This window comes from Oryzias latipes, chromosome 6, assembly GCF_053564925.1.
Source record: "Oryzias latipes strain Hd-rR chromosome 6, Olatipes_Hd-rR_3.1".
Classification (NCBI taxonomy): domain Eukaryota; kingdom Metazoa; phylum Chordata; class Actinopteri; order Beloniformes; family Adrianichthyidae; genus Oryzias; species Oryzias latipes.
Window position 1 is genome coordinate 21,743,916 of NC_136242.1, and position 125,389 is coordinate 21,869,304.

The 125,389-nt window shown below is 39.9% G+C and overlaps 2 protein-coding genes across 17 annotated transcripts; both read right to left on the bottom strand.

The window, feature by feature from the left end:
* Positions 1-6,474: 6,474 nt before the first annotated feature.
* Positions 6,475-36,517, bottom strand: mctp2a (multiple C2 domains, transmembrane 2a). The gene is made up of 23 exons (XM_023955834.2): positions 36,396-36,517; positions 34,911-35,867; positions 34,602-34,661; positions 34,412-34,523; positions 32,334-32,476; positions 32,172-32,248; positions 31,951-32,065; positions 31,841-31,864; positions 29,423-29,599; positions 28,674-28,801; positions 28,390-28,576; positions 28,180-28,273; positions 27,986-28,088; positions 27,792-27,894; positions 27,597-27,698; positions 27,431-27,505; positions 27,100-27,219; positions 16,657-16,776; positions 14,933-14,974; positions 10,564-10,673; positions 10,326-10,435; positions 9,315-9,412; positions 6,475-7,194 (listed from the first exon to the last, which is right to left on the bottom strand). The coding sequence occupies exons 2-23, from the start codon at positions 35,853-35,855 to the stop codon at positions 7,138-7,140; spliced, it is 3,102 nt and encodes a 1,033-aa protein (XP_023811602.1). The 5' UTR covers positions 35,856-35,867; positions 36,396-36,517; the 3' UTR covers positions 6,475-7,137.
* Positions 36,518-42,765: 6,248 nt separating this feature from the next.
* mef2aa (myocyte enhancer factor 2aa) lies at positions 42,766-108,657 on the bottom strand. 16 transcript variants are annotated; one of them, XM_023955845.2, is made up of 11 exons: positions 108,383-108,643; positions 87,830-88,043; positions 77,765-77,968; positions 61,929-62,063; positions 60,453-60,675; positions 59,216-59,275; positions 52,732-52,916; positions 49,090-49,113; positions 47,614-47,743; positions 47,359-47,482; positions 42,766-46,344 (listed from the first exon to the last, which is right to left on the bottom strand). In XM_023955845.2, the coding sequence occupies exons 2-11, from the start codon at positions 87,881-87,883 to the stop codon at positions 46,008-46,010; spliced, it is 1,476 nt and encodes a 491-aa protein (XP_023811613.1). In that variant the 5' UTR covers positions 87,884-88,043; positions 108,383-108,643; the 3' UTR covers positions 42,766-46,007. The 16 variants fall into 16 exon arrangements, with proteins under 16 accessions (XP_023811613.1, XP_023811614.1, XP_078805470.1 ...); XM_023955846.2 differs by lacking the exon at positions 61,929-62,063 and adding an exon at positions 62,131-62,262; XM_078949344.1 differs by lacking the exon at positions 108,383-108,643 and adding an exon at positions 105,843-106,008.
* Between the last annotated feature and the right edge of the window lie 16,732 nt (positions 108,658-125,389).

The following is a 125,389-nucleotide window of genomic DNA, read 5'->3' on the forward strand; positions in this document are numbered from 1 at the left end:
CCGACATATTTGAGAATCGATGCAGCGCTACATTAAGTAATGTAGTAATCATTTACTCCTACTGTTTTTAGAGATGCACATTAAACAGGCATCGATGTCACTTTGAGAAGAGCGCAAGGGTTTGGGTGCAACGAGAGAACTCAGACGGGGTTTTGCACTTGATTACTTCCTGGGGGCAGCAACAAAGTGGAATATCTTTCATTTTTTTATAGGACCACTTTGTTTTTTTACAGCTACTATATCCCCAAAACAATTCAGAATGAGTCCAGACTACAGAAAAAGGCAAATCTGCTGACAGAGAGGTGGAGAGAGCAGTGGCAGACACAGGACACTGTAGCTGTAGTTCACAGCTCGAACGTTATTGTTCATTCCGGATTACATTCTTATTTTTATGTTTGGTGAAATACCTTGACGGTTGGAGACAACATTGCTGTAGTGTATATTATTCTTGGATTACCAGAGGATTTTTTTTTAATCAACTTTATTGTTTAAAACTTCTTCCTGGCTGGAGTGCCTTTCTCCTCCACACAAGTCAGTTTGGAATAAAGGAGTGGGTGGCTGCAGATCAGTAATGATTTACAAATAATAAGTTGAGGAATGAACAAATCAATAAATCAGTAGATCTCTGGATATTTGTGAGGCAACCTTATTCCTTTATTTATCTGGGTGTTTTATTTGTTTTCAGCTCTCCAAGGCAGAAGCAAGAATCCCAAATTATCCAGGGGGTTAGGGGGCACAGTGCCCCTGAGCCCCGAGCCCCATAGCGGAGGTAACGTATTCAATGGCCTGGGGCGAGTGGGGAAGAGGAGCGGCCCTGCTGCATACTGATGGCAGGGAGAGAAGCCAGTAATTGGAGCTGCAGAGGAGAGGGGAGTCGGGGCAAGCTCTGGGAGATGATGGCTTTGTTTTCTTCCTGTCTGCGTGGCTCAAACTCCTCCTACCAGACCTTGCACTTTCCTCACACTCACTAAGTAGAGATTTAGAGAAATTGAATAAAGATATTTGCTAATTGGTCTCTTGCTTCTTTCTTAAAGGACCATAGAAATTCTTATTTTCCTTTTGTCTACTGAAAAGAATAAAACTATAGCCGCTTATGCGCGTGTGTGTTCCTGACATTGAGCACAAAACTTCAAGGATTTTATGAGCATTGTGTTTTTCCTTGTGGAGAAAAGAGGAAAAATGTCAAGGACTCCAATTACACCCATTTTTGGAGGTGGCCATATTGGTAAACATGTGAAGCAGATGCAGCTAAAATGCACGTCCTTTATCAGACCAGCCTGGTCTTAATATCAAATCAAAGCCTGACTAGATCATTTACAGCTCCATGTCTCTCTGGTCCTCAAACATATGCATTACATCCATGAAAGCCAATTTGAAGCCGATGCTGCCTGATATGATATAAATTGGTGAATGCCATCTTAATCAGCACACATCACTGTTAATTAAGAAAATTACTTTGACAAATGGTTTGAAGCTCCTGCAGGAGCCCAAGCCAACATTGCAATCAGTCCCATTCCTTATTGTGTTGCTCCCTCAAGTGGGTAGGTAGCGCTGAGACGGCTGTACATTGCCAGACAAGATGGTCAAATGAGGCGTGAGAGGATGTCATGCAAGCCAGAATGGAAACTAAACATTTTTGGTGAATTATTCTTATTTTGTTGACAAAATTAAATGACATGCAGGGCAAAAGGTAAAGTGAATGAAAGAGGTCAGTGTGGCAAGTCCATCTTCTGGTCAGTCTGAAGATTGGAGCCCACAGGTCACTAGAAGGACACAAGCAAGTGGCGCTTTCATTTCCTGTCAAAGAGGAGCTAAGAGAAGCTTTCCACAGCATCAGTCGTGGGCTAATTGGACCCTGGTTGGTGACACGGCAGTGTCATAAATAAAACAAACACAGTTGTTTCTGCCACTGCACTCTTTAAACCTTCATCACAGAGTACACGCTTCCTATGAAACACCCAGCCTAATTACTCTGGTAGAGGGCTGTTATCTTTTCTGCCTCACTGTAATTGATCCCTTTTTTCCAAATGCATTTTTGCTTTTAATCAGAAACAGAAGCATATATTGCCCGCGAGCTCGAAGACCTTGTAGGAGCCGATAATTAGCCGCCGTGGTTAATGGGCCTAACTGGGTTTGTGTTGTACATGACTGTACAGTGTCATAATGTGGCAGAGCTTGCAGGAGACTGCGCTCAAGGGTGATGCATTTGTGATTAGTCTCCTCACTTCCCCACTGCCCTCTTCACACCTTAGCTTTACCGTCAGCACCGCAAATCTGTGGTGTGGAAAATTACATATATTAAACTGATCTCACTAATCAAATCTGTTCTGTGCGAATCTCCAACCGATCTGCAGCTGGTGCTGGGGTTTTTCTCTCGTCTTTTTTGCTGCATTGAAAATAGACTTGTTAGCCTCGGAAATTTGAAAAGATTCAAATGTATGAGATCGAGGTTTCTCAGTAGCTTTTATGTGTTTATAGTGTAGAATGTATGCTAATTTAGATAAATACATAACTTGCCCTGGGCAGTGAATTCTAAATAAGGCTAATGGTGTTACACTTCCCCGAGCTTCCTTTAAATTCACATTGAATCAAAACATTTCAGCCGACCAGTTGTCATGTTGTGCATTCGTCGTCCTGCTGGCTTTGCTGATGATTTCGCTTTGTAATTCAGACAGTGGCCTCATTCTTTAGACTGCATATCCATATTCATTCCGAACCTATAGAATATGTCAAATAGAGGTGTCCTAATTGTGTCCTTGATGAAAGCCTATTAATATTGAATACTTTTGCAGTCACCCATGCGCCAGGACAGGGAAAGTGTGTTTTCCCATTCTCTCACTGAGACAAAAAGCAGATCTGCTCATATCTCTAATGATACCTGATTCCCCTGGGGTTACTGGTGAGCCTAGCTGAGGCTTTAGCAGATTCATCAAACAAAATGCGATGCTCTTTCCTCAGGAGGCAGAGAGTCACGATGCATCATATCACTGTTAATTAGAATGAAATATGCAGTTCAGTTATTCTTTGTATTGTTCCTTACGCGCATGTCCGTGCTAACAATAGAGCACTCATGTAACACCAAATGTTAGAAAGCTTAACACTTTATTTCCTCTTTTTTTTGCAAAGCGGATCTATTGTTTTCTCCCACTATTACATTTAATTCTCCAGCAGGCCATAACTATTCCCTAAAGTGGTGATAAAATACAAAGCTTTAAATAGTCTAAGGGTTCGTGTGTTCTCATAAGCAGTGCTGTCACGATTCTGGCAGTAACCGGCCTGATTGGCTATAGGTGGCCGGGTGTCACAGAGCTGTTTTTTTTATTTATTTTTTTGATGCCGACAGTAGCTGTCCTGTGGCCGGTGTCAGTACCAAACCACCTTTGATCTGGGAACAGCAACTGTCACACCTGCACCTGTAACACAGGGACCCGGTGTCACCTCCCGTCCACAGCGGAGGTTGCACGCAGACATGCTTTGCATCACTTCGGCACACACTGGCCCCAGCAATACTCTCGAGACTGGGCATGATCCCAGCTGTTGTTTCCATTTTAATGCACTCTGAATAATATTAAAACAGAATCAGATGAATTTATTAATACATTTGCCCCTCAGAGAGACGCTTTTAAAGGCCAATGATTTAATTTCAGCTCTTAAAGGCCATCTTCTGCTCTTGATACTATAAAGAATTACATCTATTGCCATATCTTAACACCGCTGTGTACTGTGGGCCGCAAAACGAATTACTAGTAAACTGGAGCCACTGCGAACAGCACTTATTAGTGAGTTGTTATCTCAGTCATATTCTCACTCTTGCTCCCAGAGACAACATCATTCCTGATGACTGTTCCTTTTATTATGGATGTGCATTTTTTTCTCTATTCATTTACACATCAAAGATGTAACAGCAGAGACTTAGTTAGCATTGTTGTTACATCTCTTGCTGATCCTTAGAAAATCCTGCTCTCACCTGGTGTCCATGTTCGGGTTTGGAGGCAGACCATAACCTCCGGGCCATTAACTTAGGTCAGTGGGGAGTTAAAAAAACGCAGCCACTGATCTCCATGACCTGCTTCTCAGGTGGTACATGCGGACCAAATAACACATGCGTAAGAGCTTTAACACATGTAAGCTAGCTATGACTGGTGCTTTTGTGACTTTGTCTTACTTTGTGTGCTTTATGTCCTGGAGAGAGTAGGTCAGGGAGCCGTAACAGAAATGCACATGTAGCAATTACTAAGGAGGTTTTGAGAATAATGGCTTATTTAAATGGGAAACTTTCTTCTATGCATCTACTTGCAAATCTAGACAAAACTGACAGACTGCAGTGCTCCAAGTGCGTGTTTGTGTGTGTGCTGGGTGGTTTGGCGCCCGCTCCGGGGCTGAACATCAGAGGAGCGGCTGCTGAAAAAACAGGTTGTATGGGTCCTTGCACACAGCCTGCCTGTGGTGCTGCCTGAAGGACTGCCATGGAAACAAGGAGTGTGACAGGCTCTGGGGGGGGGATCCGCCACAGCTGCAGGCACTTCCTTTTTGACAGCCTGATGAAGACATCACTGCCATAGCATGCACAACAACAACAACTTGTGGAGAAAAAAATATGATCAGACAATGTTAACTGCTGTGTGGCTGAAATGTTCATTAGCAGGCTTGTAAAACATCCAGGGATTTTCCTCACCACATTTGGGGACCATATTGCACAGTGACTTCCTCTGGTGAGATGCATAACAGTCCCAGGAGGAAACATACTGATAAATAATTCCTTAAATATGATTACACTACTTCGAAGACCGGCTTGTGTGTGCGTACTGGTAATGTGTGCCGCATACGTGCATACTGGTGCATAAAATCAAATCAGCAATTGTTGAATCCCTGTCAGAGGGGTCTGTACATGCTCTGAATTGAATATGAATGATATTAAGAACTCAGAAACATCCAAGTTTACAAGCTCAGAGTTGCAGATTTAAAAACTTGACAGCCTGGAAGCAGGTAGTGCAGTCCCATGGGACCTTTGTAATGTTTTTCCATGTGTTGTACAAAGTCTGGATATGTACATTCTTTCCAAAACTTTTGCAAATTTTAAACTTGCAAGTCATGGGTTTGCATATTCTAAAAAACTGAGTAGCCTTATTTAAATTTTGCTTAAAAGTACACAGGGAGATCTGCTTAATTGGTTTCACCTCTTTGGGACACTTCATTGTGTCCTGCCAATGATCTGCTGCACCCCCCACCCCCCACCCCCACCCCTAAAAAAAAAGAACAACAACTGTCAACCCTCTTTCCACAGCCAACCCCCCTCCCCAGCCCCAATGGCAGAAAGAAGAAGTAAGGTTTGTGGGATTTAGCTCCTCAGAAGCTCTGGGTCACCTCCACACCCTTTCACTTTGAAACAGAACCCTGGTGGCTGCTCCTGGGAGATCCCAGTGATGTCTCTATCAGCCTGTCAAAAGAGATAGCCCGGGGCTCCACCAGGTCCCCCTGAGCCAATCAAACTCTTCACAAAGCACAGATGGATGCTCTTTCACCAGCGTGCTACTCCTGAGGAGGGGGCACCCGGCCGTGAAGCTCAGTCCCCCAACCGGCTAGAAGAAACTCCCGTCGCAGAGCTCCCCTCTTTAGTCCAGCCCCACTTTGGCTACACCCCTCGCTATTATAGGTGCCCATTCTTCTGCCTGAAGGACACATACAGCTAAAAGCTGTTTTTATGCAAATGTGCTCTGTCATATAAAGTTTAATGAATAAAAAAAAAATCCAAACCAATAATCATTTTTCCAAGTACATGGGCTAGAAATGGGCTTGAATAAGTTGGCTTCTTCCCACTCCTTTTAATACAATAAATCAAACTCAGCTTGACTTTAGTTAAAAATCCCTATATTTAATGGTTTAATGTATGCCTCCCTGCAAAATTTTCTATTGATGATTGTGAGTATTTACACTGTTATTATTCTTGTATTTAAATTCATTAATTTCTGTATTTCTGAAATGAGTTTGATTTATCTGTGTGATTTTTTGTTGTTGTATTGTCTGGAATTAATGTTTGAAATGAACCGATAAATCAAATCAAATTAAAATAATCAAACGAGTGACCTGCATACAGCCTCCTTCACATTTTGAAGACAGACAGAAAAACTGTGATTGTGCCTACATGTAGCCATTAAACAGCTCAGGTGACTCTAGACGAACCATAAAGCACTAAGTGGTGAGGATGGGGAGAGCACTCTGTGTGAGATAAGATTTTTCTCTCTCATCTGGACCATGTTATTGTGAGAGAGAAACAAAGCAATGCTTTCGGAAGCGCTCTGGAGCCACGGCGCTTTGATGTGAGCCCGGTAACCGAGGCACAGCGGTGGACAGTGTGCAAGCTCAGTTTCAGTGGCCGTGTTGTGTAATCAGATGTGTTTACTGTGCATTCAAAAGAAGTGGTGTAATCCATCCTTATCAGAATTTTTGTGGGGAAAAAAAAAACAGTTAAATATAAATATGAGATGTAATTTTTATTTTAAATTAATTTAAAATTTCAGATAAAATTGCAAACAGGAAGCTGGAGTTAAAAGGTTTTAAAGGCATAACTGTATTGACATTAGCTTGTTGAGAGAAATAATCATGTTAATATAATGCTTTTGAAAAAATACATCACAATTTATTTTGACAGTTAAATATTTCTAAATGTGCTACATTGCAATTTCTCTTTAATAAACAATAAAGACTTTCCACTACAGTGTTTTGATTGTGCCATCTTTCATTTGACAGAAATATCTAATTTAACTCACTCGTAAAAAAAAAAAGAGAGAAAAACGGGGGAGGTAAGCCAAACCAGACATGTCCCGGTTCTCTTCCAAATGATTTCCATAGATGAAGGCTGAGCTGCTTAACGTTCTCTTTTCTTTACTTCCAAGTTTGTGATTGACAGCGCCATGTGCTGCCCTCCTGGTTCCTGCAGTTCACAGCCCCTGTCAGGGGGGTGGCAAACACACAATCCAGAGAGCGGCTGGCTGCCCCTCAGCAGCAGGGGGCAGAGTTTGGGTGGCGTTGTGGGGTACGCGGAGTCAAAGGTCGGGCTGGCACTGGAGCGTTGCTGTCAGGTGGACTGCATCACATGTAAAAAGAGCCCAGCCTTTCATCCGCCGATTCCACAGAGTTTTATCTCTTCTTCTTCTGGTTCTGGCTGGTGGGCGCTCTCTGTGCACTGTACTGCACCTGTAAAAACAAACAGGAGTTTGGTCAGAGGCAGGTAATTCGAGCTCTGCAGAGCGCACCATAATGGCTCCCCTGAGGAGAGCTGGTGCAGGGGAAAGTGAGGCAGGCTCGCATGTAATGAATCATTTTTTAAACACAGGAGCAGAGGGGATTAATCACAGAGAGGAAGGATTTGAGAAGTCAAGGGGTTCTGTACCAGCAACCCCCCTTCTCCGTCATCCTGCACCAGAATATCAGAAACAGACATCAACTCTTAAGATGACCTGCCAGGCCAGGGAGGCCGCTGAAAGCTGCATAATCACTATCTGTGAGTCGTGTAACCTAAAGAAAACTGTGCTACTATTGAGGGTTGCTCAGGTTAAAAAGTTAGTTAACAGGAAACTTTTTTTACTGACTACTTTACAAACCCCTGAAGTAACTTCTGTTTATTAGGCTGAAAACAGAAATCATACACAAATCTAACACTTGTTTTTTGCTGCCAGACCCATTGGTAGACTTTGTTTACAGATTTTCCTTTTGCGTATTACATAATAATTAAGCACACTTAAAAAAAAAAGTGAAACTTGTGCATTCTAAATCTCACACCCTGAAATCTGCATCATTTTCTTTCCCGACATGCGACCAAAAAGTGCAATCCTAATTCAAAGAGAAATGATCATAGGCTGAGCTGACAAAAAGGGATGAATTTAAAAAAACAAGCTTTGAAGTTAGCTTCTTGAGTTCAATACAGTGATTCTCTGGAATAAAGGTAAGAGCTCTATGCTAATTAGCTGGTCTCCATTATTAGAATGGGAGATAGAATGTGGGAACAAAGTGACTGCCTCCTGCATCAGAACATGAAACTGTCCTCAGAACTGACAGATGCTTCTTATTTCCAGACAGACACCGTGTTGTCAGAAGTCTCTGTTTGAGGCATACTTTGTTGATGCACGCAGGCACTAATTGCCAAGTCACATTTGCAAGAAAGACAGGAGTCAATTTTCAGTCCTCGTGGTGTTTGGTGTCCACACCTATCTGATGATTGAAGTCGTAAAGCAACAAAACAAAATATGTCCGTCTATTGTTTTGGGTCTCCTGTGTACATGGTTTTGAGGTTATTTATTTTTTTCACAGTATGAAATGAAATCTATTTGGGATGAATCTTAAGGGTGTTTTGTTTTTTTCTTCTATGATTGGAGCTATTTTCTAGATGGGGTTCTTCTTTTAAACCAGACTAAAAAAAAGTATTGTTTCCATGGGATTTGAAAGTGAGTCATTTTCAAAGCTCAAACATCGCATCCCAGTGGGAAGAAGGCATACAAAGGATTGTGAATCAAAATGTACTCGCCACCTTGTTTTGCCAACTCAGTCAGCCAAATCTCAAACAACACAGGCTCCCTCCAACATCACAGAGGAGTCAGCACTGCCTTGCTGCAGGAGAACATCAAGGGCACGGTTGAAAAAAAGACTGGGGTGAGAGTGCCTTGCCAGATCCAGACTGTCAGGATTTTTTTTTTCTCTTTTTTTGTTGAAATATGCCTGGTGAGTTACCTGTGAGATGGAGACATTGTGTGGCACTTCATTTCCTGTCTGCACAAAATCCTCAGCCAGAGGACTGCGAGCAACGGCACCACTTATAACAACCTGACAGCTCTTCTCAGCTCTGAGATGTAAATGCAAATGACACATCAGCCGTGGCTAATATGTAATCACATATGGCACCTTGCAAGATGACTGGGGCCCACAAATATATTAATTGACTCTACCACCCTGAAGTGACTGGGGCCACATCAGGGTTTCTGTGAGACACTCAGAAACGTCCGGAGTCGCCTGCCAGCTCTCGGCTGTTTCGCAGGCTTCCATGACAGAGTTTCAATCAAACTCGCAAAATTGTTCATAAAAGACAAGGCCACTACAATATGGCTGAGGATGGATCTGAGGATGTTTAGCAGCTACAGCGACTATGGGATGGATTTACACTGAGGAATAATTGGGACAGAGCTGCTTTAAAGGAGAGTCCATTAATAATCTAACAAAGCCAGAGGATATATTTCCTCAGCACCTGGGAATACTGGTACAGCAAATAATGCAGACATCTTCAGGGATTTCCACCCTATCTGTATGTAAAATTGGACCCTTACCTTTTGAACATCAGACGGCACCCTCACGAGGAAATCTAGCATTTCATTACCGTCAATGGAATACGGCTTGCGCAGCTTCTTGGTAAACTTGTTAATGCCTGCAAAAACAGGACCACAGGAAAAAAAAAAATGAACTAGAATATTTGTGTAAAGTTACGCCCGACAAATAAAAACCAAAAGTAAATCAGTTTATCTATGCATGCTTGTCAAATGTTCCCTTTCAGCCTAAATTAATTTAAGTCCTGCAAATACTTCTGAGACTGAGAAGAAGAACGTTTTACAACTTTATTTGCTTTGATTTGAACAACAATAAAGAAATTGTTCAATCTTGATTTCTTCTTTTTTTTGGAAAGATTTTGAACGTGTGTATATTTTGCACAGTATTACACATCTTAAACAGACTTATGTTTGCTGTTTGGTGCTGCTTGGACCCCAACATGCAGACAAAGAACCTAAGGACTCAAACATGTGCACAGAACTTGAAAGACTTGCCTTGCAACCACAGAGATGGGGGTTAACTGGGGAGGCAGAACAGTGTCTCCACTGTGAGTCTTTTGTTTGATATGGTGGGTTTTTTGGTATTGATTGTGTTGAAGGCAGCGTGGAAGTGCTGTGGTTGTGGGCTTACAGCTGGAGGAGGAAAGCCTGCTAAGGGCACTACAGCTCCCTGACCACTGAGACGACAGTCTGTTCTGTATGACTAGAGCAGATAATGAGAGGCTAGACCAGGGGCCTACAGACTGCCCAAGGACATCATGTATTATATAAATCCTGCTATTCTACCTCTGCTTTGTTTTCACACAAACCCTCGGTCATGCCTCAGCTGGGCTCTGCTGCATCAGCTCATCCTGGGCAGAAGAAGGCGAGTAATCTCTTTGCACTTGCAAAGGTGGAGATATGACAATGTTCTGTAACTGCTGTGCTATATTTGACTGAAGAACTGCCTATTGTGATAAATCTAAATATTTGTAAAATGTAATTCAACTTATTTTATCAATTCATTTAACATACCCCATATCAGCACAATGTATCGCAGAGGGATGTAGTATAACAGCACCGTTGCCACAAACAGGACCAGACAAGCCAAAGAAGACAAGAATGGAACAGACCAGTTGAATATGCTGCAAAACAAAACCTCTGTTAGTCCAGGAGGAAGTACGATCACATAAAACATTTTACAATTCATCAAACTATATACTTGTCCTATATATTTGATTTTAAGGATTTAATCATTGATTATAGGTTGTACTTCTTGATTCGCTCCCCCATGTTTGCCACTTCCTCCAAACTGGTCTGAACAACCAGCACCACTTCCTGGACCATATGAATTTTGTCCATCAAGCCCTTCTTTCCTGGTTCCTACAAAAAAATAAAAAAAACAAGGCAAAAAATATGTACAGACACTGATGAGGTTCACTTCATGTCAATTGTTGGGCAGAGCAGACAAAGACCAGTTTATCTCTGTGGTGCTATTACATATGATTTATCTATTGAATGGCCCATAATGAGCAAACACTGTATATCTTCAGACTATGCTTTTGAAGATGACACAGACACTGCGCTCAGAAGCTGTTATGTGGATGGCTGAGAGATTTCATCTTTTGTCAGACACACACAATAGAGCTGTTGCACAAGTGCAGCACAATCAAGACTCTCCGGTAGATGAAAAGTACACAAAATGGCCTTCTGCAATCAGGGAGACTAGTCAAACCAGACGAGTCATGCAGGGGCCTCAAAATTTCGGAGAGATTCCATTTAAGCTGCCTGCACAGGACGAGTTTGAACATGTTTTTTTAACAAATATGTCAGTTCTGCCTTTCTAGCCCATCTACACTTTTTTTCTACTCATGGAAAAACACTTGCTTTGAATTCCTGCCGTAAATGTACTTGTTTGCCTTTTTTAAGCACAATTCTTCTCACAGGCACTGCATGTGAAGTATCATTTGCTTGTAAAGCACAGAGAAAATAATGACTTTTCCAAAGCAATGAGTCAATGTCTTGGAGTGTAGGAGTGTTTGTCTCGAAAAGAAATAAATGCGATCACATCAGGCTTGGAAATAATGACAACTTTGATGCCTTCCAGAGCAAGGGAGTGAGATGATGACTCGAGTAATACAAGCTAAAAAGAGCTGGGAAGCTTCACATCAAAAGGCGGAAATAATGACAGGAATGATGACAGAGAGGAGAGTGGGAGAGTGGAAGAGGGAGCGTTGGGGGAGGGCACTCTAATGGACCCTAACAGAAGGCTTGAGGATGTCTATATGTTTGTATTACAAGTCAGCTGAAGCCGCAGCCTGTGTGCGCTGACGGGGCCCAGACAGAATGCCTTCATCAGAGCCCCATGAGGCGGCCCCTGGGAGTACACTGTCTGCCAGCACGGAGTCTCCCCACTGCTGGGCCCACTCCGCTTCACCAAAGGTGCAGGAATAGAGCTATTCCCACAATAGCCGGGCCTCCCTCACTGGGCTCTGATCTGGACAGACACAAGGGCGCTCACAGTGCACTCCAAAAAAGGGAGAACTATCACAAACATGCCCTTTTTTTCCTGATGAACATCTCAGAAGAAGAAAGCTATCTGTGTTTATGAATCATCACTTAACTCCACTGCATCAAACATCATACAGGCTGGTAATTACACTCGCTGGGTATTGATATCTACACACTACTTTTTCTATTTCCATTTAGACTATAGTTTAATCCAAAATGATGGAGGTTTATTTGACTGTAATGGACATGCAAGGTAAACCTAGCCCACACTGCAGTTCTGACAGGGAAAAAAAACTGGCTTTCGTTTCTAAAAGGAAAAACAGACAAATAGATGTACTCTGAAGTATGCATCAAAAGGAAGGGGTCTCATGATTATCATCATTCATCTGCTTTAAGATTCCAGAAATCCTCCCTACATTTATCATGGGAGCCTGTTCTTTGTTCCCCTTTGCTTTGCAGCTTCTACACGAGTGGAGAGCAAAGCAAAAATAAATAAAAGATCTCCCGCCTAAATGGAAAAGGACTGGTAAACTAGGGATGCATTAAATGGCTCCCAAATTTTCTACTGATTAGAAAACCTGAGTGAAATCATATTCTCATTTTAGAGCAAATTGTAAAAGCTTCCTTTTAAGGGGCGGTAATGGGGAACCAATTTGATGTCCTGCAGAAAGGTAAACATACTCTCACAGCCATGTGTGCTGCTATCACAGGCTGGAAATAAAAGCTCATTTAGCATCATTTTAATTAGACAGAACTGTGCCAAATTTGAATTCTCAGACTGAATATTTATTTTCCGACTTTTTAGGCAAAAATACAAAGTTTGTCTAAATGAAAAACACCTGTGTTCCAAGCAGTTGATTTGATGCGGAACTAAACAAACTAACTGGCAATTTGAGTGGCGAGGCTTACATTTTCTAAAACGCATGGTGCAAATTAGGACATGGGTATGACGTTTGACTGGTAAAGCCAGCGTTTATCGGCGAACTTAAGAGGTTGTTTGAGGGAAGGGGGTAACCCCGAAGCCCAGTTCCCCCCACTAACTAGTTCTTCGCCCTCCCCCTGACTCCCATGAGCTAATTCATGAACAAATCAACACCGGAGCAGAACTGCCGCTGCGAGGCAATAAAAGAGTTGTTTCATCTTCTCTGTTTGTTTCTGTTGGAGATCTTTGGACTTGCATGTCTGCTTCTTTATGTTATGATTAAATATTGTCTATCTGCTGCATTGATACCCAAGGCCAAGGGGAAGTCACTTTGCCCACACATAATTTGTTAGCTGCCTTCCTTCCCTGAGGACAGATTTGTTCACAGGCAGAGAGTCTGTTCCGTGTTATCCTGCTGTAACTCTGCCTTGCCTTTCGTCTCTCCTTAACATCATACGTTCACATTCTATCGCTCTGCCTGAGGTTTACATATTTTCTTCCTCAAGGGGGAAAAGGGGGGGATAAGAATATATTTGAGTGGTAATCATAACCTTCTCAGAGGGAAAAGCCTTCATTCGAATTTTGGAGGAGAGGTGAGCGGAGAAACACGGAGCTTTGAAGTCATCAAATCCAACACTGATCACTCTTTAACCCCAAATAGTTTTAAAGAAGACTTTGATAGGGTGTGTAAAGTGACACTGTTTGATCTGACTGCATGATATCACATTCAAGTGACAGCAAGACCATAACAGGACTTTCAAATAAGCTACTTTAAATTAAAGCTGACAGCTTAAAACAAACACGGGTGAGTGCTTAATTAGTAAATGAAAGGATATATTTCATTTCCTGCAAGTGCAAAAGGCTCATGGAAAACCTTTCAAACAGAGGGGAAGGCAGAGTCTGCAAACACAGGAGAAAGATGGTGAAGCAAAGAAACCATCTTTTTTAAAAGAATATTGAAATATGAAGGAAAGTTTAACCCTTCAATCTTGCTTAACCACTGATCCTCTAAGCAATACCATTAAAAGTGTGGCTTTCCACTGCACAGACGTGTCATGTAAGTTTCATATGTGAATTAGCCCACCCTTTCAGACATGATTTGGTGGGTGGGCCTGTGTTTTTTACAATACGCCAGCTCTACAGTAGCCCCTGGTCATTGCAACTGCATATATCGAGCGCATTATGGATATGAATCCTGAGCCTAGACATGCTGCACCAGGGTCATTGCTCCAAGGCTTTGAGTTAGTTCCACACTTCATCGCCATAAAGTGATAATACACATCCCTGGTAACTTTTTCTTGTTTGCAGAAAACACTCTCACTGTTAAGTTGAATGTTGTGTGCTTTGGGAAGTCTAATATTCCAACTGCTTGTGAATCAGAAATACAGGAAAGTTGTCATAATTAGCAAAATTATCAGCAAATTTAGGATAACTAATATCGGCAGGAGTGGCGCATAAAGCTGTTAAAGTGGTTAGAGGGACAAACTATGAAAAACCTTTCTCTTTAATCCACATCTGTGGTACACAATCGAATTCGCAGGGTGGTTTAAATATAGTTTGACTGTGAAACGTACAGAGACACCGAACACCCAGAGGAGCAGAACAAAGAGCAGTGTACTACAAAGTATCCATAGATGTCACCCTCATTTACAAAGCACGAAAACATTTCTATTCTTAGTCAGTCCATGACTTTCTGAAATATTAGAAACAAAACTGCCTCATAGCTGTCCCTGTGGTGTGAAAAAACCTCAAACGTTAGTTTAAATTTAAATAAATATTACATGGGAGCAACTTAGTAGAACTGATATCTAACTATAGGTGATAAAACTGGATGAGGGCACTTTGTCGTCTACCGCAGCAGAATCGGTCACTAAATTGGTCCACCTCTCATGCTTGTACAATACAAACAGGACACCAGTCTTATTAGATGGCCTAGCAGAGCAAGAACCACTGTCAGACTTGTTGGTGCACTGTGGATGGCTTATAGATTTAATGTAACATTTTCTAAAATAAAAGCCATTTCCAAAACCAGGCATTCTCATTGTCGGTTAAAGTTGAATTTCTGTTTCTTTTAATTCAGAAAAAAACATCCAAACACATTTATTTCATATCCAGAGATTAGAGTATAAAATACTATAGCATGTAGTGAAAACTGAAAAGTACTAATGGTTTTTCTATTTGTGTGTAAGAAAGAGACTAAATAAAATACCTTCTCGTCTTCCTCTTCGTCGTCACCCATGGTCATGTTCACCTACAAGAAAATAAAGGGTACAGGGTGAGTCCCAATGAATGGGACATGTGGGCACTGGAGCATTTTTAACAAATACCTAGTAATGAAATTTTCTTTGAGCACATTCACCCCTATTGGGAGAGGCTTGTTTCCATAGAGACCGCATCACAGGGGTGACCTCACACAAAAAGAGAGGTGAGAAAGGGCCTTCCTCGGAAGAGCACTATCACACCAAAGCAATCTCTTTTCTCCACAACACAAGCTCAAAGAAAAACAGAAAGAGGAAGAAAAAAAAGTACATTTAATTTAGATGTTGTTGCGTAGATCACTTTATATCAAGTCATCCAGACCTCAGCGTGGCGCATGCTGTGACATTGCCTGGGTGCAGAGTTGTGTCATTGCGGGCTACAGTGTCACGGGGTGGGGGGCAGGCACACTGGATATGAGGATGAGCCCTGACTTTAACATTGCCCAGAGACAGCATCTTAGCTTGCAACTATAAACACTCTGACTGGAGCAGGGATGTTGCTTTGAGGGGTGGCGTGTGCAGGCCTGGCCTGTGGCTGGCCAGTGCGAAGGCTTACAACGCAGTGAAATTGGGGGCCAGTCAAAAGTGTGAACAGCATTAACCTTCACAGGCATGTGGAGGGCAGGTATAATTTACACAACAGTGGAGGTAGAAGATAGTATGATGTTGTAGAAAGATCTACAACAGCGCGTTTACAAATGTGATGATTCAACTACCAACACGACACAAGCTACAGACACCTCCAGCTTTTTCATTTAAGCTGTTTTGTTTTGTTTTGATGATTAATTTGATCTTTAGAAACAACTGTAATCAGATGTAATCCAGGTGAGAATGATACCACAAATTACTGCATTGCCAGGAGTATTTGATCACTTTTACTAACAGTGTAATAAAGGTAAAACACACGTGATTTACATTACTGCAATACTCTTCCTTAAGTATTTGAATGTTATCAGTGATTGAAAAACAACCTAACGCAACTTAAAAATCACAAATAAAAAATCTTGATTTATGATCCTTTGAAGAAGAAAGAAACATTTAAAGACCTAGTCCAATGAAAGTGGTGTTTTTGTGTTTTTTAACATGTTCTTGTGGCATTTTTCTCATGATGCACGACATATAGTTAGAAAATTAAACTTAAACTTGTATTTCTGAGTATTTCTTTATTCAAATCGTTGTGAATCAGGACAGAAGCAGAAAGAAAATGCCATTTGAAAAAGCTTGTAAGTGTGACATACAAGTTACTGCAGCAAGTCACAAGCTCCCTGCTCCGCTCTATTCTGATGCATCCACTTGCAGACAAATAGATCCGTGGACGTCTTTGTTTTCTTTGTTCTAACTGACATCTGGCTCAAAACTGTACGGCTGGATAGCTCAGATATCACTTGCTATTTTTGTTGCACTGGCATTGTGAAGTTAAAGTTGTGAGGGGCTGTAAGCTAGCGGGAGAGCATGTAAACAAATGGATCATGGGAACCAAAACAGTCCCCTCCAGAACTCAGAGGCTAATTCCTAATGTAATACAGTCACTCTGAGCTTCTCTTATCAACTGTTGGACGATAAAACAGATCAAATCTGGTCTGAATGCTGAGAGCTGATACAGCTATTTTATGTATGCATTGTGAATGTATGCAATTGAAGGTCTGCATGGACCTGACAAATTCTCATTACTCACCAGGTCCTGGTTGGAGCTGGCCTTTCCTGTCGAGAGCTGATAGTAGTTCCAGCCGATGAGCAGAAGCAGGAAGAGTGGCAGCATGAAGAGATCCCAGTGCCACACTGTCACAAGGAAGATCTGACGAGACAGGACATGACAGTTTCACGCACAGCACATCTTTGCCGCAGCCTCTTCACCCAGCTCTGCAAACCTGCTTCTAAATAAACTGCATAATGGATTTAACCACATCCTAAATTTTACGAGAAGCTCAGAGGCACTTTAAAGCTTTTAAAGCTTGTAAAGACTTACAGTTAGTGGCAACAGATTCAACTCCTGGTGGTTTAAAAGTAAAAGACATTGAACCTTTAATATCATGAAATCCCACGTTAAGTAGTATTACTCTGGCAGAGTGCCTTCCTGCAAAACGGAAAGTATGACGGGCAGGGAGTGCTGTCTTTTAACTTGCACATCAAGTCGTCTCAGACTTAGAGGCAGCAATATTCTGCACGGCGCATGTGGCAGCTGGAGAAGCATTTGCAACATTTACCCCCTCTGTGGCGATGATACGGAGAAAAGTCAAGACCCCTCGTAGAAATAAGATGGATCGCGCTGAATGAATAATCCTTCATAATTCTGTAGAGGCGTGGTGCTAAGCACATTGCACAACACCCACAGCATTTCACAGCACATCACTAATTGGACTGCTGCATTTAAACCCATTTAGTGACAGCCTAATGAGTCTGTTTGCAACTGAAATTATAAGGAATGTGCAAGCAAGATCACATCAGTGGTGTGACAAGGATGAGATGAAAATGTCGCCTAAAGCTTAAAATCTATTTTAGTGGGACCATGCATTACATGTCCAACATATGGTCCTCCTTTATTTAACAAGGAAATTGTGTAAAAGACATTCAGGTATAAGAACTTTCTCTGATCAATGCAACACTTGCAATGTTTGAAATGCAATTTCTTCAAATAAAAAATCTTGTTTTACCGTCGGTAGCCCAGTGCAGTCTGAGCTGAAAGAGCTTGAGGGTGTTCAGCGTACGGACAATATGTTTGACTTAAACCCCAGACAGGATGTGAAGCTTGAACCCCTTCGGGTCTGAATAGCAGACCTGTAAACGGCATACTGCTCCTGTCATAGCAACAACACTGAGTCCATGCGTGGCGCTCGGGGGGCAGTGTACCTAGTGCCACACCAGGCCTAGGTTCAAACAGCCACCAGGAAAATGTGTACCGTGAGTAATGCAGACAACACCGTGGCACAGTGCCCTTAGCTTCACCACTGCTCTGCTTATTAGCTTACCACCCTGAGAAGGGGGTGGCCGAGCCAAAGTGTAATGCAGGAACACAGTGGGATCACCAATGCAATGAAAGCAAACAATATGTTGCAGAACAGGAGGTTCATTTGAAATACTGGCTGCAGCAACAAACCCGAGCTGGTGAAACAGAGAAAAGGTAAACAATGAATATGCATGATGCGCAGAGCTAGCTGTAGTACATTTCCTCTCTGTTATGAATAACTTACGTCACAAGTTGTCACCTCAGTTCCCAAGAGGGAACTCTAGCACGACTCTCCCCTCACCCCAGAGGAATTCTTTTGGCTGCTGGACAGGTAGCTTGTCATACGCTCGGTATTTTCAGAAAAAAAAAGGGAAAGAAACGGGGAAAAATGTGCCTGGGAACTGACATGAGCCCAGCAGGAATGTTGAACCTCCTTGCCCTTGCTGCAAAGCTTCTACATTAACCACTAAAGTCTAATTGCTTGGTCTCTGTCTTCCTGTGGAAGTCAACAGAGGGAGCCAATTCATTTCCGCCCAGGGAGCCAGCAGAGAGAATCTGTCACAGGTATTCATAATCGCCCACTAATGCAAATTTCTGCTCACTGGGTTCTGGCTCGGTGGACAAGATAAAAGCCTACAGAAATACAATGCCTTGTGTCTAAACTGAGCGCTTAAATGAGGGTATAAACCAAAACTGTCAGAAATATCGTTGTAGTTCCTCCCTCATGGTATGTCAACCCATATGCTTGGATTTTACATGCCTTTTTAACAAAACAAAAAAAAAAAAGATACAAAATATCTTTGCAGACCTGATTTCCTTCTCTTTGGTTCACAGACAATGCTGTTGGATTCTACCGCATCCACACATGAAGTGTCCTTAATAAATCTAAAAAATCTAAAAAGACATATGCCAGCAAAGAAAAGGTATTGTCATTTTTTAAATTTAATTCTTTACGTTAATCATGAAACTTCAATAACACACTTCCAAATTTTCATTTTATGTCATTTATTGAGACAAACAGATTGAAAAAATACGCATATCTGAGTACTCAGCCAAGAGGACTGGATAACAAGCTATTTGCAGTTGAACAAGCCTTATGTGTTTGCGAGAAGTGACTCTTTATAGGAAACCTCCCTTGACAAACACCATTTAGCTGAAAAATGTCTGTATGATTATGCACAGGGTGCCTGGGGAGGAAAAGGGAACGAATTAATATAACTATTAGCGCGCGGTGGAGTAGTAGATGATGGAGATGTACTTTCCACAGCCACCTGTAAGCGTTTGGAGAAGAGGGCAACCCTGGGCAGAGCAATTCTGCCAGGAGGGTTAAGAACAGCCTGACAGATTTGTTTTATGGCACTATTAATATGATTCCACTAAATGCATCTTGCTCCCTATCGTGCAGATCCCCTGGCCAGCAGAATCCAGCTACTAATAATAAAGCACTCAGTGATTAAAAGTGTGAATAAAATAACTTAAAGCTGAGCAAGCATGGTAACTCCTGCCACCCACGTTCTCCCAGGAGACAGAGAAAGGATGTCACAAGACTGGAGGGACACAGACACCTTCTCTGTAAAAGTTTTTTTTTTCAATATATATTCTATAAATTGATTAACAAGAGGTGCCCCAGCTTCTAAACCTGACTGGTAAATTGTTAGTCATAGGTTGTCTCCTTTTACACCAGACAGCCGGAGATAAACACAAGCATCAGATCACTAAAATACCACAGTTGATGAGCCAAATTAACGTAATGTCACAGAACACAGAGCCAGACAGTATCGTTACTCTTTGTGCTCAAAAATATTTTATTCCACTCCTTTTTTTTTTTTTTTTTTTGTCTGGTACATTTCAAAAATACCCTCATTTTTAAAGTATGTACCATCCAAAAATACACAAGATTTAATCTTGGCTCTATCTTCAGTTGCACTCCACTTGGAAAGTTAAACAAAGCGAGAAGAGTGCCAGCCAGCATTATGAGGGTCAGTCATGGGGGTTATGGAAGGATGCCAGATGTCATGAACATGCACTGAAAGAGTTTCAGACTGGCTATATAGGCTGCAGGCTTTGTGTCTGCATTTGTGTGCTTGTCCGTGTGTGCATTAGATGGGAAGACAAGTAAGAGTAGAAGAAGACATGGTTAAATAAATATTAAGATGAAGCAAATCAGAGAAAACAAATCTCTGCAAACATTGTGTTAAAATGACAAAATATTAATAACTTCTGATCTTTAGAAAGAACATTTTTATGATGGTGAAGAGAGCTTAAGGGCTTAAAGGTACAAGTAGGGGCTCCAGTTAGGTATGTCTGTTTTTGCTCAGGATGAAACAGAGTCAGGATGTAAGGATTGATGCTGGGGACAGGAGCAGCAGGCTCTAAAATAGTTGTAAATGCAGAGCAATGAGACATGTAATATGTGTTGAGCTCAGGCCAGTGTGGGGACAGGCTTTCAGGGGGTGTCAGAGGCAGAGGAAGCGCAGATAAGATTTCTCTCCAGGGCAGGTAGGATGTGTGTGGGCAGCCACAGTGCTCTAAGCTAAAGCTGAATAAATATTTCACATACGCTCAGCTCAGGTCTTATCAACTGTGAAGAGACACACACACTGAGGAAGACCAGTAAAAGAGAGGCTTCCTTCGAAAGAGAGCCTCTTCAGCGGGTTTACTTTCTGCACAGTAACAATAAAAAGATTTACAACTAAAAATGTTTACAAATAACCAAATTAGAGTGTTTTCGATTTTACTTTGAATTGAAAATTTAAAACATGCACATTTGAACAACAAAAATATCAATTTTTATGATGAATCCCAAGCATGTTTCAGATTTTTTTTTGCTTCCCTGGATGATTTTAGAATACATATTAGACCTTCTTTTCAAATGTTTGCTTTTCAAAGCCATGAAGGAGGCTTGCGGTGGCTAAATGATAAGCAAATGCCACAGCTTCTAAGCCCTTCTGCTCAGTCGGTGAAACAGTGATAGCTCTTTATTGAAGCACTAAGGAAGAGCAGTTTTACGAGGCAAAGCATTAGCATTTGCTCACAGGGCCAGCTCTGCCTGTTGTCTCCCCGTCTGTCTGACACATGAGTAGAGTTGGTGCAGGGCTGGAGCGGGGCAGGCAGCAGAGGCCCCGTGGTGCCTGTCAGTGGTGGCTACACTGACCCCACACTGCGGCATTGGCCACTAGTGTTTAATCCGTGTCGGTAGCGTTAACACTGAGCGACCTCCTGGGTGACAGATCTGCCATGCGAGCCTTTTTCCCCTGGGCAGGCTGGGAAAGGGGGCTGGTGGTGGTGAGTGTGTGTTGGGGGGGGGGGGGGGGGGGGGGGACTCTCTCTCCCTGTCAACTGAGCTCACACACTTTAGCACGCCGGGGCCAAGACCGGCCTTGAAACGCCACATACAGAAGTGGACAGGTCGCTGGCAGAGCCGCGCAGAGAGAGATGTCCTCTGTGTGCAGGAGGTGGTGAGGATGTTAAAGGCAGTCATTATTTCCCAGCGTACACAATGGGGTCAAACTCAGTGCACACTTCAGTTTGACTGAAATAAGGCAGAAAACTCTACTTAGTAAAACCCTTTCAAATATGGACACTCTTCTGCCCGTTCTTGGCTTTACATGGCAAAATATGATCAATCTAATAATAAAACTGGCTTTAAAAAAGTTTCAAAATGTTGTCAATTTTCTACCATCCTAAATTATTGTTATAGACTGATTTCCAGTGCCCTTTACAGGTAAAAATACTCAAAGGGAATGAATGGCGACTTTAAGCAGATTATTTCAATGTGCTCATGAGGTTTAAATGAATTTTTCCCCTTTTTAAAAATAACAATACATTTTCCAATTCTCACTCCAATCATCATTTGACCAATTGTAAAAAAGTATCCCCAGTGGTTTTTTTAAATATGATGACGTTGTTTAAAGCTAAGATCAAGAAACCTGTGTCTTTTTCCAGGACATAGTTTCTGCAGAGCGGCAGTAGTTCATCAGAAGTTTGCCTCATTTCCCATTATCTCTTTGTTTACACTCCCTTCTGCTAGCTTACAGCCCCTAACAACCCCAACATAACATTATCGGTGCAACAAAAAATGGTGAGCAATATTGGAGCTATCCAGCTGTACAGCTCCGACAAAGAAAACAAAGATGGGTTTAGGTTTAGATGGTTGAGCATGTCGGTCAGTGGACGAAGGATCAGCGGTTCGATGCCCGCTACCTCCAGCCAACTGTTGTTGAGTCCTTGGGCAAGACTCTTTACTCTCCTTGCCTCCAGTGTGGCTTCACTGGTGTGTGAATGTGCATGAACGTCCCAGTGATGGTCAGAGGGGCTGTAGGCGCGTACAGGCAGCCCCGCCTCTGTCAGTCTGCCCAAGGGCAGCCGTGGCTACATCAGTAGCTCACCATCACCAAGTATGAATGAATAATGGACACACATTGTAAGTCTGTGAGCGTCTGGAAAAGTGCAGATTATTAACCATTATTATTTTATCTATTTGTCTACAAGTAGAAACATCAGAATGGAGTGGAGATGTGAGACTTTGGCCTGCCAAGCATATTTTCTACATTACAAATAAGCTCTTTCTTCAAACTATATTTTTTCATCTGCTCCTGATTTACCACAGTTTGAACAAAGAAGCACTAAGAAATACAACTTTAAGCTTAATTTTCTTTATATATGTACTTCAGAAAAACGTTACAAAGAACATGTTGAAAACAAATAAAGAAGATTTTCATTGGATTGGGTCTATAAAAAAATATATAGATAAATTCCAAGAACATGTAATGTTTTTAAATAGCCAGTTTCAAGAGCTGTATTTTAAGAGCCGATAATAAAAACACTCTTTTAAATCTGCTGACAAGTTTACAACTAATCTCAGACTATACCATTTAATAATTAATAGACCACAAAAAAAAAAGTGCACAGACATCTTTATCACCGTCATCATTTTGTCTTCCTCTTAGACGCTTTCCCACTGCACTGTCTGTGAGAACTCCCACAGTCGTGGAGATGAAGAGTGCAACCCCCATGAGATTGAAGAAACACACTCCTTTATGGCCTCCAACTTTTTCAAACAGAGAGAAAACAGATGCAGGGCAGAAACAAGGAGACAATTCACAGGCTCGCACAGTCCTCTCGCTGTTCTCACAAAAGCCTCAGCCACGCTGCAGTGCAGAAAACCACAAAAGAGCAGACCCAAAACTCACAAAGCTTCTCAGTTTCAGGGACAGTGTTAGCAAGAACAATTATGACAACTCTGATTACGACCTTGATCTTGGCCGAGCTGGTGTTCTAGTTAACAGCCCTGACTCCTGCGGTTTCTACACAGGTGGTCTCCCGAGACCTCTGAAGTCAAATCTGACCCCGTCCTGCCCTCATCTGGGGAGACGGTGATTCTATCAGCCTCCAAAAAAAAAAGGAAAAAAAAGTGTCTGCTGCAGCTGCCAAGAGTGTTTACAGCTGCGCTGCATCAAACTTTCATCAAATGCCATCTTTATAGTCTGTTATATGAAGCAATCAGCATTTCACAGGCTGTCAAACGCTGTCTAAACTAGTTGCTACCTGGCTGTGTCAGGGAGAAAACAGTTTGAATAATCACAGGAGGAACACAGGCTCTTTAGCTCCTGACAGATGAGGTGACTCATTTGTTAAAATATTAATTCTATTTAAAAACTTAAAGCACCCTAATGATAGCAAGGCTCGAAAAGACCTTTCAAGTGGGAAGGATCCTACTTTTTTTTTATTTTTATCTCTGATCCATTTCATCTCAATCAAACTTTTTGCCAACTTGAAACTTCTGAAACAGATAAATTTGTACTGCTGACATAACCTCTTTTTTTTAATCTTTTGGGATAATGGGGAAAACTCTTGGTTCAATTCAAAGAATGGAGGATTTCACTCCAGCTTGTTCCCATGAAAGTCTCCTATTGGGAGAAGTAACCGACCTGATCTTCCCGGTGCCTCAGTTCATGTTTCCTGCAGTGCTGTAGCTCCATCTACAGGAAGGGAGCTGGGGAGCAGCAAAGAACTCTGAGTGACCCCTTCGCAGTCACTGCTGATGTACAGCACGTTCATGTGAAAGCAGTTATTTTATGGAAATTTCAGCTGTCACATTTTTCTCTCTTTCGGGGAAAAAAAAACAACATGCTGTTGTCAAACTCTTGAAAGCGCCCATATTCAGCTCATTACTGTTGCTTACAAGAGGAGTAGAAAAACAACATTCACATTTTTTTGTTTGTACTTCTTGAAATTATTCTGAGGATTTGCCAAAACTTTGTCCCTGCGTCTTTGCTTTGTTGTTGTTTGTTGGCTTTGTAACGTTAACTAATTAGACAAATTTAAAGAGAAAACTGCAACCTTTGGGTTGAAAGTTGAAAACAGCTCCCAACAGCCTGACGCGGTAGCACAATCAATACCAGTGAACTCTGGCAACCGCAAAGAATAACAACACAACGAGATTTTCCATTTCAGGACAGTAAATAAATAAATATGTGAAAACACTGTGGCGGAGCAAACGGGAGCAGCGCTCAGATTCTGGTGAGAGAATCTTGATATTTATGTCTTAAATCGTCACTTAACTTGAACTGTGGCAGCAATCCCTCATGTAAAATGTGAACGCTTCACACACTTACAACCACTTCGTAGGGGGATGAAAGAATCTGCATAAACAGAACAGCGATGTGAAACGCCTGCTGCGAGGAGGTCAGAAAAGTGCTCTGATATAATAGCTAAGTATTCCTGGTAAAGCACTACGTTAGCATCCCACAGTCCCGGGAAAAAACCCACAGCAGTGGTAATGCATTACAGGATGTATATTTAGTGTAAAAGGGTAGCACTGGCCTGCATGCATGATAAATAATGTATTGTAATGTATATTAAAGCTAGACCCACCACTGCAGTACTCTGACAAGCCCTGCGCTGCCTGACACAGTGGAAAAAAGCAGACACTGCTGGTATAATTATGCACATGAGAGGCAAGCAGAGGCCATCTGTCAATGTCTGAATCAGTTACCTTATTACCACTGCCTAAAGATATAAAGATAGGAGTGGGAGCTGCTTTCATTGAGCACATGGTGGCATGCTGCCTGAGACAGCACCAAACTAACTTAATTGGAAATGATGACTTGGAGGAGGAGAGCAAGAGACTATACAGTGGAGGACCTCGGAGTGGGCGGGGGCACAAGTGTTGAAAGTGACACAGCACTATAGGCCTCTCATAATAAGCAGAAAACACCATGTTTGTGCAATATTTTGATTGTTTTGCGTGCTGTTTGCACAAAAAATCATTCACCAGGAAAATGTTTATTTCATCTCCTTTTTTTTAAATAGGTTTATGATAATTGCCAGACTCAAAGTGGCTAATTCATCATGTAAAAAATATAGGATATGTTCACACTGCCCCAAGCGTTCAAGCAACCACTTTTAATGAAAAGTCTGTAAGCGCACGTTTAGGCACGTTTTGACTTCTGAGTTCAATACGTTTGCAGTCACTCATCGCTACGCATCGTCAATTATCAGGCCCTACGTACAAAAAGCCATTGAACGTACGGTGAAAGTTAAACCAGGTCGAACTTTGACCAGTCAGGGACTGGCATTTGCTGGTGATGTATGGATGATGTCCCTTTTAACTCATGGAAGTCCCAACCATTTGAAAATTGATCATGGAGGAGAAATTTCTAATTGTGGCTGGAATTCTATGACATCAAGTCTTTCATATATCGGAATAGAGCGGCGAAAGAAAAAACCTGAAGCAAGATTCACATGATTTGCACCGCTTCAATATTTCGCACCAAGCCTCTTCTACTACTAACTGTTGGTGGCAAACATGCGCTAGCAAACAAGAGAAAAAGAAAAAGAATCCCCTCCCTCCTTGTCCATAGGGAACACCATAAACGTGATGTGTTATATGACTGATGTGAACGTGGCTTTAAATGTATCAGATTTTTGGTCCTAAAAAGGATAAGTGGTTGGTGGTTTTAGGATTCACCTCTCTTAAAACGTGACTTGTACGCTCCATTCCATAGAAAGCAGGGTAAAAATCCCAAGCTGTGCTGCTTTCATTGTAAACTGGTTTTGTGCAGGTGTAGTAGAAGTGAAAATGAAAGATTAGAGTGCATCATCTCACAGTATCATCGCCTGCAGAGGATCTAATTATAGGTGGAAGAAGAAGGCCCCCATCCTGCTGACCTGTCACCTGTCAGCCTGCCTTTCCTTCTGCTCTCCTGCCCGCACCCATGCCTGCCTCACTATCAGCCTCCACTCTCGCTGAACTGTCTGCCTTCTTGTGCTCCAACTTTCTTTCCCAGATAGCAGTCTGCCTCCCACTCTATCCTTATACAAATGCAGGCATTGTTCTCCGTCTTCCTGTCTAAGTGTGTGCCTGTCTGTCTGCATGCTGCGCTTTTCTAAAGGCTGTGATACACTGAGCCTGGCCATTGCCTGGGGGGATTTGCACCTCAGGATCAGTAAGAAGGGCTTATAGAATACACCAGGTATGAATTGCATGTCATCCTGAGACAGAACAGACAGAAGAAAAGGCGGTGAAAGGATAGTTATTCACACACCCTGTCTGTGACCGCTTCCTCACCCTGACACAGTGCTGGCAGCGCTTTCATGCCAAGTATACAGTCTTAATCATTACATTACATGCGGTGTGCTGTGAGAGATTCACTCGGTGCTTTAAGATTATTTTAGCTTAGGACCCTAAGATCACATACCATCATTAAAAGCGGCTAAACAGAGACATTTAAACAAGGTTCGAATCTCAGAGGCAGACAGTCACAGCTCCACCCAAGGAAGCTGAAACTCTGATCCTTCTTACACCATCCCCAGGGTTAGGAGGCTTTGCTAAGAAGTTAGCTGTACAAACGGCCAAACCCCACCCTTTCAAACACACTCTAATGTCATCAGAACTGAAGGAAAGCCAAGTGGGGTTTGATTCAAAGGATAAATCCCATCCATTGCATGCGCGTGGGATCAAAAACAAAAAAAAAAAAGTCATTGTTTTTCATGGGAAAAAGACCAGCAGAAAGAGAGAATGGCTAAACTGAAGACTTTCCTTAACATCCCATTCACACTAAATGAGTTTAAGCTAAATGAGAGAGTTAAAACTGGACTGCAGTGAAATGGGACAAAACCTGTTCGCCCCAAGGCTCAAAGAGAGTTCATTAATGTGAGGCAATGACTTACCAGAAAGGCTATTAGACTCCGTTGCGTGCTCTGCCACTGAAAACAGCTTTTAATGTACTGTAACGTGTAAAGGACTGCTGTGCTGATTTTTCGAACCCGATATATATTCCTGGCAAGAACCTAATGGAAAATAATTGGAACAAAATTCAGGTTAGTGTAATTTTATGCTGGACATAATGTTTAAGGCTTTGCACTGAGGCTGAATCAGCTTCACATTTTCCTTACTCACTACTCGTCAGATTACAGCCAATTAAAAGTAGTAGCGTGTAAATCTCTTCTTGCTTGTTTTCTGCTGAATAAGTGGAAAACTGACACGCTTTTGAGTCTTTACCTTTTTGTTGATCTTCAGATTTTCTTCAATTAATTTGGACTCCTTTGGTTGGAAGGTTCTGATCCCAGCTCTGACCTGATGAGTAATGAAAAATTCATACCAAAGTAGGCCTTTTTTTTTCTATACTCATTGTAAAAATGTGAGCCACATTCAGACTCATCCTTACTTTGTTGTAGATAACGTCCATCTGTAGTGTGATGGTCCCTTTGGCAGTTCTCTCCAGGTTTTCTTTCTTCAGGTACAAACACATCTGCTGGCCATTCTGGACCTGTAGCATTTAGAGAATCTTATATTCTTAAGCCTGACACATCGTTTATATCACCGCCATCAACTGAAAATTTGTTGTAAAACTTCGACTCACGCTCAGTAAAGGGATGGCCACTTTGCCCAAAAAGTTGGGGGATTTGTCTCCATTTTCATCAAGCACAGTCAACTCCACCACATCATTAATGTCCTTGATTGGGCTTTAATTAAGAGTCATACAAAATCTATTCAAAATACATCATTTGACATAAAAAGACCAAAAAAAAAGGCGTTGGAGGAGCTACTTCTTACAACGTAAAGGCTTGATTCCACTCTGGGTTACCGGTTTTGTAGCTTGTGGTGGTTTGAAGTTTGCAGTTTCCAAGCTCAACAACACACAGGGGGTTTGTTTTCCCTGTAAATCACACAGAAGCATTGCTGTTTTTTTTTTTTTTTTAAATAAGAGACTAAAGCAGGGATTGTTGCAAAACCGAATGACAGATTACCATTTATGTCTGTGGAGGGAAGCTCATTCGCTCTTATGATGTTGACCTGAAGGAAGCCGACCTCTCCAACACAATGGTGACAGTTTCTCAAACTCTGAAGTAATTAGGAACAATCAGAGAACAAACAAATTATTTTAGTTTATTTTCTCACCCCATTTGTTTAAAATAAAGGCAGAAATTATTTTAAAAAAAAAAATTACAAAAACATACAAATTTTTCAATGATTGCATCTTTCTCTTCTGGGTTCGCCAAAGTAGATGATTCCACGTCAGAGATGGAGACTCCCCAGCAGGGCAAGAGTATCACGAGGAAGACCAGCTTGCCTTTTCCTGGATTTAGCATGTGGGTGTAGAGCTGGCTCTCATTAAGGGCAAGCTTCGATAGGTCAATCTCAAAACTGAGAGATCAAAATAAAAAAAGACAATCACCACATTGAAAACAGAAATCTAACAAAAGAGAGGAGAGTCAAAAAATACTGAGCACAAAATACTCACATCCCCCATGATTCTTCCCCCTTCCTCCCCTTCTTTGAGAACACCTCCACCTGCAGTTCCTGGTTATCTTCAAATTTATTGAAGTCAAACTCTTCCCTCCACTGGGGATTCTCTTGAATGCAAAGGTTCTGAGGGCAGTAAGAACACAGTTTTAGCTCATCAAAAACAAACACTCACATGTTTAGATTTAGACGTGATGTCAAGTTTAACGCATTATCAGATTCAATAACTCCTGCGTGGATTTCTGTTCAGCAGCAGCAGGACAGGAGAGTGAGTGGTGTGCCGTGCACGTGCACGCGTCAGTGTGAGCTTGTGCTGTGTACACCTTAGCTGCCACTCTGGGATTGTAAACACTGACAGCTTCCAATTAGAATCAGCTTTGTTTAACAAACAAACAAGTAGAGAGGAAAGCAGAGTGCTTTACAAAGAAATGACATGACAACACAAGACAAGTGCAACGCACAATCATCAGGGGGGAGGCCAGCGAGTACAGGTAGATGAACAGGGCATGCTGGGTATGTAAATGAAGGCAATGAAGCCCAGCATCAGCAACACACTGAGACGTGAGTGGCAGGCTCGCCCAGCCTAATGAGCTGCCTCTGCCATGGCCCAGTGAGCCAAGGTGGAGGTGAGTCACTGACAGACACCTGCTGGGAAAGAAGAGCTGGAAACTGAAGCATTCCGAGCAGACAGAGAGAGAGAGAGAGAGAAGAGAGGCTTGGAAAGTCTTTTCAAAAAAATGGATCAACCTTGCTCTTGTACTTCTGATCCCCGAGGCGAAAGCGGACGTAAACGTCTCCATTGCTGGACGGTGGCAGGTCCTGGCCTTCCACCAGGGTGATGCGGAACACGCCGCTCCACATCTGGTTCTTCGCCTGATTCTTCGAAGCGTCGGCTGAGCGGTTGTTCTGCAAGGCCTGGTTCTGCTGCGGGACACAGATGCGCACAGACAGTTGCACCTTCTTTGCTTCGTGAAAGCCCTGACCTCCCTCAAATCCGCTCCTGCCTCAACCCCACGCCTCATCATGTTCACTTATTGCACAAAAGTAGGACAAAGGTCTAAACTGTACAGGGTTTCTGTGCTGGAGCAAATTAGCACATCTCTACTGACAAGCAAAGCCACACCATGGAGGCTCCAGGAAAGAGAGGGCCATCAGTGAGCAGCCAGATGTCCCTGGCTGTGACAGTCCCACTCATCACTGGCTCCCAGATTGAGTGTGGGGAGGCAGGACACTTGGCATACTGCGCCACAGACAGCAGGCAGCAGTGAGTAATGATGCAAACTGCACAGCTCTCTCATCAGCAAATTATGCATACATGCACAATGTATGGCCAGCTTCCGAGTTGACAGCGTTTTGGCTAATCTGACAGATTTGAATATAACCAATTTACTAACTTTTATTTTTTTTAGATATAAAACAAAGGCACGTGGTATCAGGAACTCTTTAGAATCAGTCCAACTAGCAATCCGCTTCCCCTGCATGGTGCCACAGAGGGAGTGGAAGAGAGGCCTTGATATGTTTCCATGCTTCAGCTTCCATGAGGCCTTGCAGCGATAGGCCAGGGCTGCAAAAACAAACAGCACAGAGGTTTTGTAGGGCCGACTGTAATTAAAGAGCAGGAGCGTAATCTTCTCCAGCCTCTTTGATTGCCCAACTCCTTCAGCTGCCCTGGCGACGCTGCTTCAAACGGCCCCCGCTGCAACTCCCCTGCTACTCCAGCCCCTCCTCATCACTACAGGGTCACAACCCACATTGCCACCCAATCCAGAGGGGATCAAAGCACATCTCAGGGACCTGAATTAACATGGAATACCACAGGCACAGCCCTATAAATATCAGGCCCTTCAAACGAAGAGGAACAGAGGGAGTAGAGGAGCGATATAAAACAGGCCTCAGCCAAGTCATCCCAAGTGTTTATCTTGGACACATTTCTAACTCAGCGGCCAATAAAACAATTCCACTTAACTGTAAGTGGCCCCTAAAGAGAATCTATTCCTGGTCCTAAAAGGGCTGTGCGATTGCTTCCATATGGTGGGACAGCATGGGGACAAGAATGATGAGCTCAGACCCAGGTCCATTTGGCTGGTACCTCAGCACTGTCCATCCACAGCTGTGATATTACATCCTAACATCTGGGTTATTGCCCACTATGCCCGGGAATTATCAGCCTTGCCGATCTTGGGCATTCCATATTGGCAAGATGCCTCAAACAGCCGAGCCCCCCTCCCCCCTCTTCCTCTTCCTCTTCATCCACACGCCCCCTCCTGTTTGAAACACTATCACACAGCAGAGTTTTACTGAGGCACTTGCCATTCCCTTTCCCTCTGGTGGTATCATGGAGGGAGAAAACAATGTTCGAATGGAGGGGGAGTAGAGCTGTAAAAGCTGGGTATTCCGCACTTCCAGGATAGGTGTTAAATGCAATAAGTTATTGTGCGTTTGTCAAAAAAGAAATGGGGGGGGGGGGGGGGGTTGTTAAATTGTTAAATTGGCACTGTGATTTCGGCAGCAGAAGATTGGGTATAGTCCCACCACACATTTCTGTCTCCCTTTGAGTATCTTTAACCATCTGTAGCGGATAACCTGCAACGCGTATGAAAATGGCATCCATTCCTTTGTCATCTAATTTTAAATTGAGATTGTGTACTGGACCATCAAGAGACTTAACAGTGGCAGATGTAGTGACAGCAAAGGTGCGAAGATAAACCCACTCGCCGCAATGCGAGTCCCAAAATGCAACCTTCCAATTTCACTCTGAATCTAATTATAGCTGCAGTATTGGAAACCACTTGAGGAGAAATAGAACTTTGTTTACTATAAAACCAAACACTGCCTCAAGATCCTCATCCAAAGGATCTTTTTCATAGGAAACATATTCCATCAATAGAATGTTTTTTTTGCTTGAAAAGAAATTGGGGAAAACACAACCAGAATGAGGTTAAATGTGAATCTACAGGATCATGTAGGCTATATTAACAACAATACAATTAAACAAAAGCCAGAGTGTATATTACTTTCACAAACCTTTATCATGCCATAGCACAGTAAGCTACTGCCCCCTAGTGCCACAGATCACACTTAAACACAACACAAAAAATGCAACACTGTAATAATAATAATAAATAATGTTTATAAAAATGTTTTTGTTTTTTCAAAAAATATTACCTTGTTCTTTTTTTGACGAAATCTCTATAAAAGAAAAAGAAAGAGCAAATTATTGCTTTTTTTATTTTCAGAGCAAAAAAGTACAAAGTAGAAGAGGCCTTTCTTCTTACAGGGCCTTTTTTGATGGTTGCATCTCTATGCATCAAACACACTTCAACACCAATAATTCCCATGTCATCCTCTTTGCTTTTTGAATCTTCCAGGGCGAGGTCCATTTCATAGGTTCTGCAGAGGAGAGTGGAGAAAAAAATTGAACATGATGATGACTGCCTCTTCGGTTCACTTGTTCTGTATTTTTATTAACAAAATAAAAATTAGTCTTAGCACTTACTTGTACAACTCCAGATTAGTCAGAGGAATACAGGTTGATCCCATGAACTCATCAGCGGTACGATTTTTATCGTAAACCTGCAAAAATAACACAAATGTCTCAAGATTTTTTGTTAAGTCAAAGGCTAAGGGCTAAAAGCCAAAACAACCTTCATGAACCTACTCGAAGCTCCACATTGTGCTCTCGGTCTCGAATAGCATGAGAGAAGGACTCGTTCCACCGAGGATTCAAGCTTTTATAGACAACTTTGCTTTTATAGAACTGTTTCCCTTCAAGTTTGAATTTCACATAAGGATCACTGGAGCCTGAAATAAAGGACAGGATAAAGAACATCCGTCAGCTGTTACTGAGTGAGAGAAGATGTTACATGTTACAGGGAAAAAATGCAAGACAACTAATCTTATTTTTTTCTGGATATGGAAATATTTGATTAAAAAAGACATAGCAGCTTCAAAATATCCTGTGGGAAAAAAGGAAATATGTACATAAATCCTCTGTAAGTTGATGGTGAGGGAGGTGTACCACACATGGCAAAGGGGAAAAATGTAGCTGTTTACTTTTTAAAAAGGTGAAACACTGGTAATGATGAGGCAAACCAGAAACCAAAAATCTAGATGCAACCAGTGTTAATCTCCCAAGCCTGTGAAGAAAGTCTGTCTGCAAGTGGGATGGGGGTGTGGGACTTCTTTGTTTCTGCAATTGCACGCAGATTGGCCAAAAAATGAGAGCCAGCCCCATGCCTTCATTTGTATAGGGGAATAAAGAGGTTGTTGAGAGAGCCTGCAGGGAGGCTTGAATCACATGATAAAGGCCCTGTGGGGATGGGCTGTCAGGCCTGTCAGCTCCCCACTCCAAATGAACATCTCGCAAAGGCGGGCAGGACCCACAGCAGCTCCACCCTGCCAGCCTGTGACAGGGAAACCTCCAGGCAACTTGACAGGAGGAGAATGTGGCAGCTAGCAAGGAGAAAAGCTCTGGCATGACTGAGAATGGTGACGCTGGAAATTAATGGGGGGGAGAACAAAAACTCAAAGAGTGGGGGGCTGGTGGTGATTGTCCTTTCTGAATATGTAATGAGGATGTATGCCACTGGTGGGCCTTTGGCACTGTGTTTATTGTTGGGCAAACAGGGGAGAGGCAAGGGGCATGTGTGAGCACTGCATCATCCCGGTGCCATCTTGTCAGGAGAAGTGAGGTCTCAAGCAGAAAGGTTCACCATGCTTGGAGGCTCTTCTTCCACCAAGCATGAATAAATAAATAAACAATAAATACATGAATAATACAAAATGACATGCATCTAAGAAGGTTCGTCAAGGTGATTACCAAACCTGCGGCAAAGAAGATGATCTGACACTGCTGAGTAACGAAAGGGCTTTATAGAACAAATCAAATACAACAGATGGGACTTTGAAATGCTTTCTTATCGGTTCTACACTTAAATGTATCCATCACTGTTTATAGTCCCATTTCGACGTCAAATTGCTACGAGTCAGGAAGACATGATATTTGTTGAGACCACACATGATCTCATATTGTTGTAATTCCATTTTTGGCCACTAGAGGCTACTGCTGTCCCAAAGTAAACATTACACTACATCCAGTGTCTGTGGGAGGGATCACAGGCTTCTCAGCCTTTTGGCTGCTCCCTTTAAGAGTGGTCACAGCAAATCATTCACCTTCATCTAACCGTCTAATTGACTGAGCAAAAAATCATATAACTATATAAACATGTTTTCAGGTTATTCTTTTGAAGTACAACCAAAAATTTGGAGTCTCTAGATGAGGATTTAAACTCAGACTTTTGGGGAATTTTTGGTGTGACCATTTGAAAAATTAAAAAAAACTTTAGATACTAAGAATGATTGAGACAAAAAGTCAAAAAAGGGGTTTTAAAAATTATCAACAGCTGTTTGAATGCAGACTTTCATGCATAATGAGGGCTTGTCGAGTAGCAAGTGTGTGCAGGATCTCTGTGTGCTTTTGGCCACACGAGTCTGACTGCATGTCTAACTGCATATTTTCCTTTTTGTTTCTTTTTGCTTTGCACTTCACCCTTAAGGGGAGATGGTATCCTTCCAAGATAATGCACACAATGGCCTGAACACACCCTATTCTCATCAGTAAAACAAAAGACTTCCAGTTTATCTTTTGTTGTGAAATTTTAGAATTTTAATCCTGGGATTTAAAACATGATTGGATTCGAAATATAGTGACCTTCGGTAAATTATTTGCTGACCTACCTGAGCGCTTGTCTCTGATAACCAGGTTTTTTCCCCACTTTAGGTTGATATTTAGGAGGTACCTCTGAAATGGGGCAGGCGACTGGATGTCAGGGCCAGTTGACACAAAGTCCTGTGAGGAGACATTACATAATTACATAGTTTCTTCATATTCCTCAGCAGAGGCAGCATTAGAACAGTGGGAACTTACAGAACTTTCTGAAGGATATAGAGAACTTTCATCAAAGTTATCTCCAGCTTCAGCAGCTGTCTGGATAAGAGAAGATTATAAAGAAACTTCAAAACATTATTATGTTAAATGATTTGATTCAAGCACTGTATCTACATCTTTTTCTCTATTCACCTTTAATATATTTTTGTGAAGATTTGTTAGTATTGATCATTATCCCAGCTTTGTGGTACATCGCAAAAGCATTGTACTTTTCTTTACTTCCTTTTTATTAAATTATCAATAAGGTTAGTTTAAAAAACACAAAAAATGATGTATTACTACACTGACCTCGTCTAGAGACTCATCAGGCTCCAATATGCTGTCTTCCATGGACGTCTGTGACATCAGCAAAGGGTTGCTTGTATCACCCATCAGTACCTCAATTTCTTTTGCCCACGATATGCTGGTTCTCTCCTCAGTGGGAGAAGTGCATGGAGAGTCCACGGAATTACCGTCGCCACTTCCCAGGGGAATCTGTAGAGCTAATCTCTCTGCAGAAGCGTTCTTTCTTTTTACTGGAGGAGTCAGTTGAAATGTGAACTTTTTTGGCTCAAAGAGTGGGGTGCTCTTATCTAGAAATGGAGTCATCTCTTTCCCCTGCGAACTGACTCTAGGCAAGGCTGATGCAACGTTGTCTGAAAGCTCTTTCTCTGTTTCACCGGACAGACTCAGTCCCTCTGAAAGGTCTGACTGTGCAAGAGTCCCAGAAGTATTCCTTGGTAAAAAACTGGAGTCAATAGGAATAGGTATGTTCCTCTTTTTGTTCACTTGTGTGTACAAGTTTTCTGGAATTGAAGCCATTTTGTTGTCTAAATCTGAATTTGTTGTGATTTTTGGTTCTTCGTAACTGAATACCTCCACTGGTGCACTCAGTCTTTTCAGAGCTGCAGCTGAAGGATTTGGATGAGTTCTAAATGTAATTTCTGGCACCGGTTCATTGATTTTGTCTGTGTTCAGAGGCCCATCAGTGTTTGACCAGCTCGCCACTGAATCGGTATCACTTTGACCAGAAGAGATACTAAAGGAGATTGCATCAGAGGCCTTGGATGTGAGAGAGCTTTCTGTAGCAAGGGCTAGACCTGGCACTAAAGTTAGGTCTGGTACAGACATACTTCGCCGATTAAGCATATTCCTTCCTTGCTTGGCAAGAGGTTTTTTGCGTGGCTTTTTTGTGTTGGGCAGTTTTGTTTTGAGACGCAACTTCTCAAAAAAAGTCAACTTGTTGCCCTCCATGTTGAGCAACACCTGATAAAAGACAAGAAAAACGAAAGTATTTTAAAAAAGTATTTTTAAAAGCTGTACATACTCTAATATGAAGAATGGTGATAGAAAATGGTCTGAAAGACAACTTAGAAAAATGTCACCCTACTTAATAGGAAAAAAAAACATTTACTTTTACAACATGAAAATGTTCAAGTATCCTATCACCTATGATCCGAGCAGTTTTGGGGGATTTATTATATATGTAAACTTATTTTACAGCCTAAAAAAGAGAAATTTACAGGGATCTTAAAAGTCCACTCTTGACCAAAAATAAAATCAGTTTGAAACACTAATTAAAATCTGTCTACAAATCTTTTTTATTTGTTTTGTGTGAAAACTAAACAGACCTGCTTGAGTGACTCAGAACAAAAGCCACAAACACTGGATCATAAACCTAAAAAACAAAGCTGGCTTCAACCAAATCTATGTTACAAGAGATAGCCTACTCAGTCTTAGCTTTAATGTCAAATCAAAAGTGTAATAATGTTCTAAAAAAGAAAAACAATTTACCTGTTCAGTTGACTTCAGGAGACACAGTCAGGCAGAACTATACAGTGATTCAGTTTCCGAAAGGTTAAGAGTAAAACTTTCCAGCTGACACCTTGGCCATCCTATGAAGCAAAAGAGGATGTGTCTTTGGTGGAGCAGCTGCACCAGGTGAAACTCAACATTCCAGTCACACAAGTCGGGTTTCAATGTCTATGAAAACGTCACTAATCACCAAAGACTCGTTCTCAAGTTTCTCATGACAAACCGAGCTACAAAACATTCCAGTAGTAAGATCAGAAAATATCTGACTTCAAATATTGAAAAAATATTTATAAACTAAACATGCAAAAAGGGATCTTAAACACTGAAACTGTTAAACTGTGAAATGTTTGTTCTCAATACAGCACCCGGTTTTATAAGTCTCTTTGTTGTTGATTTGGATATTAGACTGTTTATTTGCATTGGAGGAGCAATTTATCTGCTTTATGATTTGCATACATTCCTCTCATATTGGTTCCCTTGAGGTCCAAATTCCTGAAAATATAATGTCTTAATCTGCCTTAATTCTGCAACACAACTGTCCAAGACGGTCCCAAAGTACTTTTGGTGGATAAAAAATGTCAGAACAGATCTGGCCATCGGTTCACACATCCCCATACGTGTTTACAAAGGAACATGGTTAGTCTGGGCTTGTTGAAATCAAGCATTTGTATTTGCAAAAGTATAAACTACAAATTTCTGTCCACACTCAAGCAAATGCAACAGACCCGCGTTCTCCCTATCTGTGCCGAAAAACGGGGACTCGATGACAACAGATGTGTTTGTGTCTGGGCTCAGTCTTGATCAATATTTGCTGATGTCTTAAGGAGATCAAGCCCACATGAAAGAACCATAACTTGGCTTCAAGTTAAAAGGCGGATTTGGTTATCCGGCACAAGGCAAGCCCCTGTGGCAGGGGGCCTTCTGGCCTGGATCTCACACAACTCAAACAACCCAAAACCTTTCTTGATTACTCTACACATGAACACTGGACCTTGTCCAGCACACGGCACAGCTGGGCTCATGGTCTGAAAGCCAAGAGCATGCACCCAGAGACATGAAAGTCCACCAACTGAATGCAGCTGTGAAACAGCAAGGAGGCAGAGTACACAGCAAACCTCGATTTGTCCCAAATGTATTTTGTGTGTTAATGCAGCATGCAAAATTTAATTCATTTCGAGATGAGGAATTCTGAGAAAAACACAAAGGAAAATAAAAAAAAGAAAAGAATTTAACATTTCGGTAAATAATTAGTTTTGATTTGTATACACAAGAGTTTTTGTTTCATTTTTTGATGTCAAGTGATGCTGAGGAGATTATAAAACTTTTATCACTTGTAAATCCTTATGGACCTTAATTTTGCTGTCATCAGTGGATTCATCTTATTAAAACATTAGATGTCAATCATTGAAAAAGGACCATTTTCAAAGAAAGCATGCAGTATTAAGCTAGCTATAGGCCTGCTTTATTAAGGTGCTTATTGCACAGATCACAATTGGTCATAAAGGTATGGTCTTTACGTGAAAATTTCACAGATGTTTCACAAATGAACCACGTTAACCCTTGTGCTATCTTAGATGACCCCACCCTTGCATTGACGTGTTCTCCCTACCATGACAAAGGTGGATAAAGGTGGAAAGATTTCATGTAATCCATGGACACCAGTGAAGATCACAAATCATTGAAGAAAAAAGGTTCAGAGCACTGTCTAGTGGGTCTAGATGACCCAACTTCCAATGGTAAAGGGCCTAGGGTAGCACAAGGGTTAAAATCACATAAGAAGTACGAATAATCCACACAAAAACATGTAAATCAACGTAAAGCCAAAATTCATTAGTGATTTGTGCGCGATTTACATAATTTTAATGTGATATGTGCGCCATATATACGACATGAAAGTTATACATTGTTGGTACGTGAGTGAAAAGTCTGTTAGACTTATGTGGAATGGTTGGGAAAGCCACAAATTTCCATATGCATCTCGCAAAAATCCTGCACATAATAATTTACAAAATAATCTTATATACGTAAAATACTCATAAGCGGTGTAATTCTCAAAACCGAATTCACATAAAGACCGGTTAGCCGAGATCCTCAATAGACAACTGCGCACATCAATGATTGCAAGAAACATTATGTATATCACGCATGTATCACAAAAGACCAAAATTTCCTTTGTGGAAAAATGTGAGGGGTGGCTGTGTGACATGGAGAGACTAGGTCAAATGTACAGCAGCCTCTCTAGAGACGCCACTCATGCTAATAAATATTATGTAAACATGAATAAAACAATTTTATTTAGTGGTAGAATTGATTCTAAATATTTCTCTATTTGTTTATTTATTTACTTGTTTTGGAAAATCTGTTTTAAAGGGTTCAACTTTTATTAAATACTTTAGTATCCACAAGTGTTTTTTGGAATCTTCCATTAAGAGCCGCCTTAAAAGCTCGTAAGAAATGTTGTTGTTTTTTCTGTTTGGTCAAGGTGCAAATGCAAAAATGTTTTTAAAATAAAACACAGTGTCTGGTTGAACCTGTTTATCATCTGACTAGGTGAAAGGATTTGGCAACAATTTCACTTTCAAGCTCACAGTCTATTCGCAAATTAAAAAACACTTTTTTCGAGCTCAGACAAGTTGTTTTAAGCCCTTGTACTATCTTAGATGACCCCACTCTTACATTAAAGTGTTCTCCCTGCCATGACAAAGGTGGATAAAGGTGGAAAGATTTCATGTAACCCATGGACACCAGTGAAGATCACAAATCATTGGAGAAAAAAGGTTCAGTGCACTGTCTAGTGGGTCTAGATGACCCAACTCCCAATGTTAAAGTGCCTAGGATCGCACAAGGGTTACACACATAATATATTCTGCAATTGTAACTTACAAAACCTAACAGGACCTCCCCTCTGAGGAATGTTGTCCTTAATGTTGTACCTGCGCCTCTCATACTTGGACATGATTCATAGATATGAGACGGTGATATAGGTTGTTTTTTTTTTCATTGCGTAACTTAACACCATTGTTACTTTTTGTTTAGAAAGAAACAAACAATTGTCATGATATAAAATGAATATCAATAGAAATAGCAAAGTTAAGGTTTTAGAAGAACAGCCTACTGCTTTTATTTAAAATAGAGCTATTTCCCCTCTTTTATTAAATCACACACAGTCCACAAACTTATTTTGCACACGGCAAACGTCAAAAAACATTAAAAGACAAAACAATTATTATGTATAACCTTCAATACTGTAGTGTAATCAAAATATTTTGTTGTTGGTGTAAATTGTGTCTATTAAGGTCAATACTGCCATCTAGTGTCTGTCAAAAACCCTTGTAAGCACAACTAAAAAATATTATTCATGATAATAAATAATATTAATCTAATTATAACACATGTATGTATCTCCTTTCTTCAGCTTGCAACTTAATTTTGAAACATATTTCATCCCAGTTTTCATATGGTTGGATGCGAACATATGTAAATTTCCATGGAACAGCACCACAATGGTTTACTGTACTGTTAGTCAGTAGTTATACAAATCACATTAAAATACTTTTTGACCAGAGTTCTTAAAATAACAGCATCAGCCAAACTGCTCGTTATGTTTAGATTTCTTTCACAAATATTCAATATAGTGTCAACATTCTATCCATGTAGATTACAGATAGCCACAAGTGAAATAATATATGCTCTTTTGGGATAAAGGTCAGGTTAAAAGCAGGGAAACAGGAGAAAGCACAACAGTAATACAACAGTGGGATTATTCTACAGATGCATAACAAACATGCTCTCCATATTGTTTTATTTAGTTTTTTTTTTTCTTCTGGCATGTTGCTGTAAACTCCATCTTGATGCTGATCAAGGCAAGTTCCTCCTTTGGGTGGTACATTTCTTTTTATTGAAAATAACCTCTTTATTTGAGGTGTTCCTGATGACTACTTTAAAAATCCTAAAAGGCAGATTTTAATAAGGTTTTTTTTGTCTAGTCTTATGGTGCTGGGATCAAACTAAGATCGCCAAAGTAAGTAAGAAGCAGAAGAACTGTATTTATTTTTTATATTTAAAAATTTCAACTGTGTTTTTAAATCTCCTTTATCTTTTATTTACCAGATTCTTTCAACGTCTGGTACAGATTTGTGAAGCACAAGTGTAGAGAAGACTCTGCCTGCTGTGATAGTCATTATTGCTTTTCAGAGCAGACACTATTCCAGACTCCTTTAGATTCACTTTATTATCAGATTCCTTCAGATTCACCTTATTATACCTACAAAGAACCAGCAGAAAAGCAATAGCTCTCAAGGAAACCATATCAGTCAATGTGTCTGAAGTAAAGAAGGGTACATGTGAAAAACACTTCACACTAAAGTGTTTGGTGCTGCGGTTTAGTTTGCGACCACTCATGTTTGAGAGTAGCTGTGAAGTGTGCATAATTTTAAGAAAATAAAGGAAGCTCACCAAATTGTGAGGACAGAGTATGAGGTTACATTTACAACTGTTTTATTAAATATTACTTATTGATTTTCAAATCTGAATATATGCTTCTGTTTTTTACTTTTTTCAAAGCTATTGGTTAGGGTCTTCCTTTTTAACCTCAGATATAAGGAATTTTCATTAAAAACATATTTTCCAACCATAACTTCAAATAGCTTAGTAAAATTTGTTTAAAAGCCTTTATGTTTTCAAATAACTTCCGACAAGCACAAGAATAACTGGTTTTACAGGATATGTTTCTTGTAAACACCAACAACGGAAAGAACCCAACTGTGTGGCAACTTTTCATTGCACATTTTCATTGAGCTGCAGTGACTCCTGCTGGTGAGAGGGCGGTAATGCATCGATATCTGAGAATATTTTCACTAGTTATCAAATAAACACACCATGACTTGGCCATTGCAATATGCGCGGCTTCACATTTTAATAATGACAACATACCTCACCACCTTCAGTAGGGCTGAACAAGATCTCCTGTCATCAACTCCCATGAATTTTGATTTTTTCATTTATTTCCATAGGGTATTTATTTTTTTATTTAAGATTGTACATTTTAAATGGCGTATACTTGTATAGCGCTTTTCTACCTTTCTCAAAGAGCCATAGCACTTTACAGTCACAAACCCATTCACCATTCACACGCTGCCGAACACTGGTGTCAACCTTCCACCAGAGGCAAGGTGGGGTTTAGTGTCTTGCCCAAGGACACTTTCCACACATGGGTGGAACCTGCACTCTTCCAAACAGAGGTCGAACACCTTACGCCCTTTTTCTCCCTCACTATAAAAACAGTTCCCCTAGAAATAAGTAAAAAAAAAAAAAAAAACTGAACATATTCAATTAATCAAGCAAAAAAATTGCCAATGGGGAAAGAAAAATGGTCTTAGCAAGAATTCCTGGTCAAGAAGAATTCTAGTCACTAAGACATACTTTATTAATTATTTTGCTATTGAAAAACTTTCTTAATGAGAAACTTTTTTTTTCTTGCAAAAAAGAAAATAAGACATTTCTTGATAAAAAGGGTCTTTACTTTACAGTGGGCGGCCGTGGTGCAGTGGTAGGGCAGTCGACCCATGATCGTAAGGTTGCGGGTTTGATTCCCCCCTTGAACGCCAATGAGTCGAAGTGTCATTGGGCAAGACACTGAACCCCACCTTGCCTCTGGTGGTAGGTTGGCGCATGTGTTTGGCACCGGAGCAGCCACCAGTATGTGAATGTGTGTGTGAATGTGTGTGTGACTGGGTGAGTGAGTGGGTCGGTGACCGTAAAAGCGTTTTGTCCTTGTAGGTAGAAAAGTGCTATACAAGTATACACCATTTAAACCCAAATGCATGCAGTTCAATCAGATTTTTACAATATGTCTTCTTTCAAGGACAAATTGACCTAAAAACCTCACAGTTATTTTAGAACCAGTTATTTCAATAAAAAAGAAAAGATGCTTTTCTTAAATTACTATTAAAAAAGAAAAAAGAAAAGATGCTTTTCTTAAAATACTATTAAAGTCACAGCACTTTTTCATAGCGAGTAAGTTTGTTTCAATAAAATCTCAAATGTTTTCTGATATTTTCTTCACTAAATTCGCAGCGTGGAAGAGAATAAAACGTTCTTGATCCCACAAAGGGGAAATTACCTTATTATTATATTAACTTTTACCTATTCGTATTTTAATTTCATGAGATTTATATATAAAAAAACTAACTGACGTTTAATCTAAACACAAAAATACACCACATCAAATCCTAAACTGGTTTAACACTGATGTTTTTTTCTTATATAACCAGCATTGCTTGGCCTGCTTATCTTCACACATTCCAAGATGAAAAAATACAGTCGATAGAAAAGACAGAGATCGGAGAGTGCGTACACTGAGGTGTTTAATAACGTTAACAGTTTCTACTGTTCGTGACTTCACAGGAGAACAAATTCTATGAAAGAGTTCCGTTTTTAACAGAATGAAAGACATGAATTAAGATTACACATTAAAAGCCAATATTTGCAGTTTTGTGTAGAATACAAATCTTGTACAATGACGTCTAGCATAGTATCTTCATCGTTTCATAAAAAGTTCACTTGAACATTTATTGTATGCTGAAAATAAAATAACACAACCAAAAGGGAAACAAAATGCAGATTAACTTAAAATCTATTTAGAATTTTTTTTGTTTTAACAAATAATTTCATTGTTGGCAACAAAGTCCAGCTTGTGCCGCCAAACGGTCTGAGCCTTCAAACCGAAAACAGCTTCTTTATTTAAGTGAGCATTAAACTACAAACACTTATCAAACACGACGTTCTGCTTATAAAAGCCATGAAGCAAAGCAGTGTACTCTTGCACAGCAAAGTGAAGACAATCCTCTGCAGAGGTTCTATGATTACCCTTTTCCTTTCACATTCACCACTTGAGCACAACTCGGACATACAACCTAAAGAGCCACGTATATCACAGTGCATTCGCCATGCGATCTCTTGTGTGAGTCCGTTTTGAGAAGAGGCAGGCTTGGTCAAGTCTGAGAGAAATCTGCATCATCTTCAAAAAAAACAAAAAAAATGGTGCAGTTTCTCATTGGGATAAGGCATTTCCTATCTGTGCATATCAATAGAGTAACTACAAAACACCCTGATATGTTTATCAAGTGCTAAAATACACATTTAGCTATGAGGTGATGCTGCGAGAAGAGGCAGGAACATTTGTGTTGCACTGATTTCTTATTGCTACGTTCCCCTGCTGCGTTAAACTGAATTACAATGAGCTTCATTCAATTTCCTTTTGGTTCAAATATGCATGCTTACTAATGCATGAGTGTGAAGAGGTTTCCCAAAGACATTGATTCAGTGGCACTTCAGAATAGGCGGATAACAGTCTAATATTCTTTGTCCTGGTGGATTGTAAACTAAGCGAACTGCAATGAATCTATTGAGAACATTTTAAAGTGAATCAGGGTTTAAACTGCATAGATCTGTATGGTCTTATAGTATGGGACTAATGATGGGACGGAGTATGTCACAGAGACACACAAGGCGTGCCATGGCAAATGCACAGCGATATCTCTCTTGTGCAGCAAACTTTATTTTTGACAAATGTGTGCCTCTCAGCAGTGAGATTGAAGTCATTGTGCTAGGTTGTGGCTCCAAATGAGATGAGAGTGGTTTTAATAGATACAAACTGTTTTTTTAATCACCTTTTTTAGGGTTTGATATGAACGACTAAACCACTAACTGAAAGAACCTTAAAAACCCACACCGATAAAAATCTTGTTTTTGGTGTTCTGAACATGTTCTTGTGGCATTTTTCTAATGATGGAGGACATACATAAAGAAATTAAAGCTTCATTTTGCATTTCTGAGTATTTCTTTATTCAAATTATTTTGAATCAGGACCAGACCAAACATTTCTATTTGAAAAAGATCGTATTTGTTAAATAGATAATATGCTGGGCTGGCTTTAAACTAGCTGGAAAGCGTGTAAACAGATAGCAAAGTTATGGATGACGGGAAGAGGGGCTGGGGTTGCTCTTCGCTAAAGGTCCTGTCCATGACTCAGAGGGAAATTTCTAATGAACTGTTGTTGCTCTGCAGGAATTAAGTCCTAGAAAATTTTATTTTGGCTAAAACATCATAATTAAATGCCCACTGGGAACGCTTTTAAGATAGACCAAAAGTGAGACTTGAAATTACAAGTCTATTTATGGAATAATAATTATTTTAAAAGGTGAAGAATTGATCTGAACTTCATGTGCACAGGAGATAAAACACGACTCATTTTTCCAATTAGGAGTCAGGATGTTGGGGATTTCCTTTTTTGCTCAAAAATATTAGATGATCTTCAACCTCACCGCATTTGTTGTTACCTTGTCTTCAAGACAAACAAATCACCACAACGAAGACAAATTAAACCAACTGCAACCAAAACACAACATGTCATCTTGATGATTCAATTGAGAAGAGACCAAAAGAACAAACATAAAAATGCAGATATTGACCAGTGACTTGTTTCTTTCTGAAGGGTTCACTCTAGTGAACTTGGCTGTAAACCACAAAAATATACCTTTCCTTGAAATCTGCCACTATACAGTACATTAAGCGTGTACTCACATCCTGCTTCTGTATAATAAAGTCCCTATTTACACAACCAAAGATGTCTGGCTCAAATTTTCTGTGGTAAAAACAAAATGTTCATGGCTTCAGATATCAATTTAAGATTCGGTTGACACGAATCACAACAAAAGTAGAAAACAATAAAACCTGTTTGAGAGACGGGGGGGGGGGGGCTTCAACTGAACTGTTAGGAAATCATAGAAGCTAACAAAGCAAAAAAAAAAACTTTGGCTTATGTTACTGATGAACTGTTACACATATGTCCACATGTTGACTATCGCAGCAGCTCAACTGGACACGTTTGCATCATTTTAATTGTGTAATTATCTGACTTCTAAATCATAACAGAATAGTTGCACCATTATTGCAATGTTTTTTTTTCTATTGTTTTAGCCTCTTACGTTTTTGTTTCGTGTGCGCTCAAGTAGTCTCACTTGTTTTTAGGACTTCTGGGATGAGATTTTATCATTACTCTGCATGTCAACTGGTCAGCGGAATCAATCAATCAATCAACAGAAGACGCCACTTGAGATAAAGGTTGTGTGTGGTTACGTTGTTTTCAAGATCGACCTTGCAGTGAACACTGTTCACATTGACCGCTTTTAACCTGAAAGCAACACATTTCTGCCTGATTGTTTGCAAACTTGCGAGTACAACAGTAAAAAAGCAACTACAGGTAAATCTAGACCAGTAACTACAATATTCTACTGCTTATTGTTTAATAATCTTTCATGAACATAACTCTTCTGCAGATCTGAGTTGCACCAAGTACCTGGTACCACCTGCTTGTGCACAGAATTCAGTCCAGCCACCTACTCTTCATTTTTTTCATTCTACTTTATCAGAATTTACCTAAGCCTCCACATAAAACGTTACACCTCAGCCTTACAAATTGATGTGAGTTGAATAATAGTATAATGGTAGCTGTGTTTTCCTTCTTCCATACCCATAACTAACCATTCTTCTCTCTAGCTAGCAGCTAGTTGAAGGCAGGATGAGGGCTTTCTATGTCACCCACGTGTCCATGCGCAAGCGCTTGACCGATGGGTTCTCCCTGTCCTCCGAGCCGGCAGGGGGCCTGCCGAGACCCAGTGGGGAGTGGAAATCCGGCCTATGGTCTTCACGGTCGCTGCCGTCGTACGAGCTGCAAGATGAGCTGAGGCTGTCAGCAGGCGACCGTCCCAAACCCTCCTGTCGGCTGGAGCCTTGCTGCGGCTGTTGTGGGGGGAAACCAGAGGGGGTGATTCGCTCCCGCGGTGGAGAAATGGGCTCGGACTTGATGTTTATGCTCTGGTTGGTGCTGATGGAAAGGTTGGAGCCCTGAGGTAGGTGGCCTCCACCACTACAGCGGAGACATGCAAGACATGTTGCACCACGTTAAAAATAACAATAAAATCAATGTGAGGAGCAATTGTATGAAAAAAAAGTGGAAATACGGATGACTCAAGGCCCGTACACACCGGGACGAATTTTCGCGCGCGCGATATTCGCCGACGTTTAACGCCTCGTGACTAAACAAAGGGCACCAATGTGGGTGTGCACAGTGACGCGAAAAAACGCCACGCGTCACAGCGTCACTTTTTAAAAAACGCCTCGGGTTCGTTTTTTTGGTTTGACGCGCCGCGTCAAAAACTATACGACCAATGAGAATGGCGCTTTTGCACACGTGTCTGGAGCTTCTGAAGTTACAGTAAAACACAACTTGGGGGCGCTCAAACACAAAACTGCCTTTCTGAGCACATATACCAACGAAGAAGATATACGCCAAGTAGCGTCTACACTGCCGCGAAGAAATAATGACGGACATTCTAAAATATCCCCAAAAACGCTCATGATACATTTTCAGCTCTTGTACCAGTCGATAAAACTCCCCATGTTCTTCTCTTCTCGTAACTATGGGATGTACTCAAAATCGGCGTCTTTTCCGGCGTCTTTCATCATTCAACAGAACAATAATTTCTTCATCGCTGGAGCTGGAGCTGGAGCTACTGGTGCTGGAAATATTCATGTTTTCTTTGTTTGATTCTGACAATCGCGTAAATACTTGCTCTCTTCTTCTAAGTGAAAAGCGACTTTAAGAAGCGTAAAGTTGCGCAGCGCCACCTTGTGTACAGGGGTATTTCTGATTTACATTAAGCGCCATCTAATGTCAGGGAATTAAATTGCATGTTCACTCGGCTCATCGTCAGCGAAAATCACCTGGTTGTGAACACAAAAAACGTGGCAAAAAACGGCTGGCGAATATTCGTCCCTGTGTGTACGGGCCTTCAGAGTGAAATCACAAGCATCGTGGGCGTTGCTTTTATGTTGGGGGCATCTAGAGAGCGTGCCTTTGTTTGTTAAGTGTGCTACTTACACCAAAGAATTAAGAGCTGCCTGGCCCAGTTGATGCTGCTGCCATGCCGACATGGAGCCGAGCGAGAGCCCATGAGAGCTGAAGCTCTGCAGGGAGGAGAGCTCTGCGCCGCCCATGGAGAACTCTGAAAAACAAAAGCAGAAAGATTTTACATTGAACACTGTGAGTCACTGAGAAACATGGAGCAATCAGCAGCGTGTCCTACAAGCATTCCCCACAGAGGAAGCTGAGGCAGGGAGTGGGAAAACGACTCACCAGCCGGGTTGTAGGAGGTGGGCATGCCTGAGTAGATCAGGCCCTGAGGGGGGAGGCTGGGGGTGGTAACAGACACAACAGGAGTTGCGAGAGGCTGGTTGGACTGGGAACTGTGGATCCTCTGGGTGTGCTGGAAAACAAACACACACACAAAAACACAAAGAAGAAGCCTTAAAAGCCTGTTAAGATGGATTTTTTTAAACATGCAACTACCATACACTTTTATTTTTATAATAATTAGGAATTTGATTCATAGTTTACTTTCTGTTTGGCCAAAATGAACCACAAGGTGGCAGTGTAGATCTATGTCAAGGAATTGCAGGACTTTCCTCAGCAATCATTTTAAATCTACCAGCAAAAAAAAATATAGCTAACTATACATTTGATCATCTTTGCTTACTTATTTTAAAAAAAATGGCAAATTATGCAACATTTATTCTAAAAAAAAGTTAAATGGCTACCAAAGCAATGACAAATAATTTACTGAAAGCAATAGGATTTTAACCCTTTAGAGCCCAGACCTAATTTCTTTAAAAAATAACATCATGTGGAATTTAATGTTATTGGTGGACCACAGAGCACATTTCTAATATTTTTCCATCATACTGATGTCACCATGGGTTCTTGTGAGTTGACCTGTGTTAAAACCTGATATGTATATTTAGAACTTTAAAATATGTCTAAAAACATTCAAGGAGAGTATCTGTAAACACGTTAGTGGGCTCTCCGAAACAATTCATCCGAGAAAAGAACCCCTTTAAAAAGAACAAAATCATGTTACACACTCACATAAAACCCAATCAAGGTGGTGCATGAGGATAACATAAATGACGCACTTGAATTCCCAGCGTGACGCACAGCGGTGGTTTTTTAGTGCAGTGACTGCTGACATTCGGGCCACACAAACACACCTACACAGCTTAGTGTGGTCATGCAGCAAACTGTGCTGTGAGCAACCGGTGCTTCCGAAGCTTAATGATCAAAAGCAGATATACCGGGTCGCAACTGCTACTAGCAAACATATGTGCAGCTGTCCACGCCGACGTCTGAGTCCCACATTGCATCACATTGTTGATGGCTTCCTTGAATTGTTCCAGCATCATCCAGCCAAATGACTTCATCGAGCTCCGGTATCTCACACAATGATTTCATGTATGATGTAACGTCCTCTCCCTTAGTTATTACTCAAGAATTTTCTATATGTTAAAACAAACGGAGTCACTTTACTTCTTAAGCCCAGATACGGCCTTCTTGCTTTCACACTCGAACACGCAGACACCGGAGAGGTGGTGTAAGACAAACGTGAAGCTAAAACTGCAATAATCACAAGCAAAACCCAAAGCATGCAGTGTTAAAATATTATGCTGCTTGAATTTCTGCTGTCTGGCTGCCTTCTCTGCAAACAGTGCAGCATCTCCGATCACCAGAAGCAGGTTAACACGTCAACTCTTTCCTCGCAAATTTGTCGACACTCACCAAATCCATTTCCTCCAACTCTGACTGCTCTCAGCAGAAGAAAGAAGAGAGTGACAGAGAAAAAGTGGAACAACTGTAAAACATTTTAGGGAAATGGTGCCGGAGATCAAGGTTTCACTGTAAACAGAACAATAATATAAAGAAGTTGACTTTAAAATCCTGAAAAGTAGAGGCACTAATAACATTACATGAATTAAAGAATGAATTCTTAGTGTTCCACCGTCCAGTAGAGACAATAAAGCTAAAAAGTTTGAGTAGTCTGTAAAGAGAAAGACATTCCAACTAAAGTTCTAGTGTATTATAAAAAACTTTCAGGGTAAGTGGGATTTGAATCGGCATCACCCCAATCTCCAGTAACTTCAGAAAAGCCGGCTTTCCGAGCAAAGAGCTTCTGTGGAGGAGGAGGAGCGACAAAAAGCCCGTCTTCCTCTGGTGCGGTGGAACATACTGTGACCAGGCCAGCGCTCTTAATACCCACACTCAATCAATAGCAGAAGGAAGACACGACAAGGGCGACAAGATATTATCTGGCTCATACCCTGGGCCCCTGATTAAGTCTTCATCTACACTCTGTCACAGTGAGATGTGATTAATTTAATACCATTATGGCCTAATGACAGGCTGTCTGCAGACCTGCCACAGCCTGCACCCTCCACCGCCTCCACCATCCTAAAATGTGACGCTGGGTCGGACAGGAAAGAACCAACGCTTCATCCGGCTCCTTACCTGCTTTGCTTCTGCAGCACAAGAGGTGCTGTGTACATTCTACGACCCCACAGGGTGACATGTGTTAAGGCATTTACGGTGGATGAGAGCTGGACTGAGTGACCCCTCCCCCTTGACGCTCCAAACAGGAAGTACAGGCTGGAGCCAAGGAACCGTATCAACAGACTTCTATTTCTCTATTGAGAAATAAACATGTATTTGTCAGAAAAACCATTCTTGCTCTGGTGCCTTTTTATAACATTTTCTTGTTGATCCTAGGCCTGCACAATATACCGCAAATTTATCGTTATCGCAATATCCAGCTCTGCAATATGCATATCGCAAAAGACGGCGAATATCGCAATAAATCGCAAACCCAAAATGTGTTAAAACAATCTTCTAGCAGCTTGAAGCATTTAACGAATCAAATAAATCCCTTTATGCTTTGACCAATCAGATGGACGCCTTCCCATTGTTGACCAATCAGATGGAGGCCTATTATGTTAACCCTGGTCCTGAAGAGCCTCAACCCTGCCTGTTTTCCAGCTCTCCTTAACCAGCTTGCTGTTGATTGGCTGACTCAAGTGATTTCACATCCTGATTAACTGAACACACCTGATTTTGGTTATCATTATCGAGCAGTCTAGGGAGAATTGGAAAACAGACAGGGTTGAGGCTCTTGAGGACCAGGGTTAGCCACCCTGACGTTTGTCCCCCATGTCGATGAAGGTCATTTGGAGTATAATTTTTAAACTGTTGCAATGAAATGGGAATGATGTTTTTGTTTATTTTTCTATTTGTTTATTTACCGCAAATTTATCGTTATCGCAATATTGATCACTAATATCGCATATCGCAAGTTTTCCTCATATCGTGCAGCCCTAGTTGATCCTATTTTTTTTTCTCTCTCACTCTTGACTGGCGAGAGTGGTTGCTATAGAAACGATCACTCAGACCGACTTGGACAAGTAGCTTAGGCTACTGACACTGTCTGGCTCCAACATGGCGGCATCTGTAATGCAAAAATATAACAACTGAATTGACTGTATTTTGTTGGAGCCAGAAGTAAGCCGTTATCTATGGGTGATGTCACATTCACTCAGTCCAGGTCTCATTTACAGTCAACGGTTGAAACACCACGCTAAGCTTCATTTGTGCAAAGAAGGAACATCCTCCATGACCAGGGAGTCCACATACACAGACAACAAGCTGCTGGAATGTTTATCTCTTCCGTGGATGCTGACATATTTTCACTCTGATGAGATCTTAACCCCTTAGTGCTAGAATTTATTTTGAACTATGACAAAAAAAATGTCAATCATCTTTTTGTATTCAAGTAGGTGCTAAATTAAGTTGAGATACTAAATCTGACAATAACGCATAAAATGAGATATAAATTTAGGTTTGTCACTAATCGACAACATAGGCATCCACAAAAAAAGAAAACACCTGTTCCCATTTCCAGAATAAAGAGACTTTTATTTATGCAACACAGTTATTTCCAGTAGATTCACTCCAATGACTGACAGAAACCTCTACCATGGACTAAAAAACACATTCAAAATTCAGTGGATTTGTCCTTTCATTCAGAAAGTGTTTGTTGCTTCAGTCTAATTGTGAATTGTAGTAAAGCAATTAATGTTTTTGTGTGGGCATCCTTCCACATCTGAGTCTGGCCCTTTCATTGTGGAAATCTTCAGCGTTGACGCTCATTTACCACCACTGGTCAGTATCCCTCAGCATCTGCATGGACTTCCTGTGCAGGAATGGCTTTGTCTGGACCTCAGCGGTTCTTCCTCTTAAACTGCTGTTCAAGAGATAGGGACTGCTGGCCTCCCTCCTGCAGCTGCAGCTCTGGTTCTTAGATGTTTATGATGCGTCTCATCAGTCTTCCATCACTGTTGCCGATTTAGAAAAACGAAATCAATTTCGAAAAGAGCAGCATTTTTACCTTTTCACACAGTTCCATTCATAAAGATCACAAACAAGCTGAAACTCTGCACAACATGATTCTTTAATCACTTGCTGGTCCAGGAGGAGATTCTTCATCACGGTCACAGAGACATCTGTCCTCACTGTCCTCAGGTGGAGCGCTGCGCCATGGTCCATAAGGTGCTCTCTATAGAATGAAGTCACATTCATTTTTAGAACAGATCTAAAGAACAATAATGGACAGTAATCTCATTTACATCTCCACAATTTTACTGAAATCTCTATAAATAATCTGTGGAATAGTAGCTGAATGCCGTTTTGGCGCCATTTTTACAGGCGTAACATTTTCTTTGTAGCCTGCAGTTTTGCTTTCGCGACAAATACAAACATCTTTAAAATATTGACCATAGGTAATTTCCTGCTTTGTGGTAGTGAGACAAGTAGTCAATAAGTATTCACATAGTTTTATCTTTGCATAACTCACCTTAGATTGGAAGATTTTTGCAGGATTGTTTGCAGAAAAAAAGTGATCCAGCGCGCGATGGACTTTGCATCCAAAAATGGGATGTTGCTCCGCCTCTGACCCTTCCTACGAGAAACTAATGCTTAAGAACAGGTTCCTAGGTATATATTGAAAGTAAATCAACCAGGCGCTGATAAATACGGATGGTATTTTGGATCCATTTACAGCAAAATCGGTTAGTGGCAAGAACGGCACTTTTCTTCAAACATCAGTAAGATTCTATACCATTCTGGTTTGCAAACATTTCAAATGTGGTGTCATTTGAGCACATGCGCTGCTCAAATGACCAGCTTTCCTTTTCCAGGTTAACAAAGTTCTTGGCAAGGTGACAACCTCATGCTGCTACAATGATGTGACACCAGTGAAGCTTGACACGTGATCTGAAAGTCTTCAGAAGGAGGCTCCCGTCTGCCTTGCAGCAGTCACACTCCAAAGCCCTCAAGCCTCAGATTCTGACGTGCAGCAGTGTGCTCTGCACTCACCAGCGGGGGCATCATCCCTTTGCTTGATGGAGGGATAACAACCCTAAGGTCTGGCTTGCGGCTTCCCATTCCCATGTTCCCTCCGGGGGGTGGTGGAGACTTGGCGGGCATGACTTTACCCAAGCCATTGCCGCTGGCCGTGCTGAGGAGGCCCGGCGAGCCCCTGGAGTTAACGAAGCCGTTCCCTGCAGCGGGAAATGGTAACAGAAACGCATCATGAAATTATGGACTGTGACTGACAACACTTGCAGTCATCAAGCAAACCCTTGGCTCTGTGTTGCTCTGCAGCTTGCTGCAGAGCGCGGCGTTAAGTGTTTCCGACCCTCTGGGAAGTTTTAATCGACTCAGATAATTATCCTGCACATTTACAAAAATAAAACGTCCATTTCAAAATTGATGAGCCTTTTATTTTTTATTGAGAGTGATCACATCAAAGGCTTTTTTTGGGCATCTTGGGATGGTGAAGTTCACTGACAAATGTACTGTGACTGCTTATAAGAAAGACGTGGGGCCATAACAGTTGAATAAATACAGTAAAACACTGTCTTATTTTGCTTGTAGCTTTAGTCACGAACACAGCAGCATGTTGTTAGATTTGTATTTCAACTTTCACACATTCATGCTCATAGTCATAAGTCATTTCCTTTTTCTTTCTACCTTTTTTACCCTCTTCTAATATTTTCAAGATAGGATGATTCTTAGCATCTCATTATAACTCCTACTCTATTCCACAACCAATGAATTTGTGAAAGGGTAACTGTTATCACTGGGTGCGGACAGATCATTAAAATGCAGTTCCAAAGCCTACTTGAGAAATAATTTTCACAACATTTTTAAGTGTTACCGACTTCAGATGCTGCTTTTTTGTGTGAAGGCTGGACACATTGCACGTAGAGTATTTCAGATCTACAACAAAATAACTCACAAAAGGGAAACGAAACAGGTGTGGTAGTCTGTATAGCTCACAGGTCTGCAGTGTGATTTGTTAGCTTGTGCAAACACACTTTGAAACATATGGCAGTGAATAGTTCTGAGAACCACCAGTGCTTTATGCGAGTAGAATCTCCCTTTGATACAAAAAAACAACTGTTTGGTTTTTAAGAGGGGGGGGAAAAAAGGATTAACTGTATCTTTTACAACATCAGCGGATCAGTAACACTTCAACAAGTTGCTGACTTCTCTATTGTGCTCAGTGTACCCCTGCAAAACAAAAAGTGTGTGCACACCAAGGAGACTGTTGCGTATGCACATAATAGAACAATAGCCCCAGTGACTACAGATAAGGAGGGCAACAATTCATGGTCCAATAAACAGTTATGAAGCCCACAATAGTATCTCACAGCTGAATCAACAGTGTGTACAAGCAGCCATCGCCGTCAACCCTGGCTTTGATCGCACCGGACTTGGCTGCTGCAAGAAAACAGTGTTTACAGAATTAGTACAGTAAATGTCCGGAGCCCCTAAAATAGCAAGCCTGATTAAAAGCAGTGAGGATGTCATCCAGCGAGAAGTTAGCGAAAATAGGATTTTGCGCGAAGGAATGGACTGTAATGTGGCAAATTGGCAAATAAAGGCTGGTCTGACGACAGACGATGATCAGAGTTATTTTACTTGAACAGAAATCTGCCCAGAACACGACGCTATTGTTGGAGGGAATGACAAACAGGTTGTTTTTCACAACATATTGACTTAAAAGAGGGAACCAGCAACCCTATCATTAGTGAATGATCTGTTCTGTGTGCTTAGCCGCAACTATCCCACGTTGTTGTTGTGATTCCAAACTCTGGGTTACTCACGCTTTGAATGATTCATGCCCAGTATGTCACGTTAGTTAGTTCTCTGGTCGGGCTCTCTTTATCCAGGCCACTAACATTTAAAAGGACAACATAGTGTTTCAAATGTCGAGTAATGCAAACGCTTAAAGACCCACTCAAATTAAAATTGTGTTTTTAATATAATCTTGTGGCATTTTTCTCATGATGGAGAACCTACATTAAATTTAAAATTTCAATTCTGAGTATTTCTTTAAACAAATTGTTGTGAATAGGGCATAATAAAAACAGCTTACTTGTTACATAGTAAATAAACTGGGCGGGTCACAAGCTCCCTGCTCCATTCCATTCTGATGCATCCACAAATACATCCATGTTTATCTTCATTTTCCTCATCTGCACAGGCATCCGACTCCAAACTGTACGGCTGGATCGCTGGCCATTTTTGTTGCATTGCTAATGTTAGGTTGGGGGTGTGAGGGGCTGTAAGCTAGCAGGAGAGCGGGTAAACTGATGGATGTCCCGCCTAGAACTCTGAGGCATATTTCTGATGAACTACTGCAGCTCTGCAGAAACTATGTCCTATAAAACGACACAGGTTTTTCGATTTTGGCTAAAAACGGCATAATCATAGTTTAAAGACCATTGGGAGCGCTTTTAAAATTGATCAAATGATGATCGGAGTGGGACTTTAATCTCAAAACACACTGGATTACTTTTAACACAAAGCTAATGAACTGTGCCTGCAACAATTGTGAGACATTCAGACTAATATTCATTAAAAACAGTTACTGTAGTGAGGTTTGTGAGCCAAATTAACAGGTTCAAATAGTTCTTCTTTTTATTTTTCCAAGATATTTAACTAAACTTTTATGTGCTAAAAAAAGACAACAAAAAATGTGCTTTAATGGACTAAAAGCAGAAGCTTGTTTCAGTCAAATATGCAGGACTGTTTCATTAATGTAGTCTGGAGGTCAGACTGTCATAGAGTGAGGACTGATCTTGGTCAGAACAAAAAACCCACTTTTACCATTCAAACCTTTATTTATTCATCTGTTCACTTTTCCTTTCGTGCCATTTCTACATTTATACTTTTGAGAAAAGAAGGCTCCAAGCACTGCAGTTAAATCTAGCCTGATTACTATAATATTGGACCTCACATGACTTTATTTTACTGCATTATTAGGACATGGTCTTAAACAATTAAACTGATGATTTTAAATCCACATTTAACTGCCTAAGTCAAAAAAACAAATTAAAACATGTAAGAAGCAGAGCTTCAGTGTGACTGAAATATTTTGATAAGTACATTTATGAAACAGAGACTAAGCAAAAGATCAAATTTGAGCCACAAAGTTAGTTTGAGCAAAGATGACAACCACAAGTTGACACGGAGCAGGGACGGATCCCCTTGTTTTCCTGATCCCCCCCTCTCCCCATTGCTCTGTTTTCACACTTTGAGAGAGTGGTTGTGTCTGCAGATTCTGTTCATTGTCCTAAATTAATCATATGGTCTAGAGAAGGGCATTATGCAAGACCTTGTGTTGCATTTAAAGTTCAGCGAAAGCAAAAAAAAAAAACAACAACAAAGACATAAAGTAATTTTCTTCTTTTATTTTGCAATTCACACATAAATCTACTATTCATGATTTTTTTAAATGTTTCTAAAAACCTGGTGTGTTTAGTGACAAGAAAACCAGCAGATGGTTTATATTAGAGGACACAGTAAGAAAACAACAACAATTTGATGGAAAAGACTGTACATCAAGTTTTCCCTCCATTTTACACTTATTTAATTTCATCACTTAGTGATAACACTGCCAAGCTAGTGAGGAGCTATCACGTAACATATCTTCCATCTGCCCCCTTTGAAACGGCTGCACTCTGGGCAGAGTTGCAACTTGTGAAAAAGCATAAATATGTCAGGAATGGTCATCTGACATTAGTCCCAGGGAGGTTCGCCCTCCTTGTAGTCTCTAATTTTCTACATACTTGGTACAAACAACAGGTGCAACATGCTCGCGCTTTGCCAAATACTGATGCCTCCAGGCTCGGACACTACCCTGCCTATGGTTCGATAACCAAACTTAAGTGAATCATTTTAAAATGCTGTCATTGGTTGCCAATGGATCTTGTTGGGACAGTAAGATCTGATATATCTTCATGTGAAAAAGTTGATATTTGTTGAAAGTCATTTAGTTCATGCTGCTTTACAGCAGAAATACTGCTTGAAGGACAGGGAGTGAGTCAGAAAGAGTCAAACTGCACCTGCCTGCAGAACTCTCATACTACATTTTAGCGATGACAGCCCACTCTGGTCATTGTGTACCTAGGACTTAGTGGGATGACATGGCATGAATACCGTCAGGGTTATGCTGGTGTAGGCAACTGACTGTGCCTCTATGGCCTTCTAAGGGCTGCCCTGGGTAGTGGGGGGGAAACAGATGCACCTGTCAATAGATTGACAGAAACAGAAGGAGGGAAAACTACGTTGAGGTGACAAGTTTAAAGAAAGCACTGTGGTCGTTCACCTGTCAATAGCAGGGGACAAGATAATAGCTGTAATGCATTAACCTACTTGCTATCACTTTTTTAGTAAAACTCCCACAAATGCAGCTGGAGTTCCCTTCATTGAAATAAAGATCTATTACTCCTTTAACACCGAAGATTTAGCTCCAGTGTTGACTAGCGTAACTTTTCAACTGTTCATGCAATTAACATATTCCCAACAGAGTCTAAAGAGAAAAGCAGCCTTGTGCTTTTCACTTAAGAAACTTTACGTTTTGTAGCATATCCGTGCAAAGCGGATATGAAAAGCTGCACTCCTCTTTATCAGAACGATCTGATTCACGTTGATCAAGTAAACGGTCGAAGTGTTACAGTATATCAAAGAATGTGTGTTATTAAGATGTCACTGGCAACATCTCCAGAGTTAAAGGAATAAATTACACCTATGGCATCCGATCAACTATATTACCAAAGGTATTCGCTCACCAATCGAAGTGGTCAGAATCAAGTGTCCTAATCACTTGGCCTGGCCACAGTTGTATAAAATCAAGCACTCAGGCATGCAGACTGTTTTTACAAACATTTGTGAAAGAATGAGCCACTTTCAGGAGCTCAGTGAATTCCAGGGTGGAACTGTCATCGGATGCCACCTGTGCAACAACTCCCATCATGAAATTTCCTCACTCCTAAATATTCCACAGTCAACTGTCAGCTCTTTCAGAACAAAATTTATGAGTTTGGGAACAACAGCAACTCAGCCACCAAGCTGTAGCCCATGTAAACTGACGGAGAGGGGTCAGCGGATGCTGAAGCGCATAGTGTAAAGAGGTGGTTGACCTGTGGTCAATTGCTACCAAGCTCCAAACTTCATGTGACTTCAGATTAACCCAAGTACAGTATGCAGGGAGCTTCATGGAATGGGTTTCCTTGGCCGAGCAGCTGCATCCAAGCCACACATCACCAAGTGCAATGCAAAGCGTTGGATGCAATGGTGTAAAGCATGCAGCCACTGGACTCTAGAGAAGTGGAGAATCATTCTCTGTAGTGACGAATCACGCTTTTCCATCTGGCAATCTGATGGACGAGTCTAGATTTGGAGGTTGCTAGGAGAATGGTACATTTTGGACTGTATTGTGTCGGGTGTGAAATTTGGTGGAGGAGGTATTATGGTGTGGGGTTGTTTTTCAATACTTGGGGTTGGCCATTTAGTTCCAGTAAAAGGAACTGACTGCTTCAGTATACGAAAACATTTTGGACAAAACCAATCCCCCCCAACTTGTGGGAACAGTTTGGAGCGGGCCCCGCGACCAAAATTCCGATAAACACACTCTTCAACCTTGTAGACAACCCTCCCAGAAGAGTTGAAGCTGTAATAGCTGCAAAAGGGGGGCCAACATCATATTGAACTCTATGGGTTAGGAATGGGATGGCACTTCAGTTCATATGTGAGTCATGGCAGGTGAGTCAATACTTTTGGTAATATAGTGTATACATCAGGCATGTCCAAAGTCCGGCATGGGCCTAATCCAGCATTTAAATTTCCAATGGATTTCAGGGTCATAAAATGCTACTCCAGCTCGTTCTAAGAACTACAATTTCTTGATTGTGATTGGCTAATTTATGTTATAAGCCTTTGTAAATCTGTGGCAAGAACTCGTGGCTACTTGACCATCAGAGCCTTAAGGGCCGAATGAAAACATAATGTTGGTTTCTGTGATCAAAACCACAGTGGTTTGTACTTTTGAATAAGATAACCGTTTGTATTATTTTCCTGTTCACATGATTGAACCCATATTTATTGTTTCCAAAAGGTTTTTTATTTTTATTTTGAGGCTTTAAATAAGAAATTCAGAGTAAGTTTGGTAAAAATGTATTTACTGTAGATATAATACTGTTCTATGTGAAGGAATAAAAAGTTGCAATTGCAAAAAAAATGTTCATTGACTAGTTCATTTGCATTTATTGTTATTATAAGGATTTAAAGAATCGTTGGCCCTCACACATTTTCAACTCACCAAAACTGACCCTCTTTGCAAAAAGTTTGGACAGCACTAATATACATGGTGACTATTAACTTTGGGTCTGTAATAGATATCTGGTAAGTGGTCTGTAAGTTCTTACTAACAGATAGACTTCTCATGCTAAGCATGAGGCCTATTGGGCAGAGGTACAGAAAGTTAACGAACCTCTTCTAAAGAACTTACCCGCTGGGCTGGAGCCCGAGCCACTTGGCACTGAAAGGTCTGTGGTATCCAGCATGCCACCTAATGAGATGCACAGAGTGACATGATTACCCATCTGCATCCTTTTGAAAGATAGCAGAAGTGTGTGATGGAGATGCCAGACCGGACATGAAACTGTCACACAGATCTATCCTCTCAAGCACAAAAAAGAGTGGCTTGTGTTCCATCAGTGTCATCACGGTGGGAAAATTGTTAAATATATTATTCAGAAGAGCAGCATCAGCGTGTTGTTTATGCTTAGCATGCTTATAAGAAGGAGCTCATGGTTGCAGCTTTCCAATTTAAGTTTGCATTTTCAGCATGCAAGTATCATGGTATTGGACAGCGGGATGTTTTTTCTGAGTGCCACCAAGCTGATGTTTTTGCACATAAAACTAAAAGTCAGCGTAAAGTTGAATTTCTTTTTTCAGTTTTTGAAACATGCTTATCTGATGTGACCTGTGCCAATGAAGAAAAACAAAGAGAGACGTGTGGATGACTGCACATTAAAAAGGAGTTATTTTCAGGAACAGGCATTCAGTAAACCCACCCTGCAAGTGGGTAGATACTAAGCAGTTTCGATGTGTGGTTAAAATTGAAAGAGGTATTTCACACCTACAGCTTGGGCTTCCATCGAATGCTGAGCAAAAAAGCCATTTGGACTGTGTAAGCCAAAGCAACCAAACAAGTCAGAATGAGATCACTTTACCAAAACACTTGTATGGTTAATGGTGTGATAATGAGCATTTTAGGGCAGTGGGAAAAAAGACCTCAAAAAAATTAGTTAAACCGTGTCAGTTTAAAATGGCTTGAGATCACAAGTCTTCAGGGCCATTGTGGTAGACATCCATCCATCACTAGCATTTGTCCAAATAATGAGACAGAAAGTGTGAAAGCAGCCCCATTGGTGTGGGCTAGGTGAGAGGCAAGAGCTAGTCTTTGGAAATAAATGCGTCTGGCCGCACATCACTAGCAACTTTTTTTTTTTTTTTAAACCAAGGAAGAAGTAATTTTTCTCATGTCTTTGTTGTTTTCACAAAGCTAAACATTTAACACAGACATGGGAGTTACAGTATATTAATCTTCTCAATCAATTAGAACCAGAACATCCGGGACAACTTGCTGCCACAACACACATCCACACAGGCACTCATCCAAAAAATTGTAATACAAAAAAAAAAGCAAGTGAACAAACTGATTGAGCTTGTTGCTCACTAACCTGCACCACCTGTACTGGTGGGCCTCTGAGATCCTCCACCGGATCCAGCATTCCTGTGCACGGAGGTCTGTGGTGGGGAGAGCATCCCACTCTCACTCAGCGAGGCAGTGGCTGCTGCAAGGGCTTGGCTGCCCTGATTCCCTCCCGCCTGGTACATGGCATTTGGATTGGAAACCGGCACGGCCACATGCATGGAAAAGTTCTGCTGGGGCAACGCTGTGGGCTAAAAGAAACAGACAAACACAAATATTAACACGCAGCGCATGCCGAAACACAAGCTCTGATGACTGTGATGGATGGGTCAGTAGCTATTGTGGGATCATAAACCGCCAAGTTTCCCAGAGGGGTTACTTTTAATGATGTCATGAAGTCAAAACCATTTTAAATGCAGTACATTAAAAAAAACAAAAAACAGGATATACTACTTTTCAACTGTAAACACTTTAAAAAGCTTTATTACAAAATAAATACAGAAAATACAGAATGTCAATAATAAAGAGCATACACAAAACACAGAGAGCAAATAACCACATGACATGCATACAGCTGATCACTTCAGCATTGCAACAGTCAGCACTTAAGACACAGCTTCCACCATTTACAACAACAAGCTGGAGTTTGTTTCCCTCCAAAGCAGACAATGGTGAGATCTACAGCTACGAGAATCCCAACTCATTCGCATCTGCCTCCACAGTGCTGACTGTGCTAAAAGAGTTAAGTGAGAACAACAGGTGCCGGTGAAAGCGCTTCACCACAGAGTTATCCAGTCAGCCAGGCTGGCGTTGTAATTAGTTTGTTAATGGCAAAGTGGTGTTCTTCATGTCAGGAAAGAAAAGAAAACAGCTGCTAAGTAGCATATGATGTTGCACAAGTCTAAAACTGTCATGCATGATAAGATCACAAAAGACCTGTGACATTTTCGATCGTCCGCTGATGTGCTCCTTGAAGCAGAGCAGATACACTCTGTTATTTTTCAAAAAGAATTATTTTTGAACTTTTTTTTTTAAGTTACTACACTGTGAGGAAAAAGTTAAGGCAAAAAAATGTAACAGAAAAATATTTTTTTTGTTATACAAGTCCATGACTCCAAAAAAAAAGTATTTTTAGGAAAAATAAAATAATATACTTAGTATATGTCCTGCCTGTTCTTATCATATTAATACACACGGGGCTTTATTTTTAAAAAGCCATAAGTGCAAAAATAGCGTGCAATATTTCTAACAGAAACATGCAACATTTGAACCTTTTAATTACGTGTGATCTTATCAGGGTGTGCCAGAACAAATCAACAGGAGTGCACACCCAGTTATGGATGCATTTTTCTAAAGGTACAGTAGTTGTGAAAGAAGTTAAAAAAAAAAAAAAAGTTTCTGGAGGGATAACACCAAGAGAGAAGAGTTAAGTGAGCAAAAAAGAAAAAAAAAGGAAGAAAGAATATCCTTTGTTAAGCAAGAACATTCCATATACAGTACTTACGATTTTATGATTTCTCATCATATTATCAAACTCTTCATTAATTTTTTTATACTTTTCTTCTGTGTGAGGAGTGAGGACATATGAGGCATCAGGGTCCGGGCTATCACAACCTCTGTGTTCTTTCTTGTTTAGCGCCTGTAGTGAACATCAACATAAAGACAGGAATGAACACAAAATAGCAGAGGGCAGGAAAAGTACTTACACCACAGCGCTTGTACATTAAATCACTCTCTTCGCTTAGTTTGCCGAAATGGTCGTCCATGAGGGGGCTGTGCCCGAAACAGTCATCGGGATCAGGACTAGCACAGTCATTATGGCCTTTGTTTCTCAATTTCTGAAATGAAATTGCACATTTAAAATGACAAAAAAAAAAAAATAATACAAAAATGTGGCTCTACGTTTTGCTACTTTTCTCCCACAGTGCTGTGACAATATTTTGGACTTATTTTGGAAGCAACAATACAATAAAAGAGAAATGTTACTGCATGAATATATAATTTGTGGCAAAGAAAAAATGGGAGTAACTAAAAAAAAAGAATGAGTCCTGCAGCAGATGGTGCGTCACCTATAGAAGTCTCAACTATCTTCGTCATATTATGGAGCTGCTCTGGGTCTGTATGAAGGTGCCGTCTTAGCCAAATTTTGGTCAAAATGTTTAAGAACAATTGAACAGCCAATTGTTTAAGTTTTGCATAATGTGTTCATTAAAAAAAAAAGTATCCTGACGTTGAACATAAACACATGATGCAGCAATGACGGGCTGTTAAACTGCTTTACCTCAGAGTGATAAAAGAAAAAAAGGTGAGATGTTGCTTCATTTTGTCATACATAATAGGAATGAAAGTCCTCAATTTTTCCTTTTCTTCTTTTTGAGTACCGTCTTCTCCCTCTATGTGTGATTTTTTTTTCTTTATGCGTGTGTTCATTTTTCATTTCATTTCAGTTCCCATAATCCATCCATCTGGAGGATGGCACATCCAGGCTGTTCCTCGGTACGGCTGTCACTAGTGGGATCTTTCTCACAGTTAATGCATGAATAGAAGTGATTATCAAATGTGGTTAAATGTGCTTATCTGAGCATGAAATTGAGCAATTAGAATAAAAGCAAAGAGCTAGTAAGGGTAGTGTGCTGTGGATTTATGAAGAGAATACTCTAACTTCTGAGGGGGGAAAATATATCAGACAACTAAACACTTTCTTTCTGACTGTTCTCTGCTCCTCATTACAGCTCTGAATAGCTGTGTTAACAAGACTTGCTGACAGCATGTGACAGCTTGTGATATCAAGGAAGTGTACATCAAAACATGATTTATGTGAAGCTCTGAAGCCTCCTCTATCGGGCTGCTGCAGGTCCACACCGGCTCCCTGCCCTCTCTATGGATTGCCTTGGGGGGCCTCGTCTTTACAGGAAGGTCAGTGGCTTCTGTGGATGCGAGGGTCAGAATGTGAGCCGGAGAAGAAGAACCTATACTCACTAATGAGACCTCACTCTCTGCATCTGGTCCCTATCAAATGGTAGTGTGGAAAATGTGTCTGTGTGCGCATGAGAGTAACAGAAACTATATGAGTGGGAGTGCGTAGCGCATATGTGCAATGACTGTATGTTGTGTGAGGCAAGCAAAGGGGTGGGGGTTAGTGCTACAGCTGCTGCATCCTCTGACAGTGATCTGACAGCACACTTAGGTCTTTTCAGACAATGTGACTAACCCATTGTCACTCACCACAACCTCAATATAAGCTACATCTCCTAAAACCTGTGGCTTGGCACTACAAAGCTCCTGCATTGCGCTTCTGCTCTTTAATATCAGTTGATGTAAATTTGCTTCAGGCTCCACCTCTTTACTAATTATTCATAGCATGAAATTGTCTGAGGTGCTATTTTTTAGGCATAACAACAATGTTAATCAGCACCATACAGACAGGACTGTGTCAACAGTGAAGATGGAAAGAAGGAAGTTGGGAAAAAATACCCACACATACGGAGTGTCCACAATGCCCGAAGGAGACCGAGAGAAAGAACTGGATAATGAATGACTGTTGCCGCACCACAGATACATTACTGCTTGGTGTGGTACAGAGCAGAGACATTCTTCTCATTCTGAGAAAACGCCTTGCTGGTTCATTTCCTGTTTACTAAGGCACCCTCTTTAGTTAGGGTCCTGAAAGGCCTGTGTTTACTGGAGTTAAACTATGCACTTTCTCCATGAGGGAGTCAAAGATCTGATCTCAACCTGCAAATTTAAGTTTGAACCTGCTTATTATGGGAAATATTGTGGTTGGACTGGTCGGGCACAGCTGCGCAAGATGGGCAATGTTGTGCTACTTTCACAACAAGATTGGCCAGTCTTCAGCGGGACACACCCATTGGCCTGAGCCATGTAGGGAGGGGTTGTAAAGCACTGTGGGTGAGCAGAACCAAACTGGAGCACTTGGGAGCAGACACAACTCAGACCTAGTCCAAAGCAATAAAAAAAACTAGGTGTACTGCATTATACTTCTCAAAAATGTTTATGAAGAATGTTATGTATGGACATGGTTAATGCTAATTAAACGTTCAAGTCAGAGAACATAAATGCAATTCTTTATTCGTTGACTCTGAGAGTTTTGGATGCCCCAAAGAGACTCCCAACAGCTTCTAGTTAATGGATCACTAAGTAAGCACATGGCCAAACAGGTGCAAGTCTTCCAAACACCTGTCGAGACATAGATTCACATACTGGCCAATCAGAAGCCATCCAGCAAATTCATGACCATGGCAGGGGGTAGCCCCAGAGGGCACCCAACCAACAGATCCGCTATGTTCCCATGTATTTCTATGACAGACACAAGAGAATTTCCCACTCTGACTCACTAATACAGTGAAACCGCAAAAAAACTATAATTTACCAATTGTTGTAATAATATTCTGATTAAAATCGTTTTAATAGACATGCAATAAAGGGATAGGAACAAACTATTTTGTCAAACAAGTTTGAAGAATTATTGGTAAAAAAATCAAATATAAGCACGGAGTAATTGATTACAGTATCTCTTTTGGACAAACCCCTCTTTGAGTGTGTCTCTTCATGTCCATCAGGGTGCTTATGTGATACATCAACTTCACTTAGAAATGTTTTCCACAGCGGAAAGCTTTAAAGCTTTGTTATTGACCATTGTTATTAACCTTGCTGTTACCATGAGCAACCGTTGGGCAAAGTAAGTGCCTCCTCAAGTTTGTAGTACATGTTCAGTGCAGGAGGCTGAAAAAGCAGTGAGAAGAAAATGTACAAAATATTAACAGTAAAAAGTTTTATGCTGGGTTTAAAATACCAGATTTGCTTTGATATTTATCATTTATTAGTTATGTCTTTATTATTTTACAAATTAAGCCATAAAAATTGGCATAAACCACCAACAGAACCTCTCTGCTTCTTAAGAATCGTCAGAGAAATAAGTCTGAACAATTAGTGCTGCAATAACTCATCTATGTAAATCATTTATGTAACTTGTTTATAAAGTGTACAACAGCGTACAAGTAAATGGTGGGGAAAAGAAGGCATGTAGTGGTTAAAAGTCTCTATTCACATTTGTGGGGGAGACAAGAGCGCATGACTTTACCACAAGTTCTGAACCACTCGAAGCAGCTTTGTGATTTGGAGTCAAAAAGGAGCTTTAAAATAGCATTGGTTATAGGAAAAGAACCTACTGCCTGGTTCACCAACGCTCAGATACAAAGCCATTTATGGGAAAATAGCCTGTAGAGAAATAAAGTGAAGTACATCATGAATGTTTAATCCATTGAGTTTCTCCTCAAGCCTTCCCCTAAGTACACAGAAGCTATAGTTTAACCAGTTGCTGTACTGCGGCCACCCCTCACCTCATTTTAGCTGGAACACCAGCGCCTCTCACGTTGCACTGCTGTGAACCACCACTGGTACCTGCTGCTACACCAGGCAAGATTGCATGATAATCCTTATGACGTTGCTATTGTGTCCGAGCCGTTCCACATAATGCACTTCTCAAAGAACTTCTTTGAACCCGATCGCACCAAGAAATCAGCATAGAGGGCTAGCTGATAGGAAGGCTTTTATCTACTAAGGGATATTTACTGTTACATAACACCTAACAAGACTTCCCCTACCATCATGTTCCCTTTCCCCTGTGGTGTAGTACTCTGCACTTGAGGGGGAAAAAACAAGCTCTTTTTTTTTTTGGTTTGGTTTCTGTTCTGAATCTGATTCAGTCCAACACTAGGTTACTGTATTAAAGGAATCCTTCTCTAGCCATTTGTCACCACACATTGTGATGTGTGAGAAAATGAATATTAGATAAGGAGGACTGTGTAATTCACATTTTTCCTTTAACCCCGTGATAATTACACATTGCAAAAAAGGGTTGATATCAGGATATGAGGCTGGATTAATGTTCTTTCTTTAGATAACTCTATTGAGTCACTGACAGAAAAAGCAGCAGAAAAGAGAAAAGCTGACAGCTCGACTGTTGCATTATGTTTCAGCATTGTTTTCTTGCAGCTGCCAAAGACCCAACATACAGTGGCCTCCAATAATTTATTTGCTTTTGGCCTAAACATCTGTACCTATATTTGTGAATTCAGAAAAAGGCAGATCATGTTTAAGATTAAATATGTTTGGTCTAAATATGGAAATTGATGTTCCCTGTTATTAAACTCCCATTAGTTGTCATACATCTGTGTGTGTGAAATTTGTTCTCCACTGAGGGAGCGGTGACAAAGCCACGCTCCAGAACCATTTGGTAGTTTAACCCCCTTATCCAACCCCTTCATGTTGAGTATCAAGCAGGGAGGCACTGAGTCCCATTAGAAACTCTTTGGTATGACTCCACTGTGAATTTGAACTCATAACCTTCCAATGTCAAGGCAGATACACTCCCACAAGGCCACTGAATTCATCAGTAAAAGTGTATTATTTTAATGTTGTCATAACAGTGTGGTGATTCGCTTTGTCATTTTTCTAGATTTTTTTAAATCTTGTGCTTTAGATTAAAATTCTTTTTCACACCACTTTTACAGATAATGTTACGTTTGGGACTTCAATTTAAATCTATTTTCTGTCCACCAATGAAGTACTTCCAGGTTGCATGTAAAGCTATCCTCCATGCACATTCATTTTATTTTATTTTTTTCCAAAGCATGTGACTTATTAGGTTAAAAAGTGTTTTTCTTATTAATTATAATCATAATGACCACTTTTTCCGGTGCACTTTTTTAAAACGAAAGACCAGTTTATAATCCTGAGCGCCTTTTATATGAATTAATTCTGGTTGTGTTTACTGATGTTGAAGTGATTTTGAGAGGTACACGGTGCTCCGTCCAAATGTTTGGTTGAGTGTTATTATGAATACGCTGATGTGTAGCTGTGTCAGATTGTGTTTTTTTATGTTATCCGTTGGGACTTAGCATAGTCACAGTAACTTTTGTTTTTACAGTATTTGTCTGTTTTTTCCTTATGTTGCAAACAAGGTTGGGAGTTACAGATATTGTGACTATGCCTGATGTGTAACATGTTCGTAACAAGTTTTATGACTACTCTGAATCCAATAATCATCATGATTCATCTGACTGATGGACTTATCTCTGATTCTTTTGTATCACTTAGTGTACCTTGTAGCTCAGCACACCTAATAAATGACATAAGTTTGAAAATACAACATTAATTGACGGTACGGCTTATGAACCGGTGCGCCCTATAGTGGGAAAAATAGGTACTGTGTTTTCTTTTTGCATCAGTGGGGTGTTTTTATAGTTTTGCTTTGTGGAATTCTCACACATTATCGAAAGGCTAAAATTAATTTAGCTTTTTCCTAATTGCTGTTAATTTTGTCATTTTTTGTTAAACTTGTGTTACATTTTTAAAAGAAACTTAAGGTGTCCAAACTGCTAACGAAAGTGTAGTTTTTGAGGGATTCTAATCTAAATATTTAACATAAACAAACAACTACACATAAAAAGATTTACATATGACCCAACAGCATATTTCAAATCTTCTGCTCTGTCTCCCTGTTTTGTGTCTCCCTGGTCACTGAGTGGATCATTAGTTGTCGGGGCCATTGAAACCGTACCCTCAACCCTGAACTCCCATTCCTGCTTCCCTCTAAAATATTCATGAGGACAATTAGGAGTTCCGATAAGATGAGTATGGAGGACTCGGGGGCACGTGGCCAAGAAGGCAGGATGTTACTTCTTTTCACCAACACTCTATACCCTCAACACAGACCCGTCTTCATCAATCTGTGGCCTGACAGCCCGTCTTTTCACCCCGAGTCAAGCCAGGTGCTCATGAGAATGTGGTAAAGTGCCATTCTGCCATCCGGCTTTGCTCTGTCCTTTCATCTGGATGCAGGGGGCTGGCCCCACTGCCCCAAAAATGCAAGGGCAACAGGATCATTGTTGCAAAACCTATCTCAAATGAGCAAGGACTTACTTTGCCCACAAAGAAATGTCACTGAATTCAGACCTGCCTGGGGCTTGTGGCTAGAACAATAACCTACAACTAGTGCCACAATCAGTGTATAACTAGATTGACCTGAATTAGGCAAAGGCGTCATTTCTTATTTTAGTTTGTTATATGCTTTGTGTGGTTTAAGCTACGTTTTAGAAATTAATCATGCCTGCCTATGCAACAACATGCACCACAACCAACGGTTTAAAAATGTATTTTTCAAATTAGCAGTGTCCAAAAATGTCATTAAAATGACTGTCAACAGATTTAACAACAACAGACCTTTTTGTGTTCAAACCTGTTTTTGAAAGGGTACAAGGGCTATCCCTATTTTAGCAAGCTTTATGTCCACAAAGGTGACGCTTAAAGTAACAATAAAGACCCTCTAACTTCTGATTACAATGTTTTTTTGTTTTCCTAAACTTTTCACAAATAACAGCAATCAGAAAGTAGTGGGGGGAAAAATAGTGTTCATTTAATTCCAGGGAAAAAAACATTTTTTTTTTGTTTAAAGTACCGGTACAACTTTTAGAGCTTTTGCTCCATGATGAACAAACCCATGTTTTTTGTTCCCATGTCCATTAGCTCATAAATGTCACTAGAAAAGTACAGTTTAAAGGACTCTATTGTGGCTTACGGTTTTTGTTATTTTGTCTCTTTTCATTCTTTGTGGATGTGTCTCTTTTCATTGTGGGCTCTCTGAGAGATCCTCAGTTTGAAATGAGACATATGTAACATAGTTGAGAGGGTGGAAAAAGGCTCTGACGTCAATGAAGCACGACATGTGCCAAAAGCAAAAATCTCTTAGCAGTAACCTGGTAACAAGCATCTCTCACACACAAACACACACCAAACTGTGGGTGAAGGATTCGAAATGCAGAAAAAAACAGTGTGGGTACTGGTTAAGGTGGGTCTGTCTCTGATGACCAAACCCTTAAAAGGTCGGATCTTACAGGAGAACAGACATGTAACAGAGTATAGCAATAAGCTAACGATGAAAATCACCTCAAATAACCTATTACTTGGAGGAAAACTTCAAAGTCGAATGGTGAGATTTTGTTTTTCCAACAAAAAACCCAGACGAAAAAAAGTCCTTGTCCAACAAAATTAATTTATTATCTTTTTTTTGTTGTTTGTTTGTTAGTTTGTTCAACTTGGACTCATTTTCTAAGGCTTTAGGGGTTGTGACCAAGTGAATAATTCATTTCCCCAGAAAGTGACTTATTTCTAACCTGGAGGGGTCATTCCACCTCTTCAAGCAAAGAATTACGGCCTAAGACTTCTCAACTCAACCGGTTTACATTGCAAGCTGCTTTAGCAATAGCTGGGGGTCATGATCTAAAAAGGCCAAAATGGCTACATCATCTGCAAACAGCAGAAACTGGGTTCCAAAGCTCCAAAACTCCAGTTGTTCTGCCATTTGGCTGCATCAGGAAAATGTTGTCCATCACAGTTGTGAGCATCATCAGTGACAACTGGCGACCCTGGCAGAGTCCAAATCACACTGGAATCAAATGTGTTTTCTGCTATGCAAACCAAGATTCTTCTTTGTTTATGAAGGGATCAAACTATTCCACCCAACAGCAAGCCATAAATTCCATTCTGGGATACCATCCTCATTCTGTGCGACATGGTTGAATGCCTTCTAAAGATCCAAAAAACACACAGACTTGAAATGCAAACTTTCAAATCCCTTGAAGCAAAAGTACAGAACCGGTCTAGTGTTTCATAGCTGAGACAGATCTCATGTTGTTCTATATAAATCTGAGCTTTGTTTATAGACTGGAAGTTCTTCTCTCTTCTCTAAAATTGTGCTTTTTATTTCACATGTTCTTGTAGCATTGTTCTCATGAGGTCATATATGAAGAAAATTAAGATTAAATCTGTATTTCTGAGTATTTCTTTGTTCATATCATAGTGAATCAGGACCAGAGGTAAAAATGTTGTAAAAAGGTTATAGTTGTTACAAACAAACTACAATCGGCGGACCACAAGCCCCCTGTTCTGCTCCATTCCAATGCTTTCACCTGTAGACAAACAGATCCATGTCCGTCCTCGTTTTCCTCATCCAAACTGGCGTCTGGCTCAAACCTGTATGGCTGGATTACTCTGATAATGTTGGCCATTTTTGCTGCACCGCTAATGTTAAATTAGGGTTGTAAGGGCCTGCAAGGTACCGGGAGAGAGTATAAATAAAAGGACAATGGTGAAAAGGGAACAACTCGAAGGTTAATTTATGACTAACCCCAGCCACTCTGCAGAAAGTATGTTCTTGGATACAGTTTTTTATTTTGTCTAAAAATCCCATAAGCATTATTAAAAAACCACTGGGATCACTTTTGAAATAGATTAAAAGATGATCGGAGTGGGACTTGAAGTCCGAGCCTTTGTGCACATGAGAAAGAAAAAGATACCACTTTCAACGTCTTTACTAGTCATTTGATAACCTAATGAAGTAGTTAGGGAAGGGAGACGGAAAAGCTTACCAAAATCTAGTGAGTATGTTTCCAAATGGAATAATAACAACATCTCATTGATATTGAACATTTCGATAATGAGAAGACCTGCACACACTAACCAAACCTTTTTAAACATGGACAAACGATTTCATTTTGTGTTTCCCAACATTGAGACAAAGAGGCTAAACAGTATCCCTGAATAAATTGGGGCTCTTGAACATCAGCACACTCAAGTGGCCACATAAGTGGTCAGCATTTTTGGTCTTTCCAAGAAAAAACTCTTACTCTGAAAGGAGGAGGTGTCAGTGCTGCTTCTGGTAACAGCCATTTAATTTATATGACAAAAACAGGCAAAGACAGAAAGCAGAGAAATAAAAACATAAAAGGCAGTAAAGAAAACATAAAGCCTCAAAAAAAAGTTTTGAGTCTAATGTAAATGAAGATTTCTAGCACTTGCATCAAACCATTCAGTTTAATCTACCTCTACTTTTATTACTCTAGTACTTGAGATCTGTTTACTTGTGTAAATAGATCACTGCCAAATATACTATTAGGAGTATCCTGGAGACAGACTGAGCTATGACCCGTTTAATATTTGCAGGGATGGTGTCCTTTGTTGCAAATATTTGATCAGATGTTAAAAACCCAATAGCCGCAGTTACATGTGCAAAATATCTTGATTGGATCAAAGATCGGATTAGAATTCATCCATGTACATGGGCTCAGAAAAACCTTTTCCGATTATAACTAAAGTTTACATGCGCCACACTTTCGGTTGGAATAAATCCTTTGGAGATGTGCAGTACTCTCTAAAATACCGAAAGAGGAAATGAGTCCTACTGTAAACATGCCAAGCTGCCATATACATAGATATGTGGCAGCTCGGTAATATACGAGATGATCTTCTAAACATGGTTTTATTATTGTTATGGTTGTTATGATGCGCCTGTTTGCTCATCATTTATGTTTTATTCTGTGTGGTCAGTGCTTTTTTTGTGGCGGAACGGAGCCGTAAGAAAGGTTAAGAGAAGGCTAACACGGGCTAACAATATTTAGCCTTGGATGAACATAAAATCCATGCGGGAAATGCCGCTATCTGCATATTTTGTCGGGACAGGACTGGAAACACAAATCCACGTAGATTGTTTGAACGGTTTTTAAGAACTGAGCGGCATTTCTGCTTTGAAAAGTTCGCACACCAGCTTTGGGGGTGTGTGAGCTTTTCAAAGCAGAAATGCCGCTCAGTCCTTAGCGGTCCGAGTTCTGCTCGGAGACACAGTTCTATCAGGAGACACATGATCGGAATAAACTGTTTACATGCACCACGGTCAGATCAACAATCGGCCTAACCCACCTACATTACAGACCAAAAGTTTGGACACACCTTCTCATTCAAATGAATGGGAAAGTGTGTCCAAACTTTTGGTCTGTACTGTATGGTGTGTATGGTGTGCCCACTCTGTATAGTCTTTTGGTTTGTAGTTATGTTAAGTGAAGCTGTAGGGGTGAACTGCCATTTTCTTTAGTACTTGTTTTCTCCTGTTTTTGTTAGTTTAGGGAGGTTAGTGTTTTGTCATTGATTTCCCTTTTCTTTCATTTACAGGTAAGATTACATGTTTCAGTTTTCTTTGTTATTTTGGCCTTGGTTCACGCTGAAGCTTTTTTGCTTCACTTTTAGTTGTAATTATTACTGATTGTTGTTTATTTATTTGTAAATAAATTTGTTATATTTTTATGGAGACATTTGTTTGGTGTGTGTGTTAATTTAAATTCAGTAGCCACAACCTTACTTTTTATGTTATGCTTCCCTAGGTACCCCAGACTCAGAAGACTCGCTCGGTGTCGCTCGGAAAGAAATTTAAACGAGTCTGATCGGGGCAGACTATTCCGAACGGCGTGTTTACATGATGCATTTTTCTTCCGATCAGGCGTTCATTCAGATTACTTTTAAACGCAGCTAGTAAGAGTAGTTTTTTCACTCTTTTTTTTTTCCTCCAGACAATGCTCTTTTCTTTGTCTAACGTACCCACTCCCTGTGTTATTTCAAACCTCCACTTTTAATAAGCACCAGCATGAGGATAATTGATCAATCACGCTAATTGAAGAGTCTGGACAGGGAGACCACCACAGCAGATGTGCCAATTTGCATTCATTAAGATCGAAATGAGCCTTAATCACTGCTCAGCTTTTGATTGACGAACACAAATGCCACCTGTCTGAAACTCACGGTGACCATTCAGCCACAAGTATTTTTTATTTAATTCATTACATAACATATTGTGATGTTTATTTGTCTATTTTAAATGGATTCAAAGCATAGTGGCCATATACATATCTTATAAATGCAGTCCTTGCTCTAAAAATAATTTGTTGATGGCATGAAAGCAACCTATTAAAAAAATTATGAATACAATTTATGGACATTTTTTGTCAATTTGTATCTTATACACAGGGGGAGCTCCATTTAAAGAATAAAAAAACTAACTGTCTCTTTCTGTCCTATCAGAACAACAAAGGCCAAACTTTATTTTTTTTGGGAACAATTTCAACATGAATGAGTTACAGCAATTCACAACTTTGGTTAAATAAGATTAGGATAAAGTTTTTCCCTAATGTTAATTTCATGTGCCTGTAAACGTTATTAATCCAAACCCTTTAAGCGTACCTTAATTGCGCATAATTGCTCAAAGGGAAGACACAGAGATGCCAAATGGTGTTTTGGAAGACTACGGTCTCATTTGTGTGTCTGTCACAGGGATCTCTCTGTGTGCAGCATGCAAACAGTGGTCAAGCACTGAGCAAAATCTTATTAAGTGCAAGCAGAGAGGAGAGTGAGACTAAATATTATTAGATTAATCTAATGACTAACAGCAGCATTTTCATTTGTGGTATAAACCGAATCAAATAAGTATTACAATAGAATCATCCCCGGACAGCTTTAGGTCATGACAACTGCTCAGTTCACAGACACATCTAACAAATCTGCATCATAAGAGACATATACTGTGAATTGAAAGAAAAACATTTTATGAATATTGACTGGATTCTTTTTCTGCTTCCTGGTTATAGTAAACTAATGACAGGTATAAGCTAACACGCCAACCGGCCAATGGTAGAGCGATCAGCCCACTGCTCTGCTCAGGACTGCAAGCCAAGTTTGAGACAAAGTCCACAGCCCCTCCACTGGGTTATCAAACTGTGGCCAAAGCATGCATCCATCTGTGGAAAACATGGAGATTGTTCTCCCACACAGCACTGCTCAGCCTTTATCTACACATGGTAGAACTGAGCAGGAATGTGACCTTTGATTCAGTTCCTCACATGGAAAGGGGTTACCAATGAAAAGTGGGATAGATTTTTTTACTTTTTTTTTTTTTTTACGAATGAGATTGGTTTAACACAATTTAAAAATTTAGATAAGTGTCCAGCATAAGTGACCTCATGTGAGGCTCATTTCACGAAAGAAATGAGGGAGAAGTGGGTTCTTCCCATGATACATCTGCTCCTTGTTAAAGTATGCACAGATCTGTAGAGCTTTGGAAGAGCAAATAGATTTAAGAACTAATTGTCAAAATAGGTAACCAAGACTATAAACTTCTACCTAGAGAAGGCAATCATAGCTTCTACAGATTATCACAGGGATCACTAAAGCGCACTGCGTTGAGTGTTTATCCTTTTCTGAACCTTGACCACATACCTAGCAGACAGAGGAGTGTTTGTCATATTTGCAAGGATGCTGGTCAAGTGATTTGGGACAACATTGTTATTTGAGCGGTTTGTACATGTTGTTCTGCTACTGCAGCCCATAGCATTGAAGGGGAAATAAGCTGGAGGCCACTGACCTGACATGGTACTACGTGGTTCACAGACAAAAGTAAATTGATAAAATGTTTTTTAGGTGATATTCATTTTTATTTCCAACAAGGACCTAAGTACAGATCAAATATTGCTTTTATAATAGCGTGTTTCAACTAATAAAAGGATAGGAGGCAAACCTAAAAGAAATAAGCTTCCTTTACATATTTAGATCTTGGTACAGTAAAAGCTTACTAACGGAAATATTTTTGTCAGAGTCCTGCCTTTGTAGTTCCACTGATATCTTGTGGTCATATGCTTTTACTGTTTATTAGAGGTCTAGCCTTTGATTTTTATTTATTTTATTTTTTAATATATTTTTTTGTGAAATTAGGGCCATGGCAAACCCTTTTGCTCCTACGCTTTAAAGTCGTCTAATTTGGACTTCAAAGCGTATTTATCCTCAGAAGTCCAGAGGCCACAACCTTCCGGTCATTAGTGTACAGATGTGTGATATTTCTGGTATTTCATTGATGCAGCACATCCTTTACAAGTAAAATATTATCTGTGAATTGGATATCAACACATATTTAATAATGGATCCCTTCCATTTACCTAACAGCTAGGCATGTCCAGATCGGGGTTTTTTATTTTTTTAACCCCGATCTGAATCCAAGACAACGGATTGTGTGTAGTAGTTCCAATCTGATACTTTAGTAACACATTTAAAAAATAAGAACTATTATATCCAGGTTGTTTTTATTTTACTAACTTTAGTAGCTTAAATAGTGAAACTATCAGCAACAAAAAAATAGTTAAAACAGATGATAGTCATGTGAGAAAGTCTGGTGACTGTAGTTATTCACAACTTTTTGTTCGGGTATAATTCATATCTCCATTTAAAATTCCTAAAAATTATTGATGACTTTCTTTTAAAACCATTGTTCCAGCATAATTATGATGATGAGTATTCATGACTAGCTCATATCACTGTAATCATTTATTAGTTTGGCTTGTTTTAGAGCCATAATATATGTCTCAGAAACCATAATATGCACAACTTAAGGTGTTGTAAAAAAGGGGTGGGAAGATTTTTCTTCTCCCCACTCCTTTTCAAGCACATTGTTTTGATTAATCTGTCTATTTTTAACTCTTGTGTTTATTTTCATTTTGTAATTTGTTTTTTGAAATAAAATTTTTAAAGAATAATAATAATAATGGATTTTTTTAATCCCTTTTTACCAGAACTTGCACTTTGTAGACGGTGCCACAGCAGCCATCTCTCTGTTGGCAGCATTTCAAGACAAACCAATAGAGACACTTGCTGTTGGTTTTGAACTTTTATTAAAAGAGCTATGGATTTACGCAAGTCCGAATTATCTTGTTAACTTTTCGGAACTGTTTTTATGCACCTCCAGCTTAAACGAGGGCCGTGTTCTCTTGCGTTTTACGGCAAATAAATTGTAATGATTCGTTCATGATATGCAGACTTCTAGTCGAGTTTTTAATCTCTAAATATAAACTTGGAAAAAAACAGCACTGATCAAAGTAATAACAAAATAAATATCCGATTCCTGATCGGGATGTAACACCTGATTCCAATGGAGTCTGAAACTAGGTACCAGTAATCTGGGTCAATTTCCAATCATGTGATCGGATCGGGACATCTCTACTAACAGCTGAAAAGTATATTTTCTTTGGATGAAGTACTGAAACCTTTTTTTTCCCACTGCATCACCAGCAGAAAGACTTCTTTTAAACCAGGAATGACTATCCTTTGCCATATATGTGACAGAGGAGCCTCAAGTTCAAGTCGTCATCCAGGCAGAGGAAGACTCCCTCACTCTGACAGTGCAGCTGGTCTTGTTTGAAATAAGACATCTTTTCAGAGGTGCAGCAAAAAACAAAGTTTGTGGTCACCGTTATGTAAGGAATGTATCCATGTATCTTTTATGCAGGTGAACCCTTGCTCTGCTTTGAGGGCCCCTGATGGAGGAGTGACTGCATGAGGATGCCAGAACACTCTTCTGCACCTCCGCCAAGCAGGTTATTCACAAGCTGAAACAGCATAAATAAAAGATAATGGGCCACAGCTGACTCCTTTATGCTGCATGCAATTTCACCAAGTGAAAGTATTTTTCAAAGCGAGGACTGTCGAATTTCCTCAGTCTTACCCATTTGAAGCTCTTAACATCTTGTAATTGTGGTGCGGTAATAAAAATTATGGAAGTGTAGTGGGCAGGTGCCAATAAAAAAAAAAAGAGAGAAGAATGAAGCAGCTTGGGTGGTATAAAAGAAAGTATCCTACTCTATAATCTGAGTGCATTTAATATAATCATAAAGGATTAAATCCGAATTTCTTTCCGACTGTCACAATTTTATCAAAGACATTGACATACATGTATAAATTAGGTCTAGATAAAGACACCAGCCTCTTAGAGTGTGTGTTTATTTCCAGAAAGAAAAGAAACCACACATGTGCCATGCAAGATGTTTGGAACGGGATGCATCCGTAATCATTCTCATTTACTTTGGCTTTTACACTTTTGGCAGACAAATTTGAACACTGGCATAACAAGTGGCTCCCTCTTCTGCGAGTCCCTGGGTAAGCCGGAGCTGCCAGAAAAACCCATGTGCTTGTTGAGCTTTTTATAGCGCTGTATGGAATGTAGACTGTATTCTCAGAGAAAAATACTGCAGGAGTAGCCAAGCTAACTGTGTGTGCTGCAGAGTACCGGTAGCCAGACTTGGTTGAGCTGCAGGTACTCTATCTATGGGAAATAAGGTCAGTACTGGGGGGGTTTTGCAGCAACTGTGTGTGTGTGTTTGTCCACAGAGAGGTTTTCCATGGCAGTTGATGAAGAGGGGAGAAGTTGGACTTATCACAGAGTGCAGACCTCCTGTGCCCTATCAGCGTGTTGACAAGAGGGAAACTGTTAATTTTTCCCAACTTTGCATTCACTTTTTCAGAATTTCAAGGCAAGCTCGCCATTGTTGCAAAACGAGTGTACTCAATGGCCTGACTCCAGCACTAAAATAAATGGAGGGGGCTAAATCCTAATGGTTTGAAGAAACTCTAGATTTTGTGTAATAAATCATTAAAAAAAAAGCAAGGCTCACTCACCTCTACAATGTCAGAGTTGGTTCTGCTCTCATGAGGCTCGTTGTACTCTGTGTATTTCAGCAACACTTTGTCCATGTCTGTGCTGGCGTACTGGAACAGTTTGTTAGAGCTGTTGAAAATGATGAGGGCTATCTCGCAGTCGCAAAGTACGCTCAGTTCATAGGCCTTTTTCATCAAACCAAACTTCCTCTTTGTGAAGGTAACCTGAGGAAGACAGAAAACGAGACCATTCACCAGAGGAAAACACTTCGGTCATTAGAGTGACTTTAAATTAATGCAGAATTAAAGCCACTATTAAATGTTTACGTTGACTTTTTTGATAATTTATTGTGGCATGCGATGTTTATTTTTCCACAGAAATTATGTATTGTCAAAAGCAAAAAAAAGTGTTTCAGCATTTCAATCAAAAATACTCTAAAGTGTTCCTTTGTATATCGCAAAGGGTTAAGTTCTAAAAATAACCCACCATAGGTAAAATCTGCAAAGTGGGGTTATTTATCTAGACCTCATTGTACACTTTATTCACATTTATACAACATTTTGACTTTTTTCTCTTCTTAAAACTCTCAAAGATCAAACCGTCGCAGAAAAATAAGTCCAGTATTATGGAATGAAAACAGGGATTGGCTCGCGATGTAAGATTCTTGTAAATGTGGCAAACTGCATTCCGTACGGGAGACACAACTTGGAGGAGATTGATTGGCAAAGTCAACAGCCAATCAGGACGTAGAAGACGGTGTGCTAAAAAATGGAAGAAAAAAAAGCAAGCAAGTATTGCAGGTAAAAAAATCCCAGAGGCAGCGTAAGGTGAACCATGGTATAGGGAGCAAACCCTGTAGAGTCATAGAAATACCACGTACTAAAAAAAAAGATTAGTGTGCAACAATGCCAATTTAATTTGTCTTGTATGAATCCAAGCCGCATTTAAAAAAAAACAATGTAGGGATCCAAAACTGGACTTTTGGATGACCAAATTTGTAATAACAACATGACAGCTTTCAGCAAGGTAACAAAACCACACTCATCTCTTTTTTTTTTAAGTTTCCAATAGCAGAGTGCACGTCTGAACGACTGAAGCGTCGAGTTATCGGACCAGAGGTCAGGGTAAGAGAGGTGAGATTCAGTGAGCTGACTCAGAGCTTTGGCAACATTAGGGGTTCATACATTATTGTAGCCCCTGACTCCATGTGCGGAAAGCTATCAGTGTAGTGCAGCATAAGCCGGGTAACATGAGCCCTCAGATGGGACTACAGGTCATACATCACTCCAATGGTAAAGCAAGCCTCTCTGCAAAGTGACTCCCTGTCTTGTATCTCTGCAGCTCGATCTCTGTGGTTGCCTCCAACCCATTCACATATGTCCTTATGTTACACCACCTCCTTACAGTAAGCTACACTCATTTGTCAAACCCAAAACAGTTCACGAAAAGCGAGGGTGAGGAAACAGTTATTTTCTTCTTTGGTTTTTTTAAATGACTTCTGGGGAAAGTAGTGCGTCTATGGGAGCTGTTCTGCAGAGGAATACAAGGATCAGTGTGGGTCTGTATTCTCCATCAGATTCACTGACCTACTAACAGAGAGGTTGAGCAGATGAGCTGGCTTTGTTCAACTTTAATTGGTCACAGCTTGAGGCTATACCCTCATTTCAACAGTTATAAGGAAGAACAATCATATGCCTTTCGTAGTACATGTGACTGCAAAAGCAAATGGGGTCGATCTAGAAGCGATAAATGGATTTCAAAACTTCCTTTCAGTAGGTAAATACAAAGGAGTATTACTGCTGCTCTTACTGTAAATATGTGACTGACTAAATTGTAAAATTAGATTTTTAAACACAACATAAAAAGGAAAAAAAAACTGTTTTTTTAATTTATTTTTTCTCTGATGGTGGCATGCCAGATTAGTTTTTTTGATCTACTCATGGTCCGTCTTCACCTGTAGTATACTCACAGCACTACTCTTCTGACAGAAAACAAAAGCGGCCCCACTCCCTCTTTCACCTCGCATATTTGTTTGTTTGCCTAACCAGCTGGAAAGCAGAGACTATGGAGGAAACGATTAACAAATTGTATGCTCTTTAGCAGATGAATGTTGACGTTAAGCCGTGGAGATGTCACCTTTCAGCAGGAAGCCCGGGGTGAGATGCTGAGTGAGGACTTTGATCCACCTGGATGCGTGGCAGAGTGCTGAGTACAGATCTGCTGACCCAGGCATCACCTCAATCCAACCTCAGCAGCAGCGCTGAGACTTGTTCCTTGCCTCATCTAGACAAACTACCTCTGCAAAAAGAGCTTCTGTTCACGACAACAATAAAAGTGAAAACGAATTTTTTTTAAAAAGCTTTTTTTTTTCCATTCATTTACTTACTCTATTTACTTGCATACTAATTTGACTTAATCTGTCTCCATTTAGTGCCTCGGTTTAAGAATTTCAGCAGATTTAGATCATGTATGAAATAAAATACTTTTGCCTCAGTCATCGTGGGCAAATTTCACCCACGATGACTGAGGCAACAGTAGAAAACCACAGACATCCTTGAGGTCAAGTAGGGGGTGTCGTTTTTTTTTTTTTTTTTAAAGTTCACAGAGCCAAAAAGACCCACAAAGACACGTGTGGTTTTAAAAACTTGAGCTATCCCACAGGTAAAGTCTGTCTTCATGACTACATGTGATTTGAAGTCAAAACATTAGAATGTGTACACGGTGACAATATTCAGCATGAATTCTGTGTGTTTGTAAATTTAAAACCAATGGTATTAAAGCTTTGGCCCAGTTTTCCAGTTAGACTCACATCGGCCGCGGCAACTCACGTTCAAGCTGCAACTTTGAATAATAAGTCTATGTAAACACCAGTGAACCCGTGTTTCGGGCTTCCGCATTCAAAACCCTTGCATTCATACATCCCTGTTCAAGTTTCTAAGTCCGTACAAACCCCACATTCATTAAACGCACGCTGAAAGTTCAACGAGCTGAACTTTTGACTTCTTGAAAGTCAAACAGTTGAACTTTGACCAATCAGGGACTCGGATGTGGTAGTGATGTATGCATGTTGTCCTTTCTAAACACGGAAGTGACAACTGGTTGAAAAGTGATCAACTGCGGTTTTTCCACCCAGCAGGAGTTCTTTGACACCAAGCCTTTCCTATATCCGAATTGAGCTGTGAAAGAAAAAGCCTGGAGCAAGATTCACAAGATTTCCACCATTTGCACATTTCACACAAGCCTTCTCCAACTGTAGGTGGCGGACAAGCGCTAGTAAAGTGTAGAAAAAGGAAAAGAAGAAGAAGCCCCTCCCTACTGCTCCCTGCTTGTCTGGTGTGAACACAACGAGCTTAATGCGCGGTCATGAAACCACATATGCCGTATTCTTGAGCGGGCAACACATGCCCGGTGAGAATGTAGTATAAAAAGGGAGATCTGCCTCACTTCCACAGGTACGCTGGGTTTTTATGTCACTATGCAACATTACCAGTTAAGCCCTCACTTTGAACCAATAGCTACATTTCTTCTCAGCCAATCACAATCGATCTTTTGCCTTTGAATTCATGAATGGTTGCGTCTATGCATTCTAGACCAGTGGTCCCCAACCTTTTTCAGGCCATGGACCGGTTTAATGTAGGACAGTTTTGTCACGGACTGACATAAAAAAGGTCACTTCACGGGGGAAAAATTGTTGAAGTCTTAAGCTTTGTATTAAAAAATAAGTTAGACTACACATGTCAGGCTAATCAGCAACGCGTGGACATAAAATAACCATAGAGTATGTGTGCTGGTATATCAACGCAAAATTGAAAGTGTTTTTGTTCCATGAAAACTGGGTGGATCAAATTCCAGCTTCTGTGGTTTTGTAAAATTGCACCATGCATCTTGAAATAAACCTTCTTACATCTTTTGCACAGACACACAAGCCTGTGTCCGACCTGTTGGACAGACCCTCCTTTCAGCAGAAAAAGATGGAGTGCACGTATGACAACATAAGCTACAACAAACCCAGACAAACATGGCGACACAAAGTTGACACGTCAATCAAAGAGGTCTATCAATGTCTATCCTCCAGCGAGAGTGCCGTGATGTTAAACAAGACATCTGGGATGGAGAGTGCAGCTGCGACTGGGACATGGAAGGAGATGCCTCAGTCACTTACACCTACAGAGGGGGCGATGCCCTCGCAGCCTTATTAGAACCCTGTGTCACCTCTGATGGGCCCTGTGGCAGACACGAGAGTGGGTTTGAGAGACAGTGAGATCTGGCACCAGCTGGCAGAGTGACCCAGGCCCTGTAGCTGCTGCCCTGGCTCCAGCAGAGCCAGGGTACACTGGCGTAAGAGACAAGCTAGGGCCACCACGACTGTCTGCACGGATCAGCTTTGTCTTGGAGAGAGGACAGCCTCGGGATCTTGATGTGGGTGAATAAGGGGCCCAGGGGCCCTGACCAGCAGGTGGTATTGACCTTGAAACCTACAATGGCTGGGACTGCTTATTGTCTCCATTCTGTTTACTAATGAGAGTGGCATGCCAGACTACGATACTGCAGCAGGATCTGGGAAATATTCCAGAGGAAACAGAAAACAGACTTAGATGAAATAGTGCAGCAGATCAGAAAAGAAGGCCTGAAAAATCCAAACATTTTCTTTTCCAATAAAGGCAAGCACCCACATTCTAAATGATCCAATATCACACATAAACACAATATGGACTCACAATCGAAACAGCTGAATGAAAAATATGCAAGTAATAATGAGCTGTGTACATTCACTTTATCAATCAATCAATCAAACTTTATTTATAAAGCACTTTTCTCATAAAAGTATAACACAAAGTGCTTTACATTAAAACAAAGCAAAAAAAATAATATAAAAAAAGCATAAAAATTAAAATAAACAAGCACAAAAATAAATAAATAACAATAAAAATAGAGCCCCCATCCCTGTACACAACCCCCCACTTCTTTCACATCTCCCACTCCCTATATAATCGGGAAAGATAATGAGAAATGACAAATAAGATATAAGAAATAGGCTTTAAATAAGTGAGACTTGAGCTTCACTAATAGAATAAAATATATTTACCGTAAAGGTGCATAATTGCCTGTAATTGACTATTAATGATGTGGGTGTCACCTTTCATACAACGTATATCTTTTTTTTTTTGTTTGTTTGTTGTTGTTTTTTTACAGAAATAACCACTTATACCTTGTGTAATGACTAAAAGCTGAGAAGAGGGACGTATGTGACTTGTTCCTCCCTGGAGATTGAGTGAGAGGGAGCTGCTCTGCATGTGCCTGCGGGCATCTGACTCGGTGAGGCAAAATCAAAAAAATAAGCACAGCAACAGTGAGCAACCTTCCACCAGCAGCAAAATAGTCAAACTTTTAATGACTTGGACAATTACCCCCCATGTGGCAGCTTAATGGCATCCACAGGACATCACTAGACACCGCTCACTAGGTTTTACACAAGTCCACACTAACTAACAAGACTAATGTGCATCCTTGACTCTTCGTTCTTAGTACTCTCCCTTCTCACTTATTTTTAAAAGGATTCTGAATGTCAAAGGTCAAAATAAAAAAATAAAAACTTTTATTTTTCACAAAAGGCACAATCAAACTAAATCCATGTTCACAGTAGGAAAGTCCTGCAGACTCAGTTCAAAAGGTGTTTCACAGTTACACCCGCTTTCCATCTGAGAGCAATATTTTCCAAATCAATCACTGACTAGAAAAGAAATAAAGATAAAGGAAAACCCAACTAGTCCTGCTAGTCCATAAATCGGACTATCGTATGTTAAAGAGTGTCTTCACATCTTTAAGAAGCCGCTTTTAGGCCCAAGACATTTTTTAGCCTTTTAGCTAATAACACTTCTTCCAATTTCCTGGTTTTATTATTTCTTAAAATGTGCAGCATCCCCACTAAAATCACAAAAAAATGATCAAAAGTTTATTCCTATCAAAAAAACTCCCATCAAAAAGTCCATCTAGTGCTCAGATAATGATCCTTTAATTCCTACTATTTAACTAAATCTGAACTAGGTAAAGTTCTCATAGGGCTGGGTTTAAAAAACGTTATTATCCAATCGGAATCTTTTTTTTTTTTCCACGATGCACTATATAATTTTTTCTTTTTTATTCATTATTATTTTTTTTTTATCTATTGATCAATTTTCCTTTGCCTTGTAGCCATGTCTTTAGGCCAAAGGCCCGTACACACCGGGACGAATATTCGCCAGGCGTTATTTGCCAGCGTTTTTCGCCACGTTTCTGTGTTCACACCCAGGCGATTTTCGCTGACGATGAGCCGAGTGAACATGCAATTTCATTCCCTGACATTAGATGGCGCTTAATGTAAACAGAAATACTCCTGTACACAAGGTGGCGCTGCGCAACTTTACGCTTGTTAAAGTCGCTTTTCACTCAGAAGAAGAGAGCAAGTATTTACGCGCTTGTCAGAATAATACAAAGAAAACATGAATATTTCAAGCACCAGTAGCTCCAACTGGTACTTGGTTCGGGGATATTTTAGAATGTCCGTCATTATTTCTTCGCGGCAGTGTAGACGTTACTTGGCGTCTATCTTCTTCGCTGGTATGTGTGCTCAGCAAGGCAGTTTTGTGTTTGAGCGCCCCCAAGTTGTGTTTTACTGTAACTTCAGAAGCTCCAGACACGTGTGCAAAAGCGCCATTCTCATTGGTCGAATAGATTTCGACGCGAGGCGTCAAAAAAAAAAAAAACGAACCCAAGGCGTTTTTTTTTTTTTGACGCTTTGACGCGTGGCGTTTTTTCGCGTCGGTGTGCACGCTCTCATTGGTGCCCTTTGTTTAGTCATGAGGCGTTAAACTCGTCCCGGTGTGAACGGGCCTTAAAACAGCTTTCTCTTGATGGTTTTCAATGTAATAAGTTTTCAATGAAAATTCTGTATTTGTTTAGTTTCAAACCAATGGTTTTTGGTTTAATTGTCTTTGAATGGGAACATGAAAAATTCTTCAATTATGAATGGAATCATATGAAATCCTAAATGAAATCTATTCATGGACTTTTACATCTAAAAACAATCGCTTTAGGAATCTGGCAGTGAAACCCAGGTGTATGACAAAGCACTACATGGTCTTTATTCCAGAATGAACAAAAGACCTTCCAGAGGGACTGTCAAAATGTTTACTACCAGAACAAAACCCAACTGTTAGGAGTTGTGTGACAAAAAAGAGAACAGGAAATGAACAGAGCTGTAATTGCATTCCCATTTGACAAAAGACAAGGCACCAATTTGCTTCCAGCTAAACTGGATGTCAATTCTTTGGACCTGTACGTAATGCATTAGGTTAATTTGGAAAAAGCCCACTACTGGTAGTCTAAAAGGAGGCATATTGCCACTTATTATAGTGGAGCCCAACATACTTTGGTCAAGAAATGGATAATCCTGCTGAACTTTTGACTGACATAGGCCAAAACAAGCTCTTAAAAACACAGCCAACCAACAACCAAAGTTTGATAGTACCGCATGTCATTGAGACGATGAAAACTGAGCACACTTTCATGTATGGCTGTTAATTGTGTATCTGACTCTCAGAAGGTAATAACTGCTGTGAGTGAAGTAAACTATGAGATCTGTGCATTGCTCTGTATTCCAGCTGTAATTTAGCATTCACTTGCAATCAGCAAGGTCATTGTGGTTGATGACTGATGCTGCGACGTAGGACTGTCACTTATGCCCAGCGTAAGTGGCTCTTTAAGGTCTTACAGCATGTATGACAGGACCTCTGCTGCACTTAAGTATTAACTCTCAGCATCACCATTAAATGAGCTCCAAAACACCACACAAAACTGCATAACAACGTGCATTTTTTACAGCAATCTTTCTAGTTGTGTCTAGAACACCTAAGACAAAAAAAGTGATTACACGGTTGACTGTCAATCCTTCACAACAAACTGATAAACTACAAACATCCAGAGCCTTTAAGCCACATTATTTTAAATTCTGAGAGGTTAATAGTCCTCCTAAACACTTGAAGTGATAATATGAGGGAGCCCCTGTTGTCCCCCCAAAACATCCTGTACAACAATACCATGTAATTAGCCCACTTAAGGACTCATTTAAGTGCTGAAGCATGGAAAGCTAACGGCACAAAGCCACAAAGACTCAAATTGTCTTCACACAATGAAGACCATATGCTAATGGCTATTCCCCCATGGTTAGTGTGCCCCAGGGATATGCCACTGTATGCTTCACAGCTCCCAGAGAGAACGATACAGACATATGCATCACTTTATACCAAAGCTTTACTTTGGCACACAACCTTATTGTCGCTGCAGACTTTCTGCTGAGCCGGCGAAAAACCAACAATGAGGCTTGAAATGCCTGCATTCAGCTGATAAACTTTCTCACAAATTACAGTGAGATATTTAAAATCTGATGAAAACACCACTTTTGAGGAACGCATTAATAATAGTCTAAGTCCCTTACTGCATTTTGTCTTTATCAAGGAACCATTTGAGAAAATGCCCTCTCCTCCCCCATTTACCACTTACAATGTAAAGATTGAACATTTGAAAAAGTTTTGCTTTTTTTTTCCTAATCATGTCACAATTCACGATGTAAAGCTTGGGTGCAATGAGCCAAGAATGATTTCTCTCCTGTCCCCCTATTTGGATGCCAACCAGAGCTAGGTGTAACACTGATAATTGGGTCACAGTGAGGATTTTCATTCTGCACTTGACTGAACTGCTGTCCTCACATTAACACACAGCAACACACTCAGAGTGCAGGCTGTACATTACCATGAAATACATTAAATGATTGAGGCTGTGCTAAATATGTGAGTTTTTGCCAACAAGAGACATTTACTAATTAGCATAATTCTTAAAAAAACAATAGGTCACAATTAATGTCATTCTTACTATATACCACAAGAGCATAGCCATGATGTTGTACAAATCCAAGTGTGTTATTTTTGTCTCAAACTTGTCTTCATGGCCAGCCAAGACCAATGCAGCCAAGGCAAACAAGGGTGCTGCATGTCCTTCTGACCCACCCTGCAAATGAGAGGTTGCTTTCTCCGAGTGGCTGCGTCTAATTACAACTAAACAGCTGCAAACATGCGGGGATATAGAAAAAGGGGCACAGCCATGCTGCCAGGCCAGCAGAGTGGGGAGGTCCAGACAGCCAGTTGAGCTCTGTTACCCACATTTCCCTCCCACACCGTGAGGCCCCCACTGCAGCCCAGTGCCGGTCCTGCTGCCTCATCAAGTTCTCTGGTTGAAATTGCAGGGTGGCAAGGGAATCATGTCTGTAAATATGACCGCACTGACAATGAAATGTCACGGTCTCTGTTCAGCTGGACGGAACTCCGGGAGGGGAGGTTTGGGTGTTTAGATCTATGCACACTGTGACATCTGCTGAACTCTGGTCCAAGAAAATAAAGAAAACAGAGGATGACTGTGACTTAAGCACAGCTAAAGACGATTGTTACACAATTTATGGGAATATAGGCTCTATTTGGGAGCATTGGCTGTAGTCATTATTAAACGTCTTACTCCTTCAAAATATTTAGAAAAAAACAAGTTTTTATTTTCAACTGCCACTTAAAACAGTACCATGGGCAAGGGACATATTAATATTGTTTGATCGTGAAAATAATTTATTTGATATACCAGCATTCTCTCTATTAAAGATTACAGTGTAGACGTCGTTTAAGATTGGAATGAGATGCCCATAACCCATCTATCTCTGAATGAGAAGCCTAAATGAGTCGGCGGTCTAAAAAAGGCTGCAGTTCTCCTTCACAAAGAACCTTTAACAGCTCTCTTTAGACCACATTTTTTTATTTTACTTGAATCGGTTTTAGCAGACTGTAATCTTGGTCTAAGGTGTTTATCCATGTATCCATTGCAGAACACAGAATCTAATTTTAAGGGTCTAAGATGTCAAACTTTGCTTGCCTTTTGTTTAAACATCATTGTTTGAAAGAAGACTAATGGTTTTCTTGATTAGATCAGGCTAACATTTCACTTGAAGGGAATTTTTCTAATGAAAAATACTGTACATATAACTGAGACGTAGTTTTTGTTCCACTCACCTGCCTGTTCCTTTCATCCATGATCCTAGTGATCTGTATCTTCTTCCGCCCCATGGCTGTGTCTTTTCTTGTCGCTCAGACACCTTTCCTTTATCACAACAACACGTTTTCTTCACCCACTCCTCTAGCACATTGTGCAACAGTCTCTCTTCTCGTGTACTTTCCTTGAGTCCTCTCTGTACAGTCTTTGCCGTTCACCAGAGCACACTACAATCTGAAAGAAAAAAAGAGAAAAAGAAACGTCAACTTGGCAAGTAAGTAAGTACTTTAAAATCACAGAACGCCTCTGTTTTGTGTCCTCAAGCACATTTAGAAACTATGAGACCCATATGCTATTATCTCATTTACTGCTGTGCTTGACCCTCAGCTAAAGTCCGTAGCACTCAGATTTAAATTTTTCTATAAAGAGCAAATGCTATACAGGCCTTAAGTCAATTTACAGTTTTACTTCTGCTTGCATTAATGCCTGGCATACGCAAGAATGGCAAGGTCAACTTAGACCGTATACATTTGTAAACATGTGCAGCATAAGTATTTCATTCCACATTCAAAGCAAACAGACTACACAACCACCCGCTGAAAAGAATTTGCATGAAAACTGTAATCTGCACTGCTTTAATGTACAGCAGAATGAATAAATACAAAAAAAAAAAAAATGCTAAATATAACACTGCAAGAGCTACATCTAGAAAACCTGTTCAAAACAAGTTGTGGATTATTGAGAAGATTATAAATTTTAAGAATGATATAAAGTAAACATTGTATTCTAAGAATATCATATTTTCAAATGTGCACATGTATGAATATTTTCCTATTCAGAAAGTTAAATAATCCAATTACCATGCTTGATACTTAAAGAATTAAGTTTAGATTTTAGAAATCAATTCACCTACTACAGGCTATCTTGGAGGACAAATACTTCGGATGGTATGAAAAGCATATACTGTACTTTTCTGGCCTGGGTGGCAACTGGTTAAGCAAGAATTAAATTACATGTCAAAACTTTTGAGGTTAATAGATGCAGTCTCATTTTGTTATATAATGTATTGTGGTTATTATAATTTATAATCTCAAATAGCAAGAAACTGAAAAATTAAGTAGTAAATAGAAAAGTACAAAAAGTCCACCAGTAAAAGTCTTATCCAAAGAAAATGAGTAAAAATGATCACTGAGGTGCAAGGATTTGTTAAACTGAGGTGTTCCCTCTAATTAGCATCCCAGGTGAATCACAGAAAATCACAGCCAAGCTTGACAAAGTCTATGGGACCATCTCCAAGCGGTTTGGTGTTCCTGTTATGACAGTTTAACATTTTTTTCAGTGGTTTACTGTCCACATGACTGTAACCAACCTCTTTGGATGCAGCGGCAGAGAGAAAACTGATAAAAAATAAATAAAATCGTAACAAAAGAGGCCAGAACAACCTCAAAGACAATGAAGGTGATCTCCAAGGTCAAAGAACCGGTACATCAGTGTCAGATTTCACCATCAGGTGACAATGTTTTGAACTTTATGGGAGATAATAGTTCAATAGCAAAACATTAAAAACAATACTAGAATTTGCCAAAAGTCATATTGATAACCTAAAGCTGCTGGGAGAGTGTCCCTAGGACCGTTGACACAAAACTGCAGCTTTTTGGTTGGCAAGGCATATCAGCTCTATGTTGAAAAATACAAAAACTCCAAACATTAAACATAGTTATAGAGCAGCTTTGCTTTAAAATGATTCAACAAAATGCCTTAGCTACTCACAGCCTTCTGGGCTGAAACATAATTTAGGAAGGATAAAGAGAATTGGGGATAAAATTCACTCATAGGTGTGTAACTCGACCAGTAGTTCACACCAGTGGTGCCCCAGGGAAAATCTCACTCTGATTTTGCTATCTCTGCTTCTGCGCTAAAAGAGATATAGACCCCTCTCTTGAGGCACATCCATCACTTACCAGCAAACAGCAGATGTCTAAACAACTGCATTTTCCTTACAGTATGAGAACAAATGTTAAAAGGTTAACAGCTCAGGCCATTACATGCAGTCAGCAGTTATGGGGCCAGGAAGCCAGGGACAGAGTTTGGCAGTGAAACAAAAATGACAAGTTCCTGTGGCACACAGTTATTATGGGTTACAGATGGACTGGCATTATGGTGTCTGGCTGTCTGAATTGGGGCTCCGCAACAGCCAAACTCGACTGAGATCACCTTGCTAAGTACCCACATGCAGTCGTTGAAGCCAAAAGAGTAACTGTTTGAACCCAAATTAAAGGGGAAGAAAATCTCATAACCCGATGACATACTTTGGTGTTCTTGTAGCTTTACCTTAGAGCTGCATATACTTTTAAAAAGATAGGTTTTCATAGGGGAATAAGGATTTTTGCAAGCTAAAAGTAATGACACAATGCCAGTTTCAGAGTTTTGATTCACCGTTTGCTGCTAAACAGACGGGTGATAAACTTGACAGACAAACACGACTGTAAAGAGTACTTGCACATAGTCTTCAGTTTGTTCATCTTTTTTGTGAACAAATTTGTTTAATTCAAAGAAAGAAAATCCCCCATCTGCTGACATGAGTTAAAACATAATAGAATCTCTTGAGCAATCCTTTTGATATCACAATTCTTGGTAGTATGATTTTCCAGAGTTATGGTAATGCATTCTCAGTGTGCAGAAAATTTCATTTGACCAACTCTTCTCAGGTAAACACATCAGTAAAATTTAGATTACAAAGGAGAACAATGTCTGCACTGTAACAGGGTACATATTTGGCATGACATGTTTAAGTTAAATGGCCCAAGTCATGTGCTTTTGGTGCATGTGAGTGTGTATGCGTTTATAAGAAACAGAGAGGTTGATGGGAAGAAAGTGCAGATATTTAATTACTGCCAAGATAGCACCTAAAATGAACTAAGAATTGTTTAGTATTAAGGGAATAATAACACCATTTTTTTATATCAGTCCAAAAACAAAATAACTGAAACTCTACAGAGACGTTGAGACAAATTTCAACTGAGAAGAACCTATAACAAACAAAAGTTAAGACTTGAATAATGTTAGATGAGACAAAACCTGAAGATAAAAACCCAAGATGGGTTTTATGCCAAGTCTGATCAACCACCCTGTGTCTATTCCTGTGTCTGGCAAAAATTCTGGAGGACATCCAAACTTTTGTAAAGATGGATGTGCATTTTGTGCATATAAAATGAAAGTGGATTTTAGTGGAGAAAGAGGGTGTTTGTGTTAGTCTGGGGGCGGTACTGGCAGTGCAGACTCTTCCTGGAAGGGGCTGTTCTCCGTCAGCTCGTGGTAATCCGGTCGTTTTCGTGGGTTGGGAGGGGCTGGTGGTCAGAGCGAAGATTTTTAGAGGAATACGGTGTGACCAGGTTAAAAATACCGCTTTAGGGTTTCTTTTCGTATATCATACAAAAATGTGATTTTGTATACAAAAATGTGAATTTTGTATGACATAGGCCCTTTAAGTTTCAGAGAAGACAATTTGTCAAGAAGCCAATTCGAAGGAGCTCTTTGTTTTTATTACAATGTATACCTACGGTACTAACATTTTCAAAAAAATGCCAAAAATTAAAAATTTATGAATTATCGGTTTATGGTTGTAGCACTGCTTCTTGTTCATACAGAATATAGCACGCATTTCATGCATTAAGGAAATTTACCAATTTGGTTTTTAAACAACTTTTTTACGCTTTTTCTGTCTGTCATTAAATGTATTTTACTCCTTACATCATGCATGCTGGATTCATTGGTGACTCTAAATTGGCCACGGGTGTGTGTTAAAAGAGTGATGGTTAGTCTCAATGTTAAAACATACACCGTCCAAGCAGAGGATCTAATGGTTATGGCTGGTCTTGCTGGTGCTGGTAAAAAAAACAGCTTCAGTTCCCTCTAACTCCTAACTGTACTTAGTGTGTATAACTTTTATAGGCAATAAAAAGAAATTAACTTTTTTAATAAAAAATGTATTTTCTTTTTTTAAGCCAGCCCCAAGTGGCCATTTGAGGAGCTGTAATAATATTTGGTACTTGTGGAATGGCTAAAAATTTGGAAACAAAATGTGGAGGTTTGGTTCACACATAGAAAAGCTTTAGGTTGTAGATTGATGTTGAGTGGCATACATTTAGCTGTATCTTGAAAATTTGAAAGATCACTGTATCCTATTGCCAGAAGAACAAGGGAATTACTGTTTTTTTTTCCCAAGGATACTTAAAAAAACTGGTTGGGGATCACCCCATCAATCCCCCGATTGAAGGACAAATACTCTTTTCACTAAGCTACAGCAGCCCCAATGGCGTTTCACATTTAAAAGACCTTGATACAACAAACCGGCCCCACTTTCAAATTAACCATTCCAACACTTCTGAACAATGCTTACCAAACATTTTTAACACAGATCGATGTAGAGAATACGTCACCAAAGAAACAGTCACATCTGCTTGACAGAAAGTCAATAAGACATGTCTACCACATGAAGCCCAGGTCTTATTGGAGTGTACCAGCTGTTTAACACACTTGGACTTTAGATTAGTTTGCCGCATTCACCCTGCATGGCCAAATGAGGGACAGGTTGGAGTAAAGGGGGTGCCACTTTGCCTCGTCTTTTAACAGGGACCACTGAGATACAGGGAGGCCTGATGCTTTCACAATCAATAGAGCATACCCAATTCCACGGTAATTACTGGTTCCTCCACATTCTCTTCGACGCTCCTTTGATGTCTGTCCTTTCACAATTTAACCCTAGTGATATCCTAGGCACTTTAACTTTGGGAGTTGGGTCATCTAGACACACTAGACAGTGCGCTGAACATTTTTTCTTCAATGATTTGTGATCCTCACTGGTGTCCATGGATTACATGAAATCTTTTTACCTTTATCCACCTTTGTCATGGTAGGGAGAACACGTCAATGTAAGGATGGGGTCATCTAAGATAGCACAACAAGGGTTAAACTACAACTCTCTCAACTGCAGCCTAAATAGACAGTGTCAATAATAATAGATTTAAGCACTTCTTTTGGTGCTGTAACTTAATGAGCAAAAAGGTTTGTTATTCATCCAAAATCTAAAACTATGGCAGTAAATGCATACCTTTGTGTCAGCATCTAATAGAAAAAATAAGATTCTATTATAAAAATTAAAAAACGGAGAAGTGACTTGAGAATTCCTACAACATGCCTTTAACTTCTTTGAACATAACGGACAGCTTCCAAGGTCTTGAGCACAGTTGTGACAGTTGCATTTCCTGTGCATAACAGAGTGTGCCTCAGTATCCTACCACAGACCGTGGGCAGACAAAACTCAACTTCCTGCCCCCCACTTCCTGTTATTCAGGACCCTTCTGTATGCCCTCTACGGGGGGGAGTCAGCAGGAGACTGGGAGACTTGGCGAAGAGGAAGAAAGGGAGGGAACCACCTAGGGGACACCCCTCCCCTCTGATCCGTCCATTTATTACCATCCTGTATGCAAGTCAGAGACTAAACAACAACAGCTCAAATCAAACGGGCTTTCTCTGTCTACTGACTTTGTTTACTGTATGGGTCATTGCGCAGGCCAGACAGCATGTGCCAAGATACTTTATGTTAAATCACAGTCCTTAAAAAGTAACTAAAAGACTGTAAAAGTAACGTGATGATGGCTGAAGCACTTATTTGAAATGCATCAAAACTGTACAAATCTGAAGTGCTTTGACAACCAAGCAGCCATTTCCGCACTCTTATGTGTTTCAAAGTTAAAGTGTCGCAGCTGAGGCTTCATCATGATTAGCCTCCTGGCTGAATAAAGACATAAAATGATGCAGTCATAATCCATAGCTTTGCAGATTTGTTTCAGTGGAGCTTTAACACCATTGCAGCAGGAAAAGAACATTCACTTCTTTGTTCTTGCTTTGATCAGGAGGTGCTGTACCTGTAAATGGGGCTCTTGGCCTGAGGGGAGTGGAGAAGAGCCAGCCATCTCCTGCTCTCTCCCTCTACTCTTTTGTGAGGGTGCGCTTATCTCCCTCTCCAGCAGTAAAAGGCAGGATTGGGGGCCTTGCAGAATCACTAGTGTTCATGTCTCCTGATGCTAATCTGACACACGGCTGATCCCTCAACAACCACTTTCTTCTTTTCTTTTTCTTTATCCCACAACCTTCTTTCTAAGGCTTTTGCCTGCTTTTTTTAATACAAGATTTATTTTATTTTTACATTTGTGAACTCATGATGGAGGTTACCTCACCTCAGTTTCCAAGGCAACTAATGAGACATAATTAATAAGAGCTATTCCAAGGGTATGTGAACAAAAAAGTGAAATGGGAGGCTTTGAGAATGAAAAGGTGCAACTTGCAAGACCTGGAGATTTAGAGACACTTCTTTTTTTTTTGTGAAACATTGCTTGGAGTGCCACTTTCCAAACAGAAGAAGCTGAGGACTTCTGACTGTACAAGACATTTGGACCAAGTGAGTCAACCATAGAAAATGACTTGCTTCAGGTTCCAACAAAATGAGGAAAATTCAGTCACCATTTTTTCACAGTATGGCTGTCACCATGTTGGAACCACAAATTGTCTGTAACAGTAATTGGTCCGAGTCGGTCCGAGTCCACATTTCTATAGCAACCCCTTTCTCCAATCAGGAGTGATCATCTTAGAAGACCACACCCCTTCCACTGAAAGCAGGTTTGAGAGAATGTCAATCAAACCCTTTGAACATTCGCTGGAAAACAAAAAAAAAAGGAATGAGATTTTGGACTTTTAGGACCAGCAGGTAATTAGTATTTGGAATATCGGCGGGGGAGGTCTCTTACATAGTCAATGATGTAAATGTAGGTGAATTAAAAAAATATTAATAATATAATAATAAAAAAACAATGAATATAATAAAGACCTCCAGACTGCAATATTTAGAGTTTCTTAAATTAGGTTATTAACAACACACAAATCAGTCAGTAACAAAAAAAAAAAACAACTGTTTTTAAACAGTAGTGCCAATCTATACAGTAGGGACAGCCGTAAAGCCAGCAGGGAGAGACTGGACTGAAACGGCAGCCAAGCAGACACCAAGTGGTTAATTTGCCTTGTTGACTGAAAGCTCAGTCCAACTCTCCAATGACCCAGCTGTAATCCCACATTGGATCAGTACAAGTTCAAACAATCCTCCATGCTACTAACACCTTGCTTGGACGGGTGGTGGTGTGTGTGTGGGGGGTGGGGGGGGGGGGGGGGGGTGTAAGACAGCGACCAGGAGACAGAAAGCTACTTATCACCTCCAAAATGACATCAAAAGAAAAGAAAACCCCACAGGATGAACTCAATCTCACAGAAAAAGAAATGTTTGACAAAATATGGAGCACACAATGGAGTGGACTGAAAGGAAATGATGTCGCTGCTTCAGATAACAACCGTATTCAATCTTGAAAATATGAATGACAATGAGTGGATATAACAACCAACAACCGAGGAGCCATCGTATGCTGACAGCCTAACCAGACAGACATCCTCCCTCTCACTCTCACAGTACTGTCAGCGGATGAGAGGACTATACAAGGTGACTTTGACTAAGTGCCTTGGGGGTTTCACGAGAAAACGCCATTGACATTACATTAATTTCATGTCTCTTTTTAAACTGACTTAGTGCCACAGAGCCCTGGATAGCAAAAAAAAAAGAAAAAGAAACAGACTTTTTTGCTTTACCTTCAAGGTAAAAGCAGCGGAGACCTAGAGGCCAGGGAGACAATAGTGACAAATAGTTAACCTGGTCCGTTACCAACTTGCTCTTATTTTGTAAGAGTCATTCACCAAAGGAATGTGACAAGCAGAGAAGGATGAATCAGAAACTGTCCTTCGCAATTCAGCTGTTTCGATTTAAGGTACCAAAGATACAAAGAGAGACAGAAAAGTAAGGGAAGGACACTTAAAGGCGCAAGGTAGCGTAATTGTGTTAACTATGTAGGAGAATATAAGTGAAACCAGACTAAAAAGAAGCACCTCGTGCTCATCCCATTCCACCTCTGTGGTAGTGTGCGGTAGCAGAGTTGTAACATAATTACTGCTGGGACACTTCTATTCCCAATGATCCATTTGCGTCAGTCAGGTTTTCAAGCCCAGCCAATGAATGGATTCTCGGTTTCTCAAGGATAAAGAGATGACCCTCACCTAACAGTTATATCCATTTCATGTAGAAGATCTACTCTCTTCCTCAAGGTAAATCCCCTTCAAGTAAGTAAGTGAAACTTTTAAAAATAAAACAGTTTGAACTTCTCCAACATCCAAGCAGAGTTAGGAAGCATGTTCTTTTAAGTCCCTCTCCAATCAACTTTTGATCTATTTTAAAAGTGTTTCCAGTGGTCTTTGAATTATGATTATGCCGTTTTTAGGCAAAAATCATAAAAAAAATTGGTCATTTTTTAGGACATAGTTTCAGTATAGTTACAGTAGTTTGTCAAAAACTTCCCACTGAGTTGTGGGAGGGACTGTTGGCGGGAATCAAGTCTACGCTAATTTCCCATCATCCCTATGTTTACATTCTCTCCTGCTAGCTTGCAACCCCTCACAAACCCAAGCTAACATCAGTGTTGCAACAAAATTGGCAATCAATATTTGAGCTCTGCAGCCGTACAGTTTTCAGCGAGATGCCAGCTCAGACGAGGAAAAGGAAGACGTACATGGATATTTGTCTACACGTGGATGCATCAGAATGGAGTGGAGCAGGAAGCTTGTTGTCTGTCCATAGTAGTTTAAGCAGATTAATAAAGTATTCTCTACTCTCTCCTCTACTCTTGTTTCTACGTAACTACAAGCTTATTCAAACAACATTTTTTTCATCTGCTTATGCACCACGATTTTATACAAGAAATACTCAAACAGTTTTAGCCATAGTTTTCTTTATAGATGTCCTCCATAATCAGAAACAAATTACAAATACCAAAAAACACCATTTCCGTTCGCGTGCCAAACCACCTGTCAGTGAAAGCTGATTTGCTGTGGAGACCCCTGAAGGGATATCGATCTTTATCATCAAGCTCTTGTTTTTGGTAGCGGGTTTGTTGCAGATGTAACATCTTGTTGCTTAACCTGCAAATTATGTTTTCTCTGGGGCAACTTTGAGTGCTCTGGTGGTGAAAAAAAAGAAACAATAACACTGACACTGTCTAATATATATATATATATATATATATATATATATATATATATATATATATATATATATATATATATATATATATATATATATATTTTATTTTATTTTTAATTCAAGTGTGAAACAAATTTATCCGTTTTACTTTTAGCATTTTTGGCTAGTTTATTTCTGTTCTAGATACAGTTATTAAAACTTAAAATTTTTAATTTTTATTATTTATTATGTACTTTATATAAAGTTGTCAGCTAAACTCAATAGTGACAGAGTAAAAATGTTTTCTTAAATAATTTGTTTTATACATTATTTTTCTGTTTTTTATTAGGGTGATTATTTTTAAAACAAATATGCACATATTTAAAATTTGCATCAAACCACAAAAAGGGCATTTTAACATACCCGTAGTTTTAAATCGATCTGCCATTAGCTTATTTCCTTCAAAACAATGGAATGTTGGCATTGTTGGATAGAAATCTAACCTCTAATTAGTATAGGACAAATATCTAAATATTAATTAGATATTTTCTTTTTGTTTCTAGTTGAAAAAGTTAGTTTTTTTTTTATTTACAAAATCAAAAAAGCTGGGGGGGGGGGGGGTTAAATTATTTGTGTGCTTAACCATTGACATTTTGCAAGATTTTACAGAGGAATCTGAGCTTGAATTATAAACAATTGTATATCCTAACGTCAGGTGTGCTTTTTTGCATCACAACATGAACCTAAAAAACCAAACCTCTAAAACTGAAGTCTGGATTTTAAAGATATTTACTTTCAGCCATTTTATTTCAGCAAAGCACAGACTTGTAGCTAACTTTGCCTCATATTGGTTTATAAATGTACATCTAGAAGCAGAAGCCATGGTTGCTGAAATTCCTTGACAGTGTGTCACTTCAACAGGTCATATCTTGACACAGAACAACATATGTGTTACGCTTTCTTAATCATAATGAACACTGCCTGTGACACACTTTTTGCTGTAACTAATTGCTGTATTCGAAACATCTAAACAATTTCTTCCTTTTTTACCATTTCATCAGTTTCTCCAGCATGTTTCTCTCAGTTTTCCCTGCCAACTGTCTGCAGGAACACAAAGCACCATGTGCAAATATAAGCTAATGCATGCATGGTCCTAGAGGTTTATACATTTACATGAAATTAGTGTGCAGCAAGATGGGATGATGGCACGTGTCCATTTGCATGGTTGTCGATCACAAGGCGGACCTTTCACCAGGGAACAATATTAATGCCAACCCCTTGGAGACCTGTGGTCCCTTTATCCCTGAGGAACATACAGTCTGTGTTGAGTGTTGTGGCAGTCTTTTGATGTTGTACTAAGTGCAAATAAGAAATGCTACACAGCAAAGATGAACCAAGATCTTCCTCCAGGGGGAATCCTGAGTGCGAGGATATCATTGATGTTATGCATAATGTCTCAGCAGCAGCACATTTACCCATCCTAAACACTGAGAACCCGGATTGGAATTTCATATCTTCCTCTTTTTTTTTTCTCCTCGTTTATTTAAAAAAGTTGTTGCTACACAAACCATAGTGGTCTATACAGCTGAAGAGTATAGATGCTTTCCGTTAGCAAGCGCATCTCCGCTTTATGGGTAAACATTTTTTAAAAAGCTTAAAATAAATATTTGATTTTCTTTTTTCTTCCCATTTTTATCTTCCACTCGATGCCTCTTTGGCACAGTGTTCCATTACATAAATGGTTTATGCAATCTGAGCAAAGAGGATGGCCATGAGTCATAACAACAGCAAAAAGGCCTTGCTTGTTTTGTTACTGACAATGTTTTTGCCTCAATTTTGTTTTCTTCTTTATAAAATCATTGCTTCAAGTTTAGAATAATCTACACATTTTTCCTTAGACTAAAAGACGAAGTACAGTAAGAGGATGTAAATAGATAGGGAGGTTTGTGGTGGCAAAAAAGGGTTTATGACAATCAAAAGTAAAAGAAAATAGCCGTCTCTGTTTCTGACGCAGAAACTAATCCTGTTTAATTGAAGCTGAGATACTTGATTTCCAAATTGAAAGTGATTTCAAAACCATTTCAAGTCCTTTCAAATATGTAAAATCCTGTAAAAGAAGATTGGATACACTTTAAAAAATAATAAAATGCTGTTTTTTTCACTCCTTATAAATCCCTATTAAGAAATGTGTCTTTAACTTTTATTGAACATTTTAACTTTATCAATCAGTGTTCCAATCACAACAAAGAGGCACGACTGCAAAGAAAAATGTAGGTCCAACAACATTTAAAAAAAAATCTCTTTGCCTGTTATACAAGGAAATTTAAGAAACATCCTATAATGTTGTAGACGTTTAAAATGTTCTAAATCAGCAGAACATTTTTTACAAATGTAACTTGATCCAAACTTTTGACATTGTTAACTTTTCATCTATATATATAAAAAAATAATGGAACTCCACAAGGCTTAATGTTAGGACTTCATGTTTTTCACTCTTTGAATGCTGCAACTTTAAAAAATCGTCAGGAAAAAATGGAAATACATAACCTACAGGTACTGTATGTATTTTCTTTTATGGCTTATTTTTAAACCAAGGGTAGTATTATTTTTACTAACTAATTTAATTATTTTTCACTTTGCTTATTCAGTTAATGCCACATTTATGAATAAAGACTAAATGAAACTGCATTTTAACCTTATTGTCTTTGAAAGGATGATTATCACTAAAAATGTGTTAGTTCTTTTAAGGAAATTGATTTATCTGAGAGAGAAAGAGATTGTTTTACTCTATTAGAACTGGATTGGCATCAATGAAAGGAATTTAGTGAGTAAAAATATTCTTGGTGCATCTCCATAACTACAGAGCTGTTGTTTTAGCTTTGTTAGCTGTCATATGAACGCTGATAGAGTAAGACAGACAGGGAAAAGGAAAATCAGAGAAAATCCCCACATATGCTACTGCTGTGTGTCTCTGTAAGAACCTTTGTGTTTTTTGATTCTTGGATAGACTCTTGGCCTGAATTCCAGCTTCTGATAGCTCTTAGCCTTCGGTCCTGAGCCCCATGTTCATTGGTTGATGATTAATGATCCCACTGTGAGAACCCCTGGTATAGCTGAAGCAGAGGTTGAGGGAACCACAGTAAAGGACAGCCTTACGTGAATGTCGGACAGCAACAGTTTACCTGTGGAAACGTTTCAGCCTTTTAACTGAGGATCTGCAGCTTACAGCATGCAGAGGAAAACGAGGAATGAGAAGACGGAAAGGCAAACGCATGCACGATGTGCAGACTCCATTGCAATCACAGTCAGGCTACAGAGACAGAAGCTCTGACAAGGATTTGGGTATGCGTTCATATAGGTTACATTTAGCAGAAACTTTAATAAAGTAATATTAGTTTAGATAATGATTCAGCAAGAAAGAAAAAATAAGTGGACAGAAATTCAACACTTAATCTGAAGTGGGGAATGTCAGAGAGTAACTCTTATCATTCTTTATCTACAAACAAGTAACTGTATGGTGACTATTGAAAAACTATTTAGAAACTGGTGTGTGAGGCGTTGATGTGCTCATGCTGCAACAGTGAGGCGTAAACAGAAGGCAGGAAAACAAATTTCAGCTGTTGGTGATAGCTCTGATGTGGACCGGAGAGGCTACCAGAGAGCTGAGCGAGGCTGGGGTCACTTCCCTTCCTAGTTCATGGGACCGATGCACGCTTTGAAATAATAGCATAAATCACCCCCCACCCACGCACCCCCTACCCAACTCCCAGCTGTGCTAATTCACAAGGCTTCTCAGACGCGACCGAAAAACAAGGATATCACAGGCCAGGCCTCCTTCCTGTAGGTCATGTAGCCACAATGACGTTCCAGTTGCAAGAGGTTCAACTGTTTTTCTCAGGAGCTGCTGTGGCTTTACTCCATATGCTTGATGCATGAGCTGCGGCACCCATGTCTCACTACTGTTATTTACCACACGGGCTACTGATAAAACCACTTTTACATGCAATAAACCTTTTGCTATCTTGAGCAGTATAATGAGAAGGTTAAACCCAGTGGTGATCGAGGTTGCAACAAATCGCAACCAACTGCACACAATCCGTTCTTGCATTTTGCAACAACAAAGTATACAAAAGTTGTCTCACAGAACACACATAGCCTCAGTGAAGTTTATGAAACCCACAGCTCAATTATTATTTCACGACGCTTCCACATAATTGACTCCACACAAAGTTCCAAGTGAGAAGTTGTTGTTTTTATCAAGAGTAAAGCATCGGGAACTGAATACAAGGAGGTGTATTAGCAATCATGAGGGATCTTTTGATCTTCTAAATTATATTCTAATATATTCCTTTGATTTATGTTTTTTTTTTGCAAAGTCTCATTAAAATGCAGTTAAAGTGCAACTCAGCAAAGATACATCTTTCTTAACTTCTGCTTTGCTTTGAACCAAACTCAATTTCATAATCTGGTAGCCAAAATGTACAGCAAAATACCAGAAATCCTGAGGAAATGTCCGCTTCTGGTGACATTCACTGAAAAAGCCAGTGAGCCTCAGTCAAAGTCACACATAACTTTTTATTTTATTTTAAATTCCATTACTCTTTTTCTCTGTTTAACAGTCCAGCAGCCCAAACAATGAGAAGAAGACCACATAAAAGTCCTGGAAACTCGCTATATTTGCTATATTGGAGGCTTCTATAGTGTATGGGGTGTAATGATTAACCAACTTAATTTATATTCCTACGATCCAACCAGATTGATCCGTCTGAGGCAAGTTGTTAATTGAATTGATGCATATTATTCTAAAATCATTTCAGAATTAAATAAATGGATTATAATCAATCTTGGAAAATACCATTTGGATTGAGGCATGGTAGATTTATTTTGTTATAACGTAAATGTGTCATCACAGCGGAAAACACACTTGTGATGGCAGCAAAAAATGATCATGCCATCATTAAAGTCCAGTGTGTGGAAATACTGAGTTTTACAATGACGTGTGACCATACTGTGTGGTAGAACGTTTCTAATAATGTTCCGTTTGTATTATTTTAATGTGGAAAAACAACAGTGGGCTGAGCTTTATGATACTAAAATGTGAACAGATTTGCCATTAATTCTTGTTGACTTGTTTGTTTGTTCACATATTTAAGTGCACTTGATTATCTTGCAAGGATTACAAGGAATGTGGAAAACTTTACCTGCACTGTTCAGTACGCAGGTATCTCTGAGTCACACTGGTGGACTTTTTGGCTAAAGAGGTCCTGGATCCAGTTTAGGTCAGTGAATCGGATCAAATCGGGTGGTTCAAAATGAACCAATATCGACTTTATCAGCCACCCCAAATTACGATGTGAATCGAACTCTTGGTAAAATGAAACGCATCCTTAATAGTGTATGTCAACAAAATCCCACAATGTGCATACCAATTGAACTTTCAGAACCAAAACTTTACAAAAGCAAAGAAAAGGAATAAGAATGAATGAATTTTTAGGATTTAGGATCCGCTTTGAGGAGTGGGAGAAAAAACTCCCGACGGCACTTGTCTGAAAGAGCATGAGAGAGGAAAAGACGCAGCAGCTTTAAGCTGCTCTGCCCTGCTCAGCAGCACATGTGCTGAGTGAGCCGAACACGGTGGCTTACCACCATAGGTCTCAGTCAAGGGCAGGACAGTTGAAAGGTCACTGCTGGCTGTTTTGCTATACAAACACTGCCTTATCAAAGCTCTCACCCTTTGAGGTTATATCAAGCTGTTAAAGAGATTTTTTTTTTAAATGACTGATAACTTGGACAAGAGATTTGGGCTCTGACTGAGCAGGTGTTCTTGTTTTTGAATTATTGTATTTTTGAATAGTTTATTTTAATTCTAAATTACATTTCAGTTTTTTAAGTTTACTCAAGTATGGACTGCCCCCCAACCCCCCCCGTGAGGCTAAATTTTCTGCAAGTTAATGTCAATTTGAAAATGGGCTCATGAATGTCCAACATATAGAACAAATAAAGGTTGGGAAATTAACCAATTGCCGCCTTGCAGTAAACAAACAGGGCGAGTAAAAGAGAACCATTCAGGATATCTTAATTGTCGAACCTATTAAACTCAAGAGGAGGGAAAAAGGATTTTATTTTGAAATCATGCAAATCGGACATGAACATAAATAAATAAAAAGAACAGTAATTGCTGGTCGAGGACCGTATTAGTGGCGATTTTCCCTTTCATTTACAAGGAACAGTCTACAGTTAACTGTGGTCTGAAGCATTATCTGCCAGGCTTGAGATTCTGCACATAACCTCTAGATCTCACAGGGGAACGATGAAATCTCCATGTTGATGATGGAGCTCCAATAAACAGTGATTCATGTTACAAAGACGCTCAAGTTAAACAAACAGTGAAGACCAGCGTCACACTTCTGACAGTTTGCAAGAGATTTAGGCCAGAGATTTTCCAGACAATATTAATTATGATAATCACAAAAGAAAAACAAAACAATGGATGGATGGACGCTATAATCAGTGTAATGGATGTGGTTGAAGTGGCATTCTACGACGTTTTAACTAAAGTTTATAATTTAGTTCAAATGACTTTGTTTATGTGGAGCAATTGACGGCTCAATTTCATTGATATCACTACAGGCTTCAGGGAAAAAAACAGCGAAAGTCAAACATGCCAATATATTAAACAAACATAATGTCTTGTACGCTAAGATAAGATCTGGAATTGTTTTACGGCTATGTCAATGTCGAGCATAAAAGAGCTTCTTGGCTTACCAAACAATCACAGAAACACTATCCTCTTTATTGGACCAGAATGTTCTGCATCTATCTCCTATTGTGCACTCATAGCATCCTTGGCTTTCAGATCTCTGGTGTTTTGTCCTCTTTGGAAAAGATGTCCTGGGAGGAGGAGAGTGGAGGAAAAAGACTTTCGCTCTGTGATTCAGAGGCATCGTGTAAACGCCAGCATTCTCTTTCTGACAACCGGCGTTAATTGCAGATCCGACTCGCCCACACACTCCACATTTCTCCTGGAAGGAGAGGCTGAGACGCTGAGAATGAAGTGGGATGAGAAGTGCAGCAAAAGATGCTGCAGCTGCCCAGTCCTCACACCAGTGCTCCTTTTCATGCTCCCCTCTTTTCCACCCAGAACTTGGGCCACGACATTAACAAGCATGTTTGCAGAGGCAAAAAATAAAAGAAGAACTACTTCTAACAAGGCTAAATGCTTCATAAGCAGCAGCGCTCATCTGCGATCTATCATGCAATATTATGTTGTCATCTCATCCTTGATTAAATGATGCAGGATGTAATCTAACAGTCCTATAATCAAACCTCTCTGTGCGTTTTTTGTAAAAGGGGTCTTGGAGGTTTGAACAACAGATCACAGCATGAATGAGGAAGACACCTCTGACAATTTCCATCAGTGCCTTTATATTCATTATCATGAATAATATATAAAATAAATTGTTAACATGATATTCATTTCAGCGCAGCAAAAAAAAAGTCTCATCTACTCATTGGACATGTGATGTAGATCATGAGCAACAAGGGCCATTACTGGCAAGGCCCGGGGCAGCACAGGAGCTAATGACTGCAGATTGGATGGTGCTTTAATGCTTTGCTTTGGAAATCATTGGCAACAAGCTGGTACAATAAAGCGCATGCCATAAGGAAAAAAGGTGAGATATAAAGCAGGATAAAATGAAAAGTTTGCTTTAATAATGCAGCAAGAGCCTGGGATCGCAACATTTTATGTTCTTCTGACTGGACATGTTTTTATATTTTCGGTATTAAAAAGCAAATTTCAAACTGACAAAACTTTATAAACTGCAACATCAAAGACATCCATGAAAATGGTAATAACTGCATTTACGCTCTAGCTTACATGTGAAATTAAAATGGGCCCCTTTTTCAGGTTAATGGGAAAGTTGTCTTTGGTGATACCAATAAAGTTGGCCTATCAAAATAAAATTCAATTTTTTTTAAATCAAATCAGCTCACTGTCAACCAATTCCTACTCCTTAAGGTCAAACACACTTTAAGGTCTCACACACACATGACAGTAAAGATCCTCTCTTCCAAGCGCTTAGACCCATATTTTCAGCTTTTACTTTGCAGTGTCACGCTGCCAGACGCTTTCATTATTAAAACTCAAGAAGTTTAAGCCATCTTCTATGCGGCCAGAAGACAAGATGGGGGTAACTTCTAAAGCATCTCGCTTCACTGCACTTAGTTTATCTTATTAAAGCCATTAAACATGTTTTAATAATAAAATGTTGGTTTAAAAAAGGCAATTCAGAAAAAATATTCTTGTTCTGGTTACAATTATGTTATTATTTTAGCTCTATCACACTTTTTAAAATGTGTTTTTAAAGACTTAAGAAGCTCCAAAACGTGCAATTGACGGTAATTCGAACAGCTGACAACCAGCATGATACTGTCACAGCGAGAGTGAGCCAAGAGTGATTCCAGTGTTTATAAACGCTGATTACTGGTTTGCCTCAAAGACGCGTCTGTTTTACAGCTTGAGCTTTTATTTTGTGGACTTTTTTCTGGTGGTGGCTTTACAATCCGCGTGCAACTTCTTCACAGCCGGCACGAGCGCTAAAAATCCCGAGAAAAACTTTCACAACTGACAGATATCAACAGCGCGCGCCTGCCCTGACTGCACCCTTTAACCCGGCTCCGGGGCATTTTATGGCACCGACGGCTCACTGAGAAGCCGCCGCCGCTCGACTTTCATGTCACTGACTACGCGAGCTTAACGTGGTGCACTCCTAAAGCCTCGTGTGGAGGGTAAACGATGCCTCCCCACATCCACTCCGGGTCTCCCTCTTGTGCTTTCCTCCCCTCAGTAACTGTAGCTTAACACACACAGCAGTGCCGCTGCCGCACTCCACAACATTGTTGCTATTTCCGTTACTCACCTTTACTCCCGGGCCAGTCGCTGAATATAGACACTCTATATCGGTGACTCCAGTGGATAAACGTAATTTCGGATCACATTTACGCGCCGGCTGCTATTTTAGGGGGAGCTGACAAACTCAGAAAAGCCAATCTCCCTCTTGTCAGTGTGAGACTCCTCCCCAATCTGACGAGCTGCCTCTCCTTCTACTCCACCCCTCCCTCTCCTCCTCATCCTCCTCCTCCTCCTCCTCCTCCTCCTCTCACGCACAGTCAAAACATGCCTCACACACAAGGAAAATCTCATATTTGCTGTAACAACACGGGGGGATGACAGAAAGTGGTACGCAGCGGACGAGAGACACTTACTTAAACGGATTAGAGGCGAGGTTTAAGAAACTGTAACTGTGTTCATGCCACCATAAAAGCTGCCGTCGGTGCGGCAACTCTTCATAAACATCGTAAACAGTTAACAAAAATCCGCTGATGACTCTTTTTTTTTTAACTTCGTTCGCAACCAACTTTTGCGTTTCACCCGCAACTTTCTCAACGCACTTGGGAGCTATAGCTGCTGCCACTTCACTCACAGCAGCGACTGACGTCATAGCTCCAGGAACAACACCAGTGGAATTCGGTTTGAAGGACAGCCAAGTCGACCAATCAAAATCCAAAGCGTCTGTCAAGCAGCCAATTGGAGAAGAGAGACGGGACTAATGATGGTTGGTCGGTTCGGCTGGCATGTGGCGGTAGACGGAGGGATATAATGGTTGTTCATAAACTTTTTTTTATTTTTTAAAGGGACTACGTTTGAAACTGAGCTGACATGCCCCTTTCCTTTAATTTCAATTAAAACTATGAGAAACTTTAATCATTTTACAATACAGTGTTACCCAGTTTGGTAAATCAACGTGCAGATAATAGGTTTAAAGACAGCAGTATAAAAAGAAGCCCCAGATGTTTACAACAGACATATACCATTTGCCTGAGGCAGGCATATTAGTCAATAGATATACTAAAGTAATTTAATGAATTTAAAATAATATTCATTCATTTTTTTTATTCAGTGAAAAAATGAATACAATAATATTTGTCTGACAAAAATAAGAATCATTGTGAATCATGACAGTTAACTGCTTAGGTAAAGGTAAAGATGTTGCTTGCTTTTGGCAAACAGTAGTCGGTTGAAGTGTATAAATAGTATACTTAGTCTAAACTAAAAGTGAGGCAGTGTACGTAGAGTTTACATTTTATGTACTATCTTTTTATTGTAACTTAAATGTTCCAACTTAGTTTAAAGAGTATTCAATTAGCTTTCTTCCCACACTAACAAATTCAATTTTATGTGTGCTACATTTTTGCTAGGGCTGTGGGAAAATTAAGATCTCAGCAACCGTTTTAACAAGTCTGGTTTAGTCCAAAATGTTTTCAGTCTAAATGAATTTATTTGTAAAACTTCTGTTAAAAAATAGGGACACCTCAAGGCATTAAACAATGAAATTTATTTTTAAAAAAATGAAATGCAAAACATGCTTCAAGGACCATTTTTATAAAAATCCATATCAGATTTTCAGGGTGAGTAATTTTTTCACATTCGGTTTGATTATTTACCATTATTTTAAGATTTATTTCGCAAATAAAAGACACCACAGTTTAAAATTACTGAACACAGAATTATTGCCCGAGGTCTAAAGGAAACCTGATGTTTGCTGAACCTTACTGTTCTGCCATCCTGTGTCATTGTATTGTTTTCAAATAACTTGTGATGAAACAGGCAGCAGTGAGATCATTTTGTATGGGACTAGCTCAGCTTTGTCCCCAGTGATCTGTGCTATCTTTCTCACCAGTTTGCTCCAGTCCTGAAAGAAAAAGTCTTTGGCATCTCTTCTTCTTCATGGCTCTGCACACCGAATATGTCCACAACCCTTTATTGTTTATTTACCTGACCCTAAAAAAATACTCAAAATGTATACTTTAATTCACAATTAATTTAAATCACTATCACAACTGATGCAACTGCTACCATACTGTTGCATCTGCAGTATCTCAAAGCATTTACTAAAATTGTGAATACATGTACCACCTTTTTTGAGAAATGTACCACCATTTCTCAAAAAAGTAAAGAATAACATCTAAAAAAAATCTTTTTAGAAGTGCACTATGACAAATTCCTTATGACCCCATATTTTTCACAATGCTCTGTCCATTCTCTCCTCTACATGCCAGTGCTTTATTTTCGATTGGTGCTAATACACATAGATTTTAAAATCTTAAATAAATTCAGAAAATTGTTTTCATGAAACCCAAAAGACAAAAGAGGGTAAAAAAAAATGCCTAATTGTATAACAGGAAAACACTAGTTAATATCTACTTTTTAACCTTCTTTAAATGTAATTACAGAAATGATCAAATCTTTAATTTAAAAAAAATGTTGCTGCAAATACACTGATTACATGGATGGTCAACTTAAAACCACAACATGTTGAACAAAAATACGAGAACTGTAATGTCATTTTTTTACATAATCTTTCAGTCTCAGAGTTAAGTGATGAAGGGTGTGTCTCACCTGATGTCGCAGCGATACCTGCAAAGAACCTGCTTGTGTGATCTTAACCTTTTCCCCCAGTTGGAAAACCTTCAATTATATTAACTTTCCTTAATACACCTTGTAGCTCCTTCAGTGATTCTTTCTGTTTCTTCTTCTGCTCTCATCACTTTGCCCATTGAGTTACTTCAAAGCCAGACCAGCTGGCTTTGCTGCCCTCAAGCCTTAAGAGGCCTGTCTTCTCACCCTGCCCTGCTCTTATCCCTCGGTCTTTGTGTGGGCAGAAAATGGAGGGTGAGACTGGGGAGTAAGGGGGGCAGTGATTTGAAGAGTGGGACCCCAGATGGACATTGACATGTCGGGTATGTGACTTGGCTCAGGGCTCTCCAGACCAGCCACAGCTGTCAGTCATAACTCTAGAAGGTGCTGAAGATTTTTTTTTCTCACTCGAAAGGGTAAAAAGTAGTTCATAATTTCTTTTTTTGTCAATACAAAGAAAAAGGTTTCGGATTCAAACAAATAGTCTTAAGGTAAAACTTTTTAAGAAATGTTTAAAAATGATGTTCTCTGTTCGGATTTGTTTGAGACAGACAGAAAAGCGTTTGAACCAGCTACAGGAAAGTGCCAAATAATTATTTGTTCCAGCAGGGCTTTGAAGCCGAGCTGACAGCTGGCATTTCCAACTTTGCACCACACCATAAATAGACCCAGACACTCTCCGTCTCTAATTAAAAAAAACAAACATGCCATAAGTTCAATTTTATCATATAGGCAAGTTAAATATAAGGTTTCAATCTAAAATGGAGAATATTACTTAAAATATGAAAATAAGAAAATTACAAATGTATTAGAAAAGGTGCCCAATTTTTCTGAGATCCATTTGACATTTAAAATAAAATTTCATTATTAAATGTTCAATAAAGTAGAAAAGCCTTAATTTCATTCTCCATCTGTTGTACATACCGTACTCTGAGAATGCATGCAGCTTGTATCAGCTCTGGTAATTATCAGTGTGAAATTTTAGATAACAAGTATTTTATTTAAAAAGGAAATGTACTAGTAGCAGTCAGAATAAAGCAGATATATTACCAAAAAAAGTATTTATTAATGGAATTGGAGAACTTAAAAGAATATTAGAAAATGCAATAGACTTGCTTCTCTAATAGTGAAAACATAACCTTTTCCTGGGTAAAGAGTTTGTTATAAGCATTTCCTTGGTAAGCATAGTGATGCAGAATAGTTCTAAACTAAAAGTCAACTTCAGACACAGAATTTTGTTGAAAATCAATACAAAGCCAGAAGCCAGACAGATCATGATACTTTCTTTTCATGAATAAAGCTTCTCCAAAACTTTTTTTGCTGTGATTTTGCGGAGCATCTGTGTTCTTCCTAAGGCAAAAGTCCTAATGGTGAAAATCTCCCCTGAGATTACAGTCTCCTATAGGTTGCTATCTGCGTTTAGAAGACGTCTACATCTGTGAAGAGGAGTCACCCAAACATCCACAGATCCATGCAATCTTGTTTGCCTGAGTCTTTTTGTTTTTTTCAAGCAGATGTACTGAGCTCCAGATCACCACAAAGGTTCTTTAATTATCAGTGCTGTAACTTCATTTATAAATGTAGCTTCCGATGAAGTGAGCTCATTAAAAATTGAACAAGGTCAGGATTCAACCACACTCACAATTATTCATTTTCTTCCGGATTTCAAGAATGATTGAATTAATTACTCGGAAAGACAAAAATGATTCAGTTTCTGATGTTTCTGTATGAGGTAAGTATGTTTAAATCTTCAAAAATCCAAAACTTAAATGTGAATTCTTCAAAGTGGCAGTAAGTCTTATAAATGCATGTTTTTGTTTCTTTTCTTATATCTATTACAACACCAAAAAGCATCAACATTCAGCTGCAGTTCTTTAGCTTTGCATTAGATCCTGTTGGGTGTTATTTGATATTAAACCATCATGTTACACTTAGGCTTTTCACTTTTGGCTAGTTTCACAGATCTTCTGACATGATGGCTGCATCATATGCAAAAATGTGTCTGAATGTGTCTGTGTACGTGTGAGTTTCTGACATTGCCAAAGTGGTTGAGCAGGTGCCACCACTTCTCATTCTCACCATTCACAGTGAAAAGACATGCTGAGGACAGAGTGGTTTAAGAGAGCCTGCGGAAGGGAACGTGCGAGAGAAATCAGTCAGTTATTTTCCGTTTACCAAGTTCTCTTTTGCATTAACCTATATGCAGATGGGAACATAACATTGTTCAGGTTTTATTTTTTTCAAGCACCAATTCAATGTTTAGAAAACCCTTGATATGGCTTAAAAACAGACAATGACAGTTTTGACTTTTGAGTTACATACACAAAATGAAATAATCATTTGTATTTATATGTTGATGACATATCCAAAGTATTTGAAAAAAACAAGTGATGTCTTTTTTAAACTTTAAGTGATGATTTTGCCTGCACTTCTACACACATTCTCTTAAATCAAGATTCTTTTATTTTTCATTCAAATTGCATTTATCAACCAATTTTGTTGCAGTTTACTGCTTTTCTTTATTATGTCACAATGACCGGTTGGTTCAAAATCAATAATTACAGAACAATACTGGTTATTGCTGACAAGGCAAACACGTTTAAATCCCTCCTCCATTGGGCTATTTTTTTTTTAAATTCCATCAGAATTTTTTCCAAGCTTGGATAAAATTAAAGCATAGAGTCTGCAAGAACTACATCTACAGTCCTTGTTAAGGTAAATATTTGTAAAAGCTTCAAGTTACAGTCTGAGAAAATGTCAAGCAGGGACAGGGTTGGACATGGCTCTATAACACTTGGGCAATATTTCAACATTTTGCATTTAATTTAGCATTTAGGATTTAAAAAGACAGTGAAAGTTTTGTTAGGCTATTACAATATAAAACAATATGGAGAAAATCAGATAGAAAGATTACTTATCATTTATATAAACAATCAAAGAAGAATCTTCTTTCAAACAAATTAATGTGAATCAAAAAGAATACAATTAAACAATTCCAGGAATAATTAACAAATGTAACCAGTTCGATAATGATTTTTTTGAAGTCACAAACTATTCATCGTCAGTTTTCCCATTAAATATTAATGCATGTTTGAGATGTAAATGCATGAGTCATTTACCCATAAAAAATCTTTATTTTTTCTTTGTTGCTGTTATGTTTTGAAACGTTGTTCATTGTAGTCAATTGGGCTGCAGCCTGTGAACACTGAGCACAGATGCAAAACCCTCACAAAGCCCCAACAATGCAGAGCTGATTTGTAAAATCCTACCCTTTCCTGCAGATGAAGGTGGTAGGCACTCACTTCTACTTAAGCATTATGACTCACATCAGGCATAGAGCAGCTATCCAGTTCTAATCCACAAGATACAATTTGGTATTCATGTTGTACAAATGGGCTTGAGAAAAATCCGTAAATCTTTTTTGGCAAGGGCAGTCGAGAAAAGTTGCGCGAGCATGTCATCCCCCCATGAAAAGGCAGCGAGACGGTTGAGTAAAGCACGCCTTTGTCTCCTGAATTTCCCTGGAAGACATTGCCATCATCAGCTTTCTTTGTTGCACACTTTGTCTCTCCAGTATTTTCCCCGTTTCTCAAAGGTAAACAGAGGCTCAACTCAGTGGGACACATGCAGTTTTTCCCTACAACAAGTAATAAATTTGCGTGTCAGGCCTGCGCGTCACAGATTAAACATGCTTTGTTTCAGATGATTTATGAGTGCAATGTCGTGCTGGGTGCACTTGGCTGTAAAGAGCTGAGGGTTTCATGGTGGTGAGGGGGTTGCAGGTGAGGCTACGGGTTGGTGAGTGTCAGATTTGTCTTACAGGAAGACTGATCTGTAGCTGCTCTGAGGGTGCCCAGTGCAACACACACCTCTGTCATTAATCACACACAGCTTCAGAGTACAGAGTGCTTTGTCTTCTCCTCCTCTAGTACCGGTGCTGCAAGCTGTCACATCCTTTTCTAAAGCTTAATTCAGAACAACCATAGGTAGGAGAGGCTACTCTGCAGAATGTTCCCAAACATGTAATTTTGCGACACTAAAACAAGATTTTCCTCACAACCTGGGAGCAGATAAATGTTGCATCCAACAGTGATAAAAGAGAAAAACATTCTCATCCCTGCTGCAGAGAAGGTTACCTGGATATACAGGATTAAGATCATTTACTGTCCTCTCCAAGAAACAGCTGATTCAGCAGGTAGTGCAGCTAAAAGCATGTTGACTTATAATCCAAATGCAGCTGACTGCTGATGCCCCACTTTCTACTGATCGCACATACTCAATCCCTTTCTGACACTAAATTTGTGGGGAAATTAATCACAATAGGAGAAGTATTAAATCTTCTCGAAGGAAAATTAGCTAAATTCCTGAATCTAAGCTTAAAAACTTTTCCACAAACAAACTTCTAACTCCTGGCAAATTTTCAAGATAAAACTCGATACAACAAATTCTACATGCTTGCAAACTTAATACAGCGCAAACACTTCAGTCTGTGTTTTATGCAAGATTTGCCCCTGACAGTCTAAAGTCTGAAAGGAAAACTTTATCAGGTTTATGATGCAAAATAACCTTAACCTCTTAAAGGATTGCAAATACATTGTAGTATGTCTACAATGCCTGCATTGAAACTGGACACTTCATTACGTTATACTTTTTTTTTTTAGTGCCATTTATTATCCGTTTTTGTTTTTTTAATTATAATTATTATCTTCTTTTTTTAAGCAATGGTAACAAATTAATGTCCCCGTTGCGGGATAAATTAAAGTTTTATTTATCTTTAATGCAGCCCATGGATGGACTTAAAAAAGCATATTTGAAAAAAACACAAGACAAACTTGTGCGTACAAGGATAACTTTGGCCAGGATGTAAAAAAAACATTATTTTAAAACAATGGAGGCAGATAATGGTTTTTTTTTCTGCAAACAAGTTGAAGCATGCAGGGCATTAGCATCAAAGCTGTGAGGGTGTGTTTTTTTGTATCTAGTAATAGTTCAACAAAATGATTATTTTTTATCTTGTTCGTAGGCTATGGAATATGGATCTTGTGCAAACAACATAATAAGTTGTCCACATAAGTTATGCCTCCTGTGAGCACAAGTTATTATCTTTCTATAACTTGAACTCGTGCAAAGAGGTGAAAAGTATTTACTTGTACATGCTGTGCAATCCAAGTCTGTTTTGAACTGCAACTCCTCAAACATTTTGTTCATTTGGAAGCATTGACCCTATAAGAGAGCTGGACTGAACGAGTGTCACCCATGAAAACTACTTACTTCTGGCTCCAACGAAATGAAGTCAATTCAGTTCCCATTTCTCTGCAATATAGGCGGCCCCATTTGGAGGCTGATGACGTCAGTAAGTAGTGATTTGTCAGAATTGGTCTGAGTCAACGTTTCTATGGCAACTACTGTCGCCAATCAGTAGTGAGCTTGTTGGAAGTCCACATCCCTTCCAGTGAAAGTGAGCTCGGGAGAATCTATCAATGAAACGTTTCAAGGTGGTGGTCATTGGGCACCACATACTTTCATTGAGGAATGTGATTGGTCAGTTTATAACTTTAATAACTTGCAATAAAGAAATACTATGAAAAAAGTAGGATTACCGAGAATATTAAAAACAAAAGGTAGCAGAGCAAGAATGGTTATTCTGACTGAGTAATAGCTGTTTATTTTTCTTTTTTTCCATGGAAGTCTATGGGATTTTGGTTTCTTGGAGTGTGGGTACTTCTTATTTGGAATGCGTGAAGGAGGGATCAGTTCAATTCTTACGAAGTCAATGTTTGGAAGTGGAAAAATTAACAGAATTGTGAGGCAAGGCAAGGCAAGGCAAGTTTATTTGTATAGCACAATTCGTACACAAAGTAATTCAAGGTGCTTCACAAAACAGAAAAATGCATTGAAATCACAATACATCATAGAAATAATCAACGTAATTATGTTTAAAAGAAAAGAAAAAACTTGAAAATTGATTTAAAAATAAAGGAAGGAAAGGAAAGAAAAGTGCAGATAGGACCTTTCAGTCATATACACGGCTAAACAGAAATGTTTTAAATCTAGATTTGAACATGAACACAGAAGAGGCCTGTCTTACCACTTCAGGGAGGCTGTTCCAGATTTTAGTTCTAGAATATTGAAATGCTGATTCCCCTTGTTTAGTTCTGACTCTGGGAATCAACAGGAGGCCGGTCCCTGAGGTCCTCAGAGTACGAGATGGTTGATATGGCTAAGAAACCTCAGCTGAAAGCTTTAGCCACAATGAAGAGTCACTTCAAAGTTGACCAAGTACTCTCCACAGCTGATGCAGAAATGATGCAGTGTAACAATTTGAAGCATTTTACATTGAGACGATATGAAATTTTCAAAGGCGAGGATGCTTTAGATGGTAAAAAATTAACCGTACTCACTTGTTGTGAGCAGCTGTCAGCTCGGCTTACCGTTAGCGTTGACTGTTGTCAGCTCAGGTAAGACACTAACGACTCATAACTATTTCATTCAGCCCCTTTTTAACTCCAGCAACGTTATACCTTTTATTCAGCTTTAGTTGTGCAATACGCAAAACATGGGCTGTCCAAGCTTATTAATATTAGTTTTAACTCCATGTTAGAGAGTTGATTTTTTTTCTTGCCTTCTTACCAGAAAAATGTGTCATAATCACAGTTTCCTTCATACTGACAAATCAACAGAATTTTACCATCAACTACAAGCTTTCAGAGAACGCATCACTTCTAACCGTCACTGTAGGTGGCCAAGGAAAAGAAATTATGATCTGTTAAATTAAGAGCACAGGCCCACAAGGCATGCTTTCAATCTGGAAGGCCAAATATGTGAAGTATATAATTGCACACCCTGTTTAGCATTTATTGCATTCAGGACACCATTGCGGTTTGTTTATCATAACATACCAAGCAAACAGAGTTAATGTGCCTAAAGCAAATATTTGCAGCCCTATATCAAATTCAGAAACTAAAGCAGGGGTATCAGAGAGGCCAAATAGGGTCGCGTGTGAAATAACAAAGTTGTTAGGCCATTCACCACTTCGTACACAGATTGCCCTATCTCACGAGCGGCTCAAGTGTTTGCACACAGAGCTTTGCCGCCTGCAGGCTTATATATCACACTGTGTCTTATTAAGAGCTTTTACAAAATCTGGCTTTCACCAGCCCCCCCGACCCAACCCCACCCCTCAGTTTCCATTCCGAGGGCAGCAGTCTTCAGGCCTTCAGTTTACCAACGGACCCATCTAAACGCTTAGTCGCTCCCCCCTGCATAAATTGGGCCAGAATGCATGCGTTAGATAAAGAGCAAAAATGGAGATATTACCGCTGTGCCACATGAACTCTAAGCTAAATTGGTTTAAAGTGCTATCCCTCAGCCTGGAAGTGGAGGAAGAGCTCAGACACATTGAGCTTTTATAGGATGTCATGGCTTGATGTGATTCGGTTTTAGTTTTCAGCATATCGAACCGCCTGTTCCAATGCGCGCCACAACATCTGTCACATTATTCCAATAAAATTCTAGGAGGGAGCCATATTGAAAATGTTTTTTGCCCTTTTGAAATGGCATTTCTAACTGCGTTATACAGTAACAAGTTAATAACCATGAAGACAGTGTGGTACAGGTCTCATGGAACAGATCAGCTGTCGGACAGGCATGCTATTTTCTCTTATGCAGAAATAATGAGTGGGGGCTACTGACCCATAAAATAATTATCTCTAGCTGCCTGCTGACCCACTGATACAACTGTAATCATAAAAACTTATGACATACTCTGGGTGTAGCCTGACTGTGTCTCATTCCTTCAGTCACTTAAATAGAGGCGTCTATTTTATTATGGAACGCTGGGAATCCCCAAACATTTCCTTGTGCTCTTGACCTCCCACCCTCCATTGTGTGTGCAAGAAGAAGGCCTGAGTCCTGGGAGGGCCAGCACAGCTCTGCCAGGCTAACAGGTCGACTCAAAGTGCCCTCTGCCGCTCCGTCTGCACTGCGGCTCCATTGTTCTGCCCTCTCTCGTTGAACCCCACGGCAACTCCTCACCATTGTGTCTGACAGACCTGCAACCCGATACCGTTTTGGTGCCTGCCTTCATCTTCTTGTAACACTGATGCTGTAAATACTGCAATTTTTTGTGTAAATACTTTAAACTTTAAAGCTCTTTAGCATTTCAGCCGTTTGCTTATACGCCCAGGACACATGAAAAAGGACACAGTTGAGACTACCTTGTAAACGACAGCTAGCAAAATGCTTCAAACTTTTATGTAGACACACACAGCACAGCCATTCACATCTTCACTCCAGCGAGAGGAAGACTGACATTTTATCTGACATCAACAGAGAAGTGGAAAAACCTACCCTGAAGAAGCCAACAGCGCAGACACGACAGTCTCTGCACATCAAAGCCAGCCCCAACCAAGCTGAGCATGCCGTTGTGTGTCACTAAGGAATAGTCCTCTTTTCTTTTTGTAACACACAGATGATTAAAGAGTTCAACACAGCAAGCAGACTAATGACTCCATTGGGTTATGGGGGAACTCTGGAGAAAAGAAGGCACTACCTCCAGAGGATACTTGCAGAAACGGGATAGGTTCTAAAATATACAAATTTATTCATCAGAAAGCAGTCGTCTTATGTTGTGGAAGTGTGTGAATGCATGCAGGTGGCAGAGTGAATGTGTGCTGAGACAATGGAGGGGGAGAGGGAGATGTGAAAAACAAAAAAAAAGAAAAGAAGAACAGCGCAGACTGCTTGATGCTACCAGCCTTCTGTGAGCCTTAAAACATCAAGAAACGTGCAAGAAACTGCAGAAAAAAAAAAGAACGTAAACTGAAAGTCTGTTACATTGCTCAGTTTAACTTCATGCACCTGCTTTTTTTAAATGTTTTTTTTTTCGTCTTATTTCCACACTTGAATGGATGAATACAATTTAAAATTCCCATCATCTCAACTACCATTTAACAGATTTAAATTCAAAGATCTCGAAGCATTAGGGTTCTATTTAAGTTTTATTTTTTTACAGAGGGATGATAATCTGCCTAATTTTTACACACATTGTTCCAGCAAAAACTATTGTGCTCTTGGTGCAAGATGATAAAAAAATAATAGTTGTGAGATCCTGTAAGGAAAAGTTACCTCATATCAAAGTGTTGTTCTGTTTTGGCTATTTTGTGTTGGACTACTGGCAACAAAAAAGGTGAGAAACATTAGAAACCATTGTTCTGTCATTAATACACAAGTTTTCACTACTGAACAATTTAACAAGAATCGTAACCTTATAAAAATGTAATTTTAAGAAAAACTGTTGTCATGGATTAGTTTTAAATGCAGAGCTGTTCTTATGGACTGACTGGTGATTGCTATTATTTAAATTATTATTTTCTGAACATTTTCAATCGATAGTGTTGTAATTAGCACAATTGCTCAGCCATCTGACTAATGCAAAATTGTTTTTTTCTGTTAAGTTACAGTAAAGTAACTTTTTTTGGGTGCATAATTCAAATTTACTGTTGAACTCAAATTATGAATGGGTTAACTTTCCCAATTTTAATCCCTTCATGCTATTTATTAGCAAAGTAAAATTTATTTTGGGATTCCACTCAGTTTGGCATCCCCCTGAATAGGAAAAACCCTGAAGTATATATATATATATTTTTTAGAGATTTTTCAGGCATCAGGGGTTAAAAAGTGACCCTTATGCTTAGAAATTGACCCCATAATCCACATTAAACCTTTTATTGCTTATTAATAGCTGAAGAAACTTTTATTTTAAAGTTTCAGATCAACTGAAAGGGTATGAAGCTCAAACAATTCGATGTGGTACTTCTTTGAGTTGAATTCCATTTTTTTAACCTGCTATAACATTCCTTTTCCACCTTTTTTGGAGTTGTTTTCTCCCATATTAATCAGGCTCTAAACATCACTCTTATGTGTGTCTTACCTTAGTAAGTTTGTGGAGGGTGGATGAACAGCGGTTCTTGTCCCAGGGCAGGTAGAGTAATGGTAGAGTGCATTCATGGAGGGTCTTTGTCAGACTGTGTCCTTGGCTCCTATTGTCAGCAGTTACATTGTTGTTGAAGGTATTGCAGCCGTTTTTCATTCCATCTCTGCAGTCAAAATGTAACTGTTGTTTGGTTTAAAACTCGTAAAAATGTGGCTAACGTTCTCTCGTACTTCTTTGTTTTCCAAGTGTACCAAAGTATTCCCTTTTAATTCTGGAAGAAAACATTCAGTTCTTAAACTGCAATTGTTCTTTTCACACAAATAGGACGCCAGGAGACTTGGATAAAATTCATCTATTTACATTAAGTTGAATTTAGATCCACTGAATCAAAGAAGTCATACATAATTAAAAGTGAAAATCCAGGTCATTTCTAGGTCAGTTTTTGACTTTTGCAAGTCTGAATTATTTTGTTGCTAAACTAAACTCTGGAATTGCAAGAAAAAAATGATTTAAATATATTTGATTAAAATGTTTTTATACATTTTTAAATCTTTTTTGCATTTCAGTATTTAGAAATTACTTGAGTTTTCTTTTCTAAATCCACAAAAGCTTTTTTTGTTTTTTTTTTCCAAGCTTTCACTTTGTTTTTGTACTTTTCAAAATAGAACATACATCCTTATGCAAGAGGGGGTTCTCAGCCCCGGATGAGGCACGGAAATAGTAAATGCAAACCTGCTTAAATGGTAACCCCTCATGAGTACAATCCAGCAGGGATGACAACACAAACAATGGTGCTGCTAGTTGTTCAAACCATCGGCAAAGTGCTTTTGTTGGGATTAGTGGGGTAATCTCAGAGCTGGAAAAGCTCACAGGGAAGACACCTGATCAGACAGAGGGGATAATTACATTTTCCTCCTCTATTCTGCACAATATCTTTTACCACATTGTATCTGGAATTTGCATTTTTGTTTTGGTAAAACGGAAAACGGGGGAGGCTGATGAAAAATCAGGGAATGTAAAATCAGAATTTTCTAAGAAGAAGTATACAAGAAAAGAGACAAAGGGAGCAGATTAGAAGAAGGAAAAAGGGAAAAGAACAAGGACTGGAACCATGAGCTTTCATTTGTCTGGAGCAGAAGGCCCTGCAGAGCTTGGCTGGAGTCTTGTTTCTGACAGCAGCTGGGGCCCCGGTTTATGTCTTAAGGTGGTGCCTTGACTCTGCACCAGTTCCTCTATCACCAGCTCTTTTCAATCAGAGGGGACACTAAATTATTGTCAGCCGTAATCACAGCTGTCCACTGTGGGGCTGCTGAGGGCTCCCAGCCTGTCCTGGTGCATCAAGTCATGCTGAATGCTGGCACCTCTGATATGGGCAATGAGATACACCCACAGCTGACCAAGGCACATCACAAAACTTTAGAAGAGGTGCCAAGAAGGACCTGAAGCAAGTAAGGCTGGTGTTCAAAGTGAAAAGCAAGATTCCTCAGTAAAAGACATTTTTGCTCATGATATTTCAGGAGGATTTAAAAATCTAAAAAAAACTGCAGCTCTTGGTTACCTTGGATTCACAGATTTGTAGTATCTTTCACAAAGATCTCTTTCATGCATTAAAGTTTTGCCCTTTGTTTTGTATTTTTTTGTGGAATTTATAGTTGATACTTTTGTTGTAAACTTTAAGAATAATGTTGGAAAATGTTGAAATAGAAATAAATGAAAGGTTTTACAAACCTGGTACAGCATATTTAGAAATGCCTGGGTTCCTTGCTACTGCATGGGATTTTTTTGCTTTTGAAAAATACATTAATGTCCCAATCATATTTTGATCTACTGTGAAAGATTTCCCAGTGGCCCTTTAATTATGACTGGGCCATTTTCAGCCAAAATTTTAAAAAATCTGTAGGACAGTTTCTGCAGAGCGGCAGTAGCTCATTAGAAATTCACCTCTAAATTGCGGATGGGACTATTTATAGCTCTCCCGTTAGGCTAGGTCAAACCCCCAACCTAACATTATCATTGCAACAAAAAGGGTGAGCAATATTGGAGCTATCCGGTTGTATAGTTGGATCTATTTGTCTTGCTGTGGTAGCTTCTATGTCATACGTACAAGTTAAACCATATTTTTACATCTCATCCAGATTCACTATGATTTGAATAAAGAAATATTCAGAATTGCAATTTTGAGCTTAATTTTCTTTATAAATCTCTAGAAAAAATGCCACAAGAACATTTTAAGAACATCAAAAACATGGCTGTCTTTTTAGTGGGTCTTTAAGTTTAATTGATTCAGTGGTGTTGGCAGATGTAATCCAAAATGCTTGCAGCAGACAAGGTGGGTTTCCCCCTTTTCCTCCTTGTGCTCAACTCATCTGGTTTTTTTGGCAAGCTGCCTATGTAGTCGTGGCCCCGTTTGTTTTTTCCACAACAGCACTGTTACGTCGCTGTGAAAACTCTCCACATGGGGTAGCACACCTACCTCTGGCAAGATGCTGCTGTCAGAGCTGATCAGAAGAGAGCAGCCTTCTCTTTCAATTAGCCTTGCCTGTCCAAGAACAGGGCCAGGAGCACCAGTGCACAGTCACACAGGCACCCACCAAGGAACAGTAAGGAGAACAGGTGGGAAAGCAGGAGAGAGAGCTGAAGAAGAGAGTCTCAAAACTCCAAACAGGGACTGAAATGCCCTCTGCTGTTGTGCAATAAGTCCCTCTATACCAGAAAAGGCCCTGCCATTGCCTGTCACAATAAACACAGGCAGGCTCCATGGAAACCCGGCCATTTGGCACAAAAGCGTAGGAAGAGAAATTGCACCAATGGCTGATAATTCCCTGAATAACTATATCTTCCCCTTTATGTGCTATCAAAATGAAAAAGTGTGTGCACGATAGAAAAAGCTACAAAACATCAACCTTAAGGGAAAAAAACACACAGAGGTAATGTGTTTCGGAAATAACACACCACAATTTAGGAGCTTCTAATCATAAAATCATTTAAAGGTTGTTTGGAAAACCTATGTGCAACACTGAAGGGGCTTGAGGAGGAGTGCTTGGAGTAAAAAAGACAGGGTGGCAGCAATGCCCCAAGGCTGTTTATTAGAAATGCCACATCCAGGTGGGATTTGCAGAGTTGCACCCAAGCCAGCATCCTTTCTCAGTGGAAAAAGCCGGAGGAGGACGGAGGTAAACATCAGCGGCTTGAACACAAACCCATGAATGCCTGCTTGATTGGGAGGTTTGAGTAGAAAAACTGCTCAGTGGAAGCAATGTGATAATAAAGTTGGTGGAAAGTTTTACGAGCAACTCTAGTAATTCCTTATCATTTAAGAACCCTCACCAAAACAAGTTCCAAATTCAACATAAGTGTAAAAAGATGTAAGAGCAATTACAAACACATTTTATGTTTTTTGTTTTGTTTTCCTGTGGTTATAGAAACTTTAATTTGATCATGAATCTTGATAAACATGCTCCATTAACAGACAAATTAACAAATGTATGACTTATTTGTAAAACTCAAATGTATGAACACATACGGTAATTGTAGCAAAATTATTTAAAATTTCTTCATATGTTTGTGTGAAATTCAGTAAATTTTTTTATTTATATTGTTAATGACACAAGAACATTGTGACAATTTTGATCAAAGCACAAAATCTATGATGGTAAACTGATTATTTTTTTAGATTTATAAATAAATAAATTAATATTAAATATTATTTCTTTTTAAGTAAAGCAGTTTATACCTGCTTAAATATGCTATTCTATCCAGGCTGGGAATAATAGCTACATATGCAGTCGCACAAAGGGTCTTGCCCAAAGACCCACACTGGCTGAAGCTCAACATGCCCTCTGGGAAAAGAACCCCGTTTTCTCATGTGCCATGTCAACATGCAGCCAACTGAGCCATCCAGCTGCTTTAATAAACATAGTGAAAGATAAACAACAATCTCTCTCTCTCTCTCTCATCTCTCTCTCTCTCTCTCTCTCTCTCTCTCTCTCTCTCTCTCTCTCTCTCTCTCTCTCTCTCTCTCTCTCTCTCTCTCTCTCTCTCTCTCTCTCTCTCTCTCTCTCTCTCTCTCTCTCTCTCTCTCTCTCTCTCTCTCTCTCTCTCTCTCTCTCTCTCTCTCTCTCTCTCTCTCTCTCTCTCTCTCTCTCTCTCTCTCTCTCTCTCTCTCTCTAATGCAGGAAAGCACATGATGTAAATGTTACTCAAAAAAGTACTTTCAGGATTTTCCAACTTCCATGAGTATTGCCGATGCTTTAATTAACTTTGTCGATTGAGAAAGAGTTGAACTTTAGTGCTGTAGGAATTCTTTAACCAGCCATTTTTATTTTGCTTATAGTAATCCAGACATTTTTTTCATTTCTTTCTTTGTTTTAGATTGGTAAAGATTGTTTAGATTGTTTTCTAGGTAACTTGTTATAGAATGTAGTTCTATTACCAGGGAAAATATTGCTCTGAATGCATCGACACAGGGCATTCTAATCTAATACCATGATTGTTTTTGAAGTCACAACATGATAATAGCCTTACAGGGAAGATTCTTCGTGTTCCCGTTTCAACTAAACTAGACGAAACACGTCAGTAAACTTTAAAGCAATGCCAAGCGCCCAAAAGTCCTGCTGCTCTCACATAACCCTGGTCCCATCTGCATCCAGTTCAGGCCATATGCAACCAAAGATGTGACTGTCTTTGTTCTTTTGCCACATATAAAGGGAAAAAATCTGCTCAGTTTTGCGAGTAATTTATTGTATTGTCTCGTGCTCCAGCCTACAGTGGCATTTTGACTGTTGGGAATGAGTTTGTTTTTGTGATATTAAGTTCTACGCAGATTCAAGTTTGTTCTTCTGCCAACACCATAGAGTTAAAACGCCACATAAATGATCGTTTTTTTTGGTTCCTGAAACTAGTTTATAACCCTTGTGCTATCCTATGGGGTCCAGATGACCCGATCCTTACATTGACATGTTATCCCTACCATGACAAAGGTGGATAAAGGTGAAGAGGATTTCATGTAATCCATGGACACCAGTGAAGATCACAAATAATTGAAGAAAAAAGGTTTAGCACACTGTCTTGCGGGGTCCAGATGACCCCACTCCTAATGTTAAAGTGCCAAGGATAGCACAAGGGATAACTTGGCCATGTCCAGACGCTATAACTTTAGTCATAACTGCCTTAACGGGTAGAAAGTGGTTGTCTGCGGGTGAAAAATGGGCAAACTTCTATGGGGTACTCAGGTGACCTGCAGGAAATATCAAAGTCTAATGCTCTATGAGCCCGTATGGCAAAAATGTTCATGCAGATTTGTCCTACGGGCATGCTGTGGGCGACACGTCATACTTTGCGCAGCACTTTATAGTTATAAACAAAACCAGACAGAGAAATTCCCCAAAACTACAATTAACCCTTTACCCTTCCCATCCCCTGCGTTAACACATACAGGGCACTGTACAATAGCATCACCAGTACGTTACAAGTGCATTTAACTTAAATTATCCTTACAAATACTTCACAATACCCTTATTGTATGTTTCATTTTCATGACATCCCTTGAGATGGCCACACGAGCATCAACTACAAGACACTCCTGCGCTTCTCTTAAGATACACCCCTTCCCGTCTACAACCCTCAGGCCCGGACAACCCAAAAACCCGGGGCACCCGTACAGGCCAATTTCCCATACAGGTGAGTGCTGTTGTCAGCCGAAGACAAACTGCAGCTCTCGGGAGCGCCCCAGATCTGACAGAAACCTCCCCCTCCATCAGTCACGTCATCTGAGTCAGTGAAGGAGTGTGTGCCCTGCTCGCGGTCACACTAACCAGAAGACACAAGCTGTTCCTCTCCAGGTGCTCATTAATGTACTTGTCCTTGATACCTCCGCCATACAACAACACAAAGGCAGACACGTGCTCGCCACGTTCTAATTACACAAGTGTGCGCACAGGTTCACCGGGATGTGGATTTACACATTTTCAGTAAGAAACTTGTAAATGTCAGACTACAGCAGACACCCCTTTATTTACCCCTCCTGCTGTTACTGCACTTTTGCGTTTTTACTTTCTGGCTTCTGGTTGAAAGGTTTGATGGGGAGATGGAGGGGGCTGAAACTACAACGAAGAAAAAGACAGAGAAACTGTGGCGCTATGTTAAGACGGGCTGCAGATCTTTGAAGTAGGGGACATCGGGGACAGCTGATGCAGCAGAGGTAGAACTGGATTAGAGAAAAAAGATTCATCAAGTATCCTCAGCAATTAGCATATGGGTCTAATTATCATATCAAACCAAGCTCCATAGCCAGCTTGTACCTCCAGTATGACTTTCTATAAATCTACATTATCACCCATTCCGCTGAAAAATGGGAAGCATGGATGACCCTGGTATTGTCTCATTCCTCCCCTCTCCAAGGCCTGCGTGAACACTTACCATTCCTCCAATGGTACTTTTTCCATTTTGCAGTTAAGCCAGACAGTTAATTATCCAGGAGCAGGGAGGCCAGGTCTCTTTGCTGGCTGTGATAACGATATGCTTTGCTGGGCAGAGAATGAAGAGGGCCAGCCCACAGGGAACCGAGCTGATGTCAGGCAATCTTTCAGGGAAAAAAAAAAGCCCAGGCAATTAGATGCACCAGTGCTACCAGGGATGACTGGTGTTATTGAAGACACACGCTAGCTTGCCTAATGGGGGTATTTAGGGCAATTATGATAAAGATGTCAGGGTGACCTCCCTACTACTGTTGCTTTTAGAAGCAGGGCCTCTGAGTACAAGATCAGAGAGCAGGAATAAGAAGTGACTAAGGATGTGACCAGTCCCGTGTGGAAGTCTTGCCACCAGCAGAACTGCACTTAAGATTTAAGTCTCACATGAAAGACAGTGTCTAGAGGTGCTAAATGGGCTAATCTGCCATCCAAGTTGTGTTTTGGAGTCTGTAATGATAGTCTCAAGGTAATAAACACACTGGTGCTCAATTAAAGGGTAAGGCCCCACTGATTTGTTTCCATTTCGCATCATACCCATTTAGAAACTCCAGCCCAGGGAGACAAAAAAAAGACTTATTATTATTA

What these genes read in the sequence shown, in the direction of transcription:
- mctp2a (XM_023955834.2), bottom strand. Translation starts at nt 35,855, where the DNA reads ATGGAGGGCAACAAGTTGACTTTTTTTGAGAAGTTGCGTCTCAAAACA. An exon ending in TATATCCTTCAGAAAGTTCT is followed by an intron (nt 34,524 to 34,601) that starts GTAAGTTCCCAC and finishes GTCTCCTCACAG; the next exon opens with GACTTTGTGTCAACTGGCCC. An exon ending in AGCACAATGTGGAGCTTCGA is followed by an intron (nt 32,249 to 32,333) that starts GTAGGTTCATGA and finishes TTATTTTTGCAG; the next exon opens with GTTTACGATAAAAATCGTAC.
- mef2aa (XM_023955845.2), bottom strand. Translation starts at nt 87,883, where the DNA reads ATGGGGCGGAAGAAGATACAGATCACTAGGATCATGGATGAAAGGAAC. An exon ending in TGGATGAAAGGAACAGGCAG is followed by an intron (nt 77,969 to 87,829) that starts GTGAGTGGAACA and finishes TGTCTTCCTCAG; the next exon opens with GTTACCTTCACAAAGAGGAA. An exon ending in CACCAGTACAGGTGGTGCAG is followed by an intron (nt 59,276 to 60,452) that starts GTTAGTGAGCAA and finishes GCATCTCATTAG; the next exon opens with GTGGCATGCTGGATACCACA.